This window comes from Epinephelus fuscoguttatus, linkage group LG19 (genome assembly GCF_011397635.1).
Source record: "Epinephelus fuscoguttatus linkage group LG19, E.fuscoguttatus.final_Chr_v1".
Classification (NCBI taxonomy): domain Eukaryota; kingdom Metazoa; phylum Chordata; class Actinopteri; order Perciformes; family Serranidae; genus Epinephelus; species Epinephelus fuscoguttatus.
Window position 1 is genome coordinate 14,506,142 of NC_064770.1, and position 105,459 is coordinate 14,611,600.

Consider the following 105,459-nt stretch of genomic DNA (forward strand, 5'->3'; position numbering starts at 1 on the left):
AGTTGCTGTTTTATTGTGGATTTTTGTATCATATGTTGTATTTGTTACATTGTAATGTGATTTGAGTGGCTGCTACCTTGGTCAGGTCTCTCTTGTGGGACTTCCTGGTTAAATAAAAAATAAAGATATTTAAAAAAAACAACAACAAAAAAAAAAAACATTTCATGGTTCCTGCTTCTCAAAAATGATGACACTGCTTTCATTAAAATTATTATGTATTAAATTGATTTAAACCTTTGCTTTTAATACTTACATCCATTTTCCTGATTGTATTTGCATTCTTTTACTTAATATTTTCAATGCAGGGTTTTTACTAGTTACAGTGTTTTTACAGCGTGGTAGGCCTATTAGTACTTTTACTTAAGTAAGGATTTGAATATTTCCTCCACAACTGATAAAAGAGTAACTCTCTTCTCAACAAGCATTTTTGCTATGTTGCTATTAAAACGCCTTAACTTTGAAGTGAAACCTTTAATGCTGTGATGCTACTTTGACTTAAAGCTCTTGAGTCCATCTTCCAACACTGGTAGTAGGAGTGCACACGACACATTTAGCATTAGCATTTGTTTGCTAATTTTGCACCCGACTTAACAACCGACTGCACGTGCAGCTTCAGAAACATTCAAACTGACAGACTTGACTTTACCTCCTCTCATGTGTTGAAAACCAACCAATATGGCGGTTAACGTACGCCACCTAGCGTCACTGTATCCACTTGTGTGTCACATTCGCAACACTGTACATTTCCCAAGCATTAACAAACATGGCAGGGAGCGCGCGCTTCAGCACCACCTCAAGAGACGCGTCTGTCCGCGCGCAGATAAAGCTGCAGGGGCGCGCGCCGGAAGGTGAGGCGGAACAGAGAGGAAAGTTTGATCATCAGTCACACCGACAGCTCCAGCTCAGCCGTGCACGGAGCTCAGCTCAGGGGCTGCTTTTGTGCGCGTTCACGGCACAGATTTGGAGATGTCGGCGCCGTCTCCGCGAGCTTGGTGGTGGAGAGAAAAGTATTTTGTCTCCTGAAAGGAAGCCAACTAATAGGACAAAATGTGTAGGTAAGTACTTGTTTATTTACCTAATTCAGTTCAAAAGTGGCTCTAGTTTGACTTTAAGTATCGACATTGTGTTTGTAAATGAGAAAACTTAAAGTGTGCGTTAGTGTGAGCGCGCGCCTGTGTGTGTTTCTATACATCAAGCAAATGAGGGAAATAATGAAGATGGTGAAATGTTTAGTTAAATGGTGCATGTTATATTTAGTCTATTGCTTGTTTTGGTTATGTACGCCATGTTGCACATCTTTTCAGGCAGAAGAGGGACTTTCTGATACAGAACCCTTTTAATAAGCTTTTCTGTGCGTCATATAGGCCTAATTATTTATACATCTGTATTGTACACTCAGTTAACAAAGGAGATTATTTTAGTGTCAAGTTGATTTTTTTTTCTCTTGCTTTTTTGTTTGTTTGTTGTGGTTTATACTCTCCAAGAAACTATTATCTAGAGTATGGTATTTGTAGTGGTGGAAAAGTATTCAGATACTTAAAGCTACCTCAGTAAAAGTAGTAATACCACAGTATAAGTGTACTTTATTATAAATAAAAGTCCTGCACTCACAAGTATAATCAGCTAAAGTCACTTAAAAATCTGTTCTAACTACTTCATTGTTGCTTAGTCTCATTTATAAGGGGTTTTTTTTTAATGGAAAGTACAATATTTCCCTTTAAAATGTTGTGGTATATGTATATGCACTTACTTTCCACTATTTGTGAGTTAAAGGTAACCAGTTTGTTCTCACTCTGCAGTAAAATCATCTTGGTTCGGCTTTAGGTAAAAGCTTTGGTCCTTTGGATTTTTCTGTATCCTAAAATACCTCCAATTAGTTTCTGTGTCTCATTTTAGCAGAGGGATTTTCAAGCTTTCCAGACACAAAGAAAAAGGAGTCAGAAAGGCTTTGGAGCAGCAGAGAGACAGGAGAAAGCTCCGTATGATACGGCGAGTGTAACACAAATTAATCTGATTAAAGAATTACAGCATTCCATGGCTGAATCTCACATAATCATCCAGGGAAAAATGCAGGTTTACAATGTTGTAATGTTGAAAGTTCAGCTGCCCTGTGGTCATTTGTGCTTGTGACAGCACGCAGAACTGTGTCTCTGCTTTATTAATGTCATGCCTCATTACAAAACCATTACGCTTTATTGTACCTGGAATACCGTCTGGGTAGCCAGTGACAGATTTCCTCCAGAGTGTTTACGCACATCCACTGTAGGTAATCAGGAGGGGTGGGACAGGTTAATGAGTGACTAGACTGGGCAGAGGGCAGGTACACTTTACACTCTCACAGGAGGCTAAATATGGGAACATGTCACCTAAATTAAACTGCAGATAATCCAAAAGTACTTCAGCTGGGACTGAAAACATCCGATGGTAAGAGGTCAAAGTTCATGAGAGTTTTATTTAGAGGTTTGTTCTTTGTTCAGGTTTAGACTGAAGGTTTAGAAGTGTGTGTGTGTTTGCCGGAGCGACTAATCAAAGTGAGAGAACACAGGAAATCTGACACAGTTATTAAAGTTGTTGACTTTGTGGCTGCTTGTTAAAGTTCAGCAGAATTAATATAATATTTATTGCTGGTTGTGTTTGCCCTGATTTCACAAAAAAAGGCCTCTGTACACCAAACACTGTTCTCATTACGCTGTATGAGGTGCAAACAAAGAGCGAGCACACTTCAGCTTCTTATGTACTCAGATAAAGATCAGTTTTATGTGTGTGTGTGTTGCGGGTGTGCCACATTTAGAAACAGGGGAAACACTGCTGATTGTATTGTCCTCTCCATTGGCTCAAAGGTGCAATGTGTTGCAACAAATCAGGGAAATTTCTCGCAGAAATACCCTCAAGTACGGTCATAATGTCGCACTTCTCCGCTTTGATGTCACACAATCAGACTGAAGCCACCAATTATTCTCTCCTCCGCAGATGAGCAGCCATCTATAATCGAGCTCGGACAATCAGCCGACCCTGATTGGACTCTCTTCCTCTCGAATCAAGTTGCTGCCTGCAGCCGCTGTGGGAGCCGGAGTCGCCATGGAGACAGTGGTGATCGTGGCCATTGGGGTGTTGGCCACCATTTTCCTGGCCTCCTTCGTCGCCCTGGTGGTGGTGTGCAGACATCGCTACTGCCACCCTCACGACCTGCTGCACCACTTTGAATCCAAGTCAGTGAATCAATTCAAAAGCCTCTAAGTCTGAATCAGACAGAGTTTTAACTTCTATCAGAACTAAATGTCTTAAAATGTGTTATGAAGGATGAAATACTGGTTTTATTGGTCCTTGCTCTCCTGCCACCTGTGCAACAGGTTTCGTGTGCTGTGTCACCTATTTATGTACTTTTTAAAATAATTTTTTCGCTGTGTTATGCCTTTATTGATCAGCAAAAATGGAGAGGTGCCAGTACGGGAACAAAAGATGCAAGAAAGGTTCCTCCACCAGGGACCTGAACCATCAACCATCCTATTGATGCCCTTTACACTCTGATAGTTGCTATGTGTTCAATAAAAAAACAGGTTGTGTTTTAGGTTTGCTGTCTTTTTAAAATGTTCTAACAAAAGGTCACAAACCTTGTTAAATACTCTGTGGCCTCCAACTTCACATAAAGCACTGCAGAATATACATGACATCCCTCCTGTGTGCTCAGAGACAGAGGACCCCTTTATAGAACAGGGCAATAAATTAAGCACCTATATCACCACTTAAACCTGCTTTAATGGTGCACATCCCCCCGGAAAAAAAAACTGCAATTAATCAGTTTACCACTTCCAGTTTAAATGTAATTGAACTGTGACTTCCTGGTTGCTAATCCAGCCTTGCTTCCACTTCTTTCTCTGCCCTGTTTCACAGACCCACAGTGGATCTGATTGGAGCCATGGAGACCCAGAGCGAGCCATCTGAGCTGGAGCTGGATGATGTGGTCATCACCAACCCTCACATTGAGGCCATCCTTGAGAATGAGGACTGGATTGAGGACGCCTCGTACGTCTCACTGGTGCCATTGTTGCATGACATAAGTTCAGAGTTTTAGACGTTTAAGTTACATAACCTCATGCTACATGTAATACAATTTTGAGGTACCTCTCAGGGGCGTAGGACTTAGAGGGAAAAAGGGCTGAGTATACAGTGTTCATGTGAGGAGGGCCCACAAAAATACTAGAATAAATAGATGTGTATGAATAAAGGGGCCCACAGACAATGTCTGCGTACAGGATAAAAAATTTACTTTACACTTTTACTCCACTACATCTCAGTGGGGAATATTGTACTTTTTTTTTACTTAATTACATTTATTTGATTACTTTAGTTACTTTAAAGATTCAGATTAATTATACATAGTATGATCTACAAATAAGATATGATGTATTATTATAGGTTAAGATAAGACTTTATTGATCCCATGGGGAAATTCACGAGCTAGCAGCATATAAAGTAATTAAAATTAGCTCCACCTTTAGGCTACTAGCTTATCAAAGTGATGTACACACTAATGCATCAATAATCATAATCCAATAATATAATGTGCATAATGTGTTTAAAGCTTTTAAATGGGCCATTATACATGATGTGGGAACTTTAAGTATGTTTTTATACTTGTACTTTTGTGCTTTTACTTAAATTAAGTTTTCAATGCAGGACTTTTACTTGTAACAAAGTATTCTATATTATGGTGTTGCTACCCTCTACGTAAAAGTATATTATGCAGGATTTTCCTAAAAAAAAATCTATACATTCATACAAAAATATTTCCTTTCAGTCACTTATGACCCATTAGAAGTGTGTGGCAGTGTATTTATCTGCAGAGACTCTGCCCTCTGCCTGTATTTTCTTATTTTCTTCTTTCTTTGCTGTGTTTTGGACATTCCTGGGCACAGCATGCAGGTTAGGTTGTACTTTATAAAATCATAGGGACCTAGTGCCAGACTGTAAGCAGCATGCATCCAAGAGGAAGCTACGAAATTGCAAACACAGTGCTAACATGGAAAGAAGCGCTGGTTTAAGTAAAATATCTGTGTACTTCTTTCTACTAATTCTGTGAATGTTTCTCTCACAGTGGATTGGTCTCTCACTGCATCTCAATCCTAAAGGTAATCTAACTTCTTGCTTTCTGCTTTGGTTCATATTTAGTCTATATCTTTATTTCCTGATGCGAACACGTTATACCTCCACCTACAGATCTGCCACACTTTGACTGAAAAGCTGGTTGCCATGACAATGGGTTCAGGTGCAAAGGTCAAAGCACCGGCCAGTCTTAGTGACATCATCACTGTGGCCAAACGCATCAGCCCAAGGTAACGTGCAGTACACAATTCACCTCAACTCACTATTAACACATCACTGACTCAGGCTAACCTGCGTCCTCACGTCCTCAATGGCCTGTCTCTTTGCAGGGTGGACGACGTGGTCAGATCTATGTACCCTCCACTGGATCCTATCCTCCTGGACGCCAGGTAATCACATTTGTTGCCCCTTTGTTTAAAGGTGCTTTTTGTAATAAGCTTTGATATATGCAGAGATAAAGAGAGTAATATAAATGTTAAGTGTCACAGCAAATTGATGCAGCCAGGAGTTTGCAGTCCTTTCTGTGGTGTGTTATTTCTGTGCCTGCTCGGCCCAACAGACTCATTCTAAGCCTGCATTTCCTTCATTTTAAAAAGCTTTTTGGGAATAAGTGCTTTTCATCCAGCAGCTACCCCAAAAAAGCCTGTTAAATTGAACCCATTAGTCCTTTTCTTCCTCCTCAGGGCCACCGCTCTCCTCCTTTCAGTCAGCCACCTGGTGCTGGTCACCCGCAATGCCTGTCACATGTCCGGGAGTATGGACTGGATCGACCAGTCGCTCAATGCGGCTGAAGATCACATGGTGGTTTTGCGAGAGGCGGCATTGGCCTCTGAACCGGATCGATGCATACCTGGAGCCGACGCACAGAGAGAACAGGCCATCTAGTCAGATTCTGACACAGACATGAAGGGCTTGGAAATGTGTCATTTTATCCTTGGGCTTCTGTACTCAAATGGTACTTAACAGGCACATAATCTGCCAGACAGTGTTGAAAAGGCACACTTCCCAAACTCATCATCCAGTCCAATTTAATAAGGACACTTCTGAAGGCTGTGCTGATGGGTGCAAGGATTTGACTCTGTCCTTTATTTCACTTCTCACATAAAAAAAGACCTTGGATTTTTTTCCTTTATATTTGCACCAAAAATGTTTGAGATTAGTTTGCATTCACTTCATCTACAGAGTAATATCTGTAAAGTAGATGTCACACATTCAGATACGAGTAGGGTAGATCTTTTTTAGCGTTAGTCTGTGGAAGCTGCTGCTGCCTGCGAGGGACAGGCCTTGGGAAATTTGTTTCTCAAGTGCGCCATCACCCAGCGGTGGGCCTAAATCCAATCTCACCAGCACTGCACAGTCACATGGAGGCTTAGTCAGCTAATCCATTCTGAGGAAAATAACACCCAGTTAGCCAGTGAACCCAAAGGGGCTCCAACTCAGTGGACCAATGGAAGACCAGCCTGACTTGATTACAATTTGTGTGGTCAGCGTGACTTGTGGATGTTCTAAAACATCCCTCGGATACTCTTACAGTGTTGGAAATCACTGGTCTGTGAGTTGTAACCAAAACAGCAGCAGTAGTTTTAGCCACATCAGCAGCAGAGTAAGAATTTTTTCCAGATGAGTAATGCCCTTTTGGCCCATTGATGGGTTGTATTATGGTTAACTGAGGCTGTTATTGATGGAGAACCACCACTTTGGTCCACACTGAAATATCTTAGTATCTACTCAATAGATTAGCACAAAAATTTGGACAGATGTTCATGGTTCCCAGAGGATTAATCCTAATGACTTGGGTGATCCCTTGCCGGTCCTCTAGTGCCAACAGCAGGTCCACATACAGCATGCGGTTATAAGCACCTTGAGAGGGAGTGCTCATTGTTCCGATGGCCCAAAATTCCAAAGCCCCTTTAGTCTAAATAAATGTCCCAATGGAGCTAAACCCATTTCTCCAACAGCTTGTTATGCCAAAAACAAAAGCTCATGCTCCAAAGTCCCATTCTTCGAAATTAAATCCTCCCTGCAGTCAAGACACCAGAAAGAATATACACATTGTACATTTCTATAAACCACAGATAAGTTACATTTGTACATTATTTTGTAGCTGATATTGAAAAGTAACATTGTGGTTAGGTTTAGGCACAAAAAAACACTTGGTCATGGTGAGTAAAAGATTGTGTTTTGGCTCAAAACATCCTTGTTTGGTGGCACAAAAGCTGCTGAAAAAGCAGGAACAGGTTGGTGAAAACACCCATAATCATTGGCTCAACCTCTGCTGGGAATTTGAAATTAACTACAGGGAGTGCGTATTTTCCGAGGAACAGGACTTGACAGCAATGGCTGTTTGTTTTTTGGACATTGAGCTGGCAAAGAAATGGCCTTTGGGTCCAATGGGAAATGCTTCTATCTAATGGGGCATCAGAATTTTGGGCCATCGGAACAATGGCATGGCACTATTTTAAATGTCGCAACAAGTTGGACTGCCATGAAATTTGGCACAGATGGGCGTATTCATGTACCTCACAGGATGAATGATAATCACTGCGGTTGTCAGTTTTCATGTAGCACCAGTAATTTTTATCAAGTACCTGCAGAAGTAATGACATTGCCATTTGTGTTTAGCGCTATTTAGCATGCTAACTAGCTCTAAACTAAAATGGTAAACATTATACCTGCCTAACAGTAGCATGTTAGAACTGTCACTGTGAACATGTTAGCATTAAGCAGTAAAGCATCAGCCAGCATGGTTCAGACAGTAAGTCAAGAAACACTTGTTCTTTAATTCTGACAACGAAAAATGTTTTTAGAAAAGCTAAAATTTCCCATCAAATTCAACTGTAACTGCTGTTCCGCTCTACATTTGTCTAAGAATAAGGATATTACAGAAATATCAAAGTAGACCAAAACATTTTAAGCACATCACCATCAGCTGTTAACTGTACACGTACTATAGAGAGAGATACAGTTGTCTTTATGCATTGTCGTGTCAGGAGGCTGCTTTGAACAGTGTGCCGATCGAGGTGAAGCAGGATTAGCGTGTTGTTTTGGGCCAGAAGGATGTTATTGGAGCATGTCTACCTGCTCTCTCATGCATAGCTAATAGTGAGTCCCCAAAGAGTCCTAATAAGGCATTACCCACAGCCACAATGAGCACATGGGCTTAAGCTACAATACACATGGCACAAACCTTTGTACACACAAGGCTGGCAGACAAATGAACACAGCAGTACATTGTATGACGCACAACTGTAAATACACATCATAGATTTATGGAGTCAAACACACTTGTTTTAGGATTTTGGTGACAATCAGGAAGAGGAGCAGAGTCTGTTAAGTGAGATTAAGAGATAGCTGTAGCTCTGAGCATGCAGAGATGTATTGATGGACCCGTATCAATAGAGGAGGAAACCTTTAGAAAGTGGTTAGCCTTTTATTTTTTTCTTGTTTACATTGTTTATTAGCATTTATCTTTTTTGTAAGCACTCCTTTGTTTTCTCCTCCTTATCCCACAGTTTGTTACTGATGTCTTCCCTCACTCCCACACACCTTTTCCTTTTTATCTTTCATTGATTTGTACAGATGGAGTTTCATAGGAAAATGTGTTTTGTTTTTTGCTCTGAACAATAGCTACGGAGAAACCCATGTCTGATAAAAAGTCCACACACTCATACTAATTCGACATAAATAAAAGTGAAATTCTTTCCTCTTTTTATCACGTTGTGAGCTGTCCTTTGTGCCGCACCACGGTGCTAATACCCCCCTGCCATCTTCCCATCTCACTGGAGAAGGAAGTCCCTGCTGCAGGAGCGTCAGTCAGCCTCCATTTGTTTTTGCTGTCTAGCAAAGCAGCCCTTTGCTTTTCTTCAGTTCAATTTGCTTCCAGTCTGGGAGGGAAGCGTATTCATCTCTCTTCATTTCCAAAATAGTCTGAAACATAATTGTAGTGATTTATTTATGGAGGGAAAAAAAATCAATTCAAATAATAGAAAATGAATGTTAGAATTTAGACTAAACTTCCTCTCAGGATCAGATTATAGAGAGGAGAGCATCTGTTTTCATTTGTAAAACAAAATATGGCAAACACTGTAGCCTGCTGGTCGAAAGACATCACTGCTCCTTCAGCTTACCTGGAAGTCTTGATCAGACAGGTAGACTTCCAGGCGCTGGGGGTCCACTCCGTCAGGTAAGGGGCTCCGCAGCAGCTCCTCCAGAGGGTACTGGGTCTTCATGAGCTGGGCCAGGGCGTCCTGCACCAAGGTCAGCTTCACCCGCCCTGTCTCGCCCTGACACACGAGAGAAAGACACAGGCACGTGGCTGTGACTGCCATAATATCTAGACTACAAAACAGGAAACAGTTGATGTATAGATTGTAGATGTATTAGTACCTGTGTGTGGGGTCCCAGGCTCCTCTCCCAGCGGGGGAACACGTTTGTGAAGGTGAGAGGTTCCAACCCCTCAAATATGAGGTAGGCCTGCGGTGGGCGTCTTGGGTTCATCTCTGGGATACAGAGGAAAAACCTCAACAAACCAGCAACCCTTTGATTTCCAAACCATTCCTGTCAAACAGCTTCCTCCTACCTTTGCAGTACTGAAGTGTGGTCTGCATGGCACACCTCCTCTCGTCGTGCCAGCAGCTCCAGGCTGAAGCCGTGCTCTCGGTCTGCTCAGGCTGACCCCTCTGCCACAGGTAGACCTCCAGACGGTTGTCAAGCAGGAACAATGCTGGCAGAGACAACAAAGACATGGCGTGTATAAGACAAAGTGGCAGTTGATCCGATTGATATCAAATTAAGTTTGACTTTGACTTTCCTGTGGAAATAAATCAGAAAATACTGCCAACAGCAATAAAAAATATATAAATCAGACTATGAATGATATATGAACAAAACCCCTCCTTTGAAAACCTCCACGTTTGGTGTATGTAAGTCCTACTGAAGCAGAGATTTCTGGCTCAGAGTATGAGGGGAAAAACTCATTTTGAGAACATCGCCTTTGAAAATATACATTGAAAAAAAATTGCATACATTTTTAGACAAAAAAGACATGACTGGTGAATAGGGTAAAAAAAATTAAACTACCAGAAACCATGAAACTTGCCCAGTTGATTACTGACATTAGGACAATATTTTGTTGTATTGCAAGTTTTCTAAAATTTTATTTTAATTATGCAAATTAGGCCTTATCAAATTAAATATGTGCTTTCTGCATACATCGCCAGAGCAGAAATATAAACTAAAATGAACCAAAATGTGTATTTTGGTTGTCCACATTTCACGGAAACAAAACAGCCCAAACTCTCAAGCATTCACCAGTACATGACAATGTTTTCACGTATACTGCCCCCCCCTTAGCTTCCAGTGAGTGGACCTTCTGCTAAAAATGTTCAGTCAAACTGCTGTTTCTAAGGTGATAAATGAACCTTCAAGCTCAAAATTAATTGTCTACAGCAAAACGTCAGCATCCGTAAACTAGCAATGTATGAATCCATGTATTTTGATACCTAATAATAAAGCCCATACAGTAAACAGTAATAAAGAACAGCCTTCAGTCTTTAAAGCTGCTTCTTAAGAGCTATTTTCTAAAACTTTCTTCCAAAAAGAAATAGTCAAAGTGTTTTCGTCTTGATTTTATTTTTGATTGAATCTTATTTTCCAAAGCCATTAAGGATTTTAAAATACTGGGGTTGAATCACAGAGAAAAAGAACAAGGTTTGTTGTGTGCTGCATGTGTGCGTTGAGCGCTCTCACCAGGCTGTGGTACAGAGTACAGACTCTCCTGGACGAAGGGCATTGCCATCACGAGCCCTGGCAGCCGTGTTGGACTCTGCAGCTCTTTGGCCTGGAAACTCCCAGAGGAGGCACTCAGGTGGAAGAGGCGAGGTGTGAAGTTATACTTTCCTGGATCTGACAGAAGATTTTTTTTTTATTTTACTGTGAATTTAAATTAAAATGTCCATGAGGCAAACCAGAGTCAGTGTTTTTTTTCTACCTTGCAGCATGCAGTCATAGGCCTTCCTGTCTTTTTGTCCCAGTGCTCTCCAGAAGTCTGCAGGCTCTGAACCTTCTTCCACTACCTGCACCTTCACAGGGCTGCTTTTACAGAGACCCAGCTCTGGTGGACACCTAATAAACACACACAGTTCACAAGCTGAAAAATGATTTTCAACCTTCAGTGTTAAACTCATCACTGGATCCTTTGAAAGCCCACCCAGTGTGTGCAACTCACATTTGGGTGAGATGATCCACTGCCCTCTTGCTGACCTCTCTAGAGCTGCTCTGAGCTTTACAGCCAGTCCAGAGATACAGCACCCCCTGCTGGCTGTTGAGCAGCACAACACAGCCCCTGGACCTCAGACCTGCACAGCAGCAATCCACCTCCAACAGAGAGCCTTCCTCTGGGAGCTCTCCTCGCACACAGAACAAACGCCACTCTGCTGTAACACACAGAGATGAGGAAATATATTTAAATCACATGACAAAAAAAGGATAGAGGAAGACAGGAATATGCCCTTGCTGTAGAGTACCTGCATTAGTGGAGACCTCCTCTCGTTTGCCCTTGTGAATAACCAGGCCTCCCTGGAAAAGCTGCAGGAAACAAGGAGGTTCTTGTCCCTGAGGTACCACCACCTTCAGACACAAGACAAACAATTAACAGGCTGTAAACAACAACAGTCCTGCTGCAGAGGAACTGAAAATGTCAGCTTAGAATTCTGGTTTCTACAACTCAATACTGGAAAAAGCCTTTACACTTCTCTAATTAATGACAGTAAACATGTTAATAAAAGCTTCATGATCGTGGTGAAAAAGGATATTCAAATAAAAGTAGCCATGGTAAAAGTGGTTCCTTTTAATGTTGTGTTTTAGGTGCCTCAGCTGTTCAGTTGTACGGTGTCCATGAAGTCCCAAAAGGTCTTTTTTTTTTTTTTTTTTTTAAATCAACTTAATTATGTTGTGCAAACAAGTTACTATCATGCTTGTAGGTTTTAAAAAATAATTACCTTTCAGGACTTTAGGGGTTCTGTACACTTTTTCTTTGACAGTGGCGTTTTTATAAAAATAACAGACCAATAAAACGGTGATATAATAGTCATAACAATTCTAACAATTATATCTTCCAATTGCAGTTAAATTTAGGAAGATTTGTGAACTATGGTGCACATGTTTATGTGAATTTTTGTGTGTGTCGGGGGGATAAAAAACATAATAAATAAAACAGCTGGGTGGTAATAGTAAGAGAGGAATGGAAAATGAATGAATTAATTAATAGTTTAATATTTTAATATTTATACGTGTCAGCTAAAATAGTATGGAAGGTCCTGGCAGGGATGTAGATTGATGAGGATATGTCTGTGTGAGACCCAACACACACATGATTGTACATATATTGGTTTGTTTTAAATGGGTAGGCAAGCAATACTGATGAATGGAGCTCATTATGCGTGAAATTAATCTATTTGGTTGTTTTTAATGCTTCAGCTGTTCAGTGCACATCTGGTATTGGACTCTTTAAATAGCTGGAATAATGTACATGGAAATATGGAAATAATGCTGCTTGCTTTCACCCATGATATACCGAATAAAGAAGCCACGCAATAATATCAAACAAGAAATAATCACAACCATATACACTATTTTTAAATATTTAAATTTTGAATATTTAATCTTAAATATTGCCCTTCTACTGCACATTATCTACTAACTATTTTCATCAAGTAAATTAAAAAGTCTCCATCAAAAATGTGACAAGTATAAACCCTTACAAAACAAGTACCAACAATGTACTTTATTCCCTGCTTGAGTAAATGTTCTTCCCAATGTTATTACTTTAGAGTGTAGTCACATACAGGAGTGGATAATCTATTCAGAAAATCATGTGCTTACCTGTGACTCTTCATGATTGTTCATCCCAATGGACAGGAAAGCAGCAGTGTCCCGTCCACTGACACTGGAGTGACGGCCCCGCCACAGGAAGAAGGCAGTGTTTTGTCCATCACCTCTGGTACACTCATCAGGGCTGTTTAGCTTATCTACAGCAGAGCAAATCTGTTTACATTCATATTTCAGGCTTTTCATATTTGATGCTTTTGTCCTGATTAAATTACACTAACACTACACAATGAGCCACAGTAAAGAATGTGACATGATATAGTGACAGATGTCACTGACCAACAGTGTTGATGCTGTACGTCCAGCGGATGACGTATGAGTCTCCCTCATGAAGCTGCCCGGTGCTCTCCACAGGAATTTCACTGTCATCAAACTCCTGGACATGCCACGTGTCCACAGCAACTGTCTTCAGCTCCATCTGTCGTCCCTCCTCCAGTGTAATGACCCCGTGCCCCCTCTGGACGTCAACCCCAGCCAACACATTATGGACCAGGCCGTCCCCTTCCAGTAACTGACCCGACACTAGAGCCTTGACGTCACAGGTGCTCAGGCTGTCTGGTAATGGGGTCTGGGAAGACTGAACTGGGATAGGCTGTGAAGAGAAAAAGGAAGCTAAAAAAATCCAGATACTTCCAAATGTGGTATCAGTCAACAAGCCAAAGTGTTGTGTGACTTTTAAATGTTACACTGAGAGATGAACCTGTGTCTCTTTGCTCACTGAAGCAGCTTCCTCCACGCCTCCAGTCCCACGAGTCCAGTCAAGGAACTTCTCCCTGAACAGAGCCGTCTCACTGTGCTCTGAGACACAACCGAACAACGCCCAGCTGGGTCGCCCCTCTCCCCTACTGAGGACAAAAGTTAGAGTCCATTGAGGATCGAAACCCATTTTCAAGGAGTATAATGACAGTGTAATGCAGTAAATATACACTTTAGAGGCTTAAACCTTAATAGACTGAAAATAATTACTGAATCTAACAGTAAATAATGCCCTTAAATAATGCTATAGACCATTTGCGTCTGGAATTGCATTGTTAGGCAACAGCTTGGGTCCATGTTTACTTCCTGTCAGATGATTTCATTCACATACACTGCAAAACGTTCCAACAGGAAATACAAAGGCACTCATTTGTGTTAATGATCTCAACTTTGAAATGGTCTCTAGTGTTGTGTTAGTATGCTAACAGCCTGACTGGCCTTTGGAACTTCCAGCACATAGTGGCTCAAAGTGTGGCTTGCAGGCACTTTGTGCGGCCCCTAATACATGACATGAATTACTTAGCTACTGCGTCAAACTCCATCCCGCCCCTGCTAACAAGCGTCTGTCAGGTAAGGCATGACAACTTGTAGAAAGCTACTGGTTGCACGGCGTGGCATCTTGTGAGTGTCGCAGGAAATGAACCTCCGCTAATACCCGCAACTCAAACACAGACTGGCAAATCATAGCATTGCATTGGCTCCCTGCCCATCAGTCAGTGGAGGTCGAGGCACTGGTGGCACCGGAGGAAAGCCAAATCCTGTTCGTATGCACACAATGCGATGACACAGGACTGGTTGAAAATCTGCAAAGTTCCCCTTTATTTTCATTGTCTTCTGTCTCAATTGCCAGGTGATGTGTTGGTTCACTTACACTCTCATCTTTAGCCTATAGTTAGGCTTAAGCCTCTATCTACCTTTACCAAAACTACAGTATGTGGAAATGTCACATGTCACTCCAGGGCTGTTTTTCACAGTCTGATCCAGGTCCCTTAATTCCAATTAAGAGAAATCCAAATGCTATGATATACAAGTATATTTTCACAATAGTGTGCCTCTAACCTTGTGGCAACTGCCAGAGCCCTGACCCCAACCCCATCCAACACCTTTGGGATCAACTGGAACACTGACTGTGAGCTAGACCTTATCAGCCAGCATCAGTGCTGAGCCTCACTATCGCTCTTGTGGCTGAATGGAAGCAAACAGAAATCTGGCTGGTATAGATCTACAGCAGATTAATTCTCATGTTTGTAGTAGAACACGTTCAACAGGTTTCTGTCCACTTGTTTGAATTTCTAAACAATTGTCTTCTGCCAGCTGCAGCGCCTCGATGTGTGGTGCTGGGGTTTTGCCACAAGCAGTGTAAATTACAAACCATTTGTTTTGGGTTTTAAAGACCCACTGCAGACCCACTGGGGTGTTGCTGCGTGCACAGTAAACTTAATGCTGCACGCTCACTGTGTCTAGTTTGGATTTACATCCATGGCTTTTATTGTGCCCACTGTAATGTTAAAAATACTAAGTAAATACTTACAGCTGTACTCCACTGTTTCTGTAATGTGTCCAATTATTGATATGCTGTTATTTTTCGTTGTGAAGTACGGACTAAAAGCTTTACTGCCTGCAGTGTCAACTTACCTCTGTGAGTTGGGGTTACACTGCGTGGGATCCAGTGGATTGACTCGACAGTTGCTGTAGTCATAAGCTCCGACCCACACTTGGTGAGTCAGCTGGAGAGCAATATTCCTCCTGCTGAGGGAAACATCCTGTCCATGCCACAGGTACACCTCACTGCCGAAATCGAACACCAGGGCCTGGAGCACACACACAGATGAGTACAGTAGAGTACAGTATGTACAGAGACATGTTCAGCTGTTAAGAATTACTTGTAAAGAGCTCAAATAAATTAGAAACACATAATCAACAAGAATGATCAAAAGATTCCAGAGGGGACCGCAGACCTCAGAGGAGCCCAGCAGGGAGACACTGGGGATGGAAGCCCAGGCCTGTTCATGAGGCACCAGTCTGTTCTCCACCAGCCTGTACACACAGTTGGACTCCACCACACCACGCTCATAGAGCTCATCCTCCTCTTCTGCACTGGCTCCTGTAGGGAGACACAAACACAAAGCCATGCAGCACAGATCCAACAGACCTTTAATCTTATTCTTCCAGTTGTCACCAGGGGGGCAGCTCCCGGGGCTCCAGTCACAAATGTTTTCTCAGTCTTTTAGGTTTTTAAAATACCCTCAACTCTGTGTGATTCAGATAATAATACATGTTGATTTTGTTTATCCTACTATGCTATTTCCTAAAGAAATCTAACATAATTAAGTAAATGTTCCTCTGTTGGCTTAATATTCAGTTCAGTTACTTCGAATGCAACTAAACATTTATTCAGCCAACTCTACTCCTGCATAGTATAACAAGATTAGTAATGCTGTTTACAGGAAACTGCTACCCTACCTGTGTTATGTAACTTAAGTAGTAACATCAGACAATCTTCGCCTCGTTTGAGGTCACAGGAGTAGAGATTAGTCATCCTCAACCTGTGTTGTGTTATGGTTTCAGACTCATGAAGACAGTCAGACACAAAATAAGATGTAGGCTCTACTACAGGATTTTTTTTTCCTTGGCAACTATCATGTTTTTCCCAAGTGATGTACAGGTTTTTGAGCATTTTCTAATCTGAAATGGCTTGAAAAATAATGCATATGCTGTACATGAAAAAAAAGGAAGCATACCCCGGACCGCTCTAGGTTTATGCTGAGCCCTGAATGGTAACAACATCTGTTGACTTTTCACATGAGAAGAAAACATCAGCTAAATTGTAAATGTGTAAATGAACAAGTGGGTCTTCATGTTTTATAATCTGTCTTTACAACAGAATTATTAAGTCAGTACTCGTAAAACAATCTACTCTGGGAGGAATTAACAGAGCAGACATTTTGTGCTCTAACCTCTGTATTGTGTCCGTCCTCCTAGAAGGCTCCAGAAGTCTGCAGCCAGGCTGCTGTCGCAGTTCAGCCCCTCCTCCAGGTGAACTACCCGGGAGGCTTGACAGCCGAGATCCCTCTGACTCTGGATGGATGATGCCAGCTCAGAGGCCTGGAAAACAAAGTGAATGGTTTGTAATACCACAGCAGAACAGCATTTTTCATTTAAAACTTTAGACCTCCCATATGGCAAAATGATCAGAAAGTAACTGACGTGAAAGTAATCTTAACATACATTTATGCTGCTGATTTTGTATCCTGAGAGCAGAAATCAAGAGCATCAGTGCTGTCATCTCACAGCACAACATGTCTTATACCACGTGCACCTATTGTACGCTGGTACCCCGTATTTAATGCCAACAACATGCTGTCTTAATGTTACTGCCCTCAGTGATACCTTGGCTTTCTCCTGCTCATTGGCAAACTCTCCACTCCACAGGATGCAATGCTCCGGTGTGACCAGCAGGAAGCAGTCTCCACTATTCAGCAACCGCACTGAGGGCTCCACCAGACGAACCTGGACATGCCGCCTACCTGTCACCACAGGCGCTAGTTAATATAAAAATCTGAACACAAAGACATCATCATGAGAACACTCATGTACACAGATAAATCTGTTCTGACCTTTGATGTGAATGAGCATCAGGCTGCTGAAAGGAGGATTAGACTTGGTAATGTCTGAGGAGGAGGTGATGTCCTCTGATCCGGAAAGATGTGAATGTGAGTTCTTGGACTCTGTGGGGAGGAGAAAACACATGATGAGGAAGCTGAATGAGAAACACAACGTGAAAAGAAAAAGGAGAACATATTCCCACTCACTCTTCTCAGCCTGGGTGCTCTCCTCAGCAGCTGTGTTGGCTCTCTCTCCCATGAAGTCCTGCCTGATGTCCTCCCGCGCAGCCAGAGCCCTTAGAGGGTTTCTGGAGCCCTGAGTCCGACGGGACGGACGCACCGACCGCCTATGCTCTGCTACTGCTGAGGTCAGTCTGCACCACACACACACAGGACAAATACAGCGTCACACAGACAGTATGGACAGTCCCCATAAGGATCTGCTCCAAATATTAGTTATTATATTTAATAGCTAATGTGTTATTACTACTGTGATCAGGGTCAGTCTGTGTAGAGCCGCTCAGAGTGAACTTTGGTCTTTAGTGCACAAAAATGTGGTAATTTTGCTCTTATTCCAAGAAATAAAATCAAGTTTCCCATCAAGAATCAGCATTAGACTTTTTACACAAAGCTCTAATTTTGAGTTTTTGCAAAGATTTTTCGCTCATAAGTCAAATTTTAGGAGATAATTTTAAGACAATTTCTTGAAAGCCTTCTACATATCAGCCAGGGTCTCAGTGAACAATATAATTGCTATTTGAAATGTGGTGCAATTTGTCTTCATAAAATCAAGTTAATTTTCAGACCTGTCAGACACCACGACATCCCAGAGATTATTGGTAAGGTAAATGTGATTTTAGTTTGAAATTAAATACCTTAAAAACATATTGGTCCCTCTACGACATCCCTGAATATTTAATATGACAGTGATAGCAAAGGCCAATAATCTTACAATCTGTGGTCAAACCAGGCTCACATGGGTGTGTTGGTCTGGCAGAGGACACCCAGGTCCTGCTCACTCTCTGCCGCAGTGACGTCTCCACAGGGTGGAAGGGCGCAGGCGGAGGGGGGTGACGGCTCTCTGTAGAAACCTCCGTCAAACGTGTTTGATTCATCCACAGGCATCTCCTCCTTCGCCTCATGTGGAGCCACCGAGAGCACAGAGCTCTGTGTGGCTGCAGAGGGACGAGACAAGAAATATTAATACTTTTAGACTTTAACAACTTTTGTTAGTGAGCTTTGATTTGATCTTACCTTCAAACTCCAACACAGACTGAATGGAGGTTTCTGTTAGGCAAACAGAGCGAACTGTTAAGAGAAAAACAAATATGAAACTGGTTTTTATTATATGAACTAATGCTGCTCTGACCTTCATATGTGCATGTTGTAGCTTCAGTGGAGTGCCCTCTGTTATGAGTGGTGTCATTCCTGTCTGATTCTGGAGATCCAAGATCTAACAGGTGGTAAACACAGAGGAAGGAAGTCAGAGAGGCTGAGTTGAAAGATGCAGAGATAATGAGAGTAAAGAGTAAACTCACCTCTCTTGGCCACACGTCCAGCCTCTTGTTCTTTCCTTTCCTGCTCTGCATTCATTTCCTCAACTTCATTCACCTCATCCTCAACTCCCTTAGCCTATAAAGTCAGAGAGACAGATGTAAAATGCAGATGAGCTCTTCTGTAGATTAAAACATCAAACATATGAAAAGATTTGAAGACATGCGGGCCTGCGTCCCTCACCTTCTGTCTCCACTGAAGCTGAACCTGGTTATTGGTAGGAGAGGAGACCTCTTGGGCCTCAAAGGACAGATTTGTCTGAGGATGAAAAGAGGACACATGGATAACCAGGTAAGAGGTGAGTTTTGTTTTAGTGCAGGAGAGACCTTTGAAGACATGCACGACCAGGGGGAAAATATGTCACTGAAAGAATCTGATACGTTTGGGAGCAATGAACAAACAAGATCGTAAAGCTATCACGAGAAAAAATGGATTCAGGCAGCAAAAAAACACATTAAGTATAACATTTAACTATTTTTTTTTTTGTCATGAAAGACAAAGAAAACTTTCAAATTGATTCCATTAAAAGAAACAGAAACAGAATCTAGTGACAAACATGACTTTCAGGTTTTTGATAATGTCAACAAAACTTGAACTTGGCTCCTTTTATAACAGGTTTCTGTGTGTTGCAGGTTGTTAAAATTCAAATTAGGAAGGCTGGGAGCGGAGGTATGACATTTCCACTAAGGTGCATGACAGAAAAAAACTTTCAAAGTGCGAGAGAACTACGAGAGTAAGAGCACACAATTAACAGAAACTAAAACGGAACCCGTGAAGTGTGAGCGAGGATGTATCACTTCAGAAGAAAGCTCATTTTCGAACACAAAAAATAAACCCCACTCAGTAGGTGAGGTGACAGAGTCGGCACGAGAGCGTGAGCGAAACTTCACACGTCATCTGTAAAAATCACAGCCGCGTGAAAAAAACTTTTCACTGCATACAAAACACAGCAAACCAGAACGAGAGACAATTAACCTGCCATGCAGCGGCTCACACCATTACCTGATTGAAACACATGATATATTGGGCTGTACTGCTAGAATAGACAGAGGCAAAGACGGGCTCCTGAGGGGAAGAGGAATTAGAAGAGAGAGGGGCAGGCTGAAGCTTCTGTAAAATTAGTAATGCATATAATCTTCATAGAGGAGGCATTTCAAAGCATCAGTTAAAGACTTACCCAGCGCTGAAGGTTGACACTCTCCCCATGAAGGTTTTCTGTCTCTTCCTGCAGAGGGCAGCATGGAGGGAAAAAAGTGGGTGGGGGTCGGGGTAGGGGTGGGGGTGGGGATGTAGATGATAAAAAAATATAACAGGAACCAAATGAAAATGTTGCCAGAAGAGTAAAATTAAAACAGCAATTAACCGTACAGGAAAGGGAGATTAAAATGAATACACACACATACAGTGCATGTACACACATATGTCACCACAGTGCAGCTGAGGTCATAAGGTCATAAAAGGGTCAACATTTAACCACCAAAATAATGTCTGTCTGTTTACATTCCACATAATGTTCTGATACAGTCAAACCCCTCTCAGCACATAAACACTAAGCACGTAGTCGGGAGATATTCCCTCAGTAACTTCAGTCTGATCTCAAGACATTTAGCACCTGCCAAATCCAGAGTGCTGTTGCTAAGAGATGCTATATCTGGTTTCAGTGGAATGACGAATACACCCATCTAGCCACCGGCCTCTTCTCGTTCTGGATTTAAGGATGGCAGGAAGAGTGAACCTAACAACCTCTACGTGTGATTTGCTCCACAGGCTGCTTTCCCACATCATTTAGATCAAAGAGCTTCAAAAATCTGCAAACATTTTGCATTGGTTTCTAATATAATTCAACCAATATTATGACTGATGTTAAAGGAATACTTCGTCTCCCAAACAGATCATTTGTATATCAATTAATCACCCTATGTAATGTTGAAATCAGCAACTAAACAGTTTTTCTGGTATGTCTCCACAGTGAACGAAGAATCCCAAAACAGAAAATTCTGAATGAACTGCAGTCATAGGGGTCCATGTCAAACAACATTTATTTACACACTCTGATACAACTCAGGTAGTATAATCTAAGACTCATTTGTCCAGTCTCTTTCAAAATAAACACACTACATCAGTACAACACTGCAAATTTATGTTGTGGGGAATTTACCTTTTTTTTCCTTCAACAACAAACACACATGGTTAGGTTTAGGAACAAAGAACAGGGTTTGGCTTTACAATCTTACGAGAAGTGAACACCGGCTTCCCGGGTGAAAGTCAGTGTTTGCTGGACCCATCCACCACCACTCCCGCCCACCCCACCTGGACTTTTGCCCTTGTCCCGCCGCATTTCCTCCTGACATCGCCAGGCGCTGTTTAACTACAGTATAACATCAACTGGCTATGTATCATGCCGACATTAAAGGATGCCTTTTTTTTGTTGGTTTCTGACACTATAAGTCACTGCCCAAGCACCGGATTTCATTGACTTTGGAGTGAGAATGAGAGTTTGTAAACAGACCTTTTAATATAGTTTTGCTGTTGTGACACATGGACCCTTTTTATTTCAGTTCAGTGTTTGGATTCTTCGTTCACTGGAGCTGCATCTTAAAATTTCCCTTTTTCAAAGAACATAAGCCCGGAATTTAACACAGAAAAGCAACTGGGAATTTCAGACTACTCTAAAATCAACTATACTGATGTGCATCTACTTAAATATGTCAAAATTAAAGCACAGCACATAAAATAAACAGTTTGGTTTCATAGCATAGCGTTATTTCAGGCAGGACACGATGTCAAGCTCAAACAGCCCAATCATATGATGGAGCGGCTGATTGATGGAAGGGAGTCAGCTGACAGATCACATGATTCCTTTCTATGTAACCAATTGGCAAATCTCATTCAGGGCGCCCTATTTAAACTGCTCTGGCCTGCCTACTGTTGCTGCTTCCTCTGCAAGCTGCTTTGCAACCTGCCTCCACCCCAGCTCCTCCTTTTCAGGTTGTGCCTGACTTATCAATGTCATTTCTGTTCGTCATTGATGCTGCTCTGTTTTGTTCCGGGGAGGTTTATCTGCTGCTCTCCCTGCCTTAGGCTTTCCATGTAGGCGCATGGAAGGGCAGGGAGGTTTGCTCTCTCTGCCTTAGGCTTTCCACATAGGCCAGAGGAAAGGCAGAGGGGCCCCAGAACAGAGCCATACCACCAAATATAATACTGCAAATGGAAATAAAGTTTTCTTTGACTAAAGTGGTCCTGACTGAACTACCCTTAAATTAATAGTAGCCTAATGAAAACAGACATTCAATACATTAACATCACTTAAGAGATTAAAGACTCTTGCAGAAGAGCTCGCAGTATTTTTACTCCCCGAGTGGTGCCTGCAGATCTTCCTCTCTGGCTGCAATTATAACCTCCACCAATCAGACGATCAATAGAGCAGTATCCTCTACTTGAACCAGTCCCTGCTACCGATGAAACTTAATTACTGTGCCCACATGGTAACACTTGAAAGCAACCTTGGGTGAACATAGATTTTTTTTATCAGCATCTCTCTTCTCACCTCTGCTTTTGGAAGCTTGACAGTCTAAATATTCTCTTTAGAAAAATGTTTGTGAGTAAATCAGTCTGAGGTCTTAAAAGTGAGAGTGGACAAAAATGTTCTGTGCTGACTATTAAACTTCATCCCTCTCCGCTGACAGCCTGAAACCCACCGGCTCCAGACTGAGCTGTCAAAGGATTAGAGATTATAGAGGAGCAAAGAGTTTCCCCTTTACAGACAGGAGGCCGAGCAGCTGCTGATTCTGCAGCTGGGATTAGATCCATTGAGACTTTCACTGTAGTGAAGACACCACAGATCTTTACGTTAACAGTGTGAGGTTTCTTTGTTTCTTACCTTACTTCTGCTGGTGTCAGTTGCTTCCTGTGGTTTAATGGTGCCATCTACCAGTGTGACCTGAACATGTCCTGTGGCTGTGGTTTCTTCATTCATCGTCCTCACACTCTCTTCCTCATTCTGTTGCCTTTTGGACGGATAAAATATACAGAATAAAGACCAAAGAATAAAACAAATACCACAAAAAACTTGATTCCACTTCAATTTGCATCCTAAAACTGCTCAGAGCTGTTGTTTGCACTGGTGACATCTTTAAATTTGATCATTTTTGCAGCACCAAATATCTTAAGTACTCAATATTACCAACTTATGAGGCATGTTTTAGCCCGTCTGACTTAATTTGATACTCACTGAACTCTCCCTGTAGTATCTGAGCTGTTTTCCACAGAGGAAACCAGCTGTTCCTGCAGCACAGTCTGGCAAGGCCTCTCCTCCTGAGGAGCATCCTGCTCCGGCAAGGCTCTTATTGGTGTGCAGGCAATGGTTTCCCTCCTGGCTCGTGCCCTCTGCCTCCAGGGAGCAGCAGCCAGCGAGCCTCCCTCCACACCTGAAGCCTCACGCCTCTGTCTCCGCGGTGGTGCACGTATTTCCTGCTGCTCTGTGCTCCTCATCCTCCCTTGCATCCCTGCTTCTTCACAGCCTCCACCATTCTGTTCATGGCTGGACGGTGCATCCATCTGACCACCCTCTGTCCGGCTCCACTCTGAGCCTCCGAAGCAGCTCTTTTTCAGGATCCCTTTCAAGACTGGCTCAGAGTCCGGGCTCTGTTGGGTGGGGCCACTAGGCTCCCCAGGTACAGGACCAGCATCAGATCTTGGCTGGGAAAGACGTATCTCACTGGGTTTTAGGTTGACAGACGAGGCCTGCTGTCTGTCGGACAGTTGAGGGGACAAAGAGAAGGCAGGAAGCTGTATGGGGCCTTTCTGGAGCTGAACAAAGACAAGGCACAAGGGAGAGACACAGGTTTAGATAATTTAATTTAAAAGACATGCTATATGTTCACAGTGGGAGTATATTAACTTTTTTAACTAAGTCTGAAGCTTAAAACCATCACTGTCTGCAGTTTTAAAGCACCTTCTTTTTCTTATTTGGCATCTGTCTTTTCTGTATAAATCACACTGTGTTGGCTTGACATTGTTTTGGCTTGTCTACTCACCAGGCTGACCTCCTCCACAGTGATGGGCTGTGTGCGGTACCGAGCCCCCTTCTGCCGTCGTCTCTCTGGGGGCCCGTCAGCGGGGCCGCTCTCCTGCTTCCCTGGCAGGGACAGTTTGTTGAACAGGGCCAGCTTCTCACTCATGCTCAGCTTGCAGCTCTCGTCGCCATCCTCTGCTGACTCCACCTGCAAAGACTCTGACTCCACTGGTGGTGATGGTTTTGGAGCGCTGCAGGGAAACATGAGTATACCTGTTATAAAGCAGGGTTATAATCACAAAATACAGCTTGTGTTTTTTTCATGGTCAACAAATCTCATTAATCAGAATCAGAAAAAGTTTTAATGCCAAGGAGGGTTCCACTTACAAGGAAATTGACTTGGTGTTTGGGTGCATAACAAACACATGGCAGAAGCAAAGAGACATAATATAAAACTGAAAAAATACAATAGGAAATGTGAAAAATGAGAAATACCTAAAAATATATTTGTTGTTAAAGAAGATGAGTTGTATAGTTCCGTGCAGGAAGATGCAAAATATTGACCAGTGGACAAGCAAAAAATTACAGTATTAAGTATAAAGTACAAAGAATATATGGAGAGATACTACAGACCAAAATCAATAATGAATTGAACTTGCTAACAATTATCACCTGTGTAGCAGAAACTGGTCATTTCTCAGTGTCACAGAGCTCCTCTAAAACCACTTCAGTAATTCATACGTGTTCTCATTCCCAGATCATCAAATACCAAGACTTTGTCATGCTCCTGGGTGTGTTATAGCGATGTACAGGGCAACCTTTCACAAAACTACGGGACGCAAAGCTGAAACACACTGTTACACGCGGTTAATGTTGTGAGACGTTTAGACGTTTAGGCAACAAAACTACTTCGTAAAGTCAGAAAAAAACACCATGTTTAAGGTTAAAATAAGAGTAATGTAATGTAAATGCATAGTGTGACTAACGCCAGTGCCAAAACCGCACTTAAATTGTGTCATTACATTAAAACAACATTGACTTTTGGTTTTACACAGAACATGAACTGCGGTCTCCTAGAGGAGAGTCTGGTTTTGTCTGTCCCATCTACCTCCCCTCCCTCCTGACCTACGCAGACTTTTGCGCGCTTTATATTGCGCCAGTTGCCCTCAGTGTCAGGTATCAGTGCAGACTGGTTCACAATGGAGTTAAATAAAGTCTGGCGCGTCTCATTAAGACACGTAAGGGTGCCTTTGGCGTTTATATCACATGCCGCGGGGTGTGACAAAGCGTCTATATTGATGCCCCCCGGGAATGAGAACAGGCTGATGAGCCACAGTGTTGCACTGAGTGACATGTTATTTATTACGGTGATCAGAGTCACTGTGGTTTATTTTAAGTCAGTCCCATATACACCATCCCAGTGCTGGAAATACTCATTAGAGCACCAAATGTGTATTATTCCGCCGTTGAAAGTAGTCCTCAATAAATTTACTCCTGTGCCTTTAAAAAAAAATGAAAATATATATTTGTAACCTGTTTTCAGAGAATTATGTAACTGTTTTTGGTCTTTTAATGGGATTGTTGACAGTAAGAAAATACAGAATAATGCTGGCTTTACCCCTTAAACTCATGACGGTCATCCCGAAATGACTAAGCAGATGTCTAAAGTAGTGTCATCCCAACTAGTGTATAAAACTGTTTTGAATCCACCCAAATGCCCATTAACAATGCTTCTGTATGCGGTATGTATTGCTTGCACTGAAGCTAAAATCTCCCTCTGTGTGGCCACTTGGCTTCCCCACCTGATTGCCCCGATTTCCTCACAGGTGATAGGCTGGGTCAGAAAGCGGTGGTCGTTGCCACGGCGCACCCTGCGCTCATGACAGACGCTGCCTGAGCGAGGCTTCAGGAAGGCCGAGGCCTCGGGGGCGGCAGACTTCTCCAGCTCCTACAGAGGAGGCGGGGGGAAACATGTTATTATCAGCACATCACATTTAGTCCTTTTCCACAGGTGGTGCTCAACATTCAGGTCAAATAGCAGCCTCCATCCACAGCCTCCACCTGCTAAATAAGTAATAAAGGAGACCACAAAAATGGCAGTGAAAACTCCCCTCTCCTGATGCCTCCTGTTCTATTTGTATGGACAGATGGAGGGAGGGAGGGAGGGAGGGAGGGAGGGAAAGTGGGTCGGATAGCTGGTGAATAAAGCAGCTTGCTGTAAGGTGGAGCGTGTTGGCTACATGGATAGAATGCCAGCCCAACAGGTCACAGTGTAACCAGAGCTCTCCCGGCTTCAGTTACCTCCCCGCCTGCCTCCACGGAGTAACAGGCTAATTATACACCCCACTGCTATGGTTGTTAATGGTAATACAGTGTATGGCACATTTTCACCTGATGCTTCATGACTAAAACCACACAGGAGGTGAAATGTAGGAACGGAGATTGTAAACTGTTGAAGGGGAAAACCACAATGTGCTACATCGTCTGTGTAGAGACAAAAACTGTGTGTTTATCACACTGTAAATTTAGTCTGTGTTTTAAGAAGCACAAACGGTCCCAGTGTAGCATCAGCCTGCACCTGTTTGAGCATTCATCAGGTTGTGTTCTGCTCGCTCAGCGCTGGCTCACCGTGCGTCTCACACTGTAAGGTGAGCAGCCGAGGTGACTGTGGATGATGGAAGGAGCTTTCTCTGTAGCTGTTCGATATATTTCCCTACAACTTATCACCAGTCCGTAATAGCAGCTTTTAATCTAGTACGGGACATTGCATCAACGTACTTTAATATAAGATGAATTTCAGTTTACACTTGCATACTGGCTCTGGTTGGATGAGCTCACTGCAGCTTAACTGTCATGAGTAAACTTTCAGAAAACCTTCAATTATTCAGCTGTGACAGGATGTGAACGCACGCCTCCGTCACGTTACATGGAGGAGCGGGGAATAGCCACTGACGGATCATTTATAGCAGCAGGCATTAGACAGCACATAACATAAGAGCAGCAATAAGGATCTAGTTTCAGTGCTGAGAATAACACACTCACTTTAAACAAAGACATCTTGGCCGCCACACTCATTTTGGCTCTGTCGTCTGTTTTCACATCAGCTGTGAGGAGAAAATGACACAAATCATCACGACAGAAACTATCAAACAGGCTTTGAAATTAACAGTGACTAACAGACTAATGCTGGCTGATAAAATAATGTGGCAGTTCTCACTGTTGTAACTAGGTAGGCTATATTTATTCATTTTAAGGTGATTGTACCATGATGAGTATTTCTATTTTCTGCTAGGCCTACTTCTTGGCTACTTCACAAGTTTCCGTACTTCCGTAGTACTATTTACTCCACTAGATTTATGTTACAGCAATAGTGACTGGCATTATTTCATATTAAGCTTGTACAGAATAAGACACATGATGATCTTATTAAATACAATACATTATTAAAGTTTATACAAAAGCAGTTGGGATCCCTTCATCATGTTTTAGATGCAATTTCCCCCCTAAATGTCTGAGATGGTTTCATTTAAATAACTGTTTGAGTCCCAAAGAGGTAAAAATATCCAATATTTGGAAAAGAGAGCAAAGATTAGAGAAAGGTTACCAAAAAAAACCTTTTATTCTTTGCTACTCCATTAACCCTTTGAAACCTGGAGCAACATCACTTTTCTTGTGCTGCTTTTAGATGCCTTTTGCTGGTATTTTAACCTTTGAACCCTGAGCGAACTGATTCAATTTCTTTCAAAAACATGGGGGAAAAAAGTAATAAGCAATTTGGTAGAAAATATTCTATAAATTGCAAAAAAACACACATAAAAAAAAAGATTTAGAAAATTATTTTTAAAAAGCTAGGGAAAACTTTATTTATAATTATCATTATTATATATTTATGTTACAGAATTATTATAATGTTTAAGCTCTTTTGCAGGTAATTTCCTCGTTTGTTTGTATTTAATATTCTTTTTTCCTTTTTTACTAGTTTTCTTGTTTTCAATTTGCTCTTTTTACTAATTTCTTGCTAATTTTTTGGGTCATTTATTCTTTCATTGCTCATTGCCTTCTCCCCCAGTTTGTGAAAGAAACCAAGTTTATTTGCTCAAGTTTCAAAGGGTTAATAGAAATTGAAATGAGCTTTTCATCAATCTAAATTTTGTCCTGATAGCTATTAAAATAAACTAAAAGTAACACTGAAGCACAGTATCACACCACCTCTAAACAACCGTTTCCATCCTGTTTCCATCCTCTTTACATATTGATATTTGAATAATGTGTCCACATTAATTTAATCATGCAGCTAACTAGCATGTAGAGTAACTAAGTATTCTGTCGGACATGATAAAACTTGAAAGATCCTTAACCTATGTTGTATTGGTTGAGTTTAGACACTGTTAAGCAATGGCAGAAGGCACAGAAAAATGACACATGGCTTGAAATGTATCCAAACAGCAGTAAAAAACAGATTCACACTGGCTACTCTTTTCTGTAGTTGTGATGTAAATTCTCGGCAAGTCAATATTTGTAAAGACTTGTTTGTAATCTTTTTTATGGTGAGGTTAAGGGAGTGCAGTGCTCTACTGCTCACATGATGCTGCGAGGTGTAAATCTGTCATCAAAGAGGAGTTTAAACATTGGTAGCCTATAAATATAACCTGAGTTATTTCATGAGCTGTTAAATGAGTTCATGGAGAAAATTGTAAAAGTTTCACGTACACTCCAAATATTTGTTTTTTAAGAAACCTTTAAAGAGAATGTCACATACTGATCTGGTTTTTGTTCCATCTGTTGCCCCTTAAAGGGACAGTTCATCCCAAAGTCAAAAATACATATTTTTCCTCTTACCTGTTGTGCTGTTTATCAGTCTTGATTGTTTTGGTGTGAGCTGCTGAGTGTTGGAGATATCAGCCGTAGAGATGTCTGCTTTCTCTTGGATATAATGGAACTAGATAGCACTCGGCTTGTGGTGCTCAAAGCCCCAAAAAATACATTTGAAAAGCTCAACTGCAATGTCTCTGTCCAGAAATCATGACCTGACTACTCAAGAAAATCCACAGACCTTGTTGTGAGTCGTTTATATAGGCATTATTTTCTTTCTACCGCACTACACCCACCAATCATATCACTGAGCAGAAGGAAACGTGCATCTACTCATGGACGAGAGGCTTGTACTTGTGACAGTGCAAGATGTAAACATTAATGGCATCCTAGCTAGCTCCGTGATGCTAGGTGAGCTAGCAGTAGATGCAAGCTTCCTTCTGCACAGTAATACAGCTGGCAGGTGTTGTTCAGTAGAAGGAAAATAGTTCCTACATGAAACTGCTCACAACGAGGTCTGTGGATTATCTTGAGTAAGCGCGTCATGATTTCTGGAAAGAGACATTGCTGTTGAGCTTTTCAAATGTATTTTTTGCGTATCGAGCACCACAAGCCAAGTGCCATCTAGTTCCATTATATCCAAGAGAAAGCAGACATCTCTACAGCCGATATCTCCAACACTCAGTTACTCACACCAAAACAATCTTGTCTGATAAACAGCACTACAGGTAAGACGGAAAATATGTATTTTTGATTTGGGGTGAAGTGTCCCTTTAATATCTTGAGATACGTGACTTTTTCCCTCCTGTCGTCATTTTGTTTACATCATTGTGTTGTCAGTGGCAACCATTATTGTGCTACTGTGACCTTCTCTCTCTGTGTGTGGCACTGTTCACATGGCAGCGTAACGGACAAAAGCCGTTTGTCTCTAAACACAATAACAAACTGTTTGATCAAAGCCAGGCGGGAACGTAGCTTCACCTTTACAGTTCTCCTCTTCCTCTGCGTCCAACAGCCTGGAAGAGTGACAAGAGGCAAAGCATGAAGTCAGCAGGTGGAATAGGAACAGAGAGGTGATGTGGACTTAAATCTCAAGCTTCTGTGTGTTTCCTTTCAGATGCTGCTGCGAGCTAACAATACACGTCTTTGTGCTTCACTCTACAGCTCCAAGCAATCAAGATACTGAGTCATATTTGCATGCTCTGTAAAGCAACACTGTGATAAAGGAGGACATACACACGCAAAACACACCACCTGTGGACATTTATGGAAAGGCACTGCACCTCAGGGTCACACCTCAGGCTAAGTATGACTTCATTTTTATGACTGAAGAGCAAATATCCAAAACAAGCCATCAGCAGTTTGAAAGCCTTGTTAAAAAACACATTATGCAAAGTTGTCAGACGTCATAAATTTCACTGGCAAATGACAGTCGCTCTAAAAACATTTCAGCAAACACTTCAAACAGCAACTTCCAGGTGCTTCATCTTGCACCACAGCACACAGCCCCTACCCGCTGCTGTCCTCCATCTCATTGGCTGTAATCGGCTGTGTCCTGAAGCGTTCACTGGTCTTGCGACCACCACCTGACTCCCCAGGGAGGTAACGCCGGGTGCGTCGCCGTCCCCCTTCAGAGCCCGGCTTCACAGCCAGATCCAAAGAGGACGTGGCTCGCCCAGCATCAGGGCAACTGGTATCCACACAGAACAGAGCAGGAGAAGGAAAGGGAAGAAGATGATGAGGCGAAGACAAACACTGCCACAGAGGTACACACAGGCTGATAGTGACAGTTTGGATCACACACATGCAGGTGACCCTACACTTTATCAGGCTGCGCTCCGCTCCCCGTCTGCTGCAGGAGGGCACTTCTCAACTGGCCCACTGACACCCGAGTGTGGAGCTGCGGGGCATCGTGTCCAAGAGGGACGAGGTGCCCCTCCCCACTCAGCATGCTGGCAGAGTCCGGGGAACCCTGCCTGGAGGGGGCGGGAGTGAGGGGAAGGAGGTGAGGGCGCAGGTGTGGGGGATACGTGGGGTGAGGCACGCTCTTAGAAACAAAAGTACAATCTTGAACCTTTCCATCAAGAGCAGCCAAAAAAGAAATTTATGCAGCTCCAGTCATGAAAGGTGCAAAGTTGTACTTTTTTTCTGACACTTAAAGAGGTCTCTGATCCATTATGCAAGCGCCAAGAAAAAGCACCCAGACCACATGAAAGGAGGAGTGTCAGGCTGGAAGAGTACTAAGCAAATGCAAAAAAAGAATCAGACTGGCTTTAAAACTCCCTGCTGGGACCCACTGATTTAAACCTCTCAGTTTTAATTAGCAACAAAGGCTGCAGAGCAACTGGTGAAGTCAAGGATCTGGTGCTGCCGAAAGGTCACCGGTAAGAAGCAGCCAAAGCTTAAAAACTGGTTGTACAATCTCCTGGGATTTAGATTGTAACTTCAAAAGAGTTTCAAATGCATATTAAATGTTTGATAAATATATTCCCTCACTAACTTTTTGTACTCAAGTCTAAAATCAAGACATATTTGGACATAGGGAAGTGGACCAGATAGTTTTCATGCTTCTGAAGAAGAGAGCACCCACTACACATTTCACATGCACATACAGCTACATTAAATCCTTCTGCCCCTCTGATTACCCCTCTTCTCAGTGATCACATGCTACACACTGTTTCCTAAATACTATCCACTGTACTATTTTAGGTCAAAACCAAAATTCTGTATTGATGTCAAGGTGGGAAAGACTGAAGCAGGTGACAGGTGTCAACAGGGGTTCAGAAGCAGGCTCAGGACCAATAAAATCTGTACAACACAAATTTACAGATTTTTACAGCTGTATCCTGAAGGGCTCACTGCATGGTTTAACAGGCGGGTGACTATCTGCTGAGGCAATAATGTGGGCAGTGCTTGTTGTGACAAACGGAAAGGTAGCTAGCTAGCTAATGTTAGCTATTGTGCTGATAAATACCACAAAATGTGATGTTACTGGTACATTTTTCATTTTCTACCGTTCCATGTATGTCTACCAACATCTCTCGTGGAGCAGTTTGCATTTTTTATGGTCAATATCATACAATATCGGCTGATTAAACATAGCAACAATCAATGTCTCCTCTTCTGTACTCCTTTGCTATTGCCTGCAACTTCGCCAATCAAAGTTTTGATTTGCAGCTGGAAACAAATGTTCTATTTGCCCCTCCGCTTCTATTGAATGAGAGTGAATGGGAGGAATATTTGCTAATTTTAATTTCACTCGTGTGTCTGTGCACATATACAGACCTTTACAGACGCATAATGCCCTCACTCACTTTTTTTCATGAAAACTTTTCCCAGAATTCTGAGATCTTGTTAATTCAGAAAAAAACAGGGCAAGTGAATGCTTTACACTTCTATAGACTGTCTCCGTGCATGCACCCAAAACGTGTTGTGTTTCCAGTTGAAAGAAGACACTGGTCACTATCAGTGAACAGAAATGAATTCACAAATATGATTAAAAATAAAACATTATTGAATTCTATGGAATAATTAGCCATTGGTGAGGACTCTGTGATTTCTGCATTACTCATGTGATTCAATTTGACGCACTTTATCGAGTCATCCTTCACTGCAGACATGACTCACCTTCTCAAGTGGTTGGACTCTGCAGGATCCTCTAATCCATTGGTAACTCCTCGCGTCCTGCCGTTAAGTCTTTCACTGAGGCCATCTGAGTTCAAAGTCCCTCTGTGGGCTTGGGTCGCTGGGTCGTGCACCTCTTTCCCATCCCTCCTCACCCACTTGGAGGGGAGCTCCTCCATGTTGCCAAAGCGTTCGGCCAGTTCTCGCCTCCTCTCAGCTTTATAGCGAGCAATCCGCTCTGATCGGGGCTCCAGGACTGGGTTCTCCATGCCGTCCATGTCTCTCAGAAGGATTCAGTCGACTCTCTGCTCCTCAAAGAACTGCAAAGCATTCAGGAACAGAAAGGTGGTTCTCTCTCCACTTTTCAGCTAAGGTAAACACGGGAGCAAAACTTTTTTCCCGTAGATTCAGATTCCATCGGACTGAAAGACCTTCTTTGCTGAGAGTCCACCGATCAGAGGATGCAGAACAATCTGTTCCTTGGTAGGTGAGACATATTGCTCCTGAAAGAGGAATAGCAAACAGTATACAGGTCAGAAGATAACTCAGCAAACGCACATCCTCAATGTGCCCTTCAGCAGTCTGTACATGTCTTTCTTGAAATGTTCATGCCTTCATTATACATACAATTCTTTCTAAAAGTGCATCCCTCATTTAAGTCTCCTCTCTCTTCTTGCTAGAGTCCATGTAAGATGACCTGTACCAGCCTGCAGTGCCATGCAGGAATCTCCCCTTGCACTGAAACCCAACACCTCAGCAGCTCAGCTCCACTCTGGGTCCAGGCCTCCACGGCACTGAGTCTGCAGGCTCACTGGTCTTTTCCACAGCAGGAAAAGATGAAACTCAACAAGTCACTGTTTTCTTGTTCAAATGTTATCTTATAACCTGCATAGCCAGTTTGACTGTTGTATGTCAACACAGAGCATGTTATCTATCAAACATGATTGGCTATGGATTAAAATTTGTTTAAATACACATCTATAAAGACCTATCTGAATTATGACAGGTTCCCAGGCAATGCGCACACATAGATGAGCCCAAAAAAAGTCCCCACTTGCTACATCATGGTTGCCAGGAAGTGAATAAACAACACCAACAAAGCCAAAGGTGGTAAGCCGCATAAAAATAGTACTGATATGACGCGATTTGCATTTAAAGACAGCAGCTAACCATCAGATAGGGTCACAATGAGTGTCTATGTGCACTCACAAATATGTACAAACATAAATGTGTGTTTGCATATGTGCCAGTGTGCTCTCCAAAACTGCAGATGTCAGCATTCCTGATGCAGGAAGCACAATGGAGCCGGAACAAAGAGGCGTGAGCCACGGACTTAGTGCACCAGATATATCTGCAGCTGGGCTGAAAGCTTCTGGTGGCAGGAGAGTTCACAAAGTAAAAGATGCAACTTCGAAGTTTATTTTGTCACACTGATTGCTGGGGAAGATACAGAGTGATTATAGAGCACGAATGTCAAAGTCTGCAGAATCAGGTCTGCCTTTAATCTCTCAGAAACACCCAAAAATAAACAGTTATGTCATAAATAACAAGCGTAAGGCCACATTTTCAGACACTGTCAGCAGGACATCACAGACCATGCCACAGAGAGCTTTAATGAGCTAAACTGTAAGATTCAGTGATCCCTTCATGAGACAACAAGCTCAAAGGGTTGTGTTCTGTCTGTGCCGGCACTTCCAAACACGTGTACCTTGTGCCTTGGATGAAAACAGTCAGCCAACCAGAACAGGAGAAATCGCCCCCTCTGTCCAGACTCAGAGAGAGCCACCCACGAGCATACCCAATCTTACTGACACCACACTCCTTTATGTTTTCACTGGCAGAACACAACTAAGTGACCATGCTTGTTTAAAGAGCAAAAGTCATGTGACAAGCTGGAGGATTGTCGATTGGAGGGGAGAATGCCACCGGGGCTCAACAGGGATCATGGGCTTCTAATCCAGCGACATGACTTGACACTCTGAAACAAAGCTGACAGATGAGCACACAGGGAAACTTCAAAAATGTTATAATATCATAATAAAAAACAAAATAGCACCAAGCTGAGGATCTAAATTTAAATCTTTCACAGATAATTTCCTCAAACACACCAATATCTCTTTCAACACACCATTATAACCATTACAAGTACTGGGGATATTGTTACAGGCTACCAGGCTGGTGTGTCCAGCAGCAGCAGCAGCAGCAGCAGCAGCAGCAAGAAAAACCTGATCAATAGGCTAGCCAAGGATAAGCCTCTGACCAATTACACCTGCCCTGACTGAAATGGGCAACCTGTACGAAAGCCCCCCCATGGAGCACCATACTTCCAAGGACAAATCCTCAGAGGCTGTTCCTTCAAACTTGAACTGACTGTGTGAGTACAAATGGTACATGTAGTAATAGAAATCATGACTCTGGATGGGTTTAAATAGCAATGCATTGTTTTTTGGTCTGACCTCTACATGAAAGGCATGTGGCTGCAGGTCAGAGAGTAAGAACAGCTCTCTCCTCATGCAAACACCATAATCCACTTGTTAGCTCCCGGTGGGATGTGGCACATTAACAACTGCTCTGACTGTGTTTTTACAAGACACATATACATTTAAATTGTCCAACAAAACGCCACCCAGAAAGGCAATCTCCTCCTATGTCAAATGGATTGGGAAAATCATTGATGATGGGAACATTTTACATTTTATCACAATCATAATGAAATATCCAGAAACATGAAGTAACGCACATTAAATTTAACTTACGTACAGTAACTCAGTGAAGTACTCAACCAAAAGGCAAAACCCACAATTAAGTGGGTTGAGAACTAATAACAATAAAACACAAACATAAGGTGTTAAGATTAAAGGCTCTTGTAGTTTCATTCATGCGTAATTCCCGTGCGTAAATTGTGCGTAAAACACGTTCTGGCACCACTGCCAAATCGTCACTGCCTTTATATCATTTTAAACAATACCACACAAAACTATGAGCGCACAGCGCTCACAAAGAGTAACCATATCTGCAGGACAGACAGAACCAACACCATCCGCTGAGTGATCGTTTAAGTGATAAAATATTCAGAACTTGGTCCGAGCGGGCGCCTGGTCTCATTCTCGACTATAACTTCGTTATTAGAGAAAATGGATGAAGAACAAAGTACTTACATGCACTGCACGCTGTGTGGAGTGGGCATAAGTGTTGCCGCTGCCCTTCCTCACACCGGCGGTCCCTCCCCACTGGCCCTTCACCACCGGACTGTCGCTCCAAATGTAGTCACGCTCGCAGCTGCGGAACGCTCTCCGTATTAAGGGGGGAGTGTATAAATAGACGGGACAAACCGTGGGGCGCCCCTTCCACTGTCCAGGAAGCAGCCGTCAATATGGCAACCGAGAGACGCTGCTCTCGTAGAGCTGTGGTCTCGTGTGCTGTTCACGTTCCCTGGTTTTTGTTCATTTAAATAATAATGTGTTGGTTGATCTGCACAATTTAAACACAGAATCGACTTAAAACTGTTACCTTAAAAACTTTAATTAGGCCTATTGTGTTTTATTTTGTACTCACATGGAGCATAGTTCTGGGGGGAAAAGTTGTTTAAGGCCAAGTTGAGTGACACACAGTAAACTTGAAGCTCTTTATTGTTCAAGTCAAGGGCGCAGGTTTTGCTTGACCATTGGGGGGTGGGGGTATAATAAAATATAATTCAAATAAAAAATAAATAAATAAAATACGTCTAATAAAATATAATAACAATGTATTTGATAATTTAATAATAAAATATAATCAAACTATATGTATAATAAAATAATCAAAAACAGTCAATTTATTATATTATTTTAATATAATAAATAATAAAAGTTTAGTTATTTTGTCCATTAAATTCCAACTTAAATATTTTTTAAAATGACTTTAAAATGTTACTTTTGTAATCCCATTTATTAACACGTTAAAATGTCTGTCACATCCTCGCTGCTGCTTCAAAATTTTCATATCTGACTCTCAGATGTTTCAAAAACCTCAGCATATACAGTAACCAAAACTGTGTGCTCAGCTAGACCGAATTAGAAATGAGTGAAATTTATGTTTGTAATTTGGTGAACTGACCCTTTAAGTGGGGAGCAAATATTTGCAACTAAAGTTTTGGGACTGTGGGAAATTTGAGGACCCATTATGCAGATGGTTCTTCCCTACCTGTTTCAGTACTGCCCCCTTCTGTTCAGACTACGCAGTTGCAAGACAATATGTAATGTTTGTCCATCATCTTTTGCCTGCTAATGTGGCTCTTGAAGTCACTGTTCACACAAAAAGTGCACCTGAGAAATCTGTTCAAACTCACAATCAGTCGCAACCAAAATCAGCACATCGCCAATCTACCTGAATTTATCAGTCATCAGCGGTGTTGCATTCAAATGCAGGGACGGGTTTGGGAGACGATCATTTATAGGAAAGCTTCTTGGATGAACAGGGTAACTCATAGAAAAATATCTTGTACAATCTGTCGATACAAACATAAATACAGGTGTATTCCAGTGGTTACACCATAATTATCTTCTAAAAAATACCTAAAAAATAAAATAAAACAATAACAATGATAAAGTTCTTGAACAAAAAGGCTTTGGTGAAACAACATAAACCAACTCAGCAACTTAAAGGTGCTCATAATAGTGTCGCCAGTAGTTTACAGCAAAACAGAATTTAATACTAACACTCAGCAACAACAAAGCAGCACTACATTTGTGGAAAGACACAAAGTTGCATCAAATATTTCAAGAACATCATACTTTTACGTTAGACTGTCACAGAGTAATCCTTCAATAATGTTTTGCTTACCAGATATTTGACTGTGATAAGTGTTTTATACCATCAGAGTCGTGTTCTACCAGTTACTGATGTTCACAAGGTACAAAGTTGTTACCTCAAACCTGACCACAGTTTGTCATGATGCTGGTGAACTCCTGAAGAAAAGTGTAGGAGGGATCGAGTTAGTGCAGCTGACGGTAGGAAAAGCTGAAGTTTGTCTTCATCCGTAGCTTCAGTGCTTCATGAAGAAAGGATGAGCCAGGGCTTTGGCGGCTGAGATGCGACAGCTCGGTCTGAATGCCAAACATTTCTGCAGGTAAGAAGGGGTCACACCTTACAAATGACTGGGACAGAAGAACTGTTGTGATTCTTTTGTCTTAGATAAACCTACTCAGCAGCCAAAACCAACCAAAATACCTATTTATTATTCCGTGAAACACAGATAAGCATGCAACTCTTTAGATTTGTGAAGCTGTAACTCGCAAATGTTTGCTATATTTAGCCCCACCAGCAGCATGGCTCTAGAGATAGCAAAGCTGGTCCATCCACACTTTGGTGCAGACTGAAATATCTCAGCAACTGTTGGATTGCTATGAAATGCTGAACAGACACTGATGCTTCCCAGAGGATGATTCTTACTGACTTTGAGAATTCAGCAAATATCTTCAGAGCAGTGATAAGTGTCCTTCTGAACCATTTGGGTTTTTCAGATATCACTGTTTAATAATTATCTTTTACAGAGATGGATAGTTACCTTTGGGACCTGGCTGTATGGTGATACAGGACAGGCACAAACTGAGGGTACACTGCGCCAAAGTACAGCCTCACAAAGCTGTTAGGTGGCATGATTATAGACTCTTGAGCAACATTTCCACTGTATGGTATGGCATGGCTCTACTCAACCCACTCTTTTCTAGTTTTCCATCAACAAAAGGTGTAGATAGCACCTGCTACTAGGGGCGTCCCCGACTAAAAATTTTCATAGTCGAATCTGATTTGACAGATTTTTCTTTTAGCCGACCAATCGTCGAATCATGTTGTTTTCCCCCTCATTGATTAATGAGCTCATTTGCGTCAGTTTCCGCTCCAGAGAAAAGAGCTAAAACACCCAAATAAACAAACTTAATTCTTCAGTTGGCATAATAAGATAATAATAATAAAAGTAAAAGGGTTATCATTTTATCTTTATCTTTATTCCTTTCACTTCATCAAGGTATGATGCTCTAAGCGCAGACACGCTGCAGCCTCATGCATGTCTTTAACAGGAGTCGTTTCTGACTCGTCAGAACTTGCCATTTCATTCACAAATAAACATCCAAAAACATCATCAAAAGGTTTAGAAACCGTTTTCCTTCTTTCTGACTTCAAGTTACTTCATTAATCAACTCAGGTTAATACAAGTTCATCCACACGGACCGTGCACTCTAGCCAAATCAGAGTCAATCAAGAAAACAATCAGCGGTGAAATTTGTTTGAAGACACTTCAGGTAAACGAATAATCCTTCAAAAAAGTTTGATTTGAGAGCACATACCTCCTCCACCGTAAATCATCACCACATGATTCCCGAGCGCGGAACCGCTGCTGCTCACCGCTCCCTCAGTGGATGGGTCAAATGCAGAGAACAAATTTCACACACTCAGGTGTGTGACAATCAGTGGGACTTTAGCTTTAACTTTAAATCACCGTAGGCCTCGGTGCTGCTCTGATGGTCCTGCAGTGCAGTCACTCACCTCAGCTTATTTGGATCGAGCAACTGGGTGATTTATTCATGCATAGTAATGATTATGCCTACTGATTAAACGCACGCGTCATTTTCAGTTTTTTATTAACAGAAATTAGGCTGATATTTGTATCAAAATAGGCTATATATCATGAATTACTAGAAAACAAATACATTCTATGTCAAATCAAGATGTTCAGCAGCAGTGAGCACCGCCATATAGTCAGAATGGTACGGTCTTGTTTCATAACCACATTTTGCGACGATTCGACGGCGAGACTGGCCGTCGAATCAGACTTCTCTGAATCGAATCACCAAATCATCGACTATTCGGGGTCACCCCTACCTGCTACTTTCACTCAAAGTCAGTCTGTCTCTGCCTGTGTATAACTCCAGGTGTGAAAGGTGAGGCATGGCAGCATGTCATTAAAATAGAAACACAGATCTGCTCACAGATATCAGGTCGTTCTCATCTGGGCCCAGGTTGTGCAGCAGCTTGGTGCACGAGCCTTGTGGCCCCCAGCCGACTGAGTATAAGATCGGGCTGTCATCAGGCCAGTCATCCTCGCTGGGCAAACCGATCACCCTGCAAAACAAACAGTAAGGCAAAGAACTGAGCAACAGGCTGCGGATAAAAAGTACATCTGCCATTTTACAGCAATAATGTCATTTTAAGTCTTATTTATTCATTCACAGGGAAATGCAAACGTCTTGCAGATTGTCGTTAAACTGCCTCACATTCATACGATAGGGTGATAATGTCGTACTTGATGGTTGTTCATATTTGATAGGGTGATAATTCAGGCAGATCAGCACGATGCCAATATATTTATATAGGGAGAGAAGAAAACTACTCACTCAAAGATTTTTTGCAGCTGCTGTATCTCTGTGTATCCCTCAAACAGTGGTCTGTGTGTGACAAGGCACAACAAAGATCATATGGCTTCCTTATTTCTATTTGTGACAAATGTAGAGAATGTTTTACCTCTTAAATTAGACTCTGTAGTGCCACATATCTCTTGCAGCCAGACACAGACTCCTTACCTCAAGAGGAAAAGCTCAGCCAAGATGCAGCCAGCGCTCCACATGTCCACTGAGGACATGTAAACAGAGTGTAGCAGCACCTCGGGGGCTCTGTACCACAGCGTCACCACCTGAACAGAGAGAGGGAGGTATGAGGACAGGAGGTAGGAAATAAAGACACAGAGCCAGGGGTGGGAGAAGTGACAAAAGAACAGTTTTCACCTCAGGCACAGGAACAGACAGAACACAGTGCTATATATGGGAGAAACACACTCTAAAATGGATTACTGCAGCCCCAGTTAACAGTGCTCAGTCCTATCTTTATGTGCTGCCTCACTTACATCTGGAGTGAGAGCGATGTTAAAGGTGTAGATGCGTGCCAATCCAAAGTCTGCGATCTTAACTTCTCCATGGCTGGTGACCAGGATGTTTTGTGGTTTCAGGTCACGGTGCAGCACCATGTTTGTGTGCAAGAAGTCCAATCCTCGCAGCAGCTGCTGTATCACATCCTGTACAGACAGACAGACAGACAGACAGACAGCGGCATTGCAGAGGTTAACAGATGTGTGGAAATCCAGGGACTATTTTTAGACTGAACACGTCTCTGTGTATAAAAATTCATTGCTAACTGTCATTTGTTTACTACAACTCTCATGCGACTCTTGTTAGCTTTTGAAGTCAGGACATATAAGACCACAGCAAGGTTACCAGATGTTAAAGTTAGTTGCCAAGTGTTGGAGATATCGGCTGTAGAGATGTCTGCTTTCTTTTAAATATAATGGAACTAGATGGCACTCGGCTTGTGGTGCTCAAAGCGCCAAAAAATTCATTTGAAAAACTCAACAGCAATGTCGCTTTCCAGAAATCATGACCTGGTTATTCAAGATAATCCACAGACCTTGTTATGAGCAGTTTCATGTCAGAACTATTTTCTTTCTACTGAACTACACTCGCCAACCGTAACACCTCGCAGAGGGAAGCATGCATCTACTCATAAATGGGAGGCTGGTGCCCCTGACAGCACAAGACGTAAATATTAATGGCGTCTTCCACGGCTGAGCTGTAATGCTAGCTAGCTAGGTGCTCGGTGAGCTAGTAGTAGATGCACGCTTTCTTCTGTGTAGTGATACGGTTAGTCTGTGTAATTTGGTCATGAATCCTGGAAAGAGACATTGCTGGTGAGCTTTTCAAATGTATTTTTTGGCTCTTTGAGCACCACAAACTGAGTGCCATCTAGTTCCATTATACTGAAGAGAAGGCAGACATCTCTAAGGCCGATATCTCCAACACTCTGCAACTCACACTAAAACATCCTGCACTGATGAATAGCACTACAGGTAAGAGAGAAAATATGTATTTTTGACTTTGGGGTGAAGTGTCCCTTTAAGGATCCGCTTGTCACCAGTTACCATTTAATAAATCACATGAACTGATCCAAGTTCAAAGCTGCTACAAGGTGTAACAATATAAGTCAGGAAGCCTGGATGTTTTCTGAAATAATACAAAAAAATCGCAAAAAAGAAGTAGATTGATATACAGACCATCATTTGCCTGGTAAAATGTTAGTTGTCAATCACTTTTCTTCAACATTATACTGTTAAAACAGAAATTTCCAGCTTTGCAAGTCAATAAGGACCATCTGAATACACCATGAGCTTTGCTCCCTGAGGCAAGGCTGTGAACTTTCTGTTAAACTATGGTACAGCCTTTGTAGACCATTTTATTTTGAGAAGAGACACACGTTCAGTTCACAGTAGGGCTGCCACGATTAGTCGACTAATCGATGATAATCGACTATTAAAATAATCAGTGACTATTTTAGTAGTCGACCAATCGGTCTGAGTCATTTTTCATAGAAAAGTACTATAAAAGTACCCCAAAATACTCTTACTGCAGCTTCTTACGTTCAGATATTGGCAGCTTTACACACTCTCCCATGACAGTGAACTAAAACCCTTAGGCGTGAGTATGAAGCAAGACATTAGATAATGTAATTCCGGGGTTTGGGAGAGACAGACCGACATTTTTCAACATTTTAACACATTTTCCGATTAAATGATTAGTCAACTAATCGAAGAAATAATCGACAGATTAGTCGACAATGAAAATAATCGTTAGTGGCAGCCCTAGTTCACAGTACATTGGACACACCTTCAGCCCCACGCTGTGGCTCAGTGTATGAGGGTGTTGAGCAGAATTTGATAAGAGTAAGTGATTTGTAAGGCCTCTTATACCATGTCTGATAAGAGAAATCATTTAAGTGTGATGGGACGGTGTAAAATCTGCAACTTAGCCACAAAAACAAAAATAATTGAACAGTGTGGTAGCGAAAAGGCCAAGAAATGTCTGAGAGTTGGGATAAAGTTAGAAGTAAAACACGTTTACTAAAATTGAATAATCCTGAATGGTCTCACTCTGGGGTGAAGCCTAAGAGCAGATAGACTTGGCAAACATTGTGATGGTGAGAGCAAAGTGACCTGGCAAACATTGTGATGGTGAAACAAGTTCTGGGAAATGGCAGGAAATCACAATCACACACACACACACACACACACACACGGAAAGTTAGGTATGATGTTTGTCGGAGGAGTATAACGCCAGGGCCATACTGCCCGCGGAAGTGCTGCGAACAGCCTTGAAGTGCCAAGAAGCGAAGCCAGTTTCCTTTCGGCGCCCATGTTAACTGATAGTGTCATCCACGCCGCCCTGCAGCGATCGTTTCGGCGTCTGGTCTATTTTCTGCGCGAGCCACGAGCGAATGTGTCAAGCCGGGCAGGAAGTCAAACAAAGGAACAGCAGCAGCCTCCGGTCAATTTTCAGAATAAAACAAATTTCAAAATAAATACATATATATATATATATACATATACTCATTACTAAGAAGTGGATATACATGTACAGTTGTTAGGAAAAAATGGCGTATAATTATATGACTTGGATCGGTTCACAGCCTTCTGCGGGTTTTATTGAAGACACAGCGTACAACAATGAGACAGCACTAGTAGTTTAAAAAACATTCTTATACTCATTCTCAGACAAACATTATACCTAACTTTCCATGTGTGTGTATGTGTGTGTTTGTGTTGTCCTGCCATTTCCCAGAACTTGTTTCACCATCTCAGTGTTTGCCAGGTCACTTTCACTACCACAACAGGTAAGAACATGAGGTGGGGAAATTGCAATCCCGTTTTTCTAGGGGTGCATACATTTAACAAAAAGGTATGCAAGTGTTTGTTTCACTGTTTTTTTAATGCAGCTACACAATGACAAGTCCGGTGATGAGTTCAGACCTTAATACAGTCACGGCTCAGTCCAGAAGCAGGGACCTTGGAGAGGTAGGTGGACAGGTCCTGGTCAATGTATTCCAGCACCAGAGTGAGGTCCAAGCTCCTGCCCACTGGCACAGCAGATACATCCAACAGCCTGGACGTTAAAATCAGCGTGGGATTTAAAAAAAAAACAAAACAAAACAAGAAAATATGTACAGCTGTGATTTTGTGACCAATGGCTTTTATCAAATATGGAGCACTCTATATAGCAAAAACCAAACATAAAAGGCCAATTTTTCTATAATTAAAATAATGACTGACCTACCATTTAATTCTTGTCTATCCTCTTTCTTTTGGTGTCAAAAACATAGGGCTGGGTGATATGGATAAAATCAAATATCACAATATTTTGGACCAAATACCTTGGTATCGATATTGCTACAATATTCTAGGGCTGACCACTGGTGCTTTCACAAAATGTTCACACTGAGATTTTTAATAAATAACTATCAGTAATATAGACATAATGACTAAGTGAAAAGCTAGAACAGTCTGGTAAATTCAGACAACACTTACGATATAACGATACCTGAAATCTCAGGCAATAGCTTGTCTTATATCATGATATTGATATAATATCGATATATTGCCCAACTCGACAAATAACGGAGACAAAAATAAAATACGAGAAATGTGTTTTTGGTTTTCTTATTTCTCTTGACAGGGACACAAAAACATTGACAGTTGAAGAATCACCCACAAATCAACTCTTCTTTAAAACAGTTTTAACAAAAACTGAACATTGTAACTTTCATGACTGATTTACTGCAGGACTGTTGTATCACTGCATTAGTTTTAGTAGGGATGCATGATAATAATGGCATGTCATCAGTATCAGCCAATATAGGCTTTAAAATGAACAATCAGAATTGGCCAACATGCTTTGAAAAGCGTTCTATTTCATGTCTCAATCTGCTGGTGGGCCATCACAATGAGAACGTGCCTGTATACTACAACGTTAATTCCACTATAGAAGAGACTCAATGATCGCTAAACTAGGTAGGGAAAAAAGTGAATATATCAATATCGGTGTCGGTTATTGGTCAAATGATTTGTTATACACCTACTGGCCACTTATTAGGTACACCTTGTTTAAATAGCTAATCAGCCAATCGCATGGCAGCAAGTCAATGCATTTAGGCATGTAGACATGGTCAAGACGACCTGCTGAAGTTGAAACCGAGCATCAGAATGGGGAAGAAAGATGACTTTGTAGAAGTGACTTTGAACGTGGCATGGTTATTGGTGCCAGGCGGGCTGGTCTGAGTATTTCAGAAACTCCTGATCTACTGGGATTTTCATGCACAACCATCTCTAGGGTTTACAGAGGATGGTCTGACAAAGAGAAAATGTCCAGTGAGCAGTTCTCGGGGTGAAAATGCCTTGTTGATGCCAGAGGTCAGAGGAGAATGGCCAGACTGGTTGAAGATGACAGAATGGCAACAGTAACTCAAATAACCACTCGTTACAACCAAGGTATGCAGAAGACCATCTCTGGACGAACAACACGTCAACCCTTGAAGCAGAAGGGCTACAGCAGCAGAAGACCACACCAGGTGCCACTCCTGTCAGCTGAGAACAAGAAACTCATAGGGGCTCACCAAAACTGGACAATAGAAGATTGGAAAAACATTGCCTTGTATCAACAGTTCAGGCTGCTGGTGGTGGTGGTGTAATGGTGTGGGGGATATTTTCTTGGCACACTTTGGGCTCCTTAGTACCAACTGAGCATGGTTTAAACACCACAGCCTACCTGAGTATTGCTGCTGGCCGTGTCCAACCCTTTATGACCACAGTGTACCCATCCTCTGATGGCTACTTCCAGCAGGATAAAGCACCATGTCACAAAGCTCAAATCATCTCAAATTGGTTTCTTGAACATGACAATGAGTTCACTGTACTCCAGTGGCCTCCACAGTCACCAGATCTCAATCCAATGGAGAACCTTTGGGATTTGGTGGAACAAGAAATTCACATCATGGATGTGCAGCCGACAAATCTGCAGCAACTGCATGATGCTATCATGTCAATATGGACCAAAATCTCGGAGGAATGTTTCCAGCACCTCGTTGAATCTATGCCACAAAGAATTAAGGCAGTTCTGAAGGTAAAAGAGGGTCCAACCCAGTACTGGCAGGGTGTACCTAATAAAGTGGCCATCAAGTGTATCGGCATATTGGATATCGTGCATCTTTAAGTGTTACTCAGGTGTACCTAATAAAGTGAGTGTATAAGGCCTGAGCTCACTTGACTATGTTGGGATGGTTGAAGTACTTCATTTTACGCAGCAGCGCCACCTCGCGGATGATAAAGGCAGGGATCCCGGTCTCTGACGTGTCCTCCAGCATGTTGAATTTCTTCACCGCCAGGAGGCGCTGTGTCCCCCCCGTCTCTCTGGCTTTATACACCTTACCGTAGGAACCCTCTCCCACCTCTGCCAGCAGCTCGTAGCACAAAGGTTTAGCGTAGACGTCCATGGTCCTCCAAATTCAGGATATTTTAACCTGAACTTTGTAGATAGAAGTCTGTTTAAGGATGACAACAGTTAAATATGGTACTTTTTTTTCTTTCAACAGTTAGTTCAACTCACAGAGTAAGCTAGCTAACGAAGCTCTGAGTCAATAGGTGTGTGCAGGTTAGCTTAGAAGGTAAATATCACCTGTCACACACCAAACCACCTGTAATAACATTATATTGACGCAGTTAATAAGCGGTCATTTTGCTCTTGTTGGAGCAGCTATGATGTTTTTACTTTACCTCAGACTGAATAGCAGACCGTCTCCCCCATGCCGCCTCCTGCAGGAAAATGTAGCCTTACTGTATGGTCACAAAATCACACCCCTTTTATTCGCCAACTAATCAGAAAGCTCAACATCTACAATGCAGTGAGCCCACTGGTTGTACACGTGCTCCCTGCTGCTGTCAGTCACTGTCAACAGATGCTGCGTTCATGTGCAGACACTTTGTCGGGTTTAGTGCACAAACTACGCATATAAACAAATAAACATGTAGGTCGGCAGATAAAACAACTCTGCTTTGTAGTCAGTGGGCCACTTACAGTCAGTTTTTTGTTTATGTCTTAGTAATAAATAGCAAAGTGACTGTTTAATAATACTGAGACAGGATTTTTTTATTTAATTTCATGCCAACAACATGCTTAACCACACCCAAAATGCAGAGATGTGGCATGGAGTGGTGCTATAAAAGTAAAAAAAAAAAAAAACATAAACCTGTCGACCAAATGTAATAAATATATACGTAAAACTTAAAATAAAAAAAAGAGTGATGAAAGAAGAAATGACCCAAACATTTTGCAAGGTAAAACAAGGAAATTACCTGGAAATATTGCTTAAAAATTATAATAATTCAGTATTACAATTTAAATATTTAATTATAAGAATTATGAATATATATTTTCCTAGCTATTTTCTTTTTCCCTATCTTTTTATAATACTCTAAATCTATAAAAAAAAAATTTGCAGTTTGTGGGACATTTCTTACTAAGTTACTCACTGCCTTTTTGCTATGTTTTTGAAAAAAAAATTCACCAATGGAGCTCAGGGTTCAAAGGTCTAAAAAAATGCGAAAGCAGCACAAGAAAACTGATGTCGCTCCAGGTTTCAAACCCCAGTCCCTTTTACCAGCCCAGTGTGGCTACATATTTTGACAAATAAAGACCTGTATCAATTAGACGCCTGGTCTGGTTGCCAAGCAGTTCACTTTTTTTATAGAAGTTCTTCAGATGTATAAAAGCAGGTTGTTGGCTACCTCAAATTATGTGGCCGTTCCTTGATTACCCTGTAAGTTATTCATACTCCTTTGGTCCTTAAGGGTCCTCAGATCAAAGGAATGAAAAGGGTTTTTCATAAAAATTAATCCAAGTTGTGAGTATTGTTTTAACAGGGTGAAGTTGGAGGGTAGTGTCCGTATCAAATGAATGATTCATAATTGATACATAATCCATCCATTAACGTAACCACTTATCCTCTTGAGGGTCGCAGGGGGGCTGGAGCCTATCCCAGCTGACATTGGGCAAGAGGCAAAGTACACCCTGGACAGGTCTGACACAGAGACAGACAACCATTCACACTCACATTCACACCTACAGCCAATTTAGAGTCACCAATTAACCTGCATGTCTTTGGACTGTGGGAGGAAGCCGGAGTACCCAGAGAAAACCCACACTGACAGGTGAAGAACATGCAAACTCCATACAGAAGGGCTCCCTCCTGGGATCGAACCAGGAACCCTCTTGCTGTGAGGCGAGAGTGCTAACCACTGCAATTTTTAAACAAGTCATATTCATACTGGTTTAAATAAACTATTTGATCATATTTCCCAATCTTTGCTGAGCAACAGTTCTGTGTAAAAGGAATTAAAGGCCTGTCCCAAATATAAGCCTGTTGATTTCAGTGAATAAAGCAAATAATAGCCTGGGCTATTAATTGAAGTTTTAAGGTACATGAAACATGAAAGACCAAACTGCAACCAATTCATTGTTCATACCCTTTAATATTAAAATGGAGTGACATTTGTAAATATGTTACAATCTGAAAACCAAACACAACTCAGGCAAGGAGTTAATAGTAAAAATGTACACAGCAAACTGCATATTTGGGTTTTAAAAGGTATTTGCATCGACAACTGAGGTCATGTTAGCTTTGGTAAGTGCACGTTGACTTCTGAAACAAAACCGAGGTATTCAATGTGAACTAAAGTAAGTACGCATGTTTTAAAACATAGGCACTGCTTAATGGAACAAGTTTGTGGCCAAAAGGCACCTTCCTGTTTGTATTTGTATGACGAAATGTGGTTCTCTGCTCTTGCGTGCTGTGAACCCCCTTACAAAGGGATTTTAGTGAGTGAGACGTTCCCTTTACTACTCATCTATCACAGTGTATAACAATCAAGTGCTGAGGAGAAACTAGTTACATAGGTTTGGAATGAAATTACAAAATAAATGTCTTGTAATCAGTCACTGTTACTGAGAAAAAACATGTAATTAAATTACATTTACTAATCAAAATGTTGATAATTACAAAAGGGCTACATCTGAATATTACCTTTTTAGAATAAAACGTTCACTCTGTTTTTCGCCATGCACAAATGCTGTCTTCTGTTATAGCCTATTTCTGGACTTTTGACAAGTGATCAAAAGTAATCCAGTGTAATAAGTTACATTACTTTGATGATGTAATTATAATAATTACAATACTTATTACATTTTTCACAGGTTAACTGGTAATCTGTAGCTTACTACACTTCCAAAGTAACCTTCCCACCACTGACGGTCGCTCAGCTGAATGTTTAAGCCGTTACTCTCCTTTCAATTTGTCATTCATTAATTTAGTCTTCTTTGCCAAGGCGATGGCATCCAGGTGGAGGTTGCGGTTGAGAATGACCGAACCACAGGTGAGAGCTCCAGCGAGAGCGCCAGCGAAGCCACACATGAACACATCCTGACCTGCAATACAAAATACATGAAATGTACCAAATTAAGATGACACTATGAAATCATGTCAGGGATTATAGGCGATTCGGACTGACAGACCAACCTGTCAGGTAGAGGTTCTTCAGTGGAGTCTGAGGTCTCACTGTTGCATTGAGTTCCGGGCTGAATCGGGCGATGCCATGATCCGCTCCGTAGATTTCACCTTTGGGGGCTCCAATATAGTGCGTGTTTGTGATTGGGGTGCCAGCATCAACATACTCAATCTACACATAAAAAGGCATGTGATATGTGATGTAAATATTTTTGCTAAAGCAGGAAAGCAGGCCTGGTTTAAGACTTCAGTATCACCATCTACATTTAATCAGCAATTTAAATATGAACTGATTCAAAAGGTAATTAATTTAAAGCAATTGTATACAGGTAGCTTGGATTTGAAAGTGGTCGGCATTGTCTCAAGTCTTAGCTCTTCTGGCAATTTGTTGCACACTTGAGCAGCACAGCTTCAAACGAGTAAATTTAAGGCAGTGGGGGCAGCATACATAATAGCAGTTCTCCCTGGTTGGGACTTTGGAAACTGTCATTACATAAAGACGACGGCAGGCAGATTCAGAAACGTTACCTTGTCTCTGGTTATCTTAGGGAAGACGTCCATAACCACCTCCAGGATACTGTCAATGAATGTCTGTTTCAGCTCTTTGTAGTCAGGCCCTCTGTTCGTCACTTTGCCGTCCTTCCACTCCTCAAACCACTTGTAGTTGGCAAAACTGACCAGACTCACGGTGGACTTCCCTAATGTGAAGAAAATATGAGAATATTTTAGGTAAACCAGACCTACCAGCACTATAAAAACTGACATGCTGCATCACATGACAGTTTCTGTACCTGGTGATCTTTCCTCCCAGGTCGGATCTTTAGCAGATGGAGACGCAACAAACAGGAGAGGTATGTTTCTGGCAGAGTCTTCTCTTTTTCCATTCAAATACTTCTCCACCCTGTAGAAGAAAAGAGGTAATTTTGGTGAATTAACACAGATGTAATATAGCTGATACATTTATACATTTCTAATTAAAGATATCTCCTATTGAAATACTGCACCAAAACGTCCTCCCTACGGTCACTGTTACTTCAGTGTGTTTTTACAGTGAGTAAAATCTCAACAGTCCATGTGTATCTTTGTTTCTCTCAGACACATTGTATTATATTAGAGTGACTTTAGGTCCAAATAAAGTTTAGAATTACATCTTTCCTCATTCAAGCATGAGGCATTTTGAGATTTGCAGGTTTAGTTTAAGTGGCCAAAACTTCAATAACTCAACTTCAATAAAAAAAAAAGACCTTGCAAAATGAATAGAAGCTTTTCAGGAGTCAGGTCTGAGTTTGAGAATAACTCAACTGTGAACTGTTACAAGTAGGGATGACAGTCTTTAATTTTAGTTGTTAATTTTGCTTTGCTAGCCTGACACCCACTAACTGGTAACTAACCCATTCATTTTTAAGACATTGACTCTGAGCTTTAGCACCGCATTTGGAAGAAGCATCCATTAAAAGGTGGTGAAATTTTTATGTTTTTTGATGCAGTCTTGCCTTTTCTTTTATTATCTGTTAGCTTTGCAGACAGACAGACAGCTACTCATGTTAGCATGCAGAAATGAATCATCCACTGCCAACCCTCTAGTCCCTACTGATTAGCTAACATTAGCTTTTGCTAGCATTAGCTGTTTGGCCAATCTGCACTGTGCACCACTTGAGTCAGGTGGGAGCTAGCTAGTGACGCCATTCATTCGCGGTTGTCACTGCAACGGAAATATGGTGACCACCTTCCTGTCTCCCCCCCAGGTATCCCCGGTGATTAAGCGGCTTCATTTTGAGACACAAAGCTCCCTTTAGCACAACTAGCCATGCTGACACTGCTAACGGTGCTAACAGAGCTAACAGTGATAACATGGTTGAAATTGCTAAAGGGGGTTTGTGGCTCAAAATTGGGCCACTTACTCACTTGGGCACCCTCGGGGGAGACCAGATGGAGGGCAAGTTCCCTTAGCAATGCTGTTGGGTCAAGACAGTGTCACTAGTAGTAATCGCCAAATTACCGGTGCCTCTAGCTGACTCCACTCAACCCATCTGGTGCACAGCGCAGTAAACTTAAGAACAGCTAAATTAACCTACAGACCAACATGCATAACCGGTCAACCAATTAACAGTTATCTGTTGACATCCATAGTAACAGGGAACAGACACAAGATGTAAAACAACATACAGTTCATCAAAATTGTTCTCGGCAAAGATCCAGTAGTTGTCTGCTTTCAGGCCAAGCTCCTCCTTGGTTCCATTCAGACCCACAAAAACACTCAGGCCACCTTCACCGTTCTTCATCATACCCAGCTGCTCCTGGATAGCTGCATGATACGAGTGTCACATCATAAAGGACAACCTTAACACCAGTTCACAGGTTAAACTAACATGAAAACTTCACTAATAAGCAGATGAAGGGTTAAGCAAATTACTTACAAATAAAAACATAATTAAAACAAATGGAAATAATCATTAGTTGCAGCACTTCTCTCGTACCTGGCATGGCCTGGAGCTCTTTGGGCAGCAGCTTCTGGTAGGTGTTGAAGATACCAGCATTAGAGATGACCATAGGGGCACGAATATGGACTTCCTCTTGGCCTTTCATGACGCTCACACCTGAAACCACGAAAACAAACAACAGACATGAAGCAGCTCCCACTGAGAGATTAACGGTTTGTTTCTGTATAGACACACGGAGGAGATTACACCCACCATAAGCTTCCTTGGCATCATTGAACAGAATGCGGTTGACTGGGGCTCGGACTAGAACAGCACCACCAGCCTTCTCAATGATGGGGATCATGTGGTAGGCGATTTCAGTGGCTCCACCTTTCGGATACCAGGCACCGTTGAGGTAGTGCGTGACCAGCAAGCTGTGCATGGAAAAACTGGAATCTTTCGGCATGTTACCTGCACATCGGAGAACGAAATGAAAAAGATGAAGACAGCACTTTGGAAATACACTGATTAGAACGACAGAACCGTAGCTCCGCCTACCGTAGGTGCCAAAGATGTAGGTGAAAACAGCCCTGAGGTCCTTGTTCTCCGTCAGTTCGTTAACCACTTCTGTCAGGCTGCGAGGTGCCATTTCAAAGAAAAAGGACAGGCGTTTGGCCAGGCCGGTGTAGACCAGGAACTTGGCCAATGGGACGGGACAGGTCTTCAGCAGAGCGAGGAGCCAAATGCCCCGACCAACTTTCTAAAGACAGAACACACAAGACACACAGATGATGGCTAGTATAATTATCATAATAATAATAATAATAATAATAATAATAAAAGCTGTAATTGTGGCTTAATGAGCATAGCAGCTTAACGTTACTTGTTTTCAAGGATACTTCAGTGACATTTAGAATATTTAGAATACCAGCAGCAGAGGACCTCTGGGCTCTTGTTGGCTGATAAGGAGTTAAAAAAGTCAGGGGCTGTATTCACAAAGCTTTATAGTCGTGGCGAAAGACAATTCTTAGAATTCTTATGTTTTCTCAGAATTTAGAGTTTAGACTAGGCCCTGGTAAATAAAAAAGTTATTTACAAAGCACCTTAGCCCTTAAAAGAGCACCTAAGGGGAAAAACTGTTTGAACATTTTGGGGGACTTTAATGAGTTTTAAGTTGTTAAGCGGAGGAGACGATAGCAGAAATACAAAGAGAATAACACTGACTGACATAGAGATAACAAAACACTACAGATTAGATCATGCAGGGATAATGTTTATGGCCGATCTCATTAGAAATGCGGTCACATCTCCCACTAAACGCAGCAACAAAATGAAGTTATCACAACACCGTCTCAACCTTCCATCAGCACAGTCATCACACTAACAACTACAGCGCTTTTACAGGCTCACATTGTGATGCAGTTTATGTCATTTCCACTGGATGTCCACACCTTGTTGGCTCACACAGGTGCATGGCAGGGACAACTTTTCACACCTTTTAAAAGAATGCATCATACCTAGAAACAGGTTCAACCACATGTGCTCTTAGTCAGAAAGTCATTTTGTTTCTGTAGTGATCCCACCCATGCTTCCCAAAGTCAACTCTGCTGTGTTGTTTATTCAGAGGGTTTCGGATGTACTTTGACTATGTTTCATGACGTTTAAATTGTTGTTCTAACATTTGTAAGATTTGATTAGAACATCAGACATTGGCTGTGTGAGGATGCACCTAGTATAGAACAATACCCGTAGATTTAACCTACGAAATGGCAGATACTGATTAGACATAATGTCGTAGGCCCGTGAAAAAGTGAATGTTATTGTGTCATGGTGGCAGCACAGTGGTGCAGTGGTGTCGCCTGGTTTAAACTCGCCAACTGGCTGGGGTATGTTCTCCTCATGTCAGTGTGGCTTTTCTCTGGGTTCTCAGGCTTCCTCCCACAGTCCAAACACATGCAGATGTTAATTAGTGACTTTAAAATGCCCGTAGGTGTGATCGTGTGATTGTGAACGTGAATGGTTATCTGTCTCTATCTGTCAGCCCTGCGATAATCTTGCAACCTATCCAATTTCTACCCCTCCTCTCGCCCGTGACCCTGAACAGGGTTAGCAGTTACAGATAATAGATGGATGTTACTATAAATCCCACTACTCAATTTATTTACTCAACTTTTAATGAATCTCTCTTTTCTTTTTCTGTCTTTTTGTGTTTGTTCCTGTTTATTATAATGATGAATAACAGGTTGAAAAAAGAGCAGATGCACTAGACGGATCTCACAAAGATAAAAAAGATGGCATTCCTTTATCTGTGTGTCAAAGACAAATGTTGCAACTCTGCGTTTACTGTTATGTAATGTCAGCTAATAAGGGGCTTTGACAAATACTCTGACCTTTGATTTAACAACCTTTGAGTCCATGAAGAATATCAGTGATGACATCAACAGAAACCTGGATAATCAAGCCTTGATGTGTTGAAATACAATTCATAAATGCACAGTTCACCGGGGGGAAAGGCATTTTGCACTTCAAATAAGTAGAGGAAGGAACTAAGTGGCTTGATTATCACTGAAAAAAAACCTTGTATGCCAAGTTTTTGTGTTGAAGCTGCAGGTCATCAACATTTTGTCCTGATGCTTTAAACCGCCTGATCACAGTCTGTAATGCAAGCAGAGCCTACCTTGACCAGCCTCATGTACTCATCGATGGCCTTCTCCTCTCCAGGGAAGCACTTCTTCAGCTCTTCAGGGAAGCGTGTCCTGCCGCTGTAGATGGGATACTGGCGGCGGTTTTCTGGAGGTCCCAGAACTACTTGGTCGAATGGATTTTCCAGAGGCTCCCACTGCAGCTGTCCATTAGTTATTTGGTCCAGCATGCAGCGGAACGGCTTGTGATCCAGCAGGTCACCGATGTAGTGGATTCCTGAGGAAGGAGAGCGGGAAACATGTGGACACAGCACGGTTTTATGTGACCAAACCTTAAATGTTGAAAGTTATTTTAAAATCAGTCTATAAAAGATTCTCTCATCAAAACCTTCACAATATCTTCTTAATATTAGGTGTGACATATTGAAGAAAGGAGTCATCTTTCTCACCAACATCAAACTCAAAGCCCTTCTCAGTGAACGTGTGGCAGCATCCTCCAGCTCGATCGTGCTGCTCCAGAACCAGGACTTTTTTTCCAACTTTGGCCAGGAGCACCGCAAGGCCAAGGCCGCCAATCCCACTGCCGATGATGATGGCATCCAGGTTTTCAGGTACTTTACTGGCCACAAAACCTGAAGAAAAAGGCAAAGAAACATTCAAACAACAGCATGGCTGTGGCATAAATGGCATGATAACAATAAATCTGAGGATTCCAGGAGGAGAACAAATGTTTACTCTATAGTCAACTGACATAAAATGCAGAAATGCAAGTTTAACTGGACATTACTGTCAGTCGTAAGGCCACATTTAGGGTTGCAACGGTAGGAAATCTTTACAGTACACTAACTGTCTCAGAAAGTATCTCAGTTTCACAGTATTACAGTTTTATTACTATCAGTCAGAATGACCCTTAAAGGAATGAAAATGGAAGGGTTATTTTTGGTTGAACAAATGTTAACAGTTGTTACTATACTTGAACCTTGAAACCATTTTCTAAATGGAAGTATGTGTAAGAAGTCCCCCTTTTAAAAAGGGAGACTTCCATCCAGTTGCTTTTTTTCAGTGTCGTAATAAGCAGATGTACAAGGTATGATAACTGTCAATTTTCATATCATAGTATACCTTGACATCAGTATACTGTGCCACAACCCTAGCCCTACCCATTACTAATCTGCTTTGCAAATATGAAAATTCACTGTTTTTCTCTGTCTTATGCCTTTGAAAACCTACTGTCCATTAAAACTTTCCAGCAGTCCAAAACTCAAATATATTTATTTTACAATAATATATGGAACATTTTTTGCTTTGCTTAATTTTTGCTTGGAAGATAGCAATTTATTTTGAAGTACAACCTGTGAGGGAGGACGCTTTTTTGAATGGAAATCAAAACATATCACATCAATTTTCTTTAAACTGACCCTTAATTTAATTAATGTATCAAATACAAAGTCTAGGGTTGGATAATAACAGATCATATGCAATCAGGATTACATAATCATCTTACAAAGAATGAGTAACTATGATCAGACCAGATTGCATTTGAATTAATTTAGTTACAGTGTCAGGGATTACATGATTTTATTTTAGATTGTGTCTTTAAAATATGGCAATTTTATAATTATGAAACGTTTTTGTTTTTTTTTCTTCAAGAACCAACACTCATGAAATGTTGATCTGAAATTGGAGATGACAGGAGATAAAGGAAAGGTGTTGAGTCCAGACTCTTTGTATTTGTATTTGTGGAACTCAAATTTTTGTGGCTGCACCCATTATATTTTGGTATAAAATGCTATATTTACATTATTTGATTTTAAAGTAATCTAAACTATTTAAATATTACTACGTTTATTTTGTAGCCCAATTTATTATGCTGCTAATTCCAAAAAGTGCAATGTAGTTTGTAATGTAATTTGAGTGAGTAACTAACTACAATTTAAAGCAACCTGATCCAACTTTGTATGACAGTTCAGCTTGTTTAGTCAGGTTCACAGTTAAAAACACAGCAATGTCCCTGGTCTCCATAGCGCACGTTGCAACACATTACTGCACACTGTAATACTGTGCAAAGTGTTAACTCCCCCACAGCCATATTCTGACACTTTGCCTGCTGCACTGACTGACTACAAAGAGTGAACACATTACCTTGACGCTTTTACGATTTACAGTATCAATTTCACATGGAAAAATTAACGTTAGGTAAAGATAACTCAACGTTATTACTTCCGGCCTTGGTCACTCACCTTGCTTCAGCACTTTATTTTTCTGTTTCCTGTCGTGAACCATCTTCTTCAACGGCTCGCGAGTGTCCGTCTCAAAGGGGTTGGGCCCGGAGCCGCTGAAGACATATTTAAGTATAAATACGACTAAAGCGACAGAAATTATCACGACACTGACCAACATCGTGCCAGAGATTTCCTAACACTCCGCTCAGTGTGAGTTTAGTTTCGCGTTGCACCCGTACAAATACCTCATTCATAACAGACAGAGATCTCCGACCAATTAGAGCTTTTCTTCCGGGATACGTCAGCCAGCTTCAGCCAATCAGCATTCACCTCGGTGTTATAGCCACGCCTCTTTTTACAGCACAGAAATGAGGCTGAAACCATGGACTCACTGTTATATAATGTCTGCCTGACCTCTGGGTCCCTCATCAAGGATAAATATTAACATAAACAACAAAAACTATCACTACTATTCTGTTTTTAAAAAATGCTCATAAACATTATCTCTTAATCAACTCTAAAAACATGCTTTAAAAACAATGCCTTCAGTTTAGTTTTCCAAATCTCATCATATTTATTTATGTATTTATTTATTTATTCATGCAGGTCATCCTGGGCCAGCTGGGGAGGGGAGTGAAGGATTAGACAGTGGGTCACTTTTTTCTTTCTAGAGTTTCAATAGCCGAATAATTTGTGAAATACATGGACACATGTAGATGCGATGCAGACATGATTTGTTGCTGATATCTTGCGAAGAAATTAAATAAAAATTTAATCACACACACACACACACACACACACAAAGTCTCATTAATTTTATATAAAGAAAAGAACATATAGAATACCAACTATATGGATGTTTCCAAAAGTCCTGCCTGTTGACTCTAATGCAAGATGGGGCCTGTTCCCCTGACAGCATGTGGGTTATGTGTCTAGAGTCAAGGTCCCAAGATCACTGGTTGTGAGGATAAATGCATCGGTGGAATGACGAAGTTTCATGATGGTAACCTGTTATGCCAAGGTGAACTAGAGCAGCTCAATGCGTGATGAAGCAGAGGAGGTAAACAGAGGGCTCTGGTGTCAATGGGCTCTGACAAAGGCTCCCGGGGAATGCCCAGCTGCACAGCCAAGGAAGAGTCCAAGAAATGTGCAACAGCTCCAGAGTCAGTGGGATGGCTCTATTAATCACAGCTGAGCAAGTAACAGGGGATGAGAGGGTGTTTTAGAGTGGACAGTAAGGCTGACCAATGCCCATTGGCTGACTGACTCCTTTTGTTAGACACTTTGAAGCAAAATGGCCTCCTTGGCCACAGTACAAACAACAGAAGAATATCTTTGGTTCTATGCTGTATGTATTTGTTTACAATTTACAGAAACATTTGATTATAGACATTGTGCATAGTTGGTCATAGTTGTTGCTTTTAATCTTTTTCATCCATATATTTAGTTGCATCTATTTTTTTTTACCTTCTTGTAAGCACATAAAGGTATATGTTAACTTCTAGCTATCTTTGTTTGGCTTTGTTGTCTTTGTTTCTGGTGTTTTTAGCTTTATGACTATTTCTATCTGTAATATTACTGGAATTATGTAGTAGTAGTAAAGTGGAGTCAAATTCCATGTGGGTATGTGTAGTGATACACTTAGCCCATAATCTTCATGTTATCAGCTAAGTGTATCATAGCATGTATACATGCTCAAAAAGACTGTTAGTTGAACCAAAAGCACAAGGTATCACTTGTCCCATGCCATTAGAAGAGAATTTTGCTGCAGTTAGCATGGGTAACTATTCCTGACCTTGGTCACAAGCTTTTCCAGAGCTTTCCTCAGCAGAAATACCATCCACTATTAGATCCAGCTTCAGTCTCCCATTTCCACTAATTTTAATGGTTGAACAGAGAGAGGTGACATGTTTCTGTATGACATAGAGTCCAGTCTCTGACATCCTGAGAAGTGGATGGAATTCGCAATCTGCAGATAGAAGACAAAGAGGGAGAAATCAGAGTGCCTTCGACCCCTAAAAGTTTAACATCCACTTACTAGCTTTTTTCATAGCTTTCTTCAGAGGAAACAACATCCACTGAGGAAGACCATGAGATCCATTTAAAATCTATAGAAAAAGCTAACGTGCAGACCTCAGCGCAAGATTTTTCTGCCTTCATACCAGTGATAGCCATGGCTGGAAGTTTTATGTTTTCCTGTTATCCATCCATCAATCCCAACACCTTGAGGGGAATTTTCTCAAATTTGGTTCAACTGTCCACTTTGACTGAATGATGGACTGATTAGACCACTGATTTGGTGGTCAGAAGTCAAGGCCACTGTGACTTCCATCTCGAGTATGTCCATCTCATCCTCGTAAACGCAATACCTCAAGAATGTTTTAAGGGAGTTTCCTCAGATTTGTCATAAACATCCACTTGGACTCAACAATCAACTGAATAGAATTTGGTGGTTGAAGGTCAAAGATCAAGGTCACTGTGACCTTATCTGTCTCATTCTTGTGAACAGGGTATCTAAAGAATACCTTGAAATTTCTTCAGATTTGGTACAAACATCCACTTTGATGAGGGATGAACTGATGGTCAAAGTCACTGTGACTTCATCTGTCTCATTCTCATGAACAGGATATCTCAATAACACCGTAATGGAATTTCCTTAAATTTGGCACAATTGTCCACTTGGACTCAACAATGAACGGATTCATTGTGGTCGAAGGTCAAATGTCAAGGTCACTGGCCAAAGGCCAATTTCAGTGTGACATCATAATGTCTGGGCAAAAACACACCATAACTCATGTCACAGATGAGAACATGTAAACTGAAACTGCAACTTGACTGGTACACAGAGGCATAATAATAATTCTAGTGTTTTGTTTGTCTGTGTTTTTTTTTTTTTTTTTTGGTTTTTGTTTTTTGCCAGCGGCTTACTGCAACATTTAATTTCATATTGTTGTTATTTTGCGTCAATGTGGACCTTGACAAAAATCTTACAAAAACCTCACAGCAACTTCTAGATTTTATTTTTTTGCTCAAAAAAAAAAAAAAAAAATCACCTGCATCTTCACATTCTTTTCCTGCATCTTAACACCATGAGACCCATTATTCTTTTAGATCTGTTTGCAAATAGAGCCAACATGTTACATAAGAAACACTTTAAGTGGGGCATTTCCCCAGTCGTCATCACCACCCACTCTGCACAATGTCCTGGAAGTCCAGACTGCTGTTCACGGACCCAGGTTCCACATCCACTCTGCATCGAAACAGACTTTTAACTGATGTCACCTGCATGATCAGTTTGGAGCTCTAAATGCTGTATTAAGGAGAAATGCTTTCTGCAGTGCTCATACTTCAAATTACGTAGGCTAATGACATTATTTTGTTTCAGTTTCTTGATAAAGCTGTGTCACATGACACAAAAACAGACCATGATCATTTCCCTATGAAGCTAAACAGTTTGTGATGTGTGCATTTAAACATGTCGCCATATCCTTCAGTTCAGTGGGTGCATTTTTGTGTTTTATTACATTAAAATTTATGAATACGTTTAGTACTTTCTGTGTAATTCCCTTAACAAAGTCTGCACAATGAGCTCAAAACCACCTTCAAGCACTTTCGATTTCAACCTAAACTCTTGCAGACTTTTTGGGGACACATGTCAAAGCCTGAGAGACACTGAAACCGGAGCACAGTTAAATCAAGAGGAGTCAATACAAATCTGATCCCTGCTGAAATGTGTATTGAGTAAACCCCATCAGAATGCCTTCAACATCTGTGTGGATACTGATATCCCCCACCATCACCAACAGCGTTGTAATTAGTCTGTGTTTTGGTGCATCTTCTGTTAGTGCAGTAAGCTACGAAAGATGGTCATGAAAAGTTAATACAGATGAGGAAAACTCCAAAAGGCATAAACATCTTTAAAGAAAAAAAAAGACACAGGGTCAAGCTTGACAAGAGAAATCTTAACAGAAGCCCTTATCTGGTGTCCACTTTTGGTATTTATTACCTCACCCTTTTGAGCCTTTTCCTCTTTAAAATATTTTTTGATCATTTTGATTTTTTTTATCTCTAAAACTTAAGGATGACAGATTTATTTTAATTGCAAAAAGCGCCTCCAACATTTAGGAATAAAACAAAACAGTAGGTTCTAGTCTGTATGTGTTAGGGCATGATCCGCAGTCAGTTTGAGATTATTTACATGTACTGTACGTTTCGTAGGTATGCCGACAGTGAGTGTTTGATTTACAGTAATCTGTGCAAACTGTTCTTGTGTGTATGTGTGTTTGGTACAATCAAGACAGCTCTCAGATGAAATACAGTTGTTTGGGATGGTAACAATGGCTTAAGGTCCATGTGATCGAGGGAGGAGGAAGAGCAGGAAGACTCTCCCTGCCTCCCTGCCTGGCAGCGGTAGTGCAGGTCAAAGTTCAAAAGGTCAAAAAATAAAAATGGGCGGTGGGTTTTCCTTTCCTGAAGCAGGAAGTCATCAGTCCATCTGTCAGGTGGTCAGTACGATGGTTCCATCTCCTTGCCTATTGGTGTCACTTGATTATGGCGTAAAGGGGTGTCACTGCAGTACCAACCCAACCTGAGAGAGAAGGAAAGAACAAAGTGGTTATTAGAAAAGCAGTTTGGGAAACCTTAGATTACAGGGTATCTGCAAGATGTTTCAAGACCTTTTTAACATAGAATGTAAATTAATATTTCTTTCAAATTGGCCAAAGGCTGAGAGTATAATGGAAAACCAGTGGGGACAATAGGGCCTAGAATTATGTATCATTTTGTCAAAATGTTTCAGTTTTCCCAACGGTACACACAGATGAGTCACAACATTAAAACCACTGACTGAGGTAAGGTGAATAAAAAATTCCTAGCATTCATGTGGATGCCACTTGACATGCACAACCCACCCAAACCCCGTTGCAGACCAAGTACACTCCCTCATGGTGACGGCACTCCCTGATGGCACATTGTCCTGCCCCCAGCAGGACAATGTGTGATGCCACACCACAAAAAGGAATGGCCAGAGGAATGTGACAAAGAGCTCAAGGTGTCGACCTGGCCTCGTAATTCACCACATCCCATCCAATCCATGGGACGTGCCGGTGCCCAACGTCGCAACCCACACCCCATATCCTGGTGTCAGACACCACAGGACACGTGTCTATGCCTCCACAGGTTACAGACCCTACCATGGATCGGATTTGAGCTGCTGAGGCATGGACACAGGACCTCTGGGGTCACAGCACATCCCACAGATGCTTGTCTCAATCGGATTGGGAATTTGGGAACTTGAAGGCCAAATCAACGCCTTCAGTTCTTTGTCACATTTCTCTGGCTGTTCCTGAGCAGTTTTCATGATGTGGAAGGGTGCATTGTCCTGCTGGGGAGTGTCATTGTCATGAGGCGGTGTACTTGCTCTGTAACAGTGTTTGGTTGGGCGTGACATGTCAAGTGGCATCCACATGACTGCCAGGACCCATTATAATAAGACCTGATTAATTGTGCATCACTTCACCTGGTTTTAATGCTGTGGCTGATCGGTGTATAACAACAATTCCTAATGAAAGAATTAAGGCTACAACTTACAGTTATTTTCATTATTGATTAATCTGCCCCTTATTTTCTTGATTAACTGATTTAGCATTTTGTCAATAACAATGCCCGGTGTAGTTTCTTAGAGCCCAAGGCGATGTCTTCAAATGGTTTGTTTTCTCTCTCTATTTAGTTTATTATTGTGTATGACAAAGAAAAGTCTCATATTCTCACAATTAAGATGCATCAAACTGGCAAATGTTTTTCCTCGAAAATAAATTTTCTGTCAATAAACTAATTGATTAATTGACTTATCAAGAAGCTCTAAATAGAAATAATAAAATTACAAAGACTTGGATGCAGATAAGCTGAAGAAAATGGATGGATGGTTTAATCAATGAAACATAATTAACTGATTAATCTTCATTCAAGTCATTGCTAAATTTGACACTTGCCCTTTATGACACAATGAGCTTCCTAACTTGCTGCAGGTCTGACCGTGCAGACTGAAACTCCACAGAAAGGGTTTACAACAGCCTCCTGCGCACACAATCCACTGTTGCAACGGTCACACTTTGGTGTGTGAATACATCTCCAAACCTGATATGACATCAGTTTGTAACTAACATTACAACCTTACCGCCTGCAGCAGATTAGAGAAAACATCTGAGCCTTTTCTATGTTAAACTGAAGACTTTAACACCTTCTAAGGCCTTTATCTGAGGAAACTAAATTCTGTGCATTTCCTTTTCAAAACCTGCAGATACCCTAAGGTTATGATACAGAAGCCATCACAGAAGATTTACCTTTTCTGAACCCATGCTGGGACATTTCCAATTGTACAGATAATACTGTAGATTTCCATCGCCGATGCCGAACTTAAGCTTCTCCAAGAAAGTCTTGTTTTCCATTAGATCCAGTGCATTGAAGACGTCAAACCCTTTCTGAAAAATGAGATTGAAAGACAAATAAAAACTCAGTTCCCTGAGAGTTAACATTTCAGAGCACACACACATAAATTGAAGGAGGAACACACCGATTTGGCCAGGATGAGGGCATCAGACATCAGGTCGAGCAAGGGGGTGGTGGTGTGCACGTTGTAGAAGGAGTATGCTGCTTTAAGACTGCGGTGCACAGGGTGGTTCATAATGGTAGAGGGCAGTGTGTAGAAACTCAGGAAATCCGTTACCTTGCCATCATTCTGTCAAAGAATAACATACATGTTATAAAGCCTCTCAGTGTAAAATACACAATTATTCATCGATCGAGAAAAAAAAAAAAAGATCTGGAATTTTTTTTACCTCCACCAGGTAAGTATCGATAATATTCTCTCGGGGCAGCAGCCAGTGTTCTACCTCTTCCTGGTTCATGGCGGGCACCAGGTTGAACTGGCTCAGGTACTCACGGAGGAGGCGATGCACCACTGGCACATCCTTCTTGGTCATCGGCCGCAGACCTGAAGTCTTAGGAGCCTGAAGGAGAGAAAACAAGATGGAGAAGAATAAACATGTGACAGGGCAATGGAGTCTATTTGTGTTTGTCAAATACAGTCATATCCAAATTCCAGCCCAGGAGCCAACTGTGGCCTGCGGACCAATTTTAAACAGCCCTCGGCTTGTCTTGTAAAATACACTATATGAATAACACAATACTGGTTAATCAAGCAAGATCACTTTGTGTTTTTTTCCCCCCATTCATCGTCACCATGGCGGGACAATCATACAGTTTGTGAACATGCACCAAGTAGGAAGTACACAGGCAGAACTAATGTGTTTTAATAAACAGATGGTAATCAAGCAAACAAACAATTACCCAACACCTAATATTTCCTGCTAGGTAGCAGACGAGGCCACAGGAAAGACACTTAAAGTCAAAAGCAAAGGCTGCCTCTTTCAGGAGCAGTGGAAAGTTGAATACTTTTTCACTTAAGGATGAAACAGTTGCATCTGTGTCATCTTTTCTTAATAACCCATATGATGCAAGGAGCAGCTGGCCCCCTTTCAAAACAGTTTGAACACCCCTGGTCAGACATGTGTGTTTTCACTCACCTCAGGCAGACGGTACAACTTCATGGTGCGCTGCATAGTCATGTTCCTGCTCAGGTGGGAGAACTTCACCTCGATTAGTTTGCGTGGGTTCAAAGAGCGATGCCAGTACCTGTGCAAAGACATTGGATTTTTAAGTACTCGCTGACACAGTAACAGAAGGAGAAGGATGTGTGCACACTCTATATAGAGAACTATCTGTCAGACCCACCTGCATGTGCCCACAGGTTTGGGCAGTACCACACCAGCAGTGTAAACAGCCTGAAAGATACCCTGCAGGTTGACCCGTCTGGTGATTTCTCTGATCAGAACCGGAGCCACTCGTTTGGAGCGAAGCTTCTTGTGGACGCAGAGGAAATTGATCTCAACCATTTTCTTTTCTCTAAACATCAAGAAAAATAATCAATTATGTCAGCATAAAGACAGTCAGTTTAAAGAAGGCATTAATGTGATTACAGCCTAAATTACGGAACACAACATTGATAGGCAAGACTTCCCACAGCTGACAGCAAAAGCAATGAAGCACATTTTGCCTTTTGCGACAACTTCTCTTCGTGAAAGTGGATTTCCCTCCCTCACCTATCTGAAAAGCAAATACAGGCCAAGACTGAAGTCTGGGGCAGATATGGCCCACTGCCTGACAATTTCCATCTGCCTGAGGATAGACAAGCTCTGTGCATCCCATCAAGACATCTCTCTTAGGACAGATAATGGTGCCTTCCAAATTTAAGTATCTGTCAATTATTTTAATAGCCTAGTATTGTGCTCCATAAAAGGGCTACATTTATGCATTGCATTTTAGTTTACCATACATGTTACTGTGAGCCCAGTTGAATATGCAACTCAATTTCCTATGTGTATTAAGGGGTCCCTGCTTTGTCTCTTTCAGCTAAGGGGTTTTTGACCTGAAAATTGCTAGCCTACAATGCTGTGTTTCTAGTATGCAATTAGTCTACTTAGACAAGTATTGCTGGGCTTAAATAGTTATGGCCAATAGAATAATGAATAAACAGGAGGCACCCTTCTTGCTGAGGGACCAGATGATACTTTCTGCGACAGTCAGTGGGCTGAGTGGAGATAATGTGCTGAATAAGATCATGTGAAGGTGAACAAACAGCTTTCTGTAGTTGGAAGAAGTCATCTGAGGATAAAGTTTAATGTGGCAATACTCCGTAACAGGGGCAGAGGCATTTCTTTCTCATGTAACAGTATCCTCACCACTCAGTCACCACCTTTTTCAGCTTAGCTGCCTGTGGAGACAGACGTCTGGTAGCATGTGCTGTGCACTAAAATATATCGTCTCAATACAGCAACTGCATATCAGTTTAACAAAAAGAGGAGCATCTGCATATTTGACCGCGCTAAAAATCATACCTTTGGGATTCCTAAATACCACAGTATACTGTAATACCTTGATACCACGGAAGCCTATTCAGAATATCACGCCAGTACAACACCATGACGAACAACCAACCTCAAAGCTGAATACATAATTTAACACCTCTTTTACAGGCATCAGTAGACTAATAAAGTGGTCACTTAGTGTACGTAATGTGGAATTGAAAGCGATAACTAAACAGAACAGTAGATTTCATGTAGCATGTGAAGTAACCAAGTGAGTCCACTCTTTTTTCACACTGCACTGTTGCATTCACTTACATGTCGTAGATACGTATGGTAGCAGGAATGGCACTGATGAAGCCGACCAGCTTCTGGTTGGAGTTAACCCTCACCCCACAATGCCACTGGGGCAACCAGCCAGGAGGCCGCAGGGCCCTGAGAATAAAATAAGTCAGATTACTGCATTGCCATCATGTGTATTAATATTTTTAAAAAGTTTATCCCAGTGCGTTATAACAAGAAAGTATTAACTGTTCAGATTTACTACACAATATGTAGCAATTAAACGTTACATCCCTGCCAGGTGTAAACTAGAAGAATAGCAGTTTAAAAATAAAAAAGTACCAGAGCAGGAACTCGGGGGAGTAGTCAAATCGGAACATGTTGTCATCATCTTCGACGTAATTCTCGTTGAGAAGGGTGTAAAGCTCCTTGAGCTGGTGTTACAGAAAATGACAGAAATAGACAATAAGTCACGGCCTTTACAAACACAGCAGAGGAATGTAGGAAGAAACACACAGGACTTGAGAACAGACTGAATTAGAAAGTTAAATTATTTAAATGACATTTACCATATAATAAATCTTTAAGTACATATATCATGATCTATAGTCTTAATGTGTCTATGTGACCATTACAAATTCATGAAACATAATTGTAATCTTCCAGTCCCAACATGTTCTGCATCAATTCTGGGAAATTACTTTTTCTGACAATCCATATCATAAATCACACACATGCTGTACTTGTACACTTAATATTCAACATTATAAATGAAAATATGACTGCAAATTCTGGTCTCTTAACATCTTGGTGTTAAGAGTCGTGCTGACATCTGAAAAAATTAAGCAATAGGTTTTGTTTTCGTGTACAACAGCTACACCTTTGTTTACTTTTGGACTACAGTTTTCACAGTCAAGCAGGTTTGTAGATCTCAGCATTAGAGTTCAGCTGCACTGTCACTTCATGACTTCAATAATTCGTCATCAGCAATCATAAACTGAAGAGATGACGACGACAACAACAGCGCTTCCGTTTATACATTCTCTTACCACGCCAGGATTCCCCAAGTCGAGGGTGTCCCAGCTGAAGCCCTGCGGGAGGCTGTAGGGCTCCTCGCGAATGTTGTCTTTGTCAGGTTCAATGGAGCCATGTGATGTCACGGTCTCCCCTGTGGTAAAACAAAACAGTTTCTGACACGGAGCACGGAAAACCCACAATACGTGACATTCGCTTGTTTGTGGGTTTTCTTTGAGCAGAACTGACAGCTCTGACAAAAGTCATACCAAGCTTGGGCACAGGCTGCGTGTCCCAGAACTGGTAACTCCGACGAGTTGCCTCCTCCATGGTTTTGGCAGGGCCTTGGCCTACAGAGAACAGCTCGATGGCCTTTTGGATCTCCTGTAGCTTATCAGCTGGCAACGAATTCACCTGTTTGGAAAATACAGACAGAAATCAGCAGTGTTGAAAGAGTCGGTACATCCAAATAAAAGATTATTTTCTATTTTATTTGGTAAGAGTTGTGAGGGTCAAGGTAGATCAGTAATCCCTCTCAATCATCACTTAGGGCCCATTAAAAATGTGTGGCTGTGTATTTTTCTGCAGAGACTGCCCTTTGTCTGTACTGCCTTATTTTTTTCTTACATTTTGTGTTCAGGATGTTTATGGGTGTGTGTTAAGGTGAGGTCAGGGCTTTATAAAAAAGGTAGCAAGTCAACCAGGCATTCAAGAGATACAAACACAAAAATAGCGAGGCGAAACGCCAAAGGAGAGAGAATCTAGGAGTGGCTTTTACTTTCACTTTTGCTGGCTAACAGTAACTGACAATCCTGTAAAGTACACCTTTAATGGTGTGGATGTAAGCATGCAGTGTCTAATCAGCAGAGTGCTTCACTGTGAGCAGTATGTGTGTAAATTTCTACATGCTACAGTCAACAACAGGAACCTGGATCACGATTTCTGGGTGGTTTTAACATCCTTGAGCACCACCTTGTAGTAGAACTGTAACTCCAAATTTAAATCTTAAAACTTAAATCACACCACAACTATACTATTTTTGTTTCCTTTTGAATTGTAGCCGATCTGATGATTTAATTCAAAACCTGTTACTTAAGAAAACAGAGGGACAATGTCATGCCTTGGCAAGGGGGTCCTGAGCTGCTTCTGTGGCACCAGATTTCTTCTTCTTTTTCTGCTTCTTTTTCTTCTTCTTGGCGCCAGTGTCGTCTCCCAGACCTCTGTCACTGAGGGGACAGAAACAGAAGGCATCTGTATTAGTCTAATATCCCAGAGGAAAGCCACGCCCCAGTCTAAATGTACTATTTTAAAACCACACAATGGGATGATTAAAGTTGCATTATACACACTTTTGTATTACATATTATAAATACACCTATCTTATCAGCCTCAATCTTACTATAAACCTTAATTAATTTAAAACATGTATCATACTATCCCACTGAAAGACATCTCTCTTGAAAATAAAGTTAAATGTAGCGTATCTAAACCCCCCAGGTAAATCAATAGTTTAGTGACCCAACCCTGCATTTAGGTCTGCAATGACTTATTGATTCAGCTCCACATACATGAATACTGATTTATAAAGCCCTAAAAAATTAAAGTTATTCTCACTTCTACTTAGCACTGGGTGATATGGACTAAAAAAAAATTAAAATAAATCACAATATTTTTGACTAAATACCTCATTATCAATGTTTCTACTATATCGTAGGGTTGACTATTGGCGCTTTCACAAAATACTGACACAATGGGAATTCTTAAAAATTATTATCAGTAATGTGGATTTAATTAATAAGTGGGTAAATGTAAATAACAGACTAGTATGTTCTGAAAATTACTTCACATTACTGTTATGCAGGCTTTACAAAACAAACAAACAAAAAAACAACATGATAGGTTGGTATCCAAACACTAGGACAATATATAGTTTCTATCACATCATAGGTATATTTCAGTAGTGAAACAAAGTCACTGTAAATAACTACACAGGTCTAACAGCAACAACAAATCCCATCATGAAGCCTCAAGAAACTGGCAGGACACATACGGTAGAGTAACTGAATCATGTGGACTATTTGTGCTGATACAAGACAGTATAAATCACCCTACAATGACAGACAGTATGTCCCAAACCCCCATTTTCTGATCACTTCAAACCTAAGGAGCCACACACCCCCACCCAGCTATCCCATCTTCTGGCTTGAGAGAGACCGCATACTTACAGAGGATAATCCCATTAGTGTCCAAGAGAGGAGAGAGGCCACGCACCGGCATGTATTTGTAACACCAGCACAGATGGTGCATCACATGACCTCTGGAAGAAGGCTGTATAGTATATGCCTGTGTGTACATATGTATGTCCAAGAGGTCAGGGAGTGACTGGGACAATGGACAACAAAACATACAATAGTTTGTTCCACACGCTTCCATGTCAACAGAGTGGACCAGCTACCAGCCAGAAGCATGCTTTGTTTGTGTGTGTGCACGGGTGCAGGGGAGTTGCATGTGTTGCTGGAAATAGCAAAAGTGAAGCTCCCATTTGCTTCCCTTTCATTAATAAATAGGATCATCACTTTCCCCCTGTGGCAGGGGTGGGTCAGGTGGAAAAATATACATGCCTGTTACACAATTTGCTTTTTTTCTTGGTGAAATACAGATGTTTTCAACTCCTTCGGGTCTCCCAGAATCCTTCACATAAATAATCTGAGAAGGAAAATTCACTGTGTGGTCAAACTGCCTCCGATCACCACACTAAAGCCAGACCTTGTGATGAGGGGTCACATGTAGACTCTGATTTCTTTGAGGAGGTCACAAGCCACGTTAAAAGGTTGTGAACCACTACATAACAACAGCACTGTCTCTTCCCATTTGCTCCCAAAAGCAGAAAACGCATTTACAGTGAGCGGGACACGCCTTTATCTTCGCAAGCCAATGCTCCTTGCATGTGTGTCACCGCTTGGTAAACATTAACAGAAGCCAATGCCGAGCAAAGCAGGATTTCCATCAAAGCCTATTTTCAGAGCTGGACTGATTTAGGATCGTTCATATTTCTAAGATTAAAGAGGGCATTAAAAGCCTTGTTGACTCCCCTGTTAACAAACCCAGCCCGGACACGCGATATTAACAAGTTGCATGTGTGTCAATATGCAGGTTTTACTTGTTTTACTTTTGATTTGTCTACACCGAAATCCACTTACAGACAATAGCGGTTTGACAGCTATGTTAGCATTCAAGCTAACTTGCTAAATGTCAACTGGGGTTGCCATGAATTGCATCAGTTAGGCAGCCAATAATATATGTTTATAAATGTTAGAATAAAACATCACACTGTCAAGGTAACAAAAAAGATTAGACTGTTTCTGTAAGTTGTACAAGTGACAGTAAATGCAGTGTTTTATAAGACCTGGCTTTCAAGCATACTTTGGGTTTTCTACCCCCATACTACGCCTTGCTATTAAGGAAAGCGAAGCTAAAGCCCGCCCACATGAGGAACAGAACGCACCCGCAGCCAATCACATCACAGAACTGGCAGCAAAGTGGCATCCTTAACCAATCGGATAAAGGCAAGTGGACGGGACAACCCCCACCGATGGCTGTCTATCCCGACAGCTCGCCGAGGCTTTAGTTTGCTCTCGCTTTGACAAAGTGTGCAGCAGCGTGACATATTTTGCACCGCTTTGCCGCCAAGCCTGCCTTCTTACCCATCTTCAGAGTGGTGCTCTTCATTTTCACAGTCGCTGCAGTGTCCGTGGTCTTCTACATCTTCTTTCTCCGGCATCGGTGCTGTCTCATTCTCATCCGCCATCTTCAACCAGGAAGTGAAGAGCCACCGCGTGCCCTCGACGGCTTTAAACCTCCTGTGATGCTATTGGCTCAGAGCGATGATGTCTTCACTGTTGTCTTCTACTGGCTGTATGTCATTAAGAGCTTATAACAGACACATGCTCCTGCTTTGGAAGCCCTGGTGTCTAATGGCTAGTGGTAAAATGTAATAAAGTACATTTACTCAACACTGTACTTAAGTACAATTTGAGGTACTTTAACTTTACTTGAGTATTTCCAAAGGCTAATATAGCCTAGTACTTTTCACCCCATTACATTCATTTTAAAGCTTCAGTTACTTTGCATATTTTATATATTTTCATATATTCAGATTATTAATACAAAATATAATCAACAAAGAAATTCTGATGTATTGTTATAGATGAAGCTACCTGGCAGTAAAGTCATTAAAAGTAGCTTCAGCCTTACCAGCCGCAACATTAAATGAACACATTAGTGCAAAGTTTAATTAAAGTGTGAAATTTGTAAAAGATTTGAATACTTCTTACCCCACTGCACATTTTGCTATTAACACTAGAATTTAGTCAAGGTTATACACCATGCATATATGCCTTTTTACTTGAGTAACATTTTAAATGCATGACTTTTACTTGTAATGGAGTATTTTTACACTGTGGCGTTGGTATTTAATTACTTACAGTAAGTAAAGGATCTGAATACTTCCTTCTCCACTTGTACTTGAGTATTTCCATTTTATACTACTTCATACATTTAATCCACTTCATCTCAGAGGCAAATATTATACTTTTTGACTTATCTGACAGATTAAATTATTCATAACCTTCCTGTCCAGTATAAAATGTGTGTCTCCAGATGTGTTGATTTTGAATTTTTCTGTATTCTGAAGGATGTTCCTTTATTATTTCAGAAAAACCTCCTTTCTTTATTTAAAAACCCTCTTGGAGCTGGAAAATGCATCGTCACAAAGCTTAAAACAGAGCCATTTTTCTGACACCATGAAAAGTTAACCTTTTAAAGATATGTTGTTCTCACAGGACAGCCATGCTACAAACACGACCTCCTCGAATATGGTGCATTGCTGTAGGTTAAACTACCCAACAGTACATAAAGGAGGAGGAAAACATCATATATAATACTAAAACACTGACAGGAAACATTTTACTGCACAATAAGTGAGTAAGGTTTTGAATGCAGGGCCTTTACTTGCAGTTTTCACAGTGTGGTATTAGTGTGAATTCCTCACAACCCTAATTAAACAGTTTGTGATTTGGTGGATTTAATCTCTTCTACTCTCACACTCATACACAAGCATGATCGGAGCCATATGATCTGGATGTGGCCCAAAGGAAATTTAAGAACGGAAGCATCTGACAGGAAGTACAATAGGCACTGATATGCATGTTGTGTAATGTAGACTGAATGCTGGTATTAATAGTGAAATGTGCAGTAATGGAAGAGGTATTCAGGTATTTTACTAAGTAAAAGTACGAATACAACATTGTGAAAATGCTATAAGTAAAAGTCATGCATTAAAAACCTTATTGAAGTAAAGGTATGTAAGTATTTTCAGCAAAATGTACTTAAGTATCAAAACTAAAAGTCGTCACTGGACAGTAAAACATTCCCTGTCAGTGTTTTACTATTACATGACTTTTGTTGGATTAATATCACTGCTGTGCTATTGTGTGTGTTGCATTAAAATTTGTAATCTGAAAAGTAACTACAGCTGTCACACAAATAGTAAATAAAAAAAATGCCTCTGAGATGTAGTGGTGTGGAAGTATAAAGATGTAGAAAATGGAAATACTCAAGTAAAGAACAAGTACTTGAACTTGAGTAAATGTGCTTCGTTACATTCCACTACCGAACATTTGCATATGTTATAAAAAGCAGTATTTCTACTTTCTAAGAAAGCAATATTCTTCATTTTCTTGTGATCAAACCCACAAAAATATTAAAACCAACAATGTGTACCTCTCGCAGTGCTTGCTGACGTCCTTACCTGTCTGTGGCACTCAACCCTGGAGTGGTTCCTGCGCCCCTCTGCACACACACATACACATATTCTGTCTGTCTCTTGATATGCAAAAACAACAAAAAAGGCTCACACAACAATGTGTTATTAGTGCTTTTATGAAAACTGTATTTTCTCTTGCACACATAATACCAGCTCCCATTCACACAACATTGGCGTTAACACTGCAAAGTCATACTTCACATTTGTTACATGCTGCTGAAACCCATTCTGATCATATACACTGTAATTACAGTAATCCATGTGCAGCACCTTTCATTACGGCACCATTTTATTAACAGGGAAGCTCCTTTTAAGAGTATTAAGTGATTTACTGTAGCTTACAGTAATTGGTGGTTGTATTAAATTGTTGCAATTAGTGTTTAACCACACTTTTCTAGATGTGAAGGTAAGGACAAGAGTTGGCAACAAACATAATTACACAAAATAGAAAAGAGGCAAAGGAGCCTTCAAGTAAGTATCATTAATATTCAAACACATAAAAACTTCACATGGAAATGCAAAATTGAAATAAGATTTGAAATTTTAAGAGTATAAGTAAATATCAATCGGCAAGTTAATACTGTTTATATTTCAAGTTCATTTGTAAGTTGTGGAAATATACTGTCATAAAATCTCTCTCTCCTGAGAGAAATGAAAAGTGCCAGGAGTATATAATAAGACTAACTGAAATAAAAGGCTCTCATTATGTATTAAACCTTCGTGGACAAACTACAAAACACTATTTAAGTTGTATTACATCACGATGAGTGCTGAAACAATAATACAAAACAATAATATTTGTCATTTTTTGATATACATGCTTGAAATCCTACTAATAGCACTTATGAGACAGCCTTAGTTAAGTAAGTACTATTATTATTATCATTATAGTTATTGTTTTGTTATACAATCCTCAGTCTTTAGGTCAGGCCAAATACTTAATGGAAAAATCTTAGAATATTTCTAAAATCAAAAATACAAAAGGATGAAATGACACATCTTGACTCAGTCGATAACCGCCTACACATGAGAGATAAAAACACTGAAATTAATTTGGTAACGAGTCCCAAATTGGTGTATTTCATGAACCGCAATCCACAGTGCCCTGTTTCCAGAGCACTCAGAGCTGACAAGACCAGATACTCCCACAGTGTATCATGGACTCATTATCCGGCCCGAGGCAATTCATTTGCTAAGAGCCAGCACTCTTCTTCATCTCTGATAAACGACATCTTTCCTCCTGCATTGGGAAGTGGCTCAGTGTAAATTGGACCACTTGAGGTCTGGGCTGTGAGACGGGCTGGCAGCAGCAGCCGTCTCTTTCTGCTCACATTCAGAGCTCCTTTTCCAAAGTCCTTTGTTGTCAGAAAATGCAGCTTTCCGTTTAGTTCAGATGCCCGTCATGCCTTGCCTTTGGCAATGGCCATGCGCTCGGACACGGTTTTGATGGGAACTCCTCTGCGGGTCACTTTGACATGGATGAAGAGCGTGCCGGGGGAAAGACTGGAACCATCTGCCTTTAATAAATGAACATGGCGATAACCTGTGAAGAAAGAGTATATGACACACATTAGCAACAGCATGCCTCAGTGATGGCTGCTTTATAATATGCACAGGGTATCTTTATGAGCACCTGTTCGTAGGCTTGTAAAAGGTAAAGTGAACTGCCCCACAAAGTCATTTTTGGCAGTGTGATCATGGTCCTCCACTACAAAGCGCACCAGGACCAGTTCAGGGACCTGCAGCTGGAAGCTCAGCGTGCAGTCCCATCGCGGGTTGAAACCTGTAGAGGGCGCACAAGAGCTGTAAATACATCATCCAGGATGGTCGCTTTCAAACAAACTAATCATGGCGTTAGGCAGGAAAAGGATTTGTGCTGCTGTCATCTGTGGCCTTCTGCATTTAAGTCATTACAAAATACGACAATAATGGACACAAAGCACAACAGCGAAACATTCTTTCACAGCTATAACAGTTCAGCATAAAAATACAGTATTATTCCTCTGCTTTAAACATTCATACAGGTAATAATATAAGATTTACACTCTGTTGTTTTTGTGTTTTTTAAGTGAATTGTGGCATCTCAGAATTACCATTGTTGTCAATGCGGTGGGTTTTTTGCTTTGCATTATCAATAGATACGCCATGAATTTCCACCACCACCTGCGGGTCCACAATGGAGCTGGCCTTCTCTGTGTTGATTTTTGGCAGCTGCTGTGCAGATATTATCTGACAAGCAAAGTGTAAGAAGTCAGTTTTCATATCAAATGTCAAATTCTGATGGGTTGTAAAGCCCAAAATCACAAAAATGCCTCACAACATATGTGGCATGCGACACCCTCCGTCTTTAGAACCGCATTTCAGAAAAAAAACATAAATGGGTAGTTCCGATTTTTGAAGCGGGGTTGTATGAGTGACGTATCGATAGTCAGTGTATTACCCACAGTAGATAGTGGTCAGCATGCCACCAGATTGAAGCAAGCAGACAGGAGTACTGACACAGAAGCAAAGCAACATACTGCTGTGGACAGGGCAGGAGCAAAACATATTTTAGCCACCTAAAAATGAATCAGTATTAGTTCAGTATATGCTGTATTTAGATTTTTTTCAGACAGCAGTTTCTGATGGAACTGAAGCTGTTATATCGCTCTCTTCAAAGCCAGACTCCAGTGAGAAAAACAGTGATTTAACATAGCTAAACACAGCAGCTGCTGCGACTAAGGCTGCCTCGATCAGTTGGCTTTTTGAGTTATGGTGTGACTTTGGCATTCAGAGTAGTTAATTCAGATTTACCAAAGTCACACGATAACACTAACTACTTGATCGAGGCAGAGGCATACCTGTCAAGTTTTGGATTTGAAAATAAGGGAAATTTTTCGGCACCCGGGGATCAAAATAAAATAAAAAAATAAATAAATAAAAAATCAACCAGCCACCCTCCTCCCCTGACCGTCCCTCCATAAGTAAAGAACAGTCCCTAAAGTGTGGTGAGGTTTGTGGGCCGTTATGTGCCACAGTGAGAGAAATGTGAATGGCTCGTTTCTCCTCTGACACGCCACATACCTGTGTGCCGCCACGGCTCGGTTGTCCAGGTACTACTGGGCAGTCATAACACCGACGAAAGTGGAAATTACTGGACCTGGAGTCGGACTTCTCTGTCACCAGTAAGCCGTTATCTTGCGACACAGAGCACTATGAGCCCCCACCGTATATCTGTCTGTGACCCCTGTTCAACCCACAACCGCCAGGATTCGCCTTTCCTTTCTGCTGCTGGTTGAAACGTGATAATAGGGGTGCCCCAGCGCCCACTCCACTAACTTGACGTGGAAATGAGCGGTAGTCTAGAAAACTGGCGAGTTTTGGGGGGTTTTTTGTTTGTTTTTTTTGTGTTGCCTCACATAGATTGCACCCTGGGCGGTTGCCCACATTGCCCATAGCAAAGCCCATCCCTGGGTGTACAGGAAATCTAAAATAACCACTTGTCAACCAGACCCGCTGTCGACACTAACCTCGCGAGGCTAGTGACAGAGTTCAGTTTGGAGAGTCAGAGGAATGTTTTGGTTTTTTTTAAATTATATTATAATGCGGGAGATTTACGGGAAAATACTAATACGGGAGGACGGCAGGAAAGAGGGGTAAAATACGGCAGTTTCCCGGCCAAAACGGGAGACTTGACAGCTATGGGCAGTGGTAGACCAGTAGCCTTCATGTTCAGTGAGCCAAAGTTACTGTTTTTGTCAGTGGAGTCTGGTCGCTTTAACGAGAGCATAGATAGGGAATGGAAGCCGTTAACAGCTTCCTGTCAGAACTGGCTGTCTCACAGAAAAGTGCAGCATTGAGAATACTCTCAATACAGCATACACTTTAACACCTGTCATACATTTTTTTTAAGTGCGACTTTTTTAAGGCGGCTAAAATACTTTCTGCTGCTGGCCCCCATCCACAGCAGTACATTGCTTCGCTTCTGTGTCGGCATCCCTGAAGCTTCTCCAAACTGTGGGCGTGCTAACAGACATCTACTGTAGGTAATACACTGACTGTGGATAAGCACCTCATACAATTCCATACTATCCCTTTAATAAGAAAAAGGAAGAAATCTTAGGAAGGGACAAAGGAAGGATACCACTTGTACAACGAACATAAAATCACTACTGTATGCACAATAGACAGAAACAACAATAGTACAATAGAACAATAGTATTACATTGTGGAGAAACAAAATGACAATATTAGGTAAATAAAGTGCAACCATATATGAAGAGAATTAATCTGGATGAATGGCGTCTATCAAAATTGTATTGCAGTTTGTCAAATGACTAACTATGACCATCATTAAGGGTGGACTTTAGTCAACTAAACAGAATTTGCTGTAACATTATTAGTCAATAGGTTACCACTCACTCGTATTGTTAGCTGGGTGGGGATGTGACCGGGGCCTCCGCCCGTGTTCTCAGGGTTAAAGTTGGACGTGAGGCTGCACAGGAAGTCTGGTTTAAGAATGTATCCACAGCGACCATTGGGGAGGAAGCGACCTTGGTTCAGGTCCATTTGCTCCCCGGGGGTCTGGAAGTTCAGAGCCACTGCACGGGAGAGAAAGCGGGGTCAGTAACGCAGCAAGCCTGATCACACGCCAGTAAAGCTGCAACGATTTATCAATTGAGTAGCTGTCAACTATTGATTTGATTGTCAACTAATTTAATAATAGTTTAATTGGTTTGACTCATTTTTTAAGAAAAATAAAATCAGAATTCTGTTTCCAGCTTCTTAAATGTGAATATATTCTAGTTTGAGAGTAAACCAAATGTCTTTGGGTTGTGGACAAAATAAAACCTTTAAGGATGTTGTTTGGGCTTTGGCAATCATTTTTCACCAGTATCTGACATCTTACAGATCAAACAACTAATCAATTAATCGAGAAAGTAATCAACAGATTAATCCACAATGAAAATAATCATTTGTTGCAATCCTATGTCACCCAAAAGCGGGTGACATCAATGTGTTGTGTTGTAGCAGCAATTTGCAGAAATGAGAGTCAGTATAACACTTCCTTGGCACTTACTGACCACATAATGTTTTCCAAATGAATTGCCTTAATTTGCTGCCATCAGAACAGCATCCAAGCTTCTAGTCTGGAGTACTAACCCATCTGGCAGCCACCGTTCCACATTTCCTGAGGATCATAGTTGGATGATTGGAGGCGCTGGCCGGAGGGGTAGATCCGGCTCAGCTGCCTGCTGTTGTGTCTCACAAAAAGCTTCCCTGTGAATGAAAAGAAGAAAACCACATGCCATGATACACTGGAGGCTGATTATATTTTGTGTAGAATCAGCTGCAGAAAAGCAACGTCAGAAAATCTTTTTGACTTTCTCTCTGTAATGTCAAAATGCAATTATCGCCACCGTTGTACCCGAGTCTTTGATGAGCCTGAGGGCTTCACTTTCGGAAAAGGAGGACATTTCATTTGGAGGTTTTTCAGATGCATTTTCAAACCCGCGGAAGGGGACACTTGTGCAGTACACCACCAGCTCTGATAGCTCTGGGCTCAGTTTAGGACAGACCTGGAAAGGGCAAATGCAAACATAAAAGAAAATTGGCAGATTATCGAAAAAGTTCACTGAAGAGCTTCTCTGGCTTAATGACAAGTCTTTCTGTTCTGACCTTTGCTGGATCCTTCTTAGGTGTGTTCTTATTGCTGCTTGCAAATTCATCTTCGGAGCTTGAGGAGAAGCTGGCACAGCTTCCATTCTTGCCCAGCTGGCCCAGGTGGGGATTGTGCTTCTTCCCTTTTATCAGAATGCGCCCCTTCAGCTCCTGCAGCAAAGGTCATTGGAACAAATTACTTCATTAGAAAACCAGACAGCCAGAGGTCTCTGGAAAAGGATCCAACTGTGTGTATGTGTTGCACCTCAGGAGAAGGCAGATCCTTTTGCGACTGGGCACGAAGTGGTTGGGTGAGCAGTTTGCTGCCCAGGATGGTGCGGAGGTGTTTGGCCATAACAGCCTGCTGCTCCACAGAACAGTGGTTCTCCAAGGACAGGATTAAAGGGTATGGGGACGCCTGCAGGGAGAAACACAAGAAAAAAGTCATTAAAATGCAGTTATATCATGTGATAGAAATGCAGGGCATAGCACTGTTATGGTGAAGTATGTCAAAACCAAAATGCCACAGGGTTGCCTCAGAGCCAAGTATGCAACCACAAGAAGCGCAGCAGGCTGTGAAAGAAACAAGTCTTACTGACTGCCCACTTATTTCATTAGCAGTGACTATGGGTGGATTATGAGACAGTGGGCCCCTGGGCACAGATATGCAAAAGGCCCCACCACTTTTCCTCTGTAGGAGCAAGACACACAGACTCTGTGATGATTTCCCCCGTTTGTTGTTGTTGTTTTAGATCTTTTGGTAGTCCAAATGTATCTTTTTGTATTTTCTATCTCTTTGTAGTCATTTTATATCATTTTGTAGTCACTTTGTGCTTGTTTTGTGTCTTTTTTGAATCATTTCTTGTGTCTTTTTGTTTATTTTGTGTCTCTTTGTAGTCACTTTGTGATTGGTTTGTGTTTCGTTGTAGTCACTTTGTGTCTCTTCGAAGTCGTTTTGTGTCACTGTAGTTGTTTTGTGTCTGTTTGTGGTCATTTTGCATGTCTTTGTAGTTACTTTGTGGTTGTTTTGTGCCTTTTTGTAGTCTTTTTGGTTATTTTGGATCTCTTCGTACTTGTTTTGTGTCTCTTTGTAGTCATTCTGGGGCTCTATCAGGTCAGTACGTGTTAATTTGAGTCTCATTTTGCAGGTGAAGGCCACGAGGGCCCAAAACACTTTGGCCCCTCTGGGCCTAGTAGGCCATTCAGTAACCCATCCACGGCAGTAACAAAAAGCAGCGAGCATACTTTCAAAGCTGAGGGTTTACACCATCAAATCACCTTGAAGGCGTACTGGTTGATGGTTTCGATGACCTCCTTGAAGGGCACTTTGGAGGTGAGAGTGTGGCCATGGTAGATGACAGGTTCACCTTTATCTCCATCCCAGCAGTCCAGCTCCACACAGCGACAGCCCTGATTCAGAGCCCTGCCAGAAGGAGACACACTTAATCTCCCACCACAGCGAGATCATAAAGACATCTAAATAGGTTTTGAAAATGCTAAAATATGTTGAAGATGTTTTACGAGTCTCTGTCTGAATACCTGATGTATGGCTCGGTGCTGCTGGCGCTGGTGACTTGGTCCTTGGTAAGGTAAGTGTTGTGTGAAGAGGAGATGAAGTAGTGGGCCAAAGGGTGGCTCATGTCCTGGTAGACTCTGGCATGGTCAGGGTTAACCACATCATTCTCCACGGACAGCATGTACATGGTGAAACCATTCTGGGTCATGAACTGGTTCTTCTGAGCTGCAATAAACAGCAAAGTGTTTAAAGGATCTTTTAGTTTGTGTATCAGCAAAACTGGTGTGAGTTAAATTAACGGGTTTACACAACATATATTAGGAGTGGGTACAACAAGCTAGGACAAGAGAAGGTTTACACTGAATCACAGCCTCCTACTCACACACATTGAGCTAAATAATCTAGGTAAAACATACCCTGACCTCTTATATTATTTATTTTGACAATAATTTTAAGCTGTCAGTATTGTGATGTTTCTGCCCTGCTCTTCACTTAGCAGTCAAACAGTGTTGGAATCATTGTGTTATATAAACTGCTTTATTTTGGAAACTACTCATAAAAATCACAGTTATTTATGACACACGGATTCTCTCTTTCTGAAACCAGACAGTCATCTGGTCTCCAGACGAGAAACACATCTTTCCACGTACAAATAAAAAGTCAAATTCATAATAAACAAAATGCACCATTGCTCAAGTCAACAGTCCATATGATCGACATTGAGAATATTGGTTTTTAGTGTTTACTTTTTTATTTATTCATGAATCTGCTGCTTTATACAGGGGTTGACAGGGGCAAACATGCTACAACAGCCTAAAACACATCCAGGAGAAACGTGCTGCAGATTTAGAAACGATGCCAATTCAGGAACAGATATGAATATCCAACACAAGTGCAACAGAAACATGTTGCAAATGAAAGATGACTAATGGCAGGAAGCCAAATAAGATGCATTATCGGCAAACACGTTGCAAATACAGAAACGGTGCAAACGCTGCATATCTAGTCAACACAACAAAAGTTGTCAAGGCCTCCAGGGTGAACGCTGGAAGGAATAGCTTGATTTTCAACTCCAGAAAGAGAGAGACCAAATGACAAAGTGTGTTTGTTTTCGAAATGAGTAAAAGTGGAGTGAAGAGGCAACATATAAAACTACGTCTTTACTAAGACCAAATGGAAAAAAGCATATGTACCTTTTTATGTCGCCTCTTAACTCCACTTTTCTTCCCATTTCAAAAACAAACTTACTCTCTTGTGTGGTCTCTCTCAACTCCCCAGGAACAGCGCCAGGCTTTGAAGCCAATTTTACATAGAGGCCATGGAATTGCAACTTATGGGTCTGTCACATGATGCCATGGCACGAAAGATGACTTTTTCCCATAGACTTACTCTGTGAGAGGGACTGTAAATCAGTGGATACATTTTTTTGAGCATCATCCCATGGAATGACTTGTCTCACTACAAAGATTTGATCCATTCGGTCCAAAAACACACTGAAAGTCTACAAAGTTACAAGTAAATCATTTCATCCCCATTCTAGTTAGAGGAGGCCCTTACTCTTTGGGCCCCACAATGCAGAAGATCCGGGTCCAGGGGCCCGCAGCCAACGCAGCTGAGACAAATGCTTTTTGAGTCGTAAATCAAGCTGTTCACTTCACGCGCCCCCTGGAGGCCTGGAGAGTGGAGAACCTCTGTTGTTCTGGCTATAGTAGCAGCGTTTTCTGTTGAATTTATTTTTCGTTTGTGTATTTGCAGTGTGTTTGTGGTTGTTTTTTTAGTGCTGCAACACTTTTCTTGTAATGGAAATGTTTTGGGCCATTGTAGTGTGTTTGCCCTTGTCTGCCATTGTACTTTCGGGCCTTTCTTCTTCTGAGTTCTGAGCGTGTGGCATTCTGTTATTTTTCATTCTAGCCATGGCAGCTTTTATTGCTCATACTACTGCAACTACCTCCTAAAATGTCTTCTTCCTCGAAATAAATCAATTTCACTGCTGGAAACATAAAGTGCATCACATTACTGTGCCGCAGAGGATTCTGCCTCAGTGTTTAGAATAGCAAGGGGTTTCATAGACATAAACTAAATCACTGTTTTGTCACTGCATCAAAAGAAACATCCACGATGTTTACATGAAAACATTGTGGGATTATCCTTTAAAGCCTTTAATGACTGCTTTTAGAACCTACCCCAGTCGTTGAGCTCATAGGTGAGTATGAGACTCTGAGCATGACTCAGAGAGGCGTCTTCTCCTTGGTCTCCCAGGAAGTCTCGCAGCTCAGCGGTGGCGAGCACACAACCATTACTTGAATAGTGTCTGAACACAGCGTCCAGCTCGGGCCGTCGCAGCAGCTCCCTGCAGAACTCCTCGATCTCTGTATGATCCAGGCGATTATCACCAGATCGGTCGCACCTCTGGAATACATGGGGATAGGGATCAGTTAAAAAAGACAAACAATAAAAACACATGCAGAGACACATATCAAACACAGTACTTTTATTTTGGGAGTGCTTCAGAATCCCTGTGGGGAAAGCATCTTCATAATAATTCAACCCAGCTGTGTACGCTATAGGGTTCTCCGAGGAGGGTCAGTGCTGTAAGCTGCATCGGGACGGAGCATAAAAACCAACAGTTGAGCTGTAATAGAGAGCTGAGGGACATAGCAGGCAGTAATGCCCCATAATAAAGAAATAACTGGCTCTTGATTTGTTGTGGGGAAGACAAGAAGGAGGGGGTAAAGATGAAGAGCGGGGCTGGCGGTTGGCTTGCTGCTGGCTTGGTAATTGAACACAGACTCTAGACTCCAGGGTGTCCCAGTAAACTGACACTGGCAAAACTATCAACAGCTCTGCATCTCTGTGCAGTTATCCCCTCTCTTCTCACAATTAATGCTTTCAGCATTCAGCTCATGTAAATTACATCCACTGATGATATTTTACAGGTGCTACAAACGCACACAGCGTACACATCATGACCCTGACCTTGAATAAACAGCGGGCATACTGCTCACTCAGGTCAATGTTGATCATCTGGAGCAGCCGTTTGACCTCGTCGTAGCTCATCTTGCCGTCCTGGTTCTGGTCCGCTCGCTTCAGGTAGCCTCGGATCCAGGTGTGGAGGGTTAAGGAATAAAGCAGACTAAAATCTAGAGACTGCAGTTTATCAATTGAGGCTGTTGTTGTCTTCATAATGTGCAGACCAAAACAGCGCCGCCACGTACACTGTGCGTAGGGTATCAAACGCTGGAGGGGGCACCAAAACAGTCAACCATCATCATTTATTATCATAATGATGAACTATTTAAATTTAAGATGAAGCACAATTTAAAAAGGCAGACTATTTTAGGAAATATGACATTTATCATTTTCGAAATAAAAAATAAATTCGACATCAGGGTGATTACGTAAAAAAAAAAAAAAGAGAGAGAGAGAGAAAGCCAAAAAATAAAGATTATCAGATTGTTTTGTCTGTCTCTCTGCTGCTGCAGTCCTGCTCCTCATATTGTGCCGCTTGGGAGTAAGGGGTCGGTGGTAAGAAAGAGTCAGTGGTTAGGTAACTAATAAACTGGCAACTGAGTGTACACTGGCAGGCATAATCCAACTTTTGTTCATTTCAACCATAGACTGTATATTTAAACAAATCTATGATGTCAACATTGTCTGATTTGTTACCTTCTTCAATTCAGCTGTCGCCTTAAAATCTCCAGGGAACCAGCTCTTAGGTGTTTGTTGGGAGAGATGCAACTACATGTAAATAATGTTTTCAGGTCGAAGCCAATTATTGTAAATCACTTTAGACAAAAGCATCTGCCAAGTGAATGTAATCTAATGTACCTGCACTAAAGAGTCGATAGCAACAAGAGACTAATAATAGTTTGTTGTCACCTGAGTGTGCAGTTGTGCAAACTGTAACACAGAAAGCCCACACATACTCATTACACCATTTAAGATAAACATCACGCAGGCTGCTGAGAGACTACAGTATGAAACATGATGAATTAGATAACAAGAAATCCTAAACAAGATAATTGCCCTGATGATTTTTATGTTCAGGGAGCTATAAATAGATTAAAAGAGAAGCAGAGATGATGTTAGTGTTATACCTGACACCTACAGTCATATTATCCTCTGGGTATGAGGGTTTGCAATTAACAGTGATAGTCGCACTATTTTTAGGCAAGGCTTTTTTATCTAGTCATTACTGCTCATCTTAGCTATGCTGTGGACGTGGGATGGCACATGTGACAGCAGAGTCAGTCACCATAGCAATGCTGCGTCAGCTACACTATATTTATTCTGGCATATTGGAAATTGGGTAGGATATTGGTCCAGTTTTTGCTTCTGACTCATGTTGGCCACGTGCTCCTTTAAAGTGCGGAGCCCTCGCACCCAGCGCCGAGCCTCATCCTCGCATGGGCACAGCAGGTCCAGGCTCTTCCTGGCTCCTCTGAAGACCACTGTGAAGCACTGGCTGTCCGGCACCGACCCAGACAGCGCCCTCAGCGCCTCGGACTGGCAGCCCTCACGCACACACTCCACCTCTGTCACTGCAACTGAGAAAGGAGAGAGGAAGAAAAAGTTCTTGTTGAGTAAACACAGCCAGGAGATTACAACAACACGAGGAGCGAAGCAGCTAAAGGTCAAATGTGGAGTGTTTTTAGGGATGCATAAATCCAAGCAGTGTGTCATAGCAACAGGATTGTAAAATATAACACACACTTCACATACGTCTCAACAGGATAATTTTAACCTGCAATTTGACTTTTACAGCACCCGAACTGGCATGCAAGTGAAAGCTGCATCCTCAGTTTGTGCTCTTCATGCTGAAAGTCAAAGAGCAGCCTTCTTATAGGTTTATTAGTGGTTAACTGCAGCCATGTTGTGAAGCTGTGTTAGCTGTGTAAAGGGATGAGTTATATAAAAGTTCACCCTCTGAACAGTTGTCATGAAGAGGGAAATTGGCTATAAAGTCCAAAACCATTTTTTGTACCAGGCTGTAAACATGTTCATTTCTGCTGTAAAGATAAGACATTTTAACATGGTGGTCAGTGGGGATTGACACGCTTCTGGAGCCAGCCTCAAATGGCCATTAGAAGAACTACAGTTTTTAACACTTGTGCATTGGCTTTATTTTTCAGCCAAGGTTGTTGCTTGCCCTAAACCAAGGTATTAGAAACACTGATGATGGTGCTAATTAAGAAACCGGGAAATCACCTAGATGCGTTCAATTTATTTTCTGGGAATCTAGAAGGTCTAATATGATGTGCCAATACATGCTGTAAATGTTGAGATATTTCCCAGGACAAGTGAAAAAGTTGATTTGCTCTGGGTGCTAGTGGAAAAGTCAGGGGATTACCAAAGTCAGAATGATCCATCCTCTGGGTACGATTAATGTGTGCACCAAATGTCACTGCAATCTAGCCAATAATTATTAAGATATTTTACTCTGGACCAAAGTGGTGGTAAAAACATCTTTCTACTTTCCCCCCTTTAATCTGGGTATGATTCTGTCGAAGGAGTCACAGGCCAGGTTGACAATTTTATGTCATCTGTTTATCTCATATTTGCAGAGCTCTGGCAAGTCTGGGCAACACTTTCTGCCCAGAAAAGACAGCCAAACACACACACACACACACACACACACACACACACACACACACACAAAGGCTAGTCTAGCTGATCCTAACACAACAACTTTATTCAGCACAGGAGCTCATCTATTTCTGCTCTGGGATGCCTGCTGCGTGGCGATCACTCAGTTAGGGAATAAGCAGTGTCTGCCCCGACAATGGCCTCATTCTCTTGCTGGAGGTCATAAAGCCTCCGCCGTCCACCTCTTCAAAATTACTCCACATTCCTCTTTTGTGGTTATCCCAGAGACATGATGAAAGTGACATGAATGTGTGTGTGTGGTTTAGAAAGGAACAGCAGAAGTGTTAAGTGTTGTATTCTAATGCCAAGTGCTTTTTTGTGCATCAGACGCAGCACTGAACTACAGGCGCCAGATCACAATGGACCTGGAGAACCGCCTGGAGCTCGGAAAAGAGGAGCCGAGCCAATCCTTCATCTCGGATTCATGCAAACGCACACTTAGACACACAGAGATATGGTCCCCAGCAGGCTGCCAGTGTGGCATTATCAGTATCTGCCCGCTGAAGAGGCCATCCTGTTCTCACACTGCTTGTCATCATCATTGTAAGGAGTGTTAGACGGTGCAACACGACCACTCTGCAGCTATTTCTGGAGGTGCTGCAGCACTATCAAGACAGCCTTCACCACCCGCTGACCCACAAACCTGCCCTGCCACCCACCCTGTCTGTAAGGCTAGCATTAAACTGCATTTCAACATCAGGACGGAGAGTGCAAACAGCGGAGAGGTGCACAAACAGAGACAAGGTGGGAGAGCTAAAGGTCAAGCAACAAGGAAGAAAATAAACTTGGGTGAGAAAGATTCATCCCCCAGTCATGTGAAGTAAACATGCATTCCAGGAGAAGATTCAACTCCAAAAAAAAGTGACATGTAAAGCAGATTTAAGGCTGAATACACACCTGCACTTTGGCATTCTCTACAGAGTCTAATCTCTTTGTTTAAATACTTTCCTGTGTCAATATGAGGCAGGTCAAATACCTCTGCTGAGATTAGAAGAGCTAATATTGCTCTCTAAAAAACACCATCTTCTCAGCATTTATATGAATATTTTTATGATTATTACCCCAATCAGTATCTAGAATAAAGTATCTCTTGCAGTTCCTTTATGGTGTGAAAGCAAAAGAACCAACCACATGATTTTATGGTAGCATATATGTGATTTTAGGATTATTTCAAAAGCCAAACTACTAATTTATTCATCTGCTGATCATAAAATCTTTTGGAAAGCGATCTTATAATTGAGGCTTATGATCAGTTATTTCTTCTTGAGCTCTTTGTGACACCAAAGAACATAAATGTAAAGATAAAAGCATTTAAGTGCTGCAAAAACTTCTGTCAGTCACCAGAATTTGATTTCCCCACGTGGGTCCTGGTGATGCAGGACAACAAAACTGTCCAATCAACGAGGTACCTGTCAGTCTGTACAGCTTCATGTTTACCCCTCTTGTTTTGTTTGTGAAAAGTCAGAGTAAACAGGAACTGCGCCTACGCTAAATACAACTAAGTATCTTTTTTCATGTGCATGCCTCATGCGCATCAGGTTCTTTTAGTGCTTCCTTACTGAGAGTATACGTGCCTTTAGTTTGATGATTACAGTTTTGCATTGTTTCACCCTTTTCTTTCCATTTGCAAAGTTCACTGCTATCTTGCACTCGTGTTTGGGTTATGGCTCCGTCCAATACACGTTGTCAGCAGAAATAACATTTCACCTAAAAAGGAATTTCACTACCAAGTGTCAGATCCATCTTACGTAACACAGGCACCCCAGTCAACCAGTAGGTGGATATTTAAAGGGTCAGTCCACCCAAAAAAATACACATAAAATGTCAGTTTGCCACTTAATCTTATCTAGCCATGCAGACCTCAGTCTAAGTCTACCAGGATACTGGTTTTGAAAGTACTAAAAGCAGCCCAGAGTGACATCTATAGCTCAGTCTAAGTAACCTGGAAATGCATTTTTGAGTATTTTCTGTGCATTGTGGGTGCATCAGCGAGCTCATGGCAGCCACTAATCTGTGACTTTACACAGCAGCTTAGCAAAGCAGAAGTGACTGTGAGTGAGTGTACCTGACTCTATGGGAGTCCAGGTTTATGAATCAGTACATAAATTACACATGATTATTGTTTAGCTAGATTTCAGAGCCCACAATTACTCTCCTCACTCACCATGGAAATAAACAGCTCTTTTAATAAAGCAAAGTGGAGGAGAGGGCATGAGATGGAGCCAAGATGAAACAGCTCAACAGCTCTGAACAATAAGCTGGCTGAATGAGTGCGCTGACGCACATCCCAGTTTGTACTGGGCTGGACGAGGAAGGCCTGCTGGTGTGTCTCTAGATTACTGCCTTGTAGATAAGTTTCCTTCCAGGCAAAGCCCTTTTCCTCTAATCTGATCTCGCTTAAGTTTCCTCTCTCAAGACCAATTCTTATTCATGAGCGCTCTAACTTTCAGAGCTTATTTTCCTCCTTAACCCTCCTCACTTCTGATAATTAACTCTTGGTCCTTTGACTCTTTTCCACCTTAAATCCTCCCTCCTGATGATTAGTCTGCTCAAGCAAGCCCACACACACACACACACACACACACACACACACACGTCTCCGTGCGTCTCCTTTCCTGCTCTCCCTGATCATGAAGCCAAGTTGCAGCAGCGCTTACACGTCTGCTGGGCTTTGGCTTTACGAGAGCTCTTGGTGGATTCACACCACACAGTGAGTCCATCTTCCAGCAGCCGCAGGTTTCGGCTCTTCTGCCACCTCGAGGAGCGAACTTTCGTCATGTTGGAGCCCTGCATCATCAAACGTATGTCGTCATTCTCCAGCAACCCTGGAGCACAAAAAATGGAAACACACACAAAACAAAACAGGAAGTTTTAATGTAAAAATAAACTGTGATTCAGTTTGATGTTGTGTTATCAGCAAGTTGAGTGCGTCTTGGTTTTGTGACGACATACAGGCTTACAGCTCTTCAATCAGCAATCAGTCCTTATCCATCTGTAAAAGATCCCACCTCTGTGTTCCTATTTGCAAGCATGGATCAAAGAGGCCAAAGATCCAAACAAATGATTAATGAGTGTGATAAAATGAATAAAGAACACTTTCTAATGCATCTTCTTTTACAGTGTTTCAACAGGGCAGCTCAAAAAAGTGTTAAAAGCAAAGTGGCACTTCACAAAATGTGTCTTTTTAAAAAGCTTGGCGGTGGATGTAGCTTTTAGAAATGATTAACTCTCATACAACAGCAATATCTCAAAGAAAAAAAGACCTTGCTGACTGCATTTGTCAAGCCGACCTTACATATACAGTCAACACTCTTCTGCTTATACCCTAACCCCAAGGCTGTGTTTGATATACAAACCTGGGAGGAAATTACCTGTGCTGAAGGTTTCAATTTGCTGAGAATAGCTGTCTTGAAAAGTGTTTTATCAAGTTTTTCTGTGCGTTTTCTTCTAGTCTAGACTTTATGAAAATGAACAACATACTTTAAGAGTAAAGCCGAGAGAGATCGAATGCTGAGATGTGATTCAGCCATGATAATTTGCAGATTTATGTCTCTCTTGGGGCAGAAGCAGCCCAACAGACAGTGTTTACCTGGCCTGCACTGTTCATAGTAGTTCTCCCTTGCTAATACCATCATATGGAAAATTCATCAAGGAGCTAAAACCAATGCAGAACCTCAGAATGGAGGCATGTGATACTATTTGTTGTGAGTACTGAAAGGAACCGGGCGTGTCACAGAGGGAAATAAAAGATGAAAGCTGGAAGGCGATGTAAGGACGTAGGGGAAACACAATACAAGTTGGGCTGGGCAATATGGAGAAAATCAAATATCACAATATGTCTTAGATTGTTTTTTAGGGGTTTTGCCTTTCATTGTTAGTACAGATGGAAAGTGACAGGAAAGGGGGAAGAAGAGAGAGGGGATAGCATGCAGCAAAGGGCCTCAGGCTGGAACTGAACCCTGGCAGCCTTTGAGCATCAAACATTTAATTTCCTGCATTCTGGGGAATTTTTATGCACCAATTTATTACTACTTCCATGTTTTTTGGAGGAAGACAAATGCACATGTCCTAAATCTTGAGGGGGAATGATACTGGAACAATATTGTAGGTTTGACTAGCCCAGTGGTTCTCAAATGGTGCTCCACAGCACACTGTTAATGCCAATCCAGTGTGCTGTGGGATTTTGTGACAACCACACATTACCATTGCAATGTTGAACTGGGCCAATACAAAAGTCATGAATGAATTTTTAATTGACTGTATTAGTATCTTGTGCACACCCATTTCCTCATAAAGAGGCAAACTATAGCTAAGAATGTAATTTAATTGAATTTGACTTAAAAAACCTTCGCTGGAAACCTGTTTGTCACCATTCAGGCATGGGGATCACAAGTGTGTGACACATCAAAAGCCCTGACTGGCAGCCAGTGTAAGGGATGATAACATTTAAAAGGTGAAAGCCATGAGTGGGACAATGCATTGCTTTATTGTACGGAGCAAATTCAAACAAAGCACCAGGAAAGACGAGCTACCCCCAAAAGACAAAAGAAAAAGAATTTATTTTTATTGTCTTATGTCGTGATAAGAGTGATGACACATTTTATAGATGCTGTTGTGCACAGATATAAATGCAGGTGTGCCTTGAGATTTTGGCTTGGCCTTTGATTGCCTTGGACACAAAAAGTTTGAAAACCATTGGACTAGCCTAGTCATGATGGGATTTATGATAAATAATCATCAGTAAAGTGTGTAAGTGGGTAAAAGCAAATAACAGAAGAGCTGGAACACTCTGATACGTTCTGTTAAAGTCCATCACTTTACTGTAATGAAGCCTTTAAAACCAGGAAAAGACAACAGTTCGATATTACGATATCCAAAATCTAAGACAATACCTAGTCTCATATCACAACATGGATAAGATATTGATATGTCCCCCTGCCCTACATACAGGTGTATGTTGAGAGTTGACAGTAAGATAAAGTCCAGTCATGTGAGAGGAAAACAATGTCCTGCAGTTTAGTGCATGTGCCACAGTATATCTTGTAAAAACTAACAAGAGAAGTTTTATGATCAATGACAAAACCAAGTGCTTGTACGAGATAAGACTCTTCAAGCAATAAGGCATTTCAACATGAGCTGGCTCTGATTACATCTTAATGAGATAAGGACTAAAGTAGAGCTGACACAATCAGTCAATTTATCCGTTATTCAATTAACAGAGAATTAATCACCAACACATGATAACTGGTTAAACATTATGCTTCTTATTTGTGAGGATTTTGATTGTACACATTAACATATTTGGGGTTTGGCCTTTTGGTTGAACAAAATTTGTCCTGCTGGCCTCTGAGAAGCTGTGACAGGCTTTTTTATTTTTCTCTGACAATCTATACCCAAACATTGAGATGATTAATCAAGCAAAATAACTGTCAAAATAACTGAGAATGAATAAAATTGTTAGCTGCAGCTCTTGTCTAAAGCTAAGAAGGATTTCGGACTGCAGGGTTGAAGTTGAAAGGACATGCAAGGAGTGTTTACACAATAGTTCAAACATGCCAGACCCACGGAGGGCTCGGGGTGCAATCCAATACTGTGGCGTAGACATGTTTGCATGAGTGAGATGGAAAATTAAATAAAATGTACTCAACTTTTTGTTAATATTTCAACAACTATTTATTCTGGTATGAAGAGTGTGTTTTACGAAATTACGAAATGAAGTTGCTGTTTCTTATTGAGTTGAGTGAATACAGTTTTTTGCTATTAATTGATAGCAGCTATCTTAGATTTATCAAAAGGAAGGGGAGGACGTGTTAAAGGCCCTGAAATTCTGGGAGGCCCTGAAAATGTCAGACATTCAGACTAAAACTGGTTCATAAGTTCTGCATAATGCAAATTTACCTTTCACGAAATGGGTGTAAAAATTAAAATTTACCACTAAAATCAACTGACAGTTTAGTTTTTAAAGGTTAAGTTAGGCTTGTACCTCACTATGACAACATTATGCAACTACAGCTTTACAGTACATCTTTTAATAAAGCCAATCCAGCTATGCCTCATTGCATCCTTTGCAGGGATAAATGGGGCCTCTCACAGAGCATTCCTCTCTTTCAGGACTGTTCAAAGAAAAAGTCCAAACAAACGCTCATTCTTGTCAAGTTATTCTTTGAGATTTAGTCTCTTTTGCTCACCTCGAAAAATTTGTCCAGCCACAGTTGGCATAACTTTCCCTTAAATCACAGTCCTCATACTGTCAGTGCCAAATGGCTGGAGTTCCTCGCAGGGCCCCCAAAGCTACAGCACAACAGAAACTGCCCTCAGCTCCCTCCCCCCCTACTCAAAACAAAGTGGGTGCAGCCGAAGATCTCTCCCCATCAGGGTCGAACACAAAGAAGTCCCCCCACCAGCCCTCCGTCCATAACAACCCTGTTTTCCCAAGCTGTTACTACATGCGAGGCATTCCCACAAGCAGGGCACACGGGCCTGATTAACTGCAGGTCATTGACCACGCTAAGCTGCCCACACAGCCTTAACTGCCTCTCTCTCAACCCGCTGCTTCACCTTTTATTACTGCCCCTTCAGCCTCAACCACATTCTTGCTTTTCTACCTGCATCGTTTTAATATCTAACCGCAGAGCAGAACGAGTGAGCACAAGCCTGCAAGTATTGGCCAATCCTCACTTCGGTTAAACAAAAGCACATTGACATTTTGATACACTAAACGCTCCTGAGAGTCTCTTTATAAGGGTGTAAATGGAGGGATGGGCATGATTCTTTAGGCCGGATGGATGAATTGTGCTTTCTTTTCATCGTCTCCTGCAGAAAATCTGGTTGACATCCACTTCATCAGATGGTTAAGTCCCTGCATGCCGACTGTCTAGCAACCACTTTGATGCAAGCATTTCGAAAACGCACAGAAATTAGAAAAGCAGCAGAATTAGCAACATTGGAGGGGAAAGAAAGCTAAGGCCATAGCTAGCTAAGCTATAGTGTCAGCATTCGAAGCATATCAGTTTAGCACAATTGCATGCTAATGTTTGCTAAGTAGCACTTAACACAAAATAGGCCTACAGCTACACCTGATGGGAATGTCATAGATTTAAAAAAAAATACTGACAAATAAAAACAGTGGCTTGATAATGGTGCTAGATGAAATGTTGCCACACTTGCAGCTCTGTCACTTTGCAGAGTTGTGTTTTGAGCTAAAAGCTAACATTAACGTGCAAACACGCTTGATGTTAACATGCTTATGTTTCCCAGGTTGCATTGCATTACATTTATTCAGCTGACACTTTTATCCAAGGTGGTTTATCTAAGTGCATTCAAACCATGTGTTTGGCCTACAGGTCTAATGTTTACCATCTTTGTTCTGTTATCATGCTAACAATTGCTAACTTGCTATTAACCAAAAGTACAGCTGAGGCTGATGGCAATGTCAATAGTCTTGGAGGTATGTGGTCAAAATCCAAAGGTGGGTAGGTGACCAAAAAGTGATCATCCTGTGGTGGAAAGGTCAACTGTGTGCACTAAATCTCATGACATAGAATATCTCTAGAACAATTGTTGAGATAAAAATTGGCGCCGGTCCATTCTGGTAGCCTCAATGTTGTTATAATTCACAGGAAAGTTTTTTTATGCCGCTGGTGGAGCTGGAGGAAAAGTCGGGCAGTCATCAAAGTCCCAAGGATGTAGACCTATCCACAGAGGACTATGACTGTCCGGACCAAAGTTGTGGACCTGCTAATCGACAGACCAACAGAGGGCAAAACACTTGTAAAACAGTTGAATCACTTCAAGATCCATGTGAGAAAATCTGGCTAAAAGAGACAAAGAAACACTGCTGGATCAGCTGTGAGAAAATAAACATTCAAATCAATCCTATAAGGAATATGTCTCTGAGGGTGTGTCGACACTGTGAGCAGCAGGAGCGCCTTCAAACCGAAAGGAGGATCAGAAAGAAAATAACCATATCAGCTGGTCAGTAATAGATTGTGTCTGCATGAGTCCTCTTCACTCAAGCCCACATACCAACTCCTCCTGGGACACGGTTCACATTTCTCTCAGCATAACAACTGTCACGAGAGCCAGCTAGCGAGGATTCTACACTTGCTTAAAGATAGACAAGTTGGGGTGTTGTTGATGTGATACGGGTGACGAGTCAATTCAATTTTCTAAAATTTGGCACCACAGCTGTCCCCACGAGACGGGTCGGGCAGCAAGTAGGACACCTCTTAACACGAGGTCCAGCTTTTAATGAAAATTATAATATCCAGAGTTAGGGGATGATCTGAGGGGAGATCAACTAAAAAAATGAGTTGTGACTCACAGCAGCTGATCTGAAAACAGATTCCCCAGAAAAAGGATGAGAAACAAACCGAGCATTATTTGGAAATCCAGAATTACTGCCAATGGCTTTTTGGACAGCACACAGTGGAACATGAAAGCACATGCAGCCGCTTTGTATTCAGCTGAAAATATGCAGCGCCCAGATTTTACATTCTCTTTGTTATTCATAATGAATGCTACATCATTCATTTACACATTAATAAGCAGGATATGAACACAGGGAGGAGTCCATAAACACGGCGAGGATGAATTTGTTGTGTGCAGCTGAGCTAACAGATTGATTTTAATCCGCAATCACAACCTTAATATCTGTACTTTGGTTTTTAGCATCTTTAATAACATTAAAAAAGGTGAATTATCTTGTCAAAACATAAATTAAGAACATATATGCATATTGAGCACTCATACAGCTCTGAATCATGAGACATGCCTCACTTATCTCGAAGCCAAAGATCTTGAGTCGCTGGGATTTCTCCTGCGGCTACTGAGGGTGGCAGATTAATAAATATTCAGCAGGAAACCAGACTGTATGAAAAGTGGAAGCTGAGTCCCAGTTTCTTTTGGATTGTTGATATCATGAGGATTTAAGTATTCTGGTGTACAGATTATCAAAAAAAAAAGACTTTTTCTTGACTAAAGCCTGGAAAAGAAGGCAATATGAACAATTTTATCAGCATTAATTCTGATTTCTGCAGAATTATGATTACACAAATGTCAAACATCAATGATTTATGAATGTAAATATGAAGGTCCATGATCTAATTCCTGCCAGACCTCTCTAGAGATGTTCTGATACCATTTTTTCACCAGCCAATACAGAGTACCAATTTGATAACACTGCTAAAACAGCTGTATGCCACTATATGGTATGGATGTGAAATGATTACTATCTCAGGTTAAACCCTAAACTGGTGAGACTTTACAGGATAAAAAACTGCCAAATCGCTAACATTTTGCTAATAGCTAACGTTACGCTACTTTTGGAAATCAATTCTTCTTCACCACTACACAACAATAGTTGCCAGTGGCTGCACAGCGCAGCTCTTTGTGTAGGTTACAGTTTGAGAGGGGTAAAGAAGAATCAAAAACCACCATTTTATCTGGGTGTAAAACATCTTTACAGTTTATTAATAACAGTATCAGATTGGTGCATAAATGTGGACACTCAAGGTTACCTAAACGAGGATTTTAGGCAGTATTGGAGGCATTTCCTATACTGGTATCGGCATCACAACAACTCTAGACCTCTTATGAACAAACTGTATGCCAATAACAGCCATTCAGATGAACTTATTTGGGAAGTAATGCACCACTTTCTGTAGCACACTTACCTGCAGAAACATTACACCAGTCAACATCATGTTCACTGGGGCTGCAACTAACGATTATTTTCATTGTCGACTAATCTGTCGATTATTTCTTCGATTAGTCGACTAATCATTTTACCGAAAAATGTGTTAAAATGTTGAAAAATGTCGGTCTGTCTCTCCCAAACCCCAAAATTAAGTCATCTGATGTCTTGTTTTGTACTCAAGCCAAAGGGTTTTAGTTCACCGTCATGGGAGAGTGTGTAAAGCTGCGTAAGAAGCTGCAATAAGAGTATTATGGGGTACTTTTATGGTACTTTTCTATGAAAAATGACTCAAACTGATTAGTCAACTACTAAAATAGTCACTGATTATTCTAACAGTCAATTAGTCATCGATTAGTCGACTAATTGTTGCAGCCCAATGTTCACAGGCAATTTTAAAGATAAACTATGCAGGATTCTCTGAAAAAAACAATGTACAGACTCATACAGAAGTAATCCTTCTCAATCATCACTCATACACGCCCTCAGTGGGTGGTGGTGTATTTTTCTGCAGACTCTGTTTCCTGCCTGTATTTTCTTCTTATTTTCTGTGTTCGGTATGTGTATGGGTGTGTAACCCCACAGTGCTCAGAAGTCAGGGCTTTATAAAAAAGGTAGCAACGGACCATAAACAGCAGGCATCCAAGAGATACAGTGCTGAAAAAAATGTAAACATAGTGAGGAAAAATGCCATATGAAAGTGAACCTGGGGCTGGTCTTTACTTTCACTTTCATTGGTCTTTGCAGTAGTGTTTGAAAATGGAAATGCAGCATTCTGGATCTGGTCTCATATGAATGTGTTATGACTTGTAAGTCGATGTAGGTGTGTCATTTGTATGCATGACACAATAAAAAGGATTCATTCATTCTGAAGATATTTTTAACACGACAACAGATGTTGACTAAGTACAGCTCACAAACTCAGCCAGTAGGTGCAACCTGTGAACTCATAACCTCAGCCCAAACTCTAAATTTAAATTTAGGATTCTTACATTTCTTGAATTTATGGATTCTGTTTGTGTGATTCCTGCTTGTTCCCACAATACACTAATTGGTGTGTTACACTGTCACAGCTCCACAGAGTTCCAGAGTTAACAACACCGCCGACAACCTCGGACTCTCTCTGAAACCAAATCCACAACCCCCGCCCCAGGGGACGTCTGTGGCTGAGAGTATATTTATCCATGTGTGCGTCTGTCTGATTCAAACATAGATTATCTCAAAACTAACAGACCCCAACTTCACAGAAAACTTTATCTGTTGAAGGCAGGAATCATTAGACAAACAAGTAGGATGAGTCCTGTGACACACACCACATGACACAAAACCTCTGAACTCTCCTCATTCCATTCTGGTACATGAGCAAACTATATGGTGTGTTTTCCATCTGATGTAAGTAAAGATTAAGAAACTGCTGGGACTTGCTGGGTTGAAGGCCACCTGACTGATTTATGACGACACATGGCAGTAAGGGGTCGGGGCTGAGCAGGCGGAGGGGGTGGGTGGTGACCTCACTGGCTTCATTATTCAGCATTAGCGGGATGCTCAAATATAGAGTTGACAGTTGCGTATTACATTTTCGGGCACAGAGATACAGTGTCACAACTCAAACATCAGTAATGCTTCAACAAGAGTCCACATAGTGTCAGAGTTTCAACATGGTCTGCTGTGTCAATGCCACGGCCTGGACCCCTGCACACACACACAGCTGTGAAAACATGGAAAATCAGGAGTTCAGTGATCAGGAATTGAATGTATGGAGCAGGATTTAGTTACCTGAATCCTAAAATAAACACTGGTGACATGTTACCAGAACAGGATTAGGTAATCAGCTATCATCAAGTTATTTTTGATTTTAAAAAGTGATTAGTTGTTTGTTTTTTGGAAACTTTGTGCAGGGAAATACTGCATACTTGTAACTATAATTCCACAATAAAATAGTTACAATTATTGTCTTGCATATATTTTAAATGCCTCAAATACCATTGTCAGTATAGTTTCTATACAACTTTCAATTCTTGATTGCATGCTGTTAAGAATATACATCATTTAACAGTGTTATCGGCTGCAAGCATGGTTTACATTTGTGCAGCATATATAGGTCAAATGTCAGCATCATCTGTGGACCAGATTTCCATACATCCAGCGTCTTCTCAGAGAGTCTGACAGGTGCTTTGTCCTGCTCAGCAGGTGTCTATTTTGGGGCGAGGTGTGACCATGAGCTGTGAGGGCTTGTGCGAAGGGGCAGCAGCCCATCAGTGCTGGGCTGGGAGCCAGTATATGCTGAGGTGGGCATGGTGAGGAGCCTGAATCACACAAGTGGGCTGGTGCACTGGTGAGTGTGATCAGCTCTTCATAAACACATGATCACTTCAACTTCCTACACCCCCCCACACACACTGTCCTGATGTGTCATTATCATGCTGATTACCAGCAAACTGTCATCTTAGAAAAAATATACTGGACATCTGTCTTATGCTCACTCTATTACTTGATTTTTGGATACAACCAGGCAAGTATAGGTCACAAGCACATGGCCAGACAGTAAACACAGTCCTGTATGAGCACACAAACAATCCTAACAAGTAGTAACAAGGGACACTAAGTATTCCCAGCATGTATTTAAAAGGATGCAACACTGGCAGCCTCATAGCAATTATTCTAATAACACTGACTGTGGAAAATACCAAAATAAAAGCGTCTTTATCACTTCAAAAACAAAACAGATATCAGCTGAACTGTTACATTAAGTGTGATTAAGACCACTGTACTCACATAAGTTCATATCAACAGTCTCAAGGAGAAACTACCACAAGGAAAACACTCAACACTTCAGATATCACAATATGTTTTATATATCTTAGGCTGGAGCACACAGTCACCACCTGCAGCAACAGAAAGGAGCTGAAAAGTTTGGATGTTTCCTTACCGAGCCTCCTGATGGGGTCCATCGTCTTCTCGTCCCCTTTACTCTTCTGCTCCCTGGGACTTGGAGCCGCCGACTTTCCGCTGCCTAACATGATTACAACTCCGGCGAAAATAACTGCACGCTACAACTTTAATACTCGAGCCTCAACTCTGGGAAATACTAAATCTAAGGGGGTGCAGGTGTCTTCCCGCAAGCGCAGATTTGTGCTGTCCCAGAAAAGCCCCCCGAGCAGAGAGAGGAGCAGCCAAGCGCAATGGTTATTCGTTTTCCACATGTGTGAAGTCCCTCCCCGGCGCTGCTGCTCTCCATGCCTGGGCGTAATATGACTCCAAACAAGGCGCACACTTTACGCACTCCCACCTCCTGCTCCTGCCCTAACATACACTGACAGACTGAGTATACGAATCATGCACGAGTACATTTACTCAAGTACTGTGCTTGTGTACAGTTTTGATGTACCTGTACTTAACTTTAGTTTTTCTATTTCCTGCTACTTGGAGCTGCTTTCCCCAGACAGGAGACATCATGCACATGCATGACTGGAGCCCAACACTGCTGACACAGCTTTGTTGTACTCAACTGCAGTGATTTAAATCAATTAAAAGTTGCAATTCATAGGCTACTAATGGAGTGTCCCCATGTAGGGGAGAACGGGGTTGGTTGTCACAATGCTTATTACAGCCACACTAGAGGGCGCTGTGACATGATGTTGACATCAAACTTTAGGCCTGACATCCTGCTCATGTTGCACTGGCCATTTGGATCACACACAAAGCATTGAGGTGAGGAGACATTTCATAATTTTTTATGGGTCAGAGTAATTTTTCATGTTGGTGTTGTTTTTGTATCAACAGCTTGTAGGTTATTAGTCATTTAAAAATCAAACACTTATCAAAAAGTCAAAAGTAACAGCTTTCTTTTGAGTCACCTTTTAGCTAGCAAGCTAAAGCCATGCTAGCTTAACATGTTTGTCAAGAGGTCAGTTGGGGATGGTTGTCTCACTGCTCTGGGGGTTGGTTGTCACATGTGTTGTTGTCCAAGTTAGGCAACTTATTCATAATGATTTGTTTGAAAATAGTGGCTTTAATAAAGAGACTTTTTAGACAATCTCATTGTTTAAACATAAGGGGCATTGATGACAACTATTATAGCGGTGGTATTCATTTCAAAACTTATTTGGTGTGTCTAGCTTAAAAAACTAAAAAGTTACACATCTTTTTTTAAGATCCTAATTTATCACTGAAACCCATTGAACCTCTATAGGGATAACCAACCCCATACCCTGTGACAAACAACCCCATGATGGGGTTGGTTGTCACATTGTGTCAGAGTGTCTTTGACGGTTAATTGTTTCTTGTTGCAATAAGTTCTAAAAATGAAAAGGACATCCATTTCAAGCCAAGACCGTAAGCTTTCATTTAATGTAGAAATTACTGTTGAAAGATTTTTTGACGATGAGCAAGTCATACATGGGTAAAAAGTGTGACAACCAGCCCCGATCTCCCCTACATTCAAGCTGATTAACAAAACAGAAACTTAACTCTTGTCATGTCTTGCCTAAACTCATACTTGAATAACCTGAATAAACTACAGAGCTGTGAATTTGGAAAGCCTGTTAAACTCAACCCCCTCACAGCCAAACCTGAAGATGACCCTCTAACAAACAGTGAGTTAAAATGTAGTGAACGCACTACTCTTCCACCAAGAAAATTAATCCTGTGAAATCATTTAAACACTGGATCACATATAATTTGAGGTTTTGAAACTTAGAGAAGATGAGATTTGCTATTCATGGATCTAACCAGTTTATTTATCCTCTGTCAAATCAGTGCAAAATGTACCTTTGTAACTGCAACGTATGTTAGTGTTTGTGTAACTTTTGTAACTTTTTTTTTTTATCTATCTAATTTTTAATTTAATTTGATTAATTAATAATTAATATTAAATTATTAAATGATTAAATTATTATAAATAATTAATTTTGATTTTTATTTATTTTATTTCATTTTCTTTTTTTTGCAAACAGGAATGCTGTGTATTGAAAAAACAAATGAATAAATTGTCTTAAAAATAAAATAAAAATAAAAAGCTCCAAAGTCGTAAAAACCTGAGCCTTTTTGTACTGAATGTCATTTTAATTTCCACAATTTCATTATAATCATATGTGTATTCCCTGTAACCATATCTTAACTGTATCATTTATAGTTTTCTTGCCTGATATATGGCCCTGTTGTGAGTTACCCACTAAATGTAACTCACAACAGAGTAACACTCTGAAGAACAAGATTCAAGATTTAAATGTTTAAATTCAAAATATAAATGCATCACAGCAAAACTGAGTGAGACATCACCTGAGAGGCATTGTAATAAAAACCTGCAGAAAGCACTTGCTTAGAAGAGGAAGATTAAACCATGAAGCACACAAGAACGTCATCATGGTAAGTTACAAATAATGTAATTGTATAATATAGTAATGCAAATATAGTTTGACATTTTTGGAAGTATGCTTGTTTACTTTCTTGCTAATAGTTGGATGAAAGTATTAATACCACTCTCGTCTTAATATGAAGCCACCACAAAGTATCATTTATACACTTCTTTTCTACAGGTTGGGTGAAATATGGTGTGTTGGGTGCATCTGAAAGGTGCTGATTTTTTTTATTTTTTATTTATTTTTTTTATCCTTGGGAAAACCAGGCTAACTGTTTCCATCTGTTTCCAGTCTTTATGCTAAGCTAAGCTAACTGTAGTTTCACATTTATTAGCTAGCTAACACTTGGCAAGAGAGCACATTTATTTACCAAATTATCAAACTCTTCTTCTTTCTTTACTGCAAGTGAGAGTAATGGACTTAGACATCATTTCCAAATGTTTTTGACCTTGCCTGTCCCTAATTGTGAGGGTGAGAGGTCATTTTCCATTTTAACAGTGAAGTGTTAATATGGCCTGGGTGACATGTAACTGTTATGCAATTACAGCCCGGAGTGAGGTGAAACTGGTACAAGAGTCTGAAGCTGATCGCTGCCAAATACCACATCATGTCTCAAACTGATGATAACACGGAGCCTCTGCGATGGCCCATAGCTCCAGATGGCTACATCCCCAACTCTGTGATCTGAGGAGGAGCCCAAGATGGATAGAACTGTCCTGCTGAAGCAGACCTACGACATCCAGACTACTCTGCAGAACCAACTGAAATCACGTGATGATGGAAGAAAGAAGGTGGAAGTTGGTTCAACATACAGTTCAAGAAAGACTGACTGTGTGAGGAAGCTAACCGAGGCAGAAGTCAGTACAGCAGAGATCTGTTGATTCAGCTGAACTCTGTGAGCTGGCCGAGCGTGGCAGATGTAACGCTACAGTTACCAGAATTTATACGGAGAGACTCTGACGGAACCTGTTACTCAACAAGGGAGAGGAAAAAGAGGTAACGAGGCAAACGGAGGGGTCCAACTTCATTTGAGAAAGCAGTGTTTGACCCGGATCCCCCTGCCCTCCATGATTCTGGGGAACATGCAGTCGCTCAGAAACAAGGTGGACGAGCTCCAGGGAAACGTCCGGTTCCAGAAGGACTTCGGGGAATGTTGTGTCTTGGCCTTCATGGAGGCTTGGTTGACCGTCCGAGACCAGAACCACGATCTGCTCATTGACAGGTTTGGCCTCCCTGTCCGGCTGGACCGACAGGCCGAAGCAACGGGAAAACTCTTGGTGGCGGGGTATGTGTGTATCTCAACAGACGATACTGTAACACTGTGACTGTTAGAGAAATTATCTGCACATCAGACATTGAACTTTTATCTTTAACCTATGTCTTGTAGCGAATTTTGCTCTTGGCGTTTTTAATTATTTGCTTTTATTTCATGGATTGCAGCACTTTCTGTCATTTTTAACTTCTTTCTTGTATTCTATGTTCCATGTTTTGTTATGGTTGTTCAAACTGTGATGGATGTTTTGACTGTCGACTGCAAAACTAGTTCACCCTTGGGTATCAGGTTGGTGAGTGTTAAAACTGAATGATAGTTTGCAGTTATTCAGAACTTCTTATGTAAGTTATACAAGTCCCCATAATAACTGAATATATATTAAAATTTAAGAATTTCTAGACCAACCACCTGTCATGAAAATGGACCTAAACAACTGAGAGAGCAAAGGGAAACCATGACGCTTCATGTAACCATCACATCCAGTTTCATTCCCAAAGGTACAAGCAAATGATGTCAGTATGGTATTTTTAATAGTTGTTTTGGCCTGCACAAGTGACAATACAGTTTTCATTTTGAATATTTTTTTCATTTCTATAGAGCGGACGAAACCTGCGGTGGTAAGTCCTGTGGTTTCTGCAGATGCTGTCATCCCAAAGCACAGTAACTGTCCTCAGGATTGCATACTGTATATATTGATTCAGCGCATTAAGACACTGGGCCTCAGGCAAGAACCACTCACATGAACAAAACAGTTCCCAAGTGGCAAGTCCAAGTGAACGTATCCAGCAGGTCCAGACCTGCTGTATGACTCACAAACTCTTGTGCAGCTTGACAATAACAAAACCTTAATCCGAAGTTGGAATTTAACTATGTTACTGAAATCAACTAAAAATGTAAAACTTATATTCTGTCAGTCATCAGTTTGATGGACATCATGGCTTGCACATTTACTGGGAAGTCTGGCAACATTTTTATAACACTGGACAGTGTAATATATCCTTATATGTAGTAAAATGTATCCTCTCTCCATGACCATAATGTCATCTTGAACATCTGCTCTTTGAGTCAGGGACAGCTTTGCTTTAGCAAGACATTTTTTGCATTTACCTTAATGTAAAATATAGCTCCTTTATGTTTGTCACAGTACGGCCCTGCAATGACACAGAATTCTCATTTGTATTTTTTGGTATTTTTTGTACAGACATTCATTATCCTCAGAGGATAAACCCCAATGACGCTGGTGATTCCCAGACTTTCCCACTTCATGAGGTTGACATTTGTGATTTTAAGTAAAATATCTCAAGAAAGAAAAAAAGAAAAAAGATTCCCGCACACTGTTGCCAAACTTGCAAAATATTTAATGGGACAAGGCAGCTACGTTTCGGTCATTACAACCTTCGTCAGGCAGAGTGCCAGTGAAAAATGCCAGTGTAATAAGCTTTTCCATTTTACCTGCAAGCTATGTAATAATAATTTTAGTTGACAATTTCAACTCTGCATTATTTAGGACAGGAATTTGTACTTGCTCTATGTTATTTGTAATCATATTTCAAAACTCATATCAGGGCTTCAAAGTCTTATTTTGAGAAGGGATTTTTCTTAAGTATTCATTTTGTTTTCAATGTGCTAAGTCCACAAATGTTCATGATACGGTAACAATAGTCAGTTTAGTGTGAGACAGGAAGATGTGTCATTGTATAATGTTTGCTCCGAAGAGCTTGTTTCTTTTTTGCTCCATCTTGGTTGGAGAGGGTAGGTTGGCGGATATGTCACTGCCAGAAACTTTTTAATATTTCCTTTGAAACTAACACTTTGCGCTAGTCACACCCAATCTCTTTTAAGTTTTTTGCCTAGGTCACCGTGCTCACATCCTAATCTTCCTTGTCAAATGGTATGAATAGACATTTGAAGCTGGTGAGCTGGAATGCTAAGGGTCTAAACCACCCTGTTAAAAGAAGAAAGGTCTTTTCACATCTAAAACAACTTACAACAGAAATAGCCTTTCTACAAGAAACCCATATTCACAGTTCAGACAATGGCCGCCTGCTTTCAGGATGGTCGGGGCAGGGATTTCACTCCTCATTTCAAGCCAAAGCCCAAGGATTTTCAATCCTTATCAGTCAGGATGCTTCATCTGAACTGCATAATGTGATCTCTGACAAGTTTGGTCGATATGTGATTATCTCTGGCAAATTATACAACACACTAGTCGTACTCGCAAATGTTTACACCCCTAATATGGATGACGTAGTTTATTTTGAACGAGTATTCTCACTGTTCCCAGATCTTAATACATATTCTCTCATACTCGGTGGCAACTTTAACTGTTGACTTGACCCGGTTTTGGACTGATCCTCTACGAACTCCGGCACAGTGAGTAGGTCAGCCCGTTTTATTCAGGCTTTTCTTTCTGACTATGGTGTCTGCGATGTGTGGCGCTTTTTACATCCATGCAACAGAGAATACTCTTTTTTTCACACATCCATCACACATATTCGAGGATTGATTATTTTTTTATTGATAATCAACTGATTCCCCTGGTTCATTCCTGTGCTTATCAGAGCATTGTCATCTCTGACCATACTCCTATTGTCCTAACCATATCCCTTCCTGGCTCATGGAAAAGGAGATAGCCTTTTTTCTCACTACTAATATGTCTTCAGACATATCTAGTCTAATTGTCTGGGATTCCCTCAAGGCTTATCTCCGGGGGCAGATTATATCTTACACTGCTCAAGTGAGGCGAAAATCCTTTCAGGAGCGATCAGACCTTGCCCACCAAATCAAAGAGATCGATAAACAATATGCTCGGGCTAAGTCTCTGGATCTTTACGAAAAGCGGTTGGAACTCAAGACCAAATTTGACCTGCTCACCACTCATTCACTTGAACAATCACTTTAAAAAGTAAAACCATGTTCTATATATATGGAGACAAATCAGACAAATTATTAGCCAACCAACTTAAAGGCTCCAAAGCTAAACAAAATATTTCTAAGATCCGGTTACCAAATGGCCATATAACTACAGATCACTTACAAATTAATGAAACATTCAGGGACTTCTATACTCAGCTATACACCTCGGAATCTCAGACTGATTGTGATGAGATTTTTGATTTTTTGAATGGTCTCAGCTTTCCTAGTCTTTCACCAGATCTAAGGAAGAGATTAGAGGAGCCTACATCCCAAGCAGAAATAGTGCTGGCCATTTCCTCAATGTAGTCGGGTAAGTGTCCAGGTCCTCACGGCTTCCTAGCAGAATTTTTAAAGAAATTTTCCTTGCTGCTTTCCCCATTGCAGACAAGGTTCATTCCCTCCTTCATTTACCGAGGCCTGTATTACTCTTAGAGCTAAAAAAGGTGAAGACCCGACGGAATGCACCTCCTACAGGCCTATCTCCCTCTTAAATACAGACTTTAAGATTTTAGCCACAGTCCTAGCCCATAGGTTGGAGAATGCCCTTCCCACAATCATATCCAAAGACCAAACCGACTTTGTTAAAGGCAGGCAGTCCTACTTCAATATAAGACGACTGTTCAATATTATTTACTTTGCCTCTGAAGATGTCCCTGAATGCGTTGTTTCTCTCGATGCAGAGAAAGCATTCGATCGTGTCAATGGGTCTACCTATTTGCTGTGCTAAACAAATTTGGTTTTGGTATAAATCTTAGTTCATGGATTAAACTACTCTATTTGCACCCCACAGCCTCAATTCGTACTAACTCGCAACAGTTAATTTACATCGTGGAACCTGTCAGGGGTGCCCGCTCAGTCCCAATGCTTTTGACATGGCTACTGAACCACTTGCCACAGCACTTCGCTCTTGCAAGGATATATCTGGTATCTGGAGAGGTGACATGGAGTATGGAGTCTCACTTTATGCTGATGACCTGTTGCTTTTCATCTCTCATCCAGCTGCCTCATTACCCCCTGTTCTGTTGCTGCTCAGTCAGTTCGGTAAACTCTCAGGCTATAAATTAAATCTCAACAAAAGTGAGCTCTTCCCCATCGACAATGAAGCACGTGCCTTGGACCTTACCAGATTGCCTTTTAAAATTGAGAACGACAAATTTTACTATTTGGGCATATCCGTGACAAGGAAGCACGAAGATCTATTCCTAGAGAACCTTATTACATTGTTAAATCAAACGAAACAAATCCTAACACAGTGGTCACCCCTGTCAATGTCTTTTGTGGGTCGCATCAATTCAGTCAAAATGACCATTCTACCTAAATTTCTGTA

General features: G+C 41.3%; 6 protein-coding genes across 13 annotated transcripts; 1 reads left to right on the forward strand and 5 right to left on the reverse strand.

Annotated features, from left to right (window-relative positions):
- The first annotated feature begins 897 nt into the window (after window positions 1–897).
- tmem98 (transmembrane protein 98) lies at window positions 898–8,533 on the forward strand. The gene is made up of 7 exons (XM_049560452.1): window positions 898–1,055; window positions 2,971–3,209; window positions 3,892–4,023; window positions 5,096–5,129; window positions 5,218–5,333; window positions 5,433–5,492; window positions 5,787–8,533. The coding sequence occupies exons 2-7, from the start codon at window positions 3,079–3,081 to the stop codon at window positions 5,986–5,988; spliced, it is 675 nt and encodes a 224-aa protein (XP_049416409.1). The 5' UTR covers window positions 898–1,055; window positions 2,971–3,078; the 3' UTR covers window positions 5,989–8,533.
- svilc (supervillin c) lies at window positions 8,514–35,661 on the reverse strand. 6 transcript variants are annotated; one of them, XM_049560449.1, is made up of 34 exons: window positions 35,514–35,661; window positions 32,359–32,858; window positions 30,552–30,707; window positions 30,245–30,421; window positions 29,713–29,747; window positions 26,962–27,023; window positions 25,722–25,867; window positions 23,942–24,170; window positions 23,137–23,714; window positions 22,786–22,912; window positions 20,083–20,130; window positions 19,908–19,970; window positions 19,089–19,163; window positions 18,890–18,983; window positions 18,721–18,804; window positions 18,606–18,638; window positions 18,328–18,526; window positions 17,559–17,725; window positions 17,364–17,474; window positions 17,137–17,273; window positions 16,704–16,851; window positions 15,705–15,850; window positions 15,382–15,557; window positions 13,691–13,832; window positions 13,270–13,582; window positions 12,985–13,130; window positions 11,628–11,730; window positions 11,330–11,537; window positions 11,093–11,226; window positions 10,852–11,007; window positions 9,683–9,826; window positions 9,490–9,602; window positions 9,231–9,386; window positions 8,514–9,030 (listed from the first exon to the last, which is right to left on the reverse strand). In XM_049560449.1, the coding sequence occupies exons 2-34, from the start codon at window positions 32,631–32,633 to the stop codon at window positions 8,941–8,943; spliced, it is 4,971 nt and encodes a 1,656-aa protein (XP_049416406.1). In that variant the 5' UTR covers window positions 32,634–32,858; window positions 35,514–35,661; the 3' UTR covers window positions 8,514–8,940. The 6 variants fall into 6 exon arrangements, with proteins under 6 accessions (XP_049416406.1, XP_049416405.1, XP_049416402.1 ...); XM_049560448.1 differs by having other exon boundaries at window positions 11,330–11,534; window positions 13,691–13,835; XM_049560445.1 differs by having other exon boundaries at window positions 13,691–13,835.
- A 1,053-nt stretch (window positions 35,662–36,714) lies between these two features.
- Window positions 36,715–46,357, reverse strand: cdk21 (cyclin-dependent kinase 21). Of its 3 annotated transcripts, none has more exons than XM_049561217.1 (8): window positions 45,977–46,357; window positions 45,467–45,723; window positions 43,181–43,313; window positions 40,232–40,399; window positions 39,912–40,021; window positions 39,726–39,776; window positions 39,321–39,453; window positions 36,715–37,456 (listed from the first exon to the last, which is right to left on the reverse strand). In XM_049561217.1, the coding sequence occupies exons 2-8, from the start codon at window positions 45,694–45,696 to the stop codon at window positions 37,379–37,381; spliced, it is 903 nt and encodes a 300-aa protein (XP_049417174.1). In that variant the 5' UTR covers window positions 45,697–45,723; window positions 45,977–46,357; the 3' UTR covers window positions 36,715–37,378. The 3 variants fall into 3 exon arrangements, with proteins under 3 accessions (XP_049417174.1, XP_049417175.1, XP_049417173.1); XM_049561218.1 differs by having other exon boundaries at window positions 45,467–45,728; XM_049561216.1 differs by having other exon boundaries at window positions 36,718–37,456; window positions 45,467–45,744.
- A 1,354-nt stretch (window positions 46,358–47,711) lies between these two features.
- retsat.2 (retinol saturase, tandem duplicate 2) lies at window positions 47,712–56,289 on the reverse strand. The gene is made up of 11 exons (XM_049561926.1): window positions 56,065–56,289; window positions 54,274–54,456; window positions 53,860–54,101; window positions 51,741–51,942; window positions 51,456–51,653; window positions 51,240–51,359; window positions 50,929–51,067; window positions 49,554–49,663; window positions 49,291–49,460; window positions 48,775–48,934; window positions 47,712–48,683 (listed from the first exon to the last, which is right to left on the reverse strand). The coding sequence occupies exons 1-11, from the start codon at window positions 56,222–56,224 to the stop codon at window positions 48,535–48,537; spliced, it is 1,833 nt and encodes a 610-aa protein (XP_049417883.1). The 5' UTR covers window positions 56,225–56,289; the 3' UTR covers window positions 47,712–48,534.
- Window positions 56,290–59,540: 3,251 nt separating this feature from the next.
- Window positions 59,541–70,110, reverse strand: nmt1a (N-myristoyltransferase 1a). The gene is made up of 12 exons (XM_049561645.1): window positions 69,968–70,110; window positions 67,384–67,489; window positions 66,533–66,677; window positions 66,299–66,417; window positions 65,592–65,683; window positions 65,286–65,402; window positions 63,838–64,008; window positions 63,630–63,738; window positions 62,883–63,053; window positions 62,618–62,782; window positions 62,388–62,525; window positions 59,541–60,634 (listed from the first exon to the last, which is right to left on the reverse strand). Exons 1-12 carry the CDS (start codon window positions 70,069–70,071, stop codon window positions 60,614–60,616), a joined length of 1,458 nt encoding a protein of 485 aa, XP_049417602.1. The 5' UTR covers window positions 70,072–70,110; the 3' UTR covers window positions 59,541–60,613.
- A 2,077-nt stretch (window positions 70,111–72,187) lies between these two features.
- plcd3a (phospholipase C, delta 3a) lies at window positions 72,188–97,806 on the reverse strand. Its single transcript, XM_049561681.1, has 15 exons — window positions 97,513–97,806; window positions 87,547–87,714; window positions 83,562–83,790; window positions 82,220–82,349; window positions 81,427–81,652; window positions 79,267–79,468; window positions 79,006–79,150; window positions 77,993–78,145; window positions 77,746–77,898; window positions 77,495–77,645; window positions 77,230–77,346; window positions 76,489–76,667; window positions 74,181–74,316; window positions 73,721–73,870; window positions 72,188–73,630 (listed from the first exon to the last, which is right to left on the reverse strand). The coding sequence occupies exons 1-15, from the start codon at window positions 97,601–97,603 to the stop codon at window positions 73,488–73,490; spliced, it is 2,373 nt and encodes a 790-aa protein (XP_049417638.1). The 5' UTR covers window positions 97,604–97,806; the 3' UTR covers window positions 72,188–73,487.
- Between the last annotated feature and the right edge of the window lie 7,653 nt (window positions 97,807–105,459).

What these genes read in the sequence shown, in the direction of transcription:
- tmem98 (XM_049560452.1), top strand. Translation starts at nt 3,079, where the DNA reads ATGGAGACAGTGGTGATCGTGGCCATTGGGGTGTTGGCCACCATTTTC. An exon ending in GACTGGATTGAGGACGCCTC is followed by an intron (nt 4,024 to 5,095) that starts GTACGTCTCACT and finishes TTTCTCTCACAG; the next exon opens with TGGATTGGTCTCTCACTGCA. An exon ending in CCTATCCTCCTGGACGCCAG is followed by an intron (nt 5,493 to 5,786) that starts GTAATCACATTT and finishes CTTCCTCCTCAG; the next exon opens with GGCCACCGCTCTCCTCCTTT.
- svilc (XM_049560445.1), bottom strand. Translation starts at nt 32,633, where the DNA reads ATGGACGGCATGGAGAACCCAGTCCTGGAGCCCCGATCAGAGCGGATT. An exon ending in GTGTCAACCTTCAGCGCTGG is followed by an intron (nt 19,971 to 20,082) that starts GTAAGTCTTTAA and finishes TCTTCCCCTCAG; the next exon opens with GAGCCCGTCTTTGCCTCTGT. An exon ending in GCCTGGGACCCCACACACAG is followed by an intron (nt 9,387 to 9,489) that starts GTACTAATACAT and finishes CTCGTGTGTCAG; the next exon opens with GGCGAGACAGGGCGGGTGAA.
- cdk21 (XM_049561217.1), bottom strand. Translation starts at nt 45,696, where the DNA reads ATGGACGTCTACGCTAAACCTTTGTGCTACGAGCTGCTGGCAGAGGTG. An exon ending in ACATCGCTCTCACTCCAGAT is followed by an intron (nt 40,022 to 40,231) that starts GTAAGTGAGGCA and finishes CTCTCTGTTCAG; the next exon opens with GTGGTGACGCTGTGGTACAG. An exon ending in ATGAGAACGACCTGATATCT is followed by an intron (nt 37,457 to 39,320) that starts GTGAGCAGATCT and finishes TCTTACCTGCAG; the next exon opens with AAATGTTTGGCATTCAGACC.
- retsat.2 (XM_049561926.1), bottom strand. Translation starts at nt 56,224, where the DNA reads ATGTTGGTCAGTGTCGTGATAATTTCTGTCGCTTTAGTCGTATTTATA. An exon ending in GGGCTTTGAGTTTGATGTTG is followed by an intron (nt 54,102 to 54,273) that starts GTGAGAAAGATG and finishes CTCCTTCCTCAG; the next exon opens with GAATCCACTACATCGGTGAC. An exon ending in CTAAGATAACCAGAGACAAG is followed by an intron (nt 48,935 to 49,290) that starts GTAACGTTTCTG and finishes TTTTATGTGTAG; the next exon opens with ATTGAGTATGTTGATGCTGG.
- nmt1a (XM_049561645.1), bottom strand. Translation starts at nt 70,071, where the DNA reads ATGGCGGATGAGAATGAGACAGCACCGATGCCGGAGAAAGAAGATGTA. An exon ending in GCAGCCTGTGCCCAAGCTTG is followed by an intron (nt 66,418 to 66,532) that starts GTATGACTTTTG and finishes GTTTTACCACAG; the next exon opens with GGGAGACCGTGACATCACAT. An exon ending in CCAGCATGGGTTCAGAAAAG is followed by an intron (nt 60,635 to 62,387) that starts GTAAATCTTCTG and finishes CTTCTCTCTCAG; the next exon opens with GTTGGGTTGGTACTGCAGTG.
- plcd3a (XM_049561681.1), bottom strand. Translation starts at nt 97,603, where the DNA reads ATGTTAGGCAGCGGAAAGTCGGCGGCTCCAAGTCCCAGGGAGCAGAAG. An exon ending in GGACCCCATCAGGAGGCTCG is followed by an intron (nt 87,715 to 97,512) that starts GTAAGGAAACAT and finishes TTTGTGCTCCAG; the next exon opens with GGTTGCTGGAGAATGACGAC. An exon ending in CTATGAGCTCAACGACTGGG is followed by an intron (nt 79,469 to 81,426) that starts GTAGGTTCTAAA and finishes TGTTTATTGCAG; the next exon opens with CTCAGAAGAACCAGTTCATG.